Source organism: Amborella trichopoda, chromosome 13, assembly GCF_054954075.1.
Source record: "Amborella trichopoda isolate Santa Cruz 75 chromosome 13, AtrichopodaSantaCruz75HAP2 v2.0, whole genome shotgun sequence".
NCBI lineage: Eukaryota > Viridiplantae > Streptophyta > Magnoliopsida > Amborellales > Amborellaceae > Amborella > Amborella trichopoda.
In genome coordinates this window covers 38,886,054-39,030,232 of record NC_142348.1, presented here as the reverse complement: position 1 = coordinate 39,030,232, position 144,179 = coordinate 38,886,054, and the positions used below count along the sequence as shown (strand labels likewise).

General features: G+C 36.1%; 1 protein-coding gene and 1 long non-coding RNA gene across 45 annotated transcripts; one reads left to right on the top strand and one right to left on the bottom strand.

The window, feature by feature from the left end:
- Positions 1-54,919: 54,919 nt before the first annotated feature.
- On the top strand, positions 54,920-102,898 carry LOC18446412 (MADS-box transcription factor 23). 6 transcript variants are annotated; one of them, XM_020674888.2, is made up of 9 exons: positions 54,920-55,351; positions 80,386-80,523; positions 89,333-89,411; positions 95,965-96,026; positions 97,416-97,515; positions 97,631-97,672; positions 97,759-97,800; positions 97,956-98,113; positions 102,425-102,898. In XM_020674888.2, exons 1-9 carry the CDS (start codon positions 55,170-55,172, stop codon positions 102,489-102,491), a joined length of 870 nt encoding a protein of 289 aa, XP_020530547.1. In that variant the 5' UTR covers positions 54,920-55,169; the 3' UTR covers positions 102,492-102,898. The 6 variants fall into 6 exon arrangements, with proteins under 6 accessions (XP_020530547.1, XP_011627876.2, XP_020530548.1 ...); XM_011629574.3 differs by lacking the exon at positions 102,425-102,898 and adding an exon at positions 98,220-98,562; XM_020674889.2 differs by lacking the exon at positions 102,425-102,898 and adding an exon at positions 98,217-98,562.
- On the bottom strand, positions 71,675-130,592 carry LOC110008286 (uncharacterized). 39 transcript variants are annotated; one of them, XR_016046660.1, is made up of 11 exons: positions 130,346-130,568; positions 129,124-129,224; positions 128,927-128,997; positions 124,660-124,740; positions 100,091-100,205; positions 99,946-99,994; positions 98,814-98,982; positions 95,962-96,039; positions 89,476-89,571; positions 79,362-79,603; positions 75,121-75,552 (listed from the first exon to the last, which is right to left on the bottom strand). It is a non-coding gene; the product is annotated as an uncharacterized LOC110008286 (long non-coding RNA). The 39 variants fall into 39 exon arrangements; XR_016046668.1 differs by having other exon boundaries at positions 128,946-128,997; positions 130,346-130,565; XR_016046656.1 differs by lacking the exon at positions 79,362-79,603 and having other exon boundaries at positions 98,794-98,982.
- Between the last annotated feature and the right edge of the window lie 13,587 nt (positions 130,593-144,179).

Below are 144,179 nucleotides of genomic sequence, written 5' to 3'. Positions count from 1 at the left end.
AAGAAGAGAGTCCTGCGACCTACCGAAAACAAAACGAGGCCACCCAAGTAAAAGTTAAAAGTTCGCACTCAAAGCTTGGAAGACGCTTCTGCTTGAGCCCAGACCATGGTCTCCAAGTCGATCCATTCGACTCGAGGAGAAAACTGTATGCCCAGAAAATGGTGACTTGTAGGTGCATGGTTGTCATTTCCAATCATGGGGTGAAGGGGCTATCAGTAAGCCGAAGCCCCAAGATGCGAGCCAACTCCTCTAAAATAAGGGTAGCCTCACCAGTAGGAAGAAAGAAGGAATTAGTGAGTTGATTAAAAAGAATTAGTGAGTTGATTAAACCACTCAGCCAACACCTCCAGCAAATTAAAATTAATGTGGGAGGTTGGTCATTTCCATTGAATCACGGGTGAAATCGTCTCATTCTCGAAACCAGCCCGATATGAGAGGGTAACCTCGAAGCCCCTTGGGGCTTTTGCCACCCAATAAGTTGTGAGCAACATGCGTAGGCAGCCCCTCAGGGAAAGGCTAAGATTGGGAATATCCTTCTCTCGGACCAAAGCAACAGAGCAACGATGCTCAAACATTTTCAAAGATTCGAATTTGTAAGGCAAAAAATAACTTCAAACTGAGGTTATAAAACAATGAAATGTGGTCCCTAATGAACTTAGGGACCTCCATCTATAGACTCAGGGGCGGAGGGTCCAACAAATTTGGCATATGCATTAATGATGGTGCCAATTTCTTTAAAAAACCATCCACTTCTACCCTAGATAACAATACCGAGTAGCCAAAACTAGGGCATGGATTTGTAGGTTTGGAACTTGCAGCCGCCCACCTCAACGACGTTGCCAACAGCGCATCGACAACTTGGCCAAGTGACCAGAATGTCCTCAAAGTAAAAACGAGGCTGTCACCTTCGTTGACACTATGTCCAAACGTGTTGGACTGACTTGTGCAAAAAAACTAGGTCCAAAATAATTTCTAGACTCGAAAAGGGGGCAAGAAAATAAATCTTGGCCAGAGGAACCGGATACCCCGCATCGCAAATGTCCCAAAAATCATTTGGAATTCAATATACCAACGAGATCCCCAAATGGTGCTTGCACAGGAGACCACCACATCTCTACGACTAATTACATCATTACCTAATGTTAAACTTCTTAATTGTCTCCCTTGTTACACGGGCTTAACCTGCATGACCACTTTGTCTTCAAAATTTTATTTTAAAACAACTCCCCTTTTTAGCAGCACCACAGAAGATAAGACATGCTATCAATCCCATGGTGGCAAAATCAATGCCATTTTCAGAATGTTTGAAATTTCTTAACCATGTTAACACAGAATATATGTGTCTGTGATTTTTCAAAAACCTTAATTTTTTTGGTTTAAATTGTAACCCGACGTCAGTACCTAATTCTAAAAAAGTTCTCCCAAATTTCAAATCCTCCCAATAATATTTTCAAAAATGAAGGAGATGGATCCGAGCCCAATAATGATCATTGTAATGCACAAGAGACCACTCGAATCCTAAAGGAGAAATGCCGAGAGAAAAACGCCATCCATTAGAAAACCTAAAATCACCTCAAACCAACCAGTCTGAAACCTAAAAAACCCCTAGAAATGAGGTTGCCTATGGTTCACTCCACCTTCTCACCTAAATTACTTTTACCATCTATTTGAGAACTCGTCCTTCCTCGAAATTCTAACACCACAACCTTACCCAAAAAATGGAGGTCATAGCGAACAACCCGGATAATGGGTTAAGCTCACCTCCAGGTCTTGGAGTTTGCAGGCACCCAAGCTCACAAATATTAGACTTTCGAGAAAAAGCGTTGCTTCATAATGCTCGCATGCCTCCCTTGTTCACCTTTGTATTGCTCTAACGCTGTGTCATAGTTGTCTATTTTTTTGCTGCTCCGTCTTGCACCGCGTGTATATGATGCAGACGACGTAGATGGGCAATTGTACACAACCCGATCCCGATTGAGGAAACCATATAAAAAACAAGATCCGGGGGGATAGCCACCCAAAGACATGAACCATCTGAAACCCTAAAAGAATTATATCCTAACACTCGGGCCACTTGACAAAGTCCGACACTTAGGAAGACAACCTCAGGTAGGAAAAAAATCGAAATAAGAAGTCCAGAATCAAGAACTGCCAGTTTGCTTGTAAAAACACATCAAATCGAGTCAACGACAATAAGATTTTTGCCAAAGAAAGCCTCAAAATCGTTGAGAAGGCGGTTGCTACGGTAACAAATTTGGCAACTTCATTGACACATTTAATAACCGAGTTAGATTTTGATTGGTCGAAATTTTCTCCAATTACCCTACTTTGGTATGCGCAAGTTCCACAAAAGATTGTCATTATTACATTTGGTGATGGTACCAAATTTGTTGATGTATTGTCAACAACATCGCTTCCTGATGGTCAACTTAACTGCCAATCACTTGACATCGGAATGTTGGAACTTAACCGAAATATTTTACCATCATTAATTGTAATGATGGTGACAACATCATTAATTAATCCAATGATATATGATTGGTTGAAACCACAGCCCAAACCAAGTTCCCAAGCAGACAGATGGCGGCGTGATATGCTCATGATCGTTGACCGAAGTTATCAACAACGTCAACCCTATTGACAACTTTGTTATGGTCCTTATTTATATCTAGAAAGTTTCTCAGCCTCGCCAACAATGATGCCAACGACGTTATGTGCCTAACCCGCACCACCCAAAATCACGTCAAATGTAAAATCATCAGTAGCATGTTACGCAACCCATAATGATTATAGTTCAACAAAATTGATAATGGCGTTGGCAAATACGCCAACCGTGATTGCCATGAACATCTCATATTTCATCTCAGGCGTCAATGGTGATGAAGTGACACTTGTCTATAAATAGGGATCGGCCCCCTCACTTTGAGAATCAAATTTTGTACGCCCAAGCTTTGATACTGAGATTCACAATTTTTTTGAATATTGTGCCCATGCTCTATCTCCTTAAACTCAGGCCCGACTATACATGAACCGGAACCCCGAGCTTAGATTTAGACCCAGCTTTCCTCAAACCAAAATTCTCCAATTCCTCTTAATTCTCTATTCTAAGCTACTTAAATTCATCTCACTTAGCAGACCTATGAAGGATAAAAAAGGATGTTCCCTAACTGATCTTGAACCAGCACCATCTTCGGGTGTCAGGTCGAGGGGCTCGGCCTCAAGTACATTTTCATTTTATTTCATCTCTTTTATTTCTTTTACCTTTTCTATTTCTAAAAATCTATTTGAAATCCCACCATTTTCTGACTTCGAATTCAAACATTCCACTCGGATTTTAGATGCGATAGTACTAGGAGCCAGTTTTGCTGACCATTCAAGCGAAAGAGGGTCTCGTGGCCTGACGTTTTCTCACATCGCAATTTGATGGGACCCTTCTCTCTACCTCCTCATTTTGTCGAGTTTATACATGAAAACGAGGCGGGGATTGCATAATCCCTCCTAAATCTTTTGAATATAAACAGAAAAATTCAAGCAAACCACAGGGAGTAATACAACCAAGCCCAACATGAAAAAAGAGAATGGAATCCTCTTTCAACCATAGAGCTAGCTCGTCCATCTTCAGAAGATGAAGTGGATTTCTAAGAAGTTCCAAAGGGACCATTGGTGCCTCTGCCACTGGAGTTCTTAGTTAACCCACCTAAATGGGATGTATATGATGATGAGGAATCAGATCTAAAGGAACTCTTCAAGCAATCATCATAGGTCAACTCTGGAGATAACTCACCTAAAAGAAATGAAGGAACAAACCCAAATGACCTCAATGAGTCACTCTCTTGAAAGAATGATCCACCAAATTGGGAATCAAGTTTAAAGGACCCAATCGAATCTCCTTTCAAGGCAAACTCACATGGAAAGTGTAATGTAGCCAAGTTTCACTATGAAACCAATTCTGCCAACCCCTCAAGAACTAGACAAAGGGAAACCATTTGAGCTCCCTCTTTTGTTAACCCAACAAATAACTTGCTTAACCAAAATGATGAATAAGACCCCTCCTCACAACAAGGTGACTCAACAAGTAGAGTTTCAGCCAAGCCCACTTGATTCACCTTCTCAAGAAAACAAAATAAATATCTCCTTTAAAGGGGATGAAGAATCAAAACAAGATGAATCCCTAAAAGATAATAAAAACAGGAGCATGCCTCCACCAAATGGGACACTCTGAGATGAAGAAGAGCTATTTAGGAATGCAAAAGAAAAACCAACAGAATAAGCTCCATCCAATAACCTTATAGGGACACCCTTAGATCAAGGACGCCAACCAGAAGAATCATTAATCCCCACAGTCGAAGACTCCATAGAAGTTCCATCTGATTAATCAATGGGGGTGGATCTAAACCAAGTAAACGAATTTGAAGGAACTCAAGTATTTATTCTTTAATAGGAACTGTAACATCCAGCCCATTAATAGGGGCATCTCATTCTTTAGTAGGGCATTATCTTACATCATTAATGGAAATCAAGTAAGGGCAACCCCATATGATCAAGCAATAGGAACAACCACATGCGAAAAAGATAATCGAACAACACAAGTGATAGGTGGAGTTATCCCCTCATCCAATTCACTCCTACATAACTCAAGGTAATCCAACTTAGCTGCTCTCTCTATTTGAAAATCCCACCCAGATTCAAGATTCAAATATGACCCCATAAAGGAATTAATTCTAAGAGAATTACAACCTGAGGTTTTGTTTAAAAAAGATTATAAGAAAGGAGTAGGATGGCCACCCATCCCTTAAGTAGTCAAGTGGGTCCTTTAGTAGCCAAGTATGGCATTCATGCCCATGCACGCTCAATTATCTGACGACACTAAAGCCAACTAGTACAAATCCACACTTTTTCTAATACTCTTTAAAAGATGCATAAGCACTAGGGTCCAAATACCTCATTTTGATCCCTTGTCTTTGGAATCGTTGGTCCAATTAGCAACAGGCACCACGAGGAGGTGGAGCCATTTATGGGTCAGTGGGAGGATTCATCCTAAGGTATTCGTCATGCGCCCAGTCTCTTTTACACCCTTACATTGGGTTTAAATTTAGGTAAAACCTCAAGATTGTTTACAATATATCTTAAAAGGAAAATACATGCTTTGGGTAGGTAATGCCTTTTAGAAGGAAATTCTAGTGAGCTTTACAGCCTGAGCCAACGGCTAAAGGACTAAGAAACTAAAAGTAGTATTGAGTTTGACGAGTCCAAGAACCAAGTGAAGCATTCCAAAGTGTCTCCAACAACACTTCAACAACCATCCTCAAGGAAATGTCGAATATCGACCGAAGTGCAAGGGTGAACCAAGGGTAACTGAAGTTAAGGCCCCCCAATCGCCTAAAGAATGGAAGATAATTGTGGTTTTAGAAGGAACACGAGGAAATCTTACCCAATCCTAGGACGACATGCCAAAAGAAAGAGAGCATCACTGACTCTTCTTCATTGCCTTCTTCTTCTTTTCAATTTTTCTTCAAAGAAAAATAAATAAAGAAGAGGTCCCGTCCGGCTCAAAATCCAAGAAGAATCCCTTGTGGCTGGAAAAAAAGAAAAGAAAAAAAAAGGCTAAATACACGAAAGGGACTGCGAGGCGATGTAATAAAGAGTTGTCTCTGTCTCCTCTCTCTTTGAAGTCTTCTTTCAATCTAAAATCTTTGTCTCCCTTCTCTTTCTATGTTGAGATGATGTCGAAGCAATCTGGAGGTATTAGTCCAATAGGTCGTGGGACAGATCTCATCAAGCAAACCTGAAGGATCTCAAGAGTCTGAACACTAGGAGCAATATGCCCATCTTCTAAGACATGTTTTGTTCAAATACATTGAGAAACATTTCTTTGTATTGTGCCATGAGGACTAATGGTTCAAAGGACAAAGGAGTACTTAGCCTCGAAGTTCTAAGGTAAGCTCAACTCACAGACAATAAATTAAACACTTCACAACTTTAAAGTGCAAAATGGGGCATCAAAGTTGTTCCAAAATTTAGCTTTTAGGAGTCAGATTTTGGGTAGAAAAATGTCTTTGAAATCAAATAAATAGGCCCCACAATACGTCATTCTTTACATGACGTTAAACTACTTACATGGTTCCTTGGTCGTATGAGCCTAAACTACGACCGCTCTATTTTTAAATTTTCTCTCCATTCTCAAAAGTTTATTTCATGGCTTCATGGTCGTATGAGCCTAAACTATGACCACTCTATTTTCAAAACCTTTCTCACCTATATTCAAAATTTTCTTTCAGGGCTCTGTGGTCACAAGAGGCTAAACTACGGGACCACCTTATTTTCATAAACCATTTTTCATCGCCCCATAGTGGCAACATCAAAATCATTTCTCACTCTCATATCACCTCATCTTCTTCCAGGCATGAGCCTAAATTGCTAACCACACCAATCAAAATTCTCTTTATTCTTGGCATAAATCCAAACTACCACCATCAGTCAAACTTCTTCTTATTCCTAGCATGATCGAAACTGCCACCTTCAGTCTAGATTCTCCTTATTCTAGTGTGAATCCAAACTATCACCTTTAGTCAAAATTCTCCTTATTTTGACATGAATCCAAAATGTCATTGCTATTAAATTCAGTTAAGTCAGCTTCATGCATGAGGGTAAACTGCTACTTTCAAGTTCAATTCAAACGTTTAACCTGTACGACATAAAAAGTCGGAACAAATGTTCTAGGCATGACATTAAACTGTCACCATCGCCCATCTCTATAAGATGTTAAACTGCATTGTATGGTTACATGAGCTAGTCATTTTAAAAAATCTCTCTCTTTTTTATTCTTAATTTTAATTTCTAATTTCTAATTCGTAATTTTAATTCTTAATTTGTAATTTCTTAATTTCGAGTTCTCAATTTTTAATTTCATAGTTTTTAATTCCTAATTTCACTTTATTAATTTCTATTTCTTAATTTCAATTTTCAAACTCCAAATGCAAGAGAAGTCACGGTTTGGATGACTTCAAAATTCCGTATTTGTGATTTCAAAAACTTTAATTTCTTTGGTTCAAGTTATAAGCCGACATCAATATGTGTTTCTAAAACTTCTCTCTATTTTCAAAATCTTTCTAAAAGTATTTTTTAAAACAAATGAGTTAGAGCAGCCGCGAAAATGATGACACCATCCCATCATCCATAGTCCACATCTGATATCTAGGAAATTTCATGATCTAATGAATTGAAAGTTTATGAGGAAGAGAAACCTAAGAAAACATTTCAAGCCCTCAAGTATCCCTAATCCTTTTCAAACCATCCCAAGAATTTTTAAGAAAACCCCTCAACGTTTAAGCCTTTGAGCCTTTAGAAAGCCTTATGTGCAAAAGGAATACAAACTTTTGAGAACAAGATGAATTCGGATTCATTCATTTCACTTCATCCGGTCAACTTCAAAAACTTAAGAATTGATGACATGATGAAACCCATGCAGCATTCCCAACATAAACTTTGCAATCATCGCAGTGAACACTCAAGCCTAGTCTTGGATGGTAAGTTGGGATAGAATGTTAGTCAATGTACTGACGGACCTGATGGGGCAATCATCCTCTAAGCATTGACTCTAAATCTTTCTAGTTTCAATTATTCACTCAGTCTTGGGTGTCTACATTTTTTGCTATTCAACAAGGAGTACCAAAGAGGGGCAACTGTAGATACCCCTATAATATCCTTAGATACCAATATTCCCTTTTAGGAAACCATATTCCCTAAATCTCCCATTTTGAGAAATTGATAATCCCAATTATCTCAAAATCTCATAGTTAGAAAACCCAAATATTCATAAAAATTATCTGGATCCTAAATACTTTATTTTTAGAAGCCCAATAATCCCAAATCCCAAAATAGTCAGGCTAACAGTTGCAGAATCCCCATATAGACCATATTTCCAGGTTAGGCAGTTTCTATAAGCTGAAAGGGAGCAAGCGTGTATCGCTACTCTTTATAGAACTCCACATTCTATGAAACCACCGCCATCAGACTCAGCTCTACGCTCTGATCAAAACTGTCAAGGTCCCGAACTGAGATTGATGCAATGCAAAGGCCTATTGCGATGCGAATTATGAGCACTTATGTAATGGTTTGGACCACTAGATTTGGAGAATATTTTGCCTATATATATATCAATTTTAAAGCCATTTTAGTATCCACAGATCCAATTAGTAACCCTAGCCCTAATTATAGTCATAGAGACCCTATAGGCTCCAAAACCCTGGAGCTTAACCTCCAATCCCTAGTTCTAGGACCCTACTCTACCCATTTTCAGAAACTCAAATAATCCGAGACCAACTCTAGGTGCTGTGCTTGAGGCCTGACTTTTCGGGTTTTTCTTTCCTTGTTCTCTTATTTCTCTTGATTATTTGATATTATTTATTGTTTTCTTTTATTTGATATTATTTATTGTTTTCTTTAGTTATTTAGCTTTGTTTTATTCACTAGATCTGTTCTTCCTATTTCTTTTGTTAATTTTCTTATTTCCCTTGGTTCTTATTTTTCTTTATTATTTTCTTGGCTTCATTATTTGCCTTAGTTTTGTCATCATTTACTCTTTATTTTCTTCAGTAGATCCATTCTTTTGTTTTCTTTATTGTTTGTTTTTTTATTTTTTGTGTTTATTTTGGATTCCGCACTACTTAAGCTGCTCGATGGCAGATTTTCAAAGAATAGTTCTTTTAAGGTTCATTTCTCTATAGATCTGAATTTGACAGGACCCGCCAGTATCGACTAATTTAAATAACTTAGGTTTGCGCACGATCTCAAATGGATTGGACTTTTCTTAGTCAGTTGGTCTCAGATTCGTGTGTAAACTGGTAGGAGGTCTTAAATGTCTCTTAGTGTTTTGGATGTAGGTTTTTGGCGGTAGGGCATTGTGCACCCCCATCTAGAGTAGTTTGTCAGTGAAGACTTTCATATTCCCTTCCATAGCAGCTAATTGAGATGTGGGTACAAAGTAATCCCACTAGCCAGTTGGTTGCCTTACATGGATAAATGGATAAGTGGGTTTGTGCTTATGGCACACTACTTGGAGCATCTGAGTTTGCGAGGATAGTCTGAACATATGGGATGGACTGACCTATAGTTGCCCTTATGGATCGGAACAAGTAGCTGAATGGTCGGACTACGAGTGCCACCTGATGCAGAGGTTGGTCGAACTACCCCGTGGGCTGATCTTGGGTTGGACTATGGGTTATAACTTGAAGATTATGCCCCTAAGTAGACAAGACCTAAAAGTTACTTGACGCTAGGACCCGCTTCCCTACTGTGTTAAATTAAAGAAATAAGTTCCCCCTAATGTTACAGTGGTGGCTAGGGACAAGGCTAGGGGTTCCAGACCTAAATGGGTCCCTATTTGCCAGGCCCCAGGCAACATGGGTCTCAAGGTTGGCGTGGTTCGACTGGTGAGATGGGGCATTGGACAATCTGTGAACCTCATTCCTAACACAACTTTGGTCACTGGCTTGTGAGGCGTTTCTAGTCTCTAGGAGAATATGCGTGAGTCTAGTTCCTTGGTTATTCAATGTGCCCCTAACAACACATATCTCATTGTTTGAGACCCATCAATAAGAGTTGGACCACCTACATAGAGGTTAGGACGTCTAACGATGGAGTCTCTTACTCTTGGGTCTGACCAGTTATGGTTATGTGGGTAGGTCCATGGGACATTAGAGTGAATGTCCTTGGGTTGCCTATCTCTGGTCTCTTACTTAGACATAGGCTCGGAGCCTCCCTAGGCTTTGATATGGCTATGAGGCATTTTCGTAGACTAGCAATATATATTCACGCCAATAAAATATTAAAAACTTTTTCCTATGTTTCTAGGGTAAAGGCTGAAGTGTGAGTAACCTAACTAAGAAAAGTTCAAATTGCAGCTTAGTTCATGGTATGCACACATAGGTCATGAGCCGACCCTTATGAGGCTGCTATGACATCGTATATTATTTTGGGTGCTCCTAGAGGTAGGATCAACGGAGGGGTGCTCACATTAAAGTTCTACACTCTCAACCATCCCGACTCTAGGAGCTAGGTGCACCTCATGACTTTAATAATGATTTTGACGGGTTCTAGAAAATCTGAAGTGGTTTTCGGTATTGTTTGCAAAAATATGTAAAACAACACTCAGTGAATGCGGTTTCCAAGGTGTGTCAACAGACAACAATTTCATACAAGTAACCAAATATTTAAGAAGCAAGAAAACAAATAAAATACTAATAAACTAAAAGAACTCCTATTTCTTCACTTTCTTTATTTTATATTTTACATTTATTTTTAACTATTTTGAAATAATAGAGAATAGTGACACAGGATGCATTGGTAGGCTTGATTCCTTTGGCTATGCGGACCGCATCATTGAGCGGTTTTTGTCCCAGCTTTGCGCATAATTTTTTGTAGTTGCCTTATTTGATGGATTTTATTTAAACTCACACTCGGTATAGAGTGTGGCTCATCTATTTTTCTCATTTTTATGCTTTGAAACTTACAAATTTTGGGTTCCTCCTACTCTAAGATAAGATATTTGGGAATATTTAAGATTACCCCTGGGCTAAACTATAGTTTAATGCTAGGGAGTATTAGGTTAATATGATCTCTAATGTCTTTATATGCTTAAACTAGATCATCTTCCTATGGTTTGTAGGGTTCAATATGGGATCAGGCCTAGGGTTTAGGGACCTAGGGACAAAACAAATTCTAGAATGAGTGTCTAAACCTTTAGGAGAAAAACGTTTTCATCCTTAGGCTTGATTCACGGTTGAGGACAGATAATGGTTACCCCCAATGCTTAACTCCATAGTTGGGTTAACTTGAAGTTTGAAATGCGCTTATATCTTGTGAGGCAAAACCTCTCTCTCTCTCGATTGGGGCAAGGGCCTGCCCCACCTCTCTCTCTCTCCCTACCACTCTCTCTCCCCTATCTCTCTCTCCCTACCTTCCCCTCTCTCTTTGTATCGGTTTCCCTCTCTCTCTCCCCCTCCCTCTCAGTTTCCTTCTTTTTTTTGGAATCTCTCTCCCTCTCTTTCTCTCGATTTCTCTCTCTCTCTTCCTCTGTTTTACACCAAAAAAATCAAATCTGCTTTCTTCGATATGAAATTAATAATTAATAATTTCTTAGATTAGCTTTTTAGTATAAGAATTTTTTGTACATATATTGCTCCCGAAGAAGTGCGACGTGAATTTTTTCCTTGTATGTATGTTAATTTTTTTCGTGTTTTATCTTAAAAGTAATAAAATAATTAAACTAGTTCATTGAAAAAATATTGCTTCAGATGTCTACAATTTTTGTCTGACACCCAATCATACCTATAATAGTTTTTTTGTTTTGCTTATTTCATGTGATAATATAAAAAACAAAAATGCGTGCAAAGTATAAACATGTTTTACAATTTTTTTGTAATTTTTTTTTGCGATTTCTTATACCCATTTTTTTAGTATAAAATTGGCACTAATCGGCTAACTAAGTCGGAGTCAGTCCGACTAATCAGCTCGAGCCATGACCGATTAGTCCGCCGGATTCGTTTTTTCAAACACTGAGCAAAACACACCTAGTCCGACGGGTTATGAGCTTTACTTGAACATCTATTTAGAGACTCTTCTATCCAGAAAAGCCTTAATCTTGCCCTACTAAGCCTATGTATACTTGAGGTGGATATGTCCACCTTGTAACTATGAGACTGCAACAACTTATAACGTTTTGAATTTGGAATCAAAGGAGAACATAAATTAAATTTTATATCACTGCAGTTTAGGTGTGGCACCAATAGATGATAAAATGAGAGAGAGTAGACTTAGGTGGGTCGGCTATGTATGGCACAAACCTAGTACAACACTTGTTAGGAAGTGCGTGTTACTTCAAGTGGAAGGCTAAAAAAGAGCGAGAGGTAAGCCCAAAAGAATATGGTTGAAAGTAATGAGAAAAGATACGAGGACTTATGGTCTCACTGAAGGCATGATCCTTAATAAAGTAGAATGGCAGATCAGGATTCGTGTAGCTGACCTCAATTAGTTGGAAAAAAGCTTTGACGACGATAATGATGACGATCATTACAATTGGCCAGAATGTAAATTAACACATAATAAAATATATTTCCACTCCTATTTAGTGTCAGAATATCTGATCCCTTTGTCTTTTTGATTTGTGCTGTACCTAGACTAAAAACTTTTAAATAGGACCTTTAGAAGAGTATCAAGGTCAGATTGCTTGATTTAATCTCCTTCTATGGGTGATTTAATCTCCTTCTAAGGGTGTATCTCATCAAGGCATATTATCAAAATATTAGTGGATTGGGAATGATTGATTGTAAACCACCAAAATCTTAGAGGACAAGGAATGAGTTCGATCTCCTTTGAGTCTCAGCCACTTGAGAGTGTACACACCTCAAAGAACCAGTGGGGAGCTTGTTGTTAAGTGTTCAAGTATCTCGCAGAAGAGTATGAAGTTCAGAACATAAGACTTGACAATAGACCAAGGGGTAAGTTTGTGCACTTAGCTTATTGCTCAAGGTAGAGATCATGGGGTTTGACTTGACAGAAAAGGTTTGTGGACAGGGTATGAACCTGAAAAAGATAAAGACAGTGGAGAAGGTTGAGCCATCACCAACTAAGCTTTGAGTGAGTAAAACAAGGGATTCATGCCAAGACAAGCTCACATCAGGTTCAATTGATAGGGGATGTGATTACTTATCCAAGATTCGAACATCAAATGAATCTGACCTCCCTGTTAGATAGTTTCGAATGAACTTGTGAACAATTTGGTAACGACCATCTGGTACCCGATGGTAGCTTGATCAATTCGCAACTCTTATGCCAGCAGCTTCTATGTTTGCAAATTTTTTGTTTGCAGCTTGGCCAATTCGTAACTTTATGTGCAACATCAACTTTGCAACTTGGTGAGATAGCATCGTAGTGTTTTTACTACTATGGTGTCCTAGAAGCATTGATAATTAAGCAACACTGTCTTCAGCATTGTGACATTGTTTGTCTGCATCGTAGGATTTTTTAGTAGCATGGAATACACACCCGCATCACGTGTTTTAGTAGAATCAACAAATTTAATGATACCACAATCATAGCACTCGACGCCTGTGAACATCGAGAGTGCTAGCAACTTAAAATGAGCAGTAGAATCATTTTAAATCAATTCCACTAATATGGAGAACCTGAAAAAGGGAGCGAGTCTTTCAAAACCTTGAACTCACTGCCAGAGAGTTGATAAAGAAAAGGAGGTCTAAGTGCATCAGAAAGTTAGAGCCTCCAAATAAATGTTGACAAGAATGGATCGCGACCCAGATTGCCCATCCTGAAAACCGGTCGGGGTCAGAGGATCAACTGTCCGCATCTGTGAACTGGCAGGATGGGGAACCGGTGGGACTGGACCAGTTCTGTCATGGATCCAAAGGGGATCTAAATGAAAAGAAGGGGGACCAGTCCAGTTCTTTACAAAGGAGGGGGTCTAAATGCAAAGTGACACACATGGTATTTTGGCCATAACTTTTAGTGGTAAGTCCAATTGCGGTGATTCTTAAACTATAGGTAAGCTAACATTATTTACTACATTTTGAGTTGTAATGTGATCTACCTTTGGAGGTTTGTGATGGTTATGGTAATGGGAATACAGGGGAAACAACTAGCTTTTTGAGGTGTCAGGCTCAATTTCTGGCTTCTTTTTAGGGTTAGTTTGCAGTTGAATGCCTAGCTGACTAGTGTAGGGTGAACTTATGGGTACTTGAGATAGACTTTAGTTTAAATTCAGTTCTGACATTCCTGAGGTGACGTAGTACCACAAAGATATGCAAAACATAAGGCAATTTACATTTTGTGAAACTCTGAACTTTTAACCCTATGGTAGTTTGAGGCCTAATAGAGATGTTCTTTGTAAAATATCGAATACTACATTGCCCATGTTTTCATGGAGAACATGCTTGAGGGAGGGAGAACATCCATATAGAGATGTAATTATAAATCAATCATGTCGAGAAGTAGTTAACTAACTATATTTACATCATGCTGTCCATTATCAGCAATGGCAAGTGGTGATGAACGTTTTTCCCGGGAAAGTAATCAATGAATGAACCAATGGTTCATACGAACCATCCTTCATTAATAATAGAAGGTTGAAGCAGGAAAAATCGGGCGGTTCAAATCGTAACTGCCCGGTTAGATCGGAATTGGTTGGTTCTAGTTTGGACCGCTTTTGGTGAATTGGCCAGGTATTTTAAAAAATAAAAAATAAAAAAAATTACATAAAGGGATTGTATACAACGAGACTATTGACCTTTGGTAAATGGATTTCACAATTATTTATAACTATCCGATGTGAAATCTGATAGCTTGGATGTCACTTTTGAACTTTGAGCTTGGTCAATGAAATAAATGCATCTACCTAATTTCACATCTAATAGTCAAGATTAATTGTGACCACTTTGTACCAAAGGTAAATAGCCTCATGGTATACTTTCTCTTATATAAAATCTCAAAAAATAAAAGATTTTGTTTGTAATGTATTTTTTATTATTTTATCATTTTGGAAAAGATTGAAAATTGTTTTGGCCATTTATACTTGTTTTTATATTTTTCGATCTTTTTGGAAAAATTTCAAAACACAAATTTAAAATCCATTTTTTCATTAATTTTCAACTTCATTGGGATGTGCTTTGTTTAATCATGCTTTAAATATATTTTTCATAATTTATTTTATATATATATATATATATATATATATATATATATATATAGTAACACTTTTTTGACCGTTCAAAATTTGTCCGATTAGACTAGTTGAATTGGCCGGTTTACCGATTAGGTCGGTTGAATCGCTTCCGGCCTCATCTCCGATTAACCATTCCGCTTCATTTTTCCTACACTCGTTGAAGTGACAGGTTGTGGTTGAAGTAAACCAGAAAGCCCCCCAATGTATTACTCCTAAAAATATATTCTATACTATTTGTTTGGCTAGAGAAAACAATATAATATACTAAAAGTGTATTTGTAGACAAAGAGAGAAATAATGGAAAGAGACTATACAAATTTTTATTCCCTCTCTCATTTCTCTTTTCTCTTTTCTCTTTTTTTTTATTTTTTATTTTTTATTTTTTGGGTTATTTGGAGATTTTTGGTTTAGCCATCTTTCCTAAAAGCCCTATCTATTGAAAGTAAAAGAGTGACAAGTTTATGAAACAACTAAAGTCCAGCTTAAATGAGAATATCTGATGGAATATGATCAAAACTACGAAGAAAACATTAAAAAAATAAAAGGGAGAAACTCTCTTAGCTGGTTGCTACAGGGTTCGCACCCGTGGCTATAGCTTATATCTAGGTGGTGCCTCTATGGTCCTCTCCAAGTGAAAAATTTCACCTCTTAATAAGCATGGAGGAAAAAATAGTACTTGTTCGGTGTCTTTGACTATTGCTGCTTTCGGATGAGTAAATATTTGGTTTAGATGTATTTGGAGGCATGATTAAGGCTTATGGAAATGAGGGTTGACATTCAACATGCGGCACATCATCATCAAATCTTTTTTTTCGAATCTTGGTTTGTCATTTTGTTCTATCAAGTGACATATAGCATGCGGCACACATTGAGTCACACGTGACACACCTAGAAGCGCATGTGACTCTGACCGAGGTTCATGAATACATGTGTAACTTTCATGGATGAAAATATTTGGTATTTTTATATTTATTCCATATTCAAGCATAACGGTCAAAGGATAGAATGGATTGGAGTGGTTATTGCACCCTAAGAAAGCTTAGGGTACCTCCTGCAAGATGGGAATTTGTTTGAACAAATTTGGTGAATTCTGAGGGTGCAAGAGTATTTGCAAACAATGGTTGTAAAGTGGATAGCAAAACCCCATGTTGGAGAACTACTCCTGAGTGGGTCTTTCTCTGCGGGGTGTAGTTTGTATAAGGCTGAGGCCCTAAACAATCAAAGTAAGCGCATATTCAAATTGTGTTGAAAGATGTTTAAGCATTGAAAATATTTGTGATGGTCTGAACATTTATTTTTATCTCTAATTATAAAGCTTAAAGCTTTAAAAATAGTGTAGATCAAGTAGATCTACGAATATTTGAAAATCTTAAATATTGATGAGCAATGCATTACAAAATGCACCATTTTCAAGACTTGAATCCATTTTTTCTCACGTCTATATGTCTAGGAAAAGTCTCCTAAATAGGTATTTTTCTGAGGGAGGAGTACGCTAAATGTGCTCATATATATATATATATATATATATATATATATATATATGAAAGAATGATATGTGAAATCAAGAACTTAAAATTAAACAGCATAAAATTTTCAGTTCACAATGTGAGTAAACCATATATTAAATCAAGTGTTTATTTAAATCCAATTTTCTCTACTTTGTTAAGCTTATTTTTACGTTTTTAAGTTTTTCTTGTGTTTATTTTACTTGTATTACTTTTTCTATTTTTCGAAATTTTTCTTTTTAAAATTTTATTTAGCGCCTTTTGGCTTTGTGCAGGACTCAGCCAAGTCCGCCTTGGCAAGGGTCGGGTCTCGTGGCCCAAGAGAGTCCTAGAACACTGATTAAATTAATATTGACACCGTTTTGGCGTGCAAAAGGAATTGAATCTAAAGTGCAACAAGAGAGAAATTAGAATAAATTCAGGAAAAATTTACGTCAGTACACAAAATCAAATAGGAAAATTCGAAATGGTCTATATTTTCCCAAATATTACACGTAGGTCAGTCTACCATGAGTTTTTTTATTGTTTTTATTTATTTATTTTATTATTATTATTATTATTATTATTATTATTATTATTATTATTATTATTATTATTTATTTATTATAATTTTAATTTTGTCCAAATTGGCCCTTGGTCCTATGTGACTAACATCAGACCAGTTTTAAGTTAAAAAAAAAAAAAAAATTGAAATGTAGGGTTGTGACCATAGTTAGCAAGTCGAGGAATAATAAAAGGAAGTGTATAGACCTTTTATCTTAGATACAAGGTAGTCACAATTACTTGTAACCATTCGATGTGAAATTTGATAGCTTGGATGTGTCACAAAGTTCAATAAAATTTCTTTTGAAGTTTGAACTTAGTCAATGGAATAATTACAGCCACCCAATTTCACATCTAATGATCAAGATTAATATGACCACCTTGTACCAAAGATAAATGGTTTCATTTTTTATGTACCAAAGATAAATGGTTTCATTCTATACTTTCCCATAATAAAATATCGGCAGACCAAAGCATCAGTAGTAAATCGGTTTTATTTTAAAAAGTCGGAGGAAAAAATCGAGTCAAAAATACGAATAACCAAAAAATAAGGTAAGTTATAGAATCGTGAATATTTCATATTTGGTTAAAAAAACAAAAATGAGATATGTAAAGATGACACAATACAGGATTATAATTCCAGCTATTGTATAGATATATTAAAGCCATTAAACAATAATTTTATAGCATTACTAGTGTCATAAGAGTAATACTTAACAATTTTTTGTTGAAACTTTCAATAAATCTAGCAAGAATGCTTATTCTGTTGTTACAGCACAATGCATACAATAGCTTTATTGGGAATATAAAATGAAACAAGAATAACAACACTAAACACAATAACTAATCAAATAACAAGAACTGTGAACCAAGTTATATGATTATTTAAAAACAAAAAAAAACAAAAAACACCCTCAGTATAGGATTGTTGTTAATCGAAAAAAAAACTCAAATGTCCCAATATATAAAATAGTAGACCATCCAAAATGTTATGCTATATATACCAATAAAATAACAAATAAAAAATAAAATATAAAATTAATCAAACTTCTATATGCATAAAAAAAAAAACAATAAACTGCTTAAGAGATTTCAAATATCGCATTGAATTCCTAGCCACCTAAATCTTTAGTATCATTGAATCTCTCTACTGCTTTTTCAATGGCGCTATGGGTTTAAAGAAAAAGTGTATTTTTTATTGGGTTACTCTTCTTATAATTCTACCTATTATTTTGAGATATACAATTGTTTTTATTACGTGGGGTTTTCATACACTTTTTTTAAGGGAACGTATTGGTGAAAATTTTTATGGTATTTTTTTATTTAATCGAGATTCTTAATTTAATCCCATTCTTAATGTACTTATCTTTAAACCAAAATTCAATAATATTAAGTTAATGAAGAAATAAAGTTATAGGGAAGAAGTTTTTTTGAAAAGTTTGTTTTGAAAAAAGATAAAATAGGAATTTATATCGGTTCTATCAAAAAAACGTGATTCTTTAAAATCGTTTGAAAAACTCAGAGTCCTTAATAGATTTCAAAAAAGTGGAGATTTTTTTAATAAATTGTGTTTTAAATGGAGACTTGCTGACTATTGTTGGGACTTGTGTTTTAGGTCACTTCAGTACCAGCCTGATGCCTAAAATATCATATTGTTCCATTGTTAAAATGACAAAAAAAAAAGTTCAGACCGGTCCAATGTTATAAATATCGGACCGGGATAGCATTCTTTCAGACCTATCCGATGTCACAAATATCAGATTAACATAAATTTTAGACCACTATGATGTTTGCAACATTGAACGACCCAATTTTTAGGGCAATCTGATATTGCGAACATCGAACTATTCCCGAAATGACCTAAAACATAGGTCACAACCCTATGTTCGAGAAAACTACAAACAAATAAAAAATAAAATAGAAAAATAACCCAATGTTGGTAACATAGGACCAAGGGGCAAATTGAAAAAATTCCCAAGAGGTTTAATTTCAAAGAGGCCGTCAATGTTAAATAATTGATATTTTAGATGCGCTTGGCTAAATTTTCATCAAAAAAAATAATGAGGAAATACTTTAAATTTTTTCTTTTTTTTGGGTGAGTAGGAAGTACTTTAATTTTTCGATAAAAGAATGAGTTTTCCAGTTGTACAAAAAATCGGGCCTCTAAGAACCTAATTTTGTCCCCCCTAAAAAACTCGGAGTTTAAACTTTGCATTGCTAAATGCTGATTAAGGTATGAAATGAGGAAAATGCACTAGAGAGCCATTTCTTCATTTAGATGTCGAAGTGATGTTCATCTCGACTTCATAATCGTCCCAATTTGGAGAACCAATTCCTGCTCAAATTTAAAGTTATGTTCTTCTAATGTGAAGCATTGAGGATGCACTTCGATAAGAAGACTAGACGCTCCAAATATTTAGTAATTTGGATTTATAAAAAAAATTTAAATTTAAAATATAAAATACAATCATGACGATCAGATCTTCCCAAATTCAATTTAGAGTGCAAATTGAATTTAATATTCTTAGAATTGATTATTAATATGAAGAGATTGTGTGCATAAAATTTGAGGTCATATAAATACTACAAACATGGTTACCTAAAATGGTGGTTTTATTATATTACAATGAAACGGCCACATGAGATCATATATATATATACTTCCCAATGCCTATAGGTAACAATGAACAGTGATTTCGCCTACCCTCATTACCATCCAAACTTCATCGCAAGGTCACAGTTGTCTGGTACTGTTTCAATTTTCATATTTTTTCTACAAATCCAAATTCATTGAAATTTGGAGAATGTGTACATCTTAGTGAGGTACACCTAATAAAAATAGTAAAAAATTAATTCGTAAAATATAAATTGATAAAAATACCTCTAAAAATATATAAAGGTATTTTAGTCAATTTATATTTTACGAATTATTTTTTTTCATATTTTTATTAGGTGTGCCTCATGAAGATGTACACACGCTCCAAATTTCAAATTATTTAGATTAGTAAAAAACTAAAAAAATGAAACACTACTTGACAACTGTGTCCATGCGATGAAGTTTGAATGGTGATGAAAGTAGGAAAAATCACTGTTCATTTTTGCCTATAGGTGTTTTGTAGTATCTTTTATATATATATGAATTAGATGATATAATTGAGAGACAATTTTGGCAGGATATAGACGGAATAGTCCAAGACATACCAAATTGGAGAGAGGACCTTTTTAGGAGCCGACCTAATTGGTCATGTACGAAAGGATAGTAGAGGATGTAAAGGGGTACATAGAGGATATGAGTCTCGGAAATAAATGAGATGGGTGAGACTATTCTAGATTTTGCTATGACCTACGACCTAGCGATAACAAACTCTTACTTTAAAAAGCAAGATGAGCATCTAATGACCTATAAAAGTAGAACACATAAAATCCAAATAGTCATCTTCCTAGTTAAGAAGGTAGATCAACCATCATATAAAGATTGTAAGGTTATCCTGGGAGAGAGTTTGAGTATCCAACATAGGCTCATGGTCATGGATGTGGAAGATAATGGGTGAAAGTAATGGGCATCTAAGAATTAGGTGGTGGAATTTAAAAAATGAGAAAAGAGACTTATTTAGGGATAAATTTGTTGAAGAAGGAAAATGGAACTCTGAACATGATGTCAATGTAATGTGGAATGAGAAGGCTGAATGTATTAAGAAAGTGGCAAAAGAAGTTTTAGGAAAATAAACATCGATAAAGAAACTTGGAGGTGGAATGATGAGGTTCAGAAGGGCATTATCGAAAAACAATTATGTTATAAATCTTGGCAATGTATAAAAACAAAACTTAAAAGAATATAAAAAATGTTAAGAAAAATACTAAACAAATAGTAAGTAAATTTAAATTTAAGGTATATGTTAATCTATACAATAAACTAAGAACAAGAGATGGTGAAAAAGATATCTTCAAATTAATATAAATAAAGTGTAGAGATCTAAACCGTATTAAATGCATTAAAAGTGGGGATCAAAGGATCTTGATCAAGGATGACGAGGTCAATGAACGGTGGAGAGTCTATTGTAAAAAATGATTAAATGACGAACACAATGGGAACATAGTGGTAGAAGTGACCGTTGATACAAGTGACGGCAGCTGTCATAGATACATTCGTAGGATTAGGATGTCGGAAGTGAAAGAAGCTTTGAATAGGAAAGGATTTAGGACCAGATGGTATCCCGCTAGAGGTGTTGAAGTGCTTGGGGGAAATTGGCATTGACTGGTTGGTAATGTTATTCAACAAAGTGTTGAGAACAAAGAAAATGATAGACGGATAGAGGAAAAGTATTGTAATACCGATTTACAAGAACAAATAAGACATACAAAATTATGTAAACTATTGAGGGATCAAGCTTATGACACACACTATGAAGCTTTATGAGAGAGTCATTGAGCAACGACTAAGGCCTAAAACGAGTGTATCTAAAAACTAATTTGGTTTTTTGTCAAGAAAGTCAATAACTGAGGCTATTTTTCGACTTAGACAACAGGTTTACATCAAGGGTCAGCATTGAACCCGTACCTCTTTGTCTTAGTTGGACGACTTAACTAGTCACCTATAGGATGAGGTACCATGGCACATGTTGTTCATGGATGACATAGTTTTAATTGATGAGACCTAAAATAATATCAACATAAACTTAGAACTTTGAAGGAATGCTCTAGAATGCAAAAGGTTTAAAATTAGTTGGACTAAGATGAGTATATAGAGTGCAATTTTAGTAATAATAAGAGTAGAAATGAGGAAGTAGCCAAGATTAATGGCCAAGAAGTAAAAACGAAAGACCGCACTTTCGATATCTTGGATCGATAATCCAAGAAAATGGAGATATCGATAAAGATGTCGCACACATAATTAGAGTTGGGTAGATAGGGGTGGCAATGGACCCGGATCCGAACTGGGATCCACCAAGTATACTCGACACGAGTCGGGTATGGGGTCTAGCATTTGGACTTGGCGAGTCGGGTCCGGTTCCAAAACTGGGACCCAAAGACTCTATGGGTCTGGGTCTGGGCCCAGCTAGATTCAACCCGTCCCTGTAAATCGTTAGAGATAAAATACTTTACTTTAAGCCCTATTCATTTGGGTGTATTAAGGATAATATATAATTAGAATTAGTAATCATCTTTAGCTATTAAACGACAAATCACACGGCTTGAAATCTAATAGCGGGTGATTGTGACCTTGTTGTCAATAATACGAGTTTATGATGGTAAAAAAATGGAAAAAAAAAACTCATAATGAGGGTGACAATGGACACGAGACCCGACAGGGTAGACTCAAGACCCGACAGGTACGGGTATGGGTCCAATTTTTGGACCCTCGACGAGTCTTGGCCTGGGTCTGGGTCTAGTTGGACCCAACCCGTTGCTACCCATGTGGGTAGAAGAAGTGGAGAAGTGCAACTGAAATTTTATGTGATCACCGCATACCAATGAAGCGGAAGGACAAGTTCTATAGGCTAACAATGAGACCAGCTTTACTCTATGGGGTGGAATGTTGGGCAGACAAAAAACAACATACCCATAAAATGAGTGTAATGGAGATGAGAATGTTGAGATGGATGAGTGACAAGACAAGAAGGCATAGAATTTGAAATGAATCCATTCAAGAGAATTTAGTCGTGGCACCAATAGGTGACAAAATGAGATAGAGTACACTTAGGAGGGCTGGCCATATGTGACGCTGACCAAGTACAACACCTGTTAGGAGGTGTGAGTTAGATTAAGTGGAAAGACTGAAAAGGATAAGGGGATGCCCAAAAGAACATAGTTAGAACTAGTTAGAAAAGATACGAGGACACCTCACTGAGGATGTGACTTTTAATAGAGCAGAATGGAGAACTAAGATTCATGTAGCCAACCCCAATTAATTGAGAAAAGTCTAAAATGATGACGATGATATATATATATATATATATATATATATATATATATATATATATATATATATATATATATACACAGTAAAACTGTCCAACAGTGAAACTGTGTAAACAGTTAAACTGTCAAAACAGTGAACCTGTTCTTTTTACATCCATAAGTAGTATGAGATAAAAGTTACATCTTGACTAGCGAAACTAAGTTAAATTTACATCCTAGAAAGTTGGTCCGAGAGTTAAGGCAAGAGACAAGTGAACGCCTATTGCAAAGTACCGCCAAGGCCAGGAAGAGCCGCTTAGAGAAAACGTTGGGCCACTGAATGTCCAGATTGTCATTATCCGCAACCTACGGATGGCAAATTTAATAAGGAATCTAACTAGTAAAAATGCAACTTCATCTCAAACACTTAGAGTAAAAAATAAAGAACAAATAGTCATTAATGACATCGAACATAATATTAAAAATTGGAACATACCTAAGGTACCAATCCATGACGTTTACAATAAAGGACCATTCAAATTCAAGATGGGTTATGCCATCAAGACTGTAGAAGAAAGTTTATCGGTTACTCAAAACCAAGAAGACTTTCACCTACTCTCAAAGAAAAACATTGAAAAACATAAAGAAAATAATTACAAATATTTACATATTGGTTTAATCCAAATAGCCGTGAAACCTTTGACCTTATTAGGGTTGAACACCTCTGTGCTTGTATGCCTAAGAGATACAAGACACAATATTTTCACAGACTCGCTACTTGGCATGGTTGAATCCAGCCTCTGTAGTGGTCGCATATATTTTAATTGTTTTCCAAATTTTTCTGTTTCTTTGACTGACCCAAATATTTTAGATATATTAACAATTAATTTAAAAACACATGGTTTTAATATGATCCAAGGTTCTCAAAACCTAGCACTAGTTTATAGAATATATTACAAAGTCATGAATACCTTATGTCCAAATATTATGCAAATTGATCAAAAGGATCAAACTATATTATTCCAAACAAATATGGAAAAATCAAATATGATTGTTCTCAAAACAATAAAATGGTCAGATATTAGACTACCACAGTCATGGGCATTACAAAATGCCAATCAACCTCAAGAAATTCCTCAAAATCATATTCCTAATCAAATAATTGAACATACTGATGGTAATATTGAAATAAAATTTCAAAAATTACAAGTTCAGGATGATATTAATATTAATAGAAAAAAGAATATTAAAAATAAAATACCAAGTGGAAAATCTTATTCTACTGATCCAAATGTCATAATACTACCACCTCCTACTCAGTCTTCTTCAATACCTAGTTCAGACTTACAATTTCAATGAACACGAAGAACATCAGATCGTGTTGTTATTCCCACATATACTCCTGAATCTAGTACTACAAATACTATTGAACCTAGTATAGAAGAATTACAAGACTTTCAAATATTAACTTTACAAGTAGAAGAATATGACAATTCACAAGATAAATATTCAGATAAATATATAGCAGCTTACTTAGCCGCTAAACTAGAAAGAAAGAAGAAAAAGATTGATCATAATTATATCAAACAAGATTTTATGTCAGATAAAAATAGACATATCAGACAATGGTATCTTACAAATGTACCATTACAATTAAGAGAAATATTACAGGCTAAATATAATAAATTCCTTAAAAAGGAAAAGGAAACAGAAGGATATTTTCTATGGTTGATAAGTAATTATCAACATAAACTTCATATCCCTTCATTTGATAAAATTCAAACAATAGAAGAGAAAACTTATATGAGTACGGATAGTACTACAACTGCTAGTACTCACCCTCCTGAAAAAAGTTTAATACTCAAGACAGCTATCCCAATGAAAGATGAACCTGCAAAATCTCCATCAGTATATGATATAATTGCTACTCCGTATAAAATCTTATCCAAAGAACTTGGTAAGAAACAAGAATTGATTCCTCATATTGTGGAACAAAATAATTATACCAATCTTTATATGCAATCTTTAGGAAAACAAGCAGAAAGAATAGAAAGACTTGTCACCAAAGAACAACCTTCTGCTACAATCATACCTAGATCAGTTCTGTTCAAACCACCTTCGGAATTAAATAAGAATAAATTTCATATTGGAGACAATAACAAATCCTTAATGGATCAATTAATATCAAAATTATCTCAATTAGATATTAAAGGAATACCTTCTCCACAAATAACTATTTCACCTATTGTTAATATACCACCTGAGTCGTCTGACAAAGGCAAAGCAATATTACCTAAGCATGAGACAATGATGCTTCAGGAAGAAGAACCAATCATAGAAGATACTATCCAAAATCAAGAAAAGGCATTTATGGATACTACCCCTATTACTGAAACCATAAACAGAATAGCCTATGGAAAATACTGGAAACCAATAACAGCCTTACCATATCACAAGAGACCTACACCTGTTGATATACAAATGGAAGAAGATGCCATACAACAGGCAGTATCATACTCAGGAAGATCAATAGTAAATTGGCAAATAGATGGATTATCAGAATTAAAAATATTGGATGTTATGAGGCATATGACTATGTATGCTTCTGCAAATAAAATAGCAGGCAACCCTGATCAAGAGGTTGCAAAAGCAATAGTCAACGAATGTACTGGCTGGTTACGAGGATGGTGGGATTTCTATGTAGATGATGAAACCAAACACATAATCCTTAATAATACTAGGCAATGGACCGCCAGAAACGAACAAAACCAAGAAATAATATACACAGAGAGTGATGCTGTCAACACTCTAATATATACCATTACACTTCATTTTGTAGGCAGTACAGCTTTACTAGCAGCAAGATCGGAAGATCTGCTATCTAATCTACGCTGTCCTACCCTATCTCATTATAAATGGTATAAAGATGTATTCTTTTCAAGATTATTAATAAGATAAGACTGTCAGCTAGACCACTGGAAAGAAAAATTTATAGCTGGTCTACCATATTTATTTGCTGAAAAAGTCAAAGAAAGATTAAGGAAAAAACATAATGGAATCATTGTTTATTCTTCATATACACTCGGAGAACTCTCCGCAGAAATATGTGCTGAAGGTTTAGCCTTATGCACAGACATGAAATTAAAAAGACAATTAGATAAACAAAAGATCACTAAGCGAAAAGAGCTTGGTGACTTCTGTGAACAATTTGGCTACTACCTTGATAAGAAAAATATGCCGGACAATCTATACAAGAAAAAGAAGAAATACAAAAAAGAAAAATATAAATCCAAAAATAAAGATAGGAAATATTATAAAAAATCTAAAAGGAAACTAATCAATAAATTTTCTCCCAATACAAAGAAAAAGAGAAAATTACCAGTTTGTTATAAGTGTGGTAAAGTAGGGCATTATAAACATCAGTGTAAATTAAAAAAGAAAATAGAAGCCTTACAGTTAGATGAAACAATAAAATCAAAATTATACAATATAATTAATTATGATTCTTCATCTTCCACTTCTTCTGATTCTATAGATCAAATCCAAGATGAGGATTTGATGTGGACAGAATCTTCTGATTCCACCAATTCTTCAGATACAGAATCTGTAAGTTCAAAAGATAATGATAATTGTAGTTGTCCAATATCAACACATAATGTTCACACACTTACATAAGAAGATAATTTTATTCTAGACATTATTGATAAAATTGTTGATCCAGAAGAAAAAAGAGCTGTCATTACTCAATTCATTAATATTACAAAAAATAAAGCAAAATCAATTCCTCTTAATAAATCCCCTGATGAATATAAATTTGCTTCAATAATGAAAAGAGTAAGTGATCAACAAACTTCTCAACAAACGGAACCGACCATTTCAGATCTCAAACAAGAAATCAAAGAAATAAAGACTGAAATAGTTCAATTAAAAAATATAATTAAATCATTAGAATTACAACAAATGTCTCAACAAGATTCAGATACAGATGAAATAGATTTTGATGAATTAATAAAAATTAATCCATCATTAGATATCCCTGAATCATCAGAAGCCAAAATAATACCTCTTCTTTCTGTGAATCTAATAGACAAAATAATAGTTCAAAAATGGTTTGTCTACATTAAGATAATTGTTGCTCAAGATTATAGTTTTGAAACATCAGCTTTAATAGATTCTGGAGCTGACCTAAATTGTATCAATGAAGGACTCGTACCTTCAAAATATTTTGACAAAACTACTCAAATATTGAATACAGCAGATGGAAGTAGATTATTTATTAAATATAAATTATCTAATGCTTCTGTTTGTAATAATCACCAATGTATAGATACACCATTCATAATAGTAAAAGGATTAAGCCAAGCAGTAATACTTGGAGTTCCATTCCTTACTTTGTTATATCCTTTAACCATAAATGAAACAGGAATATCTTCAGTTATTCAAAATATTCCAATGCACTTTAATTTTATACATAAACCAAAATTGAAAGAACTCAATAGTGTCAAAAGTCAATTGAATAACAAAGAAAGATTTCTTTGTACCCTTAAACAAGAAATTAAATATAAAGCTATTGAAGAACAATTACAAACTTCTTCAATACAACAAAAGATTCAAGCACTACAACAACAAATAGAAACCTCAATATGTAGTGAGCATCCCAATGCTGTTTGGGAAAGAAAAAAGCATAGTATCAGTCTACCATATGAACAAGGATTTGATGAAAAACAAATACCTACAAAAGCTAGACCAATACAAATGAATACTATCTTATTAGACATGTGTCGAAAAGAGATTGATGATCTTCAACAGAAAAAACTAATAAGACCAAGCTCCTCACCTTGGAGCGGTGCAGCCTTTTATGTCAATAAAAATGCTGAAAAGGAACGAGGAGTTCCTAGACTTGTTATTAATTATAAACCTTTGAATAAAGTCTTAAAATGGATAAGATATCCCATTCCCAATAAAAAAGATTTACTAGATAGAGTTGCTCAAGCATGTATCTTTTCCAAATTTGATATGAAATCTGGTTATTGGCAAATACAAATCCAAGAACAAGATAAATATAAAACTGCATTTAATGTTCCATTTGGACAATACGAATGGAATGTTATGCCATTTGGTTTGAAAAATGCTCCATCAGAATTCCAGAAAATAATGAATGATGTTTTTAATGCTTACCATCATTTTATGATAGTCTATATTGATGATGTACTAATATTCTCGGAATCGATAGATCAACACATCAAACACATTAACACATTTATACATGCAGTCCGCAATGCTGGATTAGTTGTTTCAGCCAAAAAGATAACCTTATTCAAAACCAATATAAGATTTCTTGGACATGTGATCCATCATGGAACTATCACTCCCATAGATAGATCCATACAATTTGCTGATAAATTCCCTGATCAAATACTTGATAAAAAGGAACTTCAAAGGTTCCTAGGTTGTTTAAATTATGTTAGTGATTTATATCCTAACCTTGCTTTATATTCTAAACCTTTATATGATAGACTCAAAAAGAATCCTCCACCATGGACCAATATTCATACCAAGGCAGTACAGGTAATTAAAAGCAAGGTAAAGACACTAGACTGTCTCTCCCTTCCTCATCCAACTGCTTTTAAAATCATAGAATGCGATGCTTCTGACAAAGGCTTCGGTGGTATTCTCAAACAAAAAATTGATTCTCAAGAACATTTACTTCGTTATACTTCCAAAGCTTGGAATACTACTCAATTAAATTATTCCATGGTTAAGAAAGAACTCTTAGCAATTGTTCATTGTGTTTCAAAATTCCAAAGCGATATTTTAAACCAACATTTTCTCATAAGAACCGACTGCAAAGCAGCTAAAGATATTCAGCAAAAAGATGTTCAAAATTTAGTTTCTAAACAAATATTTGCTCGATGGCAGGCTATATTATCCGCCTTTGATTTTTCTATCGAACACCTTCTCGGGTCTTCTAATTCATTACCTGATTTTTTAACCCGTGAATTTTTGCAGGAGGGGCAACACTGACTCTAACGACAAACAACCCTTATCACTTGCATTGCAACTGTTCGAAGACAATAAGAATATTAATATTTCACCTTTACTTTCACCTATTAATATGGGTTCTCGAGGTACTCCTCGCAGAGACAAACAACCCATAACTAGTAAAATAATACCATATGAAGGGGAACAACCGCCTTTGGCAATTCGTTCGCCTTCTCAATCTCCTGTTCACCAAATTACCTATCCTGAAGCAACAGCTTCAAAACCTACATATTCTCCAGCACAAAGCAAATCTGCTACTCCATCTAATATACCCAGATCTGCCTACCTTGAAAGAGCCTATCTCATGGATATTACTATCGATGAGAAATATATCAATACTGAGCCCATAAAACTTGCTCCTCTTTATTTGCTCAACCATCTTAACCCTTCCAATGGGGTTAAAACAAGAGAATACTTTCAAGCGATATTAATGGAAACAGGATCCATTTCTGTAGTCCATTATTTTCAACAAAACACTCGGACGATTGCATATAGTAAAGTCCAGATCAAAAATATACTTTCCTATGAAGAGTGGGGTTGTAATCCAGCGCATGAAAAGAAACTTCAAAATCCAGACTTTTCGTATAAATATTTTAAGTATGCCGAATATATAGAGGCATGACACAAATTTTTCTATTATCAAAATCCTAATTATACTCATAGCTGGTATATTCAGTTCAGATTACATATTTTAGAACGCTTTCCCACCTGGTTCAAAAACTGGTTTTTTGTGTGGGGATCAACTGTTCAAATTTTACCACCTGCATTCAAAGTAGTGCAGGACAAATTCCAAGCCTATAACCAGAATAATAATACCATAGACAATCACCTCTATCTTATGGCCTTGTACCAAATACCCTTGATAATGAAATGGGAGTATACCATCTCCCCTGATACCACCTCTGATTATACCTATATACCAAGACTAGGAAAGACTATCTCCGTAAAATGGTGGGACATCTTTAATATAGACCCATCCTCACTCACTCCAAAAAGAATTCCTCCAAAACCCCTGGAAAAAACCCAAAGTCAGAATACAGCCAATACTTCTTTTGATTTTCCCACATACCTAAGAAATATGTTGCAAGCAAACCCTAATGCCTCGAAAGAGACGTTAGAAAACCAGATGAAAGAAATAGTCACTGAAGCAGGGAGAAAGCCAGTCTCCTCCGACAAAACAGTACAATCCTCTCCCTTAAATGTCAACCAATATCTCAATCTCCCAATAGAAGATCCGGATGAAACTGATCCAGACGAAGATGAAGACGATCCAGATGAGTTCAGCCAACGACCATGAAAAGATCATCACTAAAGAAGATTCGTAAAAGATTACCACCAGGTCTCCACCGAAGCTGTCAATATCTCCACCAACGCTCCACCAATGCTGTCACCCTCACCAATAAACACAAAGCATCAGGAACACTAATCACCGACACAACACGACAAGCAAAGACTATTCAAGATGCTTTTACTGTAGCCACCATAAAGAAAAAGACAAAAACACTGTAGCCACTTAGTTGATTTACACTGTAGCCACATAGCACTGTAGCCACTTTTCTTCTTGTCTTTCTTTTCCTTTTGTTCTTTTGTGCCGACATTTGCTTTATCCCTTTTGTCCTCTTCTACCGACACTTGCTTCTCCCTTAAGCAAGCTCATCTATAAAAGGGGAGGAACCCCTTTCATTCAGTAGGTCGAACTCTCCCCTCTCCTTTCGGAAGTCCTTTCCTCAGGCTTTCAGTTGCTTCACCTCCTCTGAGGTCTAAATCTCTTCTCTCTCTCTCTCTGAGTTCATCTTCTTCTTCTTCTCTCTTCTATCCTTGAGTTTATTCAGTCTCTCTCTTCTAGACGAAATCCTTTGGTCCTTCTTCATCCAGACAGACCAGAATATATCCAATACCAGCTATCATGACCTCGTAGCCAAAATATTCCAGGTTCAATACTCTCTCCTCTTCTGAAATATGTGTGACTGCAATTTCTATTCTCTGCCAACATACTGCCCCGATAAGTGGAAATTGTTTTCCAGCTATTGTATATGCACTCAGTGAGTCTTTCATAAACTACTTTCTGTTTATTTCTCTACCTCCGAATTTTCTGTCTGTCTTGCTTCTTGCTTTGTTTTCTTATTTGCTGCAATGTAATAAGTGTGCTATACTGTTGTTCTTGTAAACGTATAAAGTATGCTTTCTTGCTTTCCTGTAAAACAGTGTGATATGAATAAAGTTTGAATATTTTATGAATGTTCCATTATGCAATTAAAAATATTATTCAGTATAAAAATTAGAGAATTTACTTACGCACAGGGGTTAGGAATAGATGTTTCTATAATTCCCTTTATTTGTTTAATATTATTTGCACTTAACTACAATAGGATTTTGCAAGAATTACTAAAATATAATAGCATCTTATTCGCTTATTTACTCTGAAACAAGTTAAGATTATATGCAAAAAATAGTTCAAATATATATAAATTCAAAGAATTAAGTTAATAGACAGTGCTGTAGATCTTAGGCCGAGTTTGGTATCAGAGCCATACAGTAAAACTGTCACAGTTACAACAGTAAAACTGTCCAACAGTGAAACTGTATAAACAGTTAAACTGTCAAAACAATGAACCTGTTCTTTTTACATCCATAAGTAGTATGAGATAAAAGTTACATCTTGACTAGCGAAACTAAGTTAAATTTACATCCTAGAAAGTTGGTCCGAGAGTTAAGGCAAGAGACAAGTGAACGCCTATTGCAAAGTATCGCCAAGGCCAGGAAGAGCCGCTTAGGGAAAACGCTGGGCCACTGAATGTCCAGATTGTCATTATCCGCAACCTACGGATGACAAATTTAATAAGGAATCTAACTAGTAAAAATGCAACTTCATCTCAAACACTTAGAGTAAAAAATAAAGAACAAATAGTCATTAATGACATCGAACATAATATTAAAAATTCGAACATACCTAAGGTACCAATCCATGACGTTTACAATAAAGGATCATTCAAATTCAAGATGGGTTATGCCATCAAGACTGTAGAAGAAAGTTTATCGGTTACTCAAAACCAAGAAGACTTTCACCTACTCTTAAAGAAAATCATTGAAAAACATAAAGAAAATAATTACAAATATTTACATATTGGTTTAATCCAAATAGCCGTGAAACCTTTGACCCGATTAAGGTTGAACACCTCTGTGCTTGTATGCCTAAGAGATACAAGACACAATATTTTCACAAACTCACTACTTGGCATAGTTGAATCCAGCGTCTGTAGTGGTCCCATATATTTTAATTGTTTTCCAAATTTTTCTGTTTCTTTGACTGACCCAAATATTTTAGATATATTAACAATTAATTTAAAAACACATGGTTTTAATATGATCCAAGGTTCTCAAAACCTAGCAATAGTTTATAGAATATATTACAAAATCATGAATACCTCATGTCCAAATATTATGCAAATTGATCAAAAAGATCAAACTATATTATTTCAAACAAATATGGAAAAATCAAATATGATTGTTCCCAAAACAATAAAATGGTCAGATATTAGACTACCACAGTCATGGGCATTACAAAATGCCAATCAACCTCAAGAAATTCCTCAAAATCATATTCCTAATCAAATAATTGAACATACTGATGGTAATATTGAAATAAAATTTCAAAAATTACAAGTTCAGGATGATATTAATATTAATAGAAAAAAAAATATTAAAAATAAAATACCAAGTAGAAAATCTTATTCTACTGATCCAAATGTCATAATACTACCACCTCCTATTCAGTCTTCTTCAATACCTAGTTCAGACTTACAATTTCAAGGAACACGAAGAACACCAGATCATGTTGTTATTCCCACATATACTCTTGAATCTAGTACTACAAATACTACTAAACCTAGTATAGAAGAATTACAAGACTTTCAAATATTAACTTTACAAGTAGAAGAGTGTGGTAAAGTAGGGCATTATAAACATCAGTGTAAATTAAAAAAGAAAATAGAAGCCTTACAGTTAGATGAAACAATAAAATCAAAATTATAGAATATAATTAATTATGATTCTTCATCTTCCACTTCTTCTGATTCTATAGATCAAATCCAAGATGAGGATTTGATGTGGACAGAATCTGCTGATTCCACCAATTCTTCAGATACAGAATCTGTAAGTTCAAAGATAATGATAATTGTAGTTGTCCAATATCAACACATAGTGTTCACACACTTACACAAGAAGATAATTTTATTCTAGACATTATTGATAAAATTGTTGATCCAGAAGAAAAAAGAGCTGTCATTACTCAATTCATTAATATTACAAAAAATAAAGCAAAATCAATTCCTCTTAATAACTCCCCTGATGAATATAACTTTGCTTCAATAATGAAAAGAGTAAGTGATCAACACACTTCTCAACAAAAGGAACCGACCATTTCGAATCTCAAACAAGAAATCAAAGAAATAAAGATTGAAATAGTTCAATTAAAAAATAGAATTAAATCATTAGAATTACAACAAATGTCTCAACAAGATTCAGATACAGATGAAATAGATTTTGATGAATTAATAAAAATTAATCCATCATTAGATATCCCTGAATCATCAGAAGCCAAAATAATACCTCTTCCTTCTGTGAATCTAATAGACAAAATATATTACCTGAGCATGAGACAATGATGCTTCAGAAAGAAGAACCATTCATAGAAGATACTATCCAAAATCAAGAAAAGGCATTTATGGATACTACTCCTATTACTGAAACCATAAACAGAATAGCCTATGGAAAGAACTGGAAACCAATAACAGCTTTACCATACCACAAGCGACCTAAACCTGTTGATATACAAATGGAAGAAGATGCCATACAACAGGCAGTCTCATACTCAGGAAGATCAATAGTAAATTGGCAAATAGATGGATTATCAGAATTAAAAATATTGGATGTTATGAGGCATATGACTATGTATGCTTCTGCAAATAAAATGGCAGGCAACCCTGATCAAGAGGTTGCAAAAGCAATAGTCAACGGATTTACTGGCTGGTTACGAGGATGGTGGGATTTCTATGTAGATGATGAAACCAAACACAGAATCCTCAATAATACTAGGCAATGGACCGTCAGAAACAAACAAAACCAAGAAATAATATACACAAAGAGTGATGTTGTCAACACTCTAATATATACCATTACACTTCATTTTGTAGGCAGTACAACTTTACTAGCAGCAAGATCGGAAGATCTGCTATCTAATCTATGCTGCCCTACCCTATCTCATTATAAATGGTATAAAGATGTATTCTTTTCAAGATAATTAATAAGAGAAGACTGTCAGCTAGACCACTGGAAAGAAAAATTTATAGCTGGTCTACCATATTTATTTGCTGAAAAAGTCAAGGAAAGATTAAGGAAAAATATAATAAATTCCTTAAAAAGGAAAAGGAAACAGAATGATATTTTCTATGGTTGATAAGTAATTATCAACATAAACTTCATATCCCTTCATTTGATAAAATTCAAACAATAGAAGAGAAAACTTATATGAGTACGGAGGGTACTACAACTGCTAGTACTCACCCTCCTGAAAAAAGTTTAATACTCAAGACAGCTATCCCAATGAAAGATGAACCTGCAAAATCTCCATCAGTATATGATATAATTGCTACTCCGTATAAAATCTTACCCAAAGAACTTGGTAAGAAACAAGAATTGATTCCTCATATTGTGGAACAAAATAATTATACCAATCTTTATATGCAATCTTTAAGAAAACAAGCAGAAAGAATAGAAAGACTTGTCACCAAAGAACAATCTTCTGCTACAATCATACTTAGATCAGTTCTGTTCAAACCACCTCCGGAATTAAATGAGAACAAATTTCATATTGGAGACAACAACAAATCCTTAATGGATCAATTAATATCAAAATTATCTCAGTTAGATATTAAAGGAATACCTTCTCCACAAATAACTATTCCACCTATTGTTAATATACCACCTGAGTCATCTGACAAAGGCAAAGCAAGTATTGAACCTGGAATATTTTGGCTACGAGGTCATGATAGCTGGTATTGGATATATTCTGGTCTGTCTGGATGAAGAAGGACCAAAGGATTTCGTCGAGAAGAGAGAGACTGAATGAACTCAAGGATAGAAGAGAGAAGAAGAAGAAGATGAACTCAGAGAGAGAGAGAGAAGAGATTTAGACCTCAGAGGAGGTGAAGACCTCAGAGGAGGTGAAGCAACTGAAAACCTGAGGAAAGGACTTCCGAAAGGAGAGGGGAGAGTTCGACCTACTGAATGAAAGGGGTTCCTCCCCTTTTATAGATGAGCTTGCTTAAGGGAGAAGCAAGTGTCGGTAAAAGAGGACAAAAGGGATAAAGCAAATGTCGGCACAAAAGAACAAAAGGAAAAGAAAGACAAGAAGAAAAGTGGCTACAGTGCTACGTGGCTACAGTGTAAATCAACTTAGTGGCTACAGTGTTTTTGTCTTTTTCTTTATGGTGGCTACAGTAAAAGCATCTTGAATAGTCTTTGCTTGTCGTGTTGTGTCGGTGATTACTGTTCCTGATGCTTTGTGTTTATTGGTGAGGGTGACAGCGTTGGTGGAGATATTGACAGCGTCGATGGAGCGTCAGTGGAGATATTGACAGCGTCGGTGGAGACCTGGTGGAGCGTCAGTGGAGATATTGACAGTGTCGGTGGAGACTTGGTGGTAATCTTTTACGAATCTTCTTTAGTGATGATCTTTTCATGGTCGTTGGCTGAACTCATCCGGATCGTCTTCATCTTCGTCTGGATCAGTTTCATCCGGATCTTCTATTGAGAGATTGAGATATTGGTTGACATTTAAGGGAGAGGATTGTACTGTTTCGTCGGAGGAGACTGGCTTTCTCCCTGCTTCAGCGAATATTTCTTTCATCTGGTTTTCTAACGTCTCTTTCGAGGCATTAGGGTTTGCGTGCGATATATTTCTTAGGTATGTGGGAAAATCAAAAGAAGTATTGGCTGTATTCTGACTTTGGGTTTTTTCCAGGGGTTTTGGAGGAATTCTTTTTGGAGTGAGTGAGGATGGGTCTATATTAAAGATGTCCCACCATTTTACGGAGATAGTCCTTCCTAGTCTTGGTATATAGGTATAATTAGAGGTGGTATTAGGGGAGATGGTATACTCCCATTTCATTATCCAGGGTATTTGGTACAAGGCCATAAAATAGAGGTGATTGTCTATGGTATTGTCATTCTGGTTATACGCTTGGAATTTGTCCTGCACTACTTTGAATGCAGGTGGTAAAATTTGAACAGTTGATCCCCACACAAAAAACCAGTTTTTGAACCAGGTAGGAAAGCGTTCTAAAATATGTAATCTGAACTGGATATACCAGCTATGAGTATAATTAGGATTTTGATAATAGAAAAATTTGTGCCATGCCTTTATATATTCGACATACTTAAAATATTTATACGAAAAGTCTGGATTTTGAAGTTTCTTTCCATGCGCGGGATTACAACCCCACTCTTCATAGGAAAGTATATTTTTGATCTGGACTTTACTATATGCAATCGTCCGAGTGTTTTGTTGAAAATAATGGACTACTGAAATGGATCCTGCTTCCATTAATATCGCTTCAAAGTATTCTCTTGTTTTAACCCTATTGGAAGGGTTAAGATGGTTGAGCAAATAAAGAGGAGCAAGTTTTATGGGCTCAGTATTGATATATTTCTCATCGATAGTTTTTTATTGGGAATGGGATATCTTATCCATTTTAAGACTTTATTCAAAGGTTTATAATTAATAACAAGTCTAGGAACTCCTCGTTCCTTTTCAGCATTTTTATTGACATAAAAGGCTGCACAGCTCCAAGGTGAGCAGCTTGGTCTTATTAGTTTTTTCTGTTGGAGATCATCAATCTCTTTTCGACACATGTCTAATAAGATAGTATTCATTTGTATTGGTCTGGCTTTTGTAGGTTTTTGTTGTTCATCAAATCCTTGTTTATATGGTAGACTGATACTATGCTTTTTTCTTTCCCAAAAAGCATTGGGATGCTCACTACATATTGAGGTTTCTATTTGTTGTTGTAGTGCTTGAATCTTTTGTTGTATTGAAGAAGTTTGTAATTGTTCTTCAATAGCTTTATATTTAATTTTTTGTTTAAGGGTACAAAGAAATCTTTCTTTGTTATTCAATTGACTTTTGACACTATTAAGTTCTTTCAATTTTGGTTTATGTATAAAATTAAAGTGTATTGGAATATTTTGAATAACTGAAGATATTCCTGTTTCATTTATGGTTAAAGGATATAACAAAGTAAGGAATGGAACTCCAAGTATTACTGCTTGGCTTAATCCTTTTACCATTATGAATGGTGTATCTATACATTGGTGATTATTACAAACAGAAGCATTAGATAATTTATATTTAATAAATAATCTACTTCCATCTGCTGTATTCAATATTTGAGTAGTTTTGTCAAAATATTTTGAAGGTACGAGTCCTTCATTGATACAATTTAGGTCAGCTCCAGAATCTATTAAAGCTGATGTTTCAAAACTATAATTACAAGACTTTCAAATATTAACTTTACAACTATAAGTACATTATTTTTTAGATGTGTGTTCTTCTCATCAAGGCGCACATAATAAAAATATTTAAAAAATTATACGCGAAAAACACAATAACCAAAATACCTGCTAAAAATTTTCGGGGGTATTTTCGTCAACTTATTTTTTGTAAAATATTTTTTTGATATTTTTCAAAGATTCACATATTTTTGATGAACACACGCCTAAAATTTCAAGTGATTTGGATTTATAAAAAATAAAATAAAATTCAAATACTGCCAAACATCTGTGATCGTCAAATCGGCCCAATTCAATCTAGGCCATTGGGCTCATATGTTCATATGATCTAGTGGGCTAACCCAGCTTCAGCTTTTTCTTATATATATATATATATATATATATATATGAGTTTGTCTAGAGTTAACAACCCCTCAAAATACAAATGTTTAAGTTAGAAGGGATTGTGATGGTTGTATTTATCAAAACAATAATTATTTTTTTATTAAAAAGTTATTTAAATAGGTACTTTATCATTAAACAAGAAAAAATTTGAAATTTTCACAAAAGTACAATGGAATGTCCTGAAACTTTAATTGTAGAGTGCTATTGTCCTTTAGTTAAAATTTCAATTTTACAACTTATGGAGATTACAAAAATACCTTTTGTCTTATAGTAATATTTACAAATTTGCCTCACAAAAGTAACTTTTTTAAAAAAATAGAGAATAAAATTAATAAATCCACCCTTCACAACTCTCTCTATCTTGAACTTTTATAATTGGAAGGATTGTGAAGTTTAGAATATATATATATATATATATATATATATATATATATATATATATGTATATATATATATATATATATATATGTATATATATATATATACCCCTTTTTAAAGCTTCCTCCCAACAAATTCAAATTTAACCTCTAAATCCCCATAATATAATCGTTTTCGAAGCTTTCTCCCAACAAATTCAAATTTAACCTCTGAATCCCATAATATAAATTTTAGAATGGCATCTTAACCCTTTCTAGTCAAAGTTGAGTTCTATTTATCCTAAAAAAAAAAGGTGTCAGTTCCGAAAGTGCGGGTTTCTAGTGGACAAAGCAAGGCCGAGTGTTATAATACTACTTTCTATAGTAAAGAACTAGAAAAACTTCGGAGCGTTACTAAGAATGAACGTCAGGATAGATACTACTTGATTGATAGCACTAGCCCGGGGGGAACTCAATAAATCAAGCTGCCCGTTATCAACATTCTAAAAAACGTTATCGTTACCGTTATAAAGGTGTGGGGCATAAACTGTATGCCAAATAAGGAGTGATGTTTAAAACATAAATGCTAATCCATATGCTACCTGTTTACATACTACATGGATATAATCAGCTCACTCAACCATCGGATGTCAGGAAAAGATCGTTGGGCGGCTTCATCCCAGTATTTGATGAGCCAGTCAAAATCTTTTATGGAGAAGATTGAAGAAAAGAAAAGCATTTCCTACCATCCAATTTTACAATCCAACGGCTAAGGGAGCTGTTTATATTTATTCTACGATCTTAACATGTGCTATGGTTTGTTTCTGGATGTGGTTTGCATAAGGTTGGAACCTTAAAAAATCAAAGTAAGGCTCACCCTCAAATTTTGTCATAAGATATAATTTTAGTGTCGAAAATTCTTAGGATAACCCGAGAGTCTATTTTTATCTCTAGTTATAAATTTTAAACTAAAGAAATAGTTCAAATCAAGTACATCTATAAATGTATGAAAATAATTAAAATTGTCGGTTCTAAGAATGTGTTGCAAGATGTACCATTTTTTGGACTTCAATTTTTTTTTTCTTTTCTTTTTATCATTTTCATATATCTCAACATCGAGATGATTAATTACATAATTTTCCAACATTAATATAACATTTTTCGATAGATTTTTGGGATACACCTTAATTCTACAATATATTGTGCCAACTTTCTGGAAAGCTTTTCCATGTTTTCCCTTTGGAAAAAAGAAAAGAAAAACGTGTTCTGAGTGAGCAGGCTCATTAGCCTGTACAATCACAAATGTCCATCTTTAAAATGAACATCTATAACTAAAGATTTCTATTATCCAATGAATAGGAAACTATTATAATAAAAATATTTTAATTTTTTTTTCATTACATTTTATTTTGTATACTCATGATCATCATAGTGTAGATCATGGATCACTACAAATTTGGATCCAAGCTCGATACAAATAATGGGCATTCAAGGGAGCCTGCATGAAAATAGTATAAGTCGAGGACTCATAAAAACCAAGTAAAAAAAAAAGACATGGTTAGCATGTGAGCCAAGCCCGCACATGTAGAAATGCAGGCCCCTTAATAAATCTATTTTTGAGATGGATTTTTTGGACTTAATATTTAAGGATATGTAATCTCTAACATGAAAATCATGAATATGATAAATAAATAAATTTTTAAAACTAAAAATAATAATTCTATTAGGAAGTTAGTTTCAATTGTTTTTAGACGGATTTATATTCACAATCATCTTTAAGATGAATACTTTACATTTATGGACTGCATATGTAGAAATGCAATCAAGCCCTCATGAAACAATTTTCCAAAAAAAAAAAAAAAAAAAGAATTCCTTTACCTTTAATAAAACGGTAAGGCCCAAACGGGCCACAGCGAGTTTGAAAGGTTCCTCATAATTATGTGGGGACAGCTTTTCCTAAGTAAAAGTATGCAATCAAATGCCTCCTTTTAATGAAGCGAAAGTTTAATATTGGTGCAAAATCGGCAAGGATCTACCTGGTGGAGGTCTCAACCACAAACCCTTGTCCACCTTTAATTACTCTCAATTTCTTTCCCTTTACAAACTCCAAAAGTATTATTGAAATCAAAGGGCAAAATGGCTACCCCAAATAGTTCGGATCCACATAAACGACAACTAGTGGGCCCTTCACCTACCTTCTTGGTCTTTGTAGTTATATCATTTGGCGATGATTGACACTTGGCCTAGCTTTGATTTAGATGAGAGAGGAGATCTCTTTGGGGGGGCGGGGAGAGAGAGAGCATGGCTGGCAATGGGCCGGGCCACTTTGTTCCAAAAAGATAGGACATGGGCTGCAAATTTGAGGACGGGCCACTTTGTTCCAAAAATATAGGACATGGGCTGCAAATTTGAGGACTCAAAAAGGATTAGTGGCGACGCGATTCGGCCCAATGCAATCCTTTTTTTTTTACTTATTTTTAACTTGCCTGGCCCAACTAGACCCTAACAGGGTTAAGGGTGGGTGATCTGGTTTTGAAAATATGGGGAGGGCCACATCCCGAGGGGAGGACCACATCCCAAGGGGAGGGCCACATCTCGAGAGTTGGGCTAAAACTAATGCCGATTCAGTTTGACCCAACCCAGTTTTTTTTTTTTTGTTATTTTTTATTTATTTTTAACTCACCCGACCCAACCAGATCCTAGTAGGGTTAGGGCCGGGCTTGGGCCAGCACTGGGCCCTGATGTTGCCATCCTTAAGTGGGGGAGGAGAATTGGTTGGGAGGAGTGAGGAAAAGATACTCGCATTAGAGAGGGAGCTTTTGATTGAAGCCATGGTCATGGGATAGGCGATGAACGATTGGGTGGAGAAATCTCAATCACGTGGGCTCACCAGTCCTAAGGGGACATGTGAACCAATACTGGGGGCCCCCATAAAGAACTAAATGAGGTTTCCTAAGCACTGCACTACACCCATTAATAAATAATACAATCCTAAATGCCTTTTATGGTGATGTAATTTAGGCTATAAAAATATTTGATTAGGTGATTTCTCAGACTCACTGTTGGCTCCTTTGTAATCAACAGCACGTGGGCTTGAACCCTACGGATCTGACACGCGTGGGAGCAACCTTATTGGTTGGAGGATTGCCCTCTCGTGTAAAACCCCGGCCACACGTTAACCCATGTATGGCTTCAAATTTCAAGCGTGTGGGTGTTCCGTACAAGGCACTTTTCCAAGAGGGTATCTACCCTTTAATTATTTAAAAGAAGAATGATTATGGAGGAATTAATTTGATATATTAGTCAAGGTAGGCACAAAAGGATGGGATATTAAAAGCCATAAATTTGAGCATTGGGGAAGAGAGCTAGGGCCCACTGAAAGCTTTGTCACAACCAAAACATATACCTCGCTTGCGGGAGTATATACTATCCATTTACTACCTCGGGATAAATGCACGCTACATATACTTTTCAGACCTCAAATTTTGGGGATGTTGAGAAGTAAACTCTATATGTACTAGAAAAAAACTGATGCCTTGATACTGTCCACTTTTTGAAGGGCTAAATATGAGTATCACAAAATTTTATTTTAAAAATAATCATCTTGTAATTTTTATAGTTTTCAAATTTGTAGACTGAAAAGCTGAACTAGCTAGGTATTTTGACCGAGAGAGTAGATGTGCAGTAATGTTGCCATGGGAGCACAGTATATGCTCACAATGGCTTTTATACCTTTTGTTTCTTTATTGGTGGTCTATGTGAGCATCTTAAGGGATAAGTTACAAAAGTTTTGGATATAGAAATATTTGATCTATTTTTCTATTATTTGCATAGTTCATGAGGTGAATAGTTTTTTAGTAGGATTTCTAAATCAAACCATGCAAATTTGGGATAGTTTCCAAAGTGGAAATTCACTTTCAAGGATTACTTCTTACTTTTGTTTCTTACATCACATCCCACAAGAACCTAAATATAGGAAAAGCATGATGACATTGGTCATAATTAATTAGCACAATTGATTAATTAAATCAAAGAGCAACTGACATTGGTCATAATTAATTAGCACAATTGATTAATTAAATCAAAGAGCAACTTCCAACAGTTGACGTAACACAAATAGTAGTGGTCATTTTTGGGAAACTAACGAGCAGTACATATGCTTGGTTTTATACCTAGCATACATGCCCCAAGAATTTTTTACAATGCCGCATGCATCCCTACTCATGTATGATGAGCCAGGAAGGCATGCGCCATGCGCCCGCATGCCGAGCATGCACGTGTGTCTACAATGAGGGCCTCACCATAGCACGTACTTTGTATCACTGTGCAAATAGGAGGCGAGGGGAAGGTGATATTGTCCTAAAAAGAGCAAGGCTATGTGCACACACACATGTGCACGCACGTACACGTGCAAATATAAGTATAAAGAGAGAAACAGTGTTTGTGTGTGTGCACGTGTGTGTGTTTTACAGTGTATCCCAAATAGTTCAACCATGAGTTTTTGAGAAATTGAGCAACACTTCTAGTGCCTAAATCCTCATTACTGTCATTGTAACAGGGGCACCCATATCAAGCTTTGAAGGCAATTCATTAGCCATTACTTCCTCAAGGATATTAGACAGACAACGTATTAATAGTTTAGCCGAATCACTTATTTGTGTATGTCCTCCCCTAAAAAAATCTATCTTAAAGACGAAATTTGGATCTAAAATTTTATGGTTTGTTAATCTCAACCGATCACTAAAATAAAAATATATATTTTGAACTTTTTTGTCCCGCCATCCATTTTGGCCTTCAGTGGAGGCACCATTTTTGGACCTCTTTCTTAAAGATGGACATTTGATGCATATGGAGACTCGTGAAAATAGGTGAGTCGGCTTACTCACCAAAACTGGGTCCTTACATTAGTAGCATGTAAGGGTGCTTTTGATCCATTCTAAGTAGATAATCTGTATGTAAGACGATAGAATCGGAAATTATGAAGGAGGTGATTCGGGGTTGATATCAATGACATGATCTTGATAAATTTTAGACGAATTGGGTTATAATATTCCAAACCCAAGCTATTTAAATTTTAAAATAATGCTTAATTTAGCGAGGTTGGTAAAATAATAATAATGAAAGGTTAAAATAAAAGCAAGCTAATAGTGGAATTTTCTTTTTCATTTTAACATGGGACAATTTCAGTATTCTTCAATGAAATCTATTTACCAGGGATGGCTTGGAAACCGAGGAAGGCATGTCCAGAATTTCATTTAACAAGGCAATTAAAGACCAAAAGTTAGTTTGGTCATTAATTGCCATGACATTTAAGGAATCTCTTTCCATGCTCAATTTTTAGTTAGGATGTGTGCACCACAGAGGCCTTGGATAAAAGAGGCAGTCTTCGCAAAATTTGGTGAACGAGCTAGGATAGGGCCTTAGTAGGGGCCAAAATTCTAAGTGATATATGACTCGCCCACCCACCTAGCTAAGCAAGACCAAGATTACTGAATGAACTATCATCAAAGTTTAACTTGAATCACTGTTCCACTATAGGTCCCAGAAGTCCAATCTTGCCTTCCTTGGTAACCTAGAGCACAATATCCTTGAACTTTGAAAGGAAGTTGTCTCAACAACAACCATGTTTGTTTCCATGGAAACAACAAGGTAGCCATGAGCATTGCTCTCCACAGTAAGGATAAGTGCATTTGGAAAATATTTGATATTTGATGGTAGATTCTTGCAACCATCAGGATAAGTGCGTCTGGAAAATTTGTTTTCGTAGTCCAAGCCTCTGAAGAAAATGAGGACAAGTAATCAAATATTGGTCATTAACATCCCATTCATGCTTGGAATCTATGAACCTCTTTAAGTTTTCTACTTTGATTTTTCACAAATGATTCATACAAGCTGCCTAAATTTTCATCTTGTTAAGACATGATATGCTAATAACATGGCCAAGTATAAGTCGATCGAAGTAGTATATTTGAGAGTAATAAACATAAGGTAAGGTCTGTTAGTTTCAGAGAAGAACAAGTGTATTATAAAAGGCATTTCAAGACCCGACAAGTCCACTCGAGCTTAGCCAGGTTGGGGTGAGTTTCAGGTTAACTCACAAACCCCTTAAAGAAAGACTAAATAATAAATTAAATGTTAAAAAATGTAAAAAAAAGAAGGAAAAACACTATTATATAAGTCAGAATTAATTTTTTAGATGATTTTGACCGTTTATAAGATGATTTGGGAAGTTTCATGTGTGTTCTTTAAAAAAAAAAATTGGAAATATTAAAGATGTAAATTAATTTTTTCCAATAATCCATCTCTTATATATATATATATATATATATATATATATATATATATATATATATATATATATATATATATATATATATATATATATATATATATATATATATTTTATCTTCTTTTTCTTGAAATCAATTACTATGAATTTCATTCCCCCATAAATGATTACAAGGAGGTTCAAGAAGAAAAAGATGTAACCACCAATGAATGTTGGTGCTCATCACCTTTTGCTAAAGCATCAGCTTCTATATTAACCTTCTTAAAACAATGAGATAACTCAAAAGAACTACTACTTAAAATGAAACATATTTCATCTAAAATGCTGCATAATCTCAAAGGTGGCTTCATTTTTCTTTTTCCTCAAGCAATGACATTGCTTGAATCACCCTCAATCATCTTTTGGCCCTCGAGGTTCTTTATTTCCTTCAAACCCTCTAAAAGAGCTATTGCCTCAGCTTCATTTACTTTTGTATGTCCACATGGTCCTGAGTAGGTGAATTTGTAATTACCCTCTAATAGTCCCACCATAACTTGCTGGGCTTGGGTTTCCAATTGAGCTTCCATCAAAGTTGAGTTTTAAGCAATTTTTATACGGAGGGATCCAAATAACATTTCGAGTATGTTTGTCATTATTAAGCTTAGCAACTTTAGATGGGTTCTAAAAAATATGTGATTTTGGGATAAACTTACAATTCTTGTTTGTTGAAGACCATTCAGATGTTCTTGCTAAGGTGTTAGACTTCAAAACTTTAATCTCACTTTGTGTCCCTTCAAATATTCTTCTATTTCTCTCTTTCCAAATATTTCAAATAGTGCTCACCCATAAAGTTCTCCATAGCACGGTGCCAACTTTTGACAGACCCGGTTCATCCATTGAGAGACGATCAACTCTAGGCTTTGTGGGATTAGGATATTTAGATTCAACAACTTTCTACACCATGCTTAGAGTGAAAAGACAATGTAAAAGAATGTGGTCCACACTTTCGTTGTCCCTCAAACGTAGCCCACAAACATTGACAATTATGAAACATCTCTTACGAAGGTTATCAAAGTAAGCAGCTTGTTTTGAAGAGCTATCCACAAAAATAACTGAACCTTTAGTGGCACCTGCAAATTCCAAATTCTTGCTAAACTACGATCAATTGGTTTGTGATTCTCCTCATGCAGCAGTCGATAGAAAGACTTAACTGAAAAATCCCCTGAAGCTGTGAGTTTCCACACCTATTGATCATTCCTATTGGAGACATAGAAAAAATTATGCAATAGATTCATAAGCCATTGGAACTCATGAAAGAAAGAATTTGAGACCCTCTTGTACTTACAAACAATATTCCATGAAGAGTTAGTAAAATCAACTCTTCTGAGATCGTTCACTGAGGCCAATGGATTGTCGACTTTGGAAAAGACTTCAGGGAAAGAATCTCGAAGAAGAAGGTCTCCCAGCCACTTATCAAACCAGAACAAAGTGTGATCTCCCTTTCCAACCACTTTGTGACAATGACAAAGATATAATGATCGGCATACATCAATTCCTTTCTAAATATATGAAAAACCAACCTTAGATCTTGGACTTTTAATAAGGCTAGTCAATATATCTACTCCATATTATTCCTTTAATACCTCTCCCCATAAGCTATCCTGTTGATTTTGGAAGTGCCACCAGCACTTAGTCAATAGGCTAGTGTTCATCAGTTTGAGCTTTTAACTCCTAGATCCCCATATTTCTTAGAAGTGCATACCTTTTCCCAATTCACGAGTTTCAGCTTTTTTTCCATTCTTATATTGCCCCATAAAAAAGATCTCATAATGTTTTCCAAAGTCTTCACCGCCTGCTTTGGCATTCTAAAAATGGACAGAAAATAAATGGGTAAGTTGGACAAAGTAGAGTTGATAATAATAGATCTTCCTCAAAACGACAACACTTTAGATTTCCATAGATCCAGTTTCTTATTAAATCTTTCAATATTAGGATCCCAAATAGTTGTCGATTGATTTACTTCAAATAAAGGAATACCCAAATATTTGCAAGGAAATTTGTCAACCCCACATCCAAGAATTTCTGCCAAAGATGCCACTACGTTATCTAAAACTCCATTCCCAATCAAATTTGTCATTTGTAAATTCACTTTGAGACTCGTTACTATTTCCATATACTTTAAGAACACCCACAAATTCCTTACTTCTTGTTCCTCTGGTTTACAAAAGATAATAGTATCATTTGCATATTGTAAGTGAGATATTGTCAGTCTACCAATATTAAATCCACAAATAAGGCCTCTACTGACCACAAAGTTCAGCATAGTATTAAAAATTTCCACCACAATGATATATAAGTATGGGAGCAAAGGATCTCCTTGTTGAATACCACTTGATGTTTTAAAATAACCACAAGATTTTCCATTGAAAAGGACGGATAAATGAGTTGACTTCAGACATCCCTGGATCTACACTCTCCAACATGATTTAAAAACCCATCTTCCCTATGATTTCATGTAGAACATGCCAATCCACTTTATCATATGCCTTTCAAAATCCATTTTACATAGAAGACTTGGTTTTTGCCCTTTCAGCCTTAAGTGTATGCATTCTTGTGCCATTAAGATACTGTTTATAATATGTCTGTCTTTGAAGAAAGCAAACTGATGCCTTTTCACAACCAGATGTAATACTTCTTTCAATCTATTTGTCAAAATCTTTGCAACAATTTTATAGACACTCCCTAGTAAGCTAATAGGTCTTATGTCATTCACATTCTCTATAACAGATTTTTTGGGAATTAAAGCAATAAAGGTAGAATTTACTGTTGTCGAGATTTTACCTCTATGATAAAATTCATCCATGGGTAAAAAAATATCTTCATTTAGAAGCTCTCAAAAGGTTTGAAAAAACGCTAAAGAAAAACCGTCTGGCCCCGTTGCCTTATCCCTCCCCAAGGTTTATCTCATCCATTTCGAAAGGTATTTTCAGCCATAAAGCCCTTTATGAAGGCAATCTATCGAATATGACATTCTCAAGACTAAAATAATTTCTGCTTTCCCCTGTAAAAGCTTCATTGAAATGGTTAATTAAACTTATTTCAATACTACCTGCTTCAGTAAATTCCACATCTCCCATTTTAATTTTATTAATGAAGTTACCCATTTTTCTAGCATTAGCAATAACGTGAAAGAATTTAGTGTTTCTATCTCCTTCTTTTAACCATTTTACTCTAGATATATGCCTCCAATATACTTCTTCCAATTTCAGAAGGTCAGTCAAAGAAGCAAGAGAGTTGTTTCTTTCTCTCATTTCTTATAGCGGGACTGATCCTCCTAAAAAATTGGATCTCATCAATCTCTTCAATATTTTTTTTTGTCATTGCAATTTTATCTCTAGGTTACCCCAAGATTCTTTTTTCCATTTACAAATTTCATTCTTCAGCATTTTCAATTTAGTAGTAAATTGATTACCTACCCGAAATCTTGGTATTTTGCCAAAACTCTTCCACCAATTTAATAAATCTTATATCTAATAACCAATTGAGCTTCATTCTAAAAAATGATGTGCCAAATTTTATACCCACCGAATTTAATAGGAGAGAGACATGATCGGAGGCCATTTTCACTAAGGATTTAACATAAAGATTTGGAAACTTATTAAGAAAGGAGTTGGCCACCAAGAACCTATCCAAGCGGGTAAGAGTAGAGTATGAAAGAGCATGGTTAGACAAGGTGTAGGCAGTCCCAATCAAAGGAATGTCCAGAAGTTCATTATTATGAATAAAAGAATTAAACATATGCAATTTTTTATCTGCTTTTGTCCTCTAATGATGTCTACTACCTCTTTTAATTTTTTTTTATATTTTGAACTTTTTCTTTTTTTACATGCTTAATTTAACTCGACCTAGTTAACTTGGACTCAGCCGAGCTACTCACCTCAACTAAGGGCCAATACCTTCGTCGAGCTGAGTTAAAAAAAAAAAAGTTGGTTTAAATATAGAAAGGCTTAATGTTGAGTCTTTTGTTTTATAAATAAATCTTTGTGTGACTCCCTTTCCATGCCCAACGGAAAGGAAAAAATGAGCTACGAAACACAAGCAATCGTATTCATTCATACAAACATATAACCAGTACAATATGGGAGCATCAAGGCCCACTAAGGACCAATACAGTGGGGTTGGTGCAAGTGAGGTGTTCAATAATATTAGTGGAAGATAATTGTTACTGCAGCTAACGTTTTTTGCATATCCCAACTGTGTGGAGTCTAAAGAATTTTAGGGAGACAAAGGAACTTTTTTGAAAAAGCTTAATTCTATCGGTTACAAGTAAGTTTCTCTATCTCTAAAACTAGGATTCTTGAATGTTGTTTTTATTAGAGTCAAGTAAAAGTCTAAACCAGACTAGTAGAGCCAGCTTTTGACAAACCCAAACAAGAGGGATAGATCAAACAAGCACATAAGGCATGCACAAATAATAGAGTAGGCCCATAGTCTACTCCCCTATACACTTGGTCGTATGTTATTGTGAGCGGAAGCTCTAAACCTGATGATTGATATTTGTCAAATAAAGTACGAGATATAAAGCATGAAACACATACCAGAAGAATAAAAAATTTATGTGGTTCACTTCATAGAGCTACATCCACGGGCATGGTAAACTGAAATCCACTATACTAATGAAAGTTACATCATAATTTTTGGGATATAGAGTTGCCTCTCTAACCCTCGATAAAACCTAATCGAGCAAACCCTTTTAAACCACTCTCCCAACCGACACCACATGTCGTTTTTCTGTTATTCATTATCTTTACTTCTAGCAATCATTACCGACAATACTATATAGATATGCGAGAGCAATAAGAAACTGACTTTCTCTCTAACTAAAAAAAGAAACCACCAAAAATCTCCATGAGAACCACTTTTCTACAAGAAACTAGCCTCTCAATCTTCAGGAGTCTACATGAGGCGCCATCACTATGGTTTCTCTCCATAGGAAGCTCTCTTCTATAAGAGGAGACCTTGCATCTCATGTTCAGGAGGCCCCTGCCTCCCCTCTCTCTCTAGAAGAAGGCACCTTTCCCATATGGTGACCCAAATAGGAAAAACATAGAGTTACCTCTTTTATCCCATATATATAAGGTTACTAATTCACACTAAATAGGAAACTTCCTATAAATGTTACATATATATTAAAAACCAAAAGATATATCCAAGAGTCCTAATCTATTTGGATTTCTATTTCTTTTAAGAAACTTATTAATATCAATTTCAATCTCCACATAATATGGGATTTCTTTATGTGGGTGATTTCGGATAGCACCAAATCCAATATATGTACCTAGAGATGCCTCTCAAGGTTTAGGTAAGAGTATCTATAGTTGTGAGTATGCACTCCACTTACCTTATTGCATTGGTCAATAAGTGCACTACATTCACTACCTACATCTGGTATGGTAGTTACATTAACTTGTGCCCCATCCTTCAATGGCTACCCACATAGTTAAAGGGGTTTAAGGGCCTATTCAACCCACTTCACAAGTCATTACTGCCCATGCATGTTATTCATTATACTGGCATTACTGCACTCACCGACTCTCACATAGGCTTTTCTGTTGTTACACAAGTACATGCCTAGTGTGGTTGTATATTCCACTTGATTGTCATGATCAACATACCGATCCAACCAAGTGAATGGTCAACCACCTCCGCACATGGTTCATGCCTATGTCACATCAAGTCTCGCTGCCTATAATCCTACCAACAAAGTCTTAACCTATCGATAACAGTGGTCGACTAAGTCCACCATCCTAACCAATCTAATTGCACCACTAGCCCAATGTCTCATTAAGAATGTGCCATGTTGACCACCAGTATATTCTTAGCTCTATGTTACAATGCATTTTCTGAACACTTCCTAAGCACATCCTCAATTGTTTTTAGAAAATTATTTAATATTAATAATCAACGTAATAACAAGAAAGGAGAAGTTGATGCACCAAATTCCTGTGATAACCATTCAACCATTTGTTTGATTTGAGTATAGTTTCACTATGAATTTTACATTGGAACTCCTGAAAGATCCCAGTGTCGAACACAATAACAATTGTCTTGAATATATTGAGTTTATAATTGTTTTATCAAGATAATTATATTGCCGATAATATTTAAAATAAATTTATCACAATATTGTAAGGCATCTTCTTATTATCATAATGTAAATCTTTCACGATACAAACATGTATGCAATCTGAAAGAAAATTTAGCAATTTGAATTTAAAAAGAAGCATTACATTTACTAAAAGATCACTCTAAGAATATCAATAAGGCAAAAGGGAGTAATTCACAAGGGATATGTATGACAAACCTTTTAAGTTGGACAATAAGTTTGATGCAAGGAGGGGAAAAATATTGAACTGAACAAGAAAATAAAAATTCAAAAAAAGGGTGATATTGTCTCTCAAAGTTTGAGGGAACTCTACATGAAGCCTGAGGGATTTAACCGTCTCCATGTCTACAAATGTCTACAAAGGAGTCCACCCAAACAATCTTTTTACAAGCCCCAAAATTAACTCTTTTTCTCTGTTTTTTTTTTTTTTTCCAATACCTATATATTAAAAAAATATAAATAAATTGAAAACCAAAAATCTAACTTGTTCCACAAGAAGCTCTAATCCGCATTATACTCTAGCCCTTCATCTATTTGAAATTAACTTCAAATTCTACTGTTCAATTCTCTAAAGCTTAAAAATATACAAATATCTTTACTTAACTAAATAAAATACCATATAACCTAAACCTAATTTTAGTATGCAATTATAATAATAAAACAAAACCTAATTAAATTATTTTCCTGGGGCTGAGAGAAGCTCAACCTCAAGATTGTTGAATTCATCATATCCTTTGAAATCTTTTCAATAGTTGGTGATGGAGTCCCACCATTTCCCTATGTACTTTTTCCAATTTAATAAGTCAATTAAATAAAAAGTCTATGTGCAAATAGTAATAGAATTATGAGATATCAAACATAATCTTGATTTTATCCTTGAAGCTCAAAAGGTTGTTTTTCACAATTCGTAACTATTACATCTTCTTTTCATAATTGATTATCGAATTGTAGAGCTTTTGGATTATTGTCAGCATCTTTGACTAACCTCTTTGTTGTTTCTTCTCCATTTGATCCTAAAGATTGAGACCTTGTACTAGATCTACAAGATTATGATCAACTTGCCAATATTTTCCATTCGTCATAACCATTGATTTACCAATATTTTCTCACAGTTGGGTAATCTCTCGTTCAATTTTGTCAACCTATACTTGTATGCCTTCCATGGCTTGATTTATATCTTCTTTAATTTGTTTTTCCATAATTGCTATAATTTATGGCAATATTACCTCAATCGAAACAATAGGGTTTGGCGGCATGGGGATGGATAAATTTTCTGAAGCTCTAATACTAATTGATGCATGGACGAGGGAAAGATAATAAACAAATCTAGAAAATGAAAATATAAAATAAGGGAAATTGAAAAATACTCTCTCTCAATGGAGTCCAAAAAAAAAAAAAAAAGAGATTTCACCCTCTCTCGAAGTCTGCAAGGGAGTCTATCCTAAAGGATTTTTTCACCAGACCAGAACCAATTCTTTTTGTTTCCTTTTTCTTTTTCAACACTAAAAAAATTACAAAAAGTAATAAAATAAAATAAAATATAAAACCTTACTTGTTCCATGAGAAATCCTAATCACAATTAAATCCAAGCCATTCATCTATCTAAAATTAAACTCTGAACTCTACCTTCGATTTTTTACAACTAGAAAAAACACAAATTTCCTTACTTAAATAAATTAAATACCATATAACCTGAACCAAATTTTAGTAGAAAATTGTAAAATTAAAAATAAAAACCCATATTGCATCAAGTTTTGATAGTTTAAGTTTAAGTTATATATATATATATATATATATATATATTGTCAGCTTTGTAATTCTTAAATTTTTAATATATTTATCTTTTTTATAATATGAATTTTTATTCATAATTATGAATAAAAATTTATTTCAAAATAAATAATGTTCTTAATACCATATATCTTAAAACTGAACAATTATCCAAGAAAATTCACAACTAAAGACAAAGCAAAAAGTTTTCCAATAACGTCCTCCACTGATAATATTCCCATATCGATTATTGACACTCAGGTATCAAATGCTAAACAAAAGAAACACTAAAAAATATTTGAATTTTAATTAAAAAAAAAAGTTTTAACGTATTTTGTAGTAAACTTTAAACTTCAATAAATTATTAAAATTCCATAAAAATATTTCAAGAAATTAGAATTTTCAAATATGAAATAAGAAAAAAATGTTTCTAAGTAATTTTATGAAAGTGTGTGGTTTTTGGAAGGCCACAACTTTACGATATTGGTAAATTCACACCGCAAAACCTCCACATAAGAATGCACTTAAACTGCATAAGCACTCATGATGACGTGTAAATTTGTTCCACCAAATTGCATGTTTGGTTCTTGCTAAATATTCCCCAAGAAATATTTTCACATGAATACGTAAGAGTATTTTCACGCCAAGTAGGCCTGCGCATCTTTTCACACTACTTCACCTTTAATTAGTGTGAAAATTTTTGCAGACGTAATCACATGAGAGACGTCTTTCACGTGAGAATATCACATGAGAGACGTCTTTCACGTGAGAATATTTTCATACGAACTCAATGTGCCCTAAAAATAACGCAAATTTGTGAAAATTTAAAATGAGCGGTGTAGGTTACATGATTAATCATTTCTACGACCTGAAATCCATTTTTTCTCATTCACGGTTGTCATGAACAAAATAAATAATTTATAGGTTTTTTGTATATTTCAAGGTGTACTTTTATAAAAATGCCGAGTTAGCACGAAATTGTTCGGTCAAATCCGAGAATTGGTTACCCCGTACCGATTATATCAATATATAGGAAATCGTTTGGGTCTAAAAGAGAACAGACGATTTGCTACAGTAAAACCGACGTTTCACCGATCCAGACTTGTTCTTAGCTTGTTCACTGTTTTTATGCGGATTTTTTTATCGATTCATTTTTTTTTTTTTTTTTTTTTTTTTTCTCCCTGCGAAGTAAAATTGGCGATCCGCACCCGTTTTTGTGAGAGAGATGATAATTTTCAATTTTTTTTCTTTTACGATAGATGTTGTGACGTGCTTACGAAATTAATATTTTTCTCGCTGTTTCTTTCAATGAGAATAGACGTTTCCTTGTGGTAACATCATACATCTCTAAAATTCCAAATCATAAAACTACAAATTTAAATTTTAAAAAAAAGCCATCTTCACTTTTTACTTTCTGAATTGGTGAAAAGACAAAACACTTTTGCAATATCCAAAATTAGGGAGGGCACATCCGAGAAAACCCTAAAACGACAGCCCGTCCCAATCACTCCCCCCAAAATAACAAACTTTCAAACTTTCATGCATACCCCTCACTTGCTAGTTTTAGAAACTCCCGCCCACACCCTTCCTTACCCACTTCCAACTGTCCACCTCACCCCGAACTCACATTCCCTCTCCGTACGCCCAGCCTTTCACAACACTTTCTCTCTCTTCCTCTCTTTTCTTTTTTCCTCTTCATTTTTGTCCCCCATCTCTTGAAAATATCTTTCTATTCTCCTTCTTTTTTAGTTTTATATAGTTTATTTTTGTGGTTTTTAAAAAGTATTGGAGTGATTCATCATTATATTTAACAAATTTTAAATATTTTTATAATTTTATTTTTTACATAAATATTTTTTAATAAAAATTTTTTTTATCATCAGAAGATGTATAATATCATCCACGTGAATTAAAAACACTACTGATATTTAATACTTTATGTAAGTGACGTCACTTCATGTAGATAACGTAATATATTTTTTAATGATAAAAAATATATTTATTAATAAACCTTCAATGTACAAAACAATGATATATAAGTATCTAAATTTTATTTAATGATAAATTAAACCATAATTTGAACACCTTGACATACCCCTTTAAAAACCTTAACATAATCAACTTAAAAATTTGTTTTGTCAAATCATGCTATGAATCTTGAATTTATGTTACATATTCATATTAAGTGTGAGTACGACTCATTTGTTTTGGATAATTTAATGGGAAAGATATACCCCTGCCTTGTTTTTAAAATAGTTTAAAACTTATTTTTTTTTTGAAAGTACTTGAAAAGAAAAGCTCGTAGGATCTTCACACTCTAATCATCACAATAACATTTAATTCATCTTAAATAATTGAAATAAGACTCGAATAATAATGAGGAGGATAAAAACGTTACGCTTCTGAGTCTCTCTTTCTCTCTCCTCCCATCTCTCTACTTATGTAAAGATGAGTTTAGTTTCCCTCTCATCTGTCTTCTTTTCTTCTTCTCTCTTCTCTCTCGTCTCCAAAAACTTTCATTATTTCCCCCGTTTCTACCTCTTATAGTTTTCTCTCTCCTTACTTTCTTTCACCTCTTGTCTCCCCAATAAAACGAAATACCCAAAAAAAAATATTAGCCAAATACTGTATTTGTATACCACACGCGTCAGCGATCTATAAGCCAGACGGCGGCACGTTATACACGGACAGAAACCCACACCTTTTATAACGGACCCGTTATATGAGAACCACTCAGCGGTTTTCAGGCTAGAAAATAGCGGTTTCGTAGCGGTAAACCGCCTTCTCCAAACTCACCTTATAAAACCCCCGCTCAGTTCATTACCGCTCTGAGAAATAAAAGTAAAACTGCAAATTTTTTCTGAGTGATTTTGGTGGGGAGTTTGGGTAGAGATCTTGTTGGTTTTTAGAGAGAGAAAGAGAGTGCATTGGGGAAATGGGGAGGGGAAAGATCGTGATAAGGAGGATCGATAATTCGACGAGCAGGCAGGTGACTTTCTCGAAGAGGAGGAATGGATTGTTGAAGAAGGCGAAAGAGCTCGCCATTCTTTGTGATGCTGATGTGGGTCTCGTGATCTTTTCAAGCACAGGCAAGCTCTATGAATTTTCAAGCTCAAGGTTCGTATATCAACAATTAATCGCTTATATTTTTCTTTATTTTTTAGTTTCTCTCTCTAACTCTCTCTATGTGTCTGGATTATTAGTTGTTTCATTTGGACTAATTTTTGTTTCGAGTGCTTTTGAATCATGGGTTTAGGGTGGTTGTTTGTTGTTTTGTATTCTGAGAATTTGTGTCTCATAACTTGGTGTTTATTGCAAGGATTATGGTTAATTAAAGGTTAATCTCATCTTAGACGGTATAAATCATAGATCTGCTATCGTTTTAAGTGGCTGTTTTTGTCATCTGCTGAGCTTTGATTTTAATTGTGGGGGGCCAAATGGAGAAATCTCTCTCTCTAACTCCCCCCTAGTCCCTCCATCTCTCTAATCCCCCCTCTTTCTCTCTCTAACCTCTCTCTCTCTCTCTCTCTCTCTCACACACACACACACAGAAGAACATACTCTCATCCCCCTTTCCTCACCCCCCCCCCCCCCCCCCCCCCCGTTCGTCTACTCATACTCAGAATATACTTTTCTTCCCCCGTCTCCCCTCCCCCCTCTCTCTCTCTCTTTCTCTCTCTGTTTCAAAAGAAATAGAGAGAAACACAGTGAACGTGGTCATGCAGACGGTCTGCATATGTTGCATGGGAAAGTTGTGGCTTATCCACCCCTCTTTACGTACAAAAGACGAACCCAACCTAAGTTATCCACCCTCTAATCCCTGTGTGTGTGTGTTGTGATTGATTAACTTGGTCCCTCTCTAAAATGAGGGATGCATTTTGAAGTGAGAACCTTGAGACCAAAGGTGTCACCCTTTCTACTGATGAAAAACATCCCTCTTCAGTTATTTGTTGAGGAGATTTTTAACACATGACATGAAGTGTGTGAGATTTTATGGATCACTTTCATTGAATAGTATCGAATTTTACAGTTCCATTGATCCCCAACATTAAAATAGTATATATACATATATGCAAGTATAATACGAGTCTAACTTCACAAATGAAATGAGGTGCATGAGAAAAGCATTGAAGATAAGAGATGGTGGAGAAAAATGATTGATTGGGGTGGCAAGACAGATACCATTGAAAGGCAGTCAAGGCATATTCCATTCAAAGAAGTTCAAAGCTCTTTGGATTTGCTTACTCCTGTCCCTATCCATAAAGCCTACTTTTCAAGGAGGACATCTTTTTGAATTGAAGTTGCTTTCATTAAAGAAACTTGTTAGTTATAATGGTTGTTATTCAAAGGTTCCTTCTCCCATGATGTTGATGTGCAAGAGCTTTATAAAATATATTTCTTATAATATAATCCACCTTCAAGCTAGTATATTGATATGAAATCATCATGTCTCAAAATCATTTTAATATCAACCATAACTATACATGTATAGGCTCATTTGCATGTATTTTTTGGAGCAATGGATGGATTTTTCTGATCCAAAATTGATAACTGCCTTGTGAGGCACCTAATAAAAGGGACTCCTCAATTGGGAGAGGAGAGAGCAAGGGACATAGTATTCTTTAACCCAGAGGGCATTTAATACTTTGGATAACCCTAGAACTCAACATGAACATAACCAAAGACCTTAATCCAGTCTTACATGCCAACGTCGATGCTGAGACTCACACTGCCTTTCCCACACCTCAAAGGTGTGGATTTTGTTACTTCTATTTTTTGTTTTGAATTTTGTTTAGTGTTGTTTTTCAATGAAGGATCAATTCATTGTTACCCTATTGTATCTCTACATTACTACGCCACAATTGTACAATTGGGTAGAGACATGGCATTTAATAACAAATAGGACCCTACCAAGAGTGAGAGTTTAGGGTGTTGCGTTTGGGGTATCGATGGTTAGGGGGCAAAAGCCTCAGCATAACGTCCTAAATCGATCATTCGCTTATTTGAACGAGGCTTAATTTTCCCCTTTGGCAAAGCTAGCTATGCACTGTGGTGCCTATTGTTGGCAGATATATGCTACAGCATTTAGAATGAACAGTAACCAAAAAACTTTTGATGGGGAGATGAAAAGTACCCAATCTGTCAAAGAGAAGATTTGGGCATCACAGCAGAGTGGGTTTGTAATCAAGGGTTGCCAAGGAAACTTGAGAAATGACATACTTAACAGTTTTGGGAAGTCATAAAAAATGAAGGTATGGACAAGAGAGTAGGCGGATGGGTACCATCACCTAAAGGTATACTCAAATTGAACTTTGATGGGTCTAGGCAGATGGGTACCATCACCTAAAGGTATACTCAAATTGAACTTTGATGGGTCTAGGCAGATGGGCACCATCACCTACAGGTATACTCAAATTGAACTTTGATGGGTCATTCATTAGGCAAGCCTGACTTGCATGAGGTGGAGGAACTAGTAAAGATCACAATGTAGTCTTTCTCTTGACATTCTTAGGGCCACTTGGTACCTTTCAGCCAGTGTTGCGAGGTTAAACCACGATTTTCAATTCTCAAATTGCTTCCAATTTATTAGTTTAGGATGCAAATCAAAGGGAATTCCTTGAATACTATAAATTGGGGCAAAGGTGGGCAAATATCACTTTGGGTTTCACATCAGGAAACCGTTGATGATTTAAGAAAGAGAGGCAAAATTTTGGTCACTGTTTGTCTTTTTTGTAAAAATGTTGGAAGAAAATGGCAGTCACCTGCTTCTTCATTGCCTAAAGGTGAGACCAAAATGTATATAGATACCGCCTACTAGAGGGTACTTTAAGCTTAATTTTGACAGATCATCTTTTGGGAGCCCAGGCAGGGCGTATGCCGATCGTTGCTATGCTGCTTCTTGTAGTGTGGTTGCTGCTAATCATGCTGAAATGTTAGTGTTGTGTCAAGGGATCTCTATTTTGGAAGGAGAAGAATTTAGGTAATTTATTGGTTGTCGAAGGTGATTCCTTGAATACTATTAATTAGTGTAACACGACTTCGAGACCTCTATGGCGCGTCAGATACATTTGCTTGTAGGTTATAGACTTTTTGACTGAATTTTCGCTTAGCCTCAATCATGTATATAGAGAGACAAATTCTATAATTGATAGATCTGGCCAATAATTATCTTAGATTCTTTAGTGGTCTCTCCTTTGCTGTTTTAATTTTTTATATGTTTTTAATGGGATTATTCAGTTAATAAAATTAAGTATTCTGGTAAGAAAAAAGGGTTTCAGATCAGGAGTTTTATGAAATTGAAGATACATTGAGGAATAGAGAGGCACAACCTGTCAATGTAAATAGAAAATCAAACATGGAAGCAGCTGCATTGGGGAAAGATGGAGTCTCCAAACCAATTTTGAAAGTTGATGAATTTGAGCATTATTTTAACGAGAGTATTAATGCTGTTAGATTGTGTTCATAGGTTGGAGAGTTTTAAATTCGATACAGTTAATAGAAAAGATATAAGTTAGCATTTCAGAAACAAAAAAGAACCTTTTAAGGAGAAGCATAACGCATTTCAATGTTCCTTATAGTCTTTATCACGGGATGCGCTCTCTCTAAAAACTTATTTATAAGATAACCTTTTATTTGATTATCCCAAAACAGAAACAACAAATTTTATCTAAACTACTTTACCAATTATAAGATTTGTATATCAATATTTATTGGAAATAAAGTTCGATATATCAAAATTTATTGCGCAATTCATTTAATGCCGCATCAAATTGTGACAAGATGTTGGTTCTTCTACCTCTCTATTTTACAAAACCCTTTTGCAAAATACTATGTTCTTCTGGGAGAAAATTCCTTCCCTCTCCATCTCTCAATGCACTGAGTATTTTTCCGAATATTATTCCCATTTCAATGCTCAATGTGAATTTTAGAGAAATTAGGTTGGGGAAGGGACTCAAAAAAGCTATGATTCTTCCAAATCATTCTTCATGAACAAATTTTTTTTATTTTACAAAGTTGTTAATTTGGTGCTCCAAAAAAAGAATCCTTCTTTTTTCGAAATGGTAATTAAAATTATTGGAGCTAACTTCAAAAATACAAAAGAGGAAGTAATAGAGAAATAGATGTACTCGCTACTTCCAGGGATAATCAGCCATGGCTTCCAGATACAACATAACCCCAACCTCAAGGATCCTACACCACAAACTGCCACGAAACCCCAACTGAGCCACACAAGACAACTTCCAAAGACGTCCTCCACAATGACCCTTCTTCCCAACCCAATCTGCTAACAAAGACACTACTATAAAAGTCATCTATTCTGCAAACACCTCACAAGTGTGCACTGGAAGCGACACAACCAAGTCTACGCTCAACCCGCAACCCGCAACCCGCAACCAAAAGCATGGTTTAAACATGGGGCAAGGAGAAGTGGGTGAGAAAAGGGGTAAAGGGAGGGATAATCAGGTGAAAGTGCCATTGTGGAAACAAATAAAGATGCTGTTAAGGAAGCAGAGGGAGATCCAGTCACTGCAGACCACCCCGAATAGGAGTCGAGAAAGAAAGGGATAAAGAAAAGGAGGCAATCGAGGGAGCTAGAGGAGGTTGAAAAGAGAAAGGATGCTAAGAGAAAAGGTCAAAAAGGTTATAGAAAGAGAAGCAGAGAAATAGCTTAGAGAAGGTTAGAAAGTACATAAAAGGTTCGAGAAGGTTAGAAAACAAAGCTTAGAGAAGGTTAGAAAGAAGAGAAATAGCTTAGAGAAGGTTAGAAAGTACATAAAAGGTTCGAGAAGGTTAGAAAACAAAGCTTAGAGAAGGTTAGAAAGAAGAGAAAAAGCCTAAGAGAAGGTAAAAAGCATCCTTTTCAAATATCTGCAGATATTGGAGACGAAGCATTGTAAGAGCACCAAGTAAGTTTCGTTATTTCTTACGAATGGATATTGGTTTTGAAGAGGAGAATAATTTTGGAAGTTTTGGGTGCTTCACCCAACCAAAAAACTTGTAGGTTTGGTTGAGGCACCACGGCAGACCATGTGTACTATTTGGTCCCTCAGGACTACCAAGCATTGAAGAAGAGAAAAAGCTTAGAGAAGGTTAGAAAGTAGAGAAAATGCTTAGAGAAGGTTAGAAAGTAGAGAAAGTGCTTAGAGAAGGTTAGAACAAAAGCTTAGAGAAGTTTAGAAGGAAGAGAAAAAGCTTAAGAGAAGATAAAAAGCATCCTTTTCAAATATATGCAGATATGGCGGATGAAGTATTTCAAAAGCACCAAACATGTTTCGTTATTTCTTATGAATGGATATTGGTTTTGAAGAGGAGAATAGTTTTGGACGTTTTTTGGGTGCTTCACCCAATTCAGAAATTGGAGGTTTGGTGGAGGCACCATGGGTACTATTTGGTCCCTTGGGAGTATCAACTAGTTTTTGTTTTATGATACTAGTCTAAAACTTAATCATTCAAAAAATTGCATAAATATCAAAATAGCATAAATATCTTTTTTTTTTTACAATGTTACTAAACCTTAATTAAGCTGTCAAAGGATAGATACAACCATTCAGAAAGGGAAAACATCCGAAATAAACAAATTATGCATAGATACCCCTCGTTTTGCTAATCCATCAGCAATGTCATTAGCCTCCCTATACACATGTGAAAATGAGATTTGGAGACCCTCACCCATGTCCACAATATTTAGCCATTTCCACCTCAAGTTGGTGACTTGGATATCTTATTGCACCAATCTATCACATTCAAAGAGTCCCTTTGAACAATACATGACATTCTGATAATCTTCTGACTCACAATCTGAACTCCACACTCTAACGCAGCCAATTCCGCTTCATTAGCCGTTACCTCTGCCCACAAGGGCTAGCAAATCAAAAGATCACCTCTCTAAATGCATCTTGCAAAGTTCCTCCAACTCCATATAGGCCTGGGTTTCTTAATGAGCTTCTATCGAAGTTAAGTTTGATACACTCCCTACGCTCCACGTACCTTTTGGTCTTACTTTTATTACTTTTTGAAGCATCAAATTATGCAAATTAATCTCAAAATCTGCTTTGGTCACTCCAAACCCTTCCTTTGTCATGGAGAACCAACTCCAAACCGAATGCCGAATCTTTTTTTTAACCAATTCCACCTCTAGAGCTTTCTTATCAAAGGACCTCCTATTGCGCTCCATCCAGATCTCCCAAAGAACAATAGCTCTTACCATCTCCCAAATTATCTTGCCCACCATTGGTAAAGAATCCAACTCCATGCTACCCAAAATATTCATAAGACTACTCGGTACCACCAGCAGATGTCTAATTTTTTCAAAAACCCATATCCAGATGTGAGATGAGAAAGGACAATGAAAGAAAAAATGATATCCATTCTCATCATTTTCCTTCCAAAGAATGCAAACATTTGTAATAATCTTGCCCCTTTTTATGATCTTATCCACAATAAGCGACTTTCCTTGAAACAAAATTCACAAGAAAATTTGAATTTTGAAAGGGACCTTCTAACACCATATTCTCTTCAATAATGGCCTATTCTACCAAATCCTATCATGAAACAACAGACTGTACGCTGATTTAACTGAGAAAATACCGTCCTCAGCCTCCCAAACCAGCTCGTCTTCCCTCTCTCTATGTGGTATAAACTTATGAATATCCCCAAGCAAAGAAGTATATTGATCAATTATTGAGTCCAAAACTTTGTTGTATCTGCAGAAGATCAAACATTTGCATCTCAATCAAAGATTTGAGATGCTATGATATCAAACATATGCCATCTCAAACCAACAGATATGCCGATCTCAAGCAACAATTTCCCACCCACTTATTATGCCAAAAAGATATCTTTCCCCCATCACCCAAAATCCAGTTACAACCACCAATCATAAAAAACTTGTTTTAAATAATTCCTTTCCATATCGGTGATTTAAGAACATCCCTTCCCCTGCTGCGTATCCAAAGATTATGCTGGTCCACTCCATACTTGGCTATTAATATATCTTTCCAAAACAATCTCATCATGGCTCATTAATCTCCACCACTAGTATGAAACCAAAACCTGATTTACATATTTGAGTTTTCTAATTCCCAAACCACCTTCTCTTTTTGGTGTGCGAATCCTCTCCCAACTTACCAAATGATATTTATTGTTAAAATCTCCTTAACCCCGTAAAAAGTTATGCATAATCTATTCAATCTTTTTGGAAACTAAAGTCGGCATTACTAAAAAGGACATTTGGTACATCGGTAAATTCTCCATTGATGACTGAATTAAAGTAACTCTCCCCACAATGGATAAATACTTAACTTTCCACAACTCTAGTTTTGTGTTTACTCTTTTTAAAACCAAATCGCACATTGACTTGGGCATTCTGCCATTCGAGATTAATAGGCTAAGATAACTAATTGGAAACTTCTCTATTTTACATCTCAAATGAAAAGCCAACCACTTTAGCATTCATCCGAACACTCCCCCACCAAAGATGTTTTCTCAAAATTGACTTTGAAGCGGAGCACCACTTCACAACAGCACAAGAACCTTATGATATTAATTATCTGATCCACCTCTACATCACAAAACATCAAAGTATCATCCACAATATGCAGACGAGTCATTGTCAAAGAAGATGTTTCAAATACCTTAAATCCATAAAATCTTCCCCTCCCAGTGTATCAAAAAGCGCTAGGCGAGTCTTAAGCAGCTTGGGGGGTCTAGGCGGCCTGGGGGTTTTAGGTCGCCCAGTGCTTAAGCGCGCGCTTAGAACCTGGGCGGCTGCCCAGTTGAAAAAAACATACCAATATACCATATTCCAAGTTGAAAAAAAAAGAAAGATAAACGTTGAGAAGAGAATTTTGATAATCCATATTGTTAAAACAGTAAACTGTAAAACCATACAAGTGTAGGATATAAAAGTCTACACCCAACACAACAAAAATATACAGTCTAACAAAAGTCAACACTCATGACTCAACACAACAGTCAAAACTCATCACTCAGCACCAAGAAGCAAGAGTCTTCAGTCGTCGTCGTCATCATCATCCTCATCATCAGAAGGAATATCAATAGGGCAAACTTCATCATATGCATTAGAGTCGAAGCCATCATCATCAAAGTCATCTCCCTTTTCAATATAATGCTCGTCCTCCTCTGTTTTTTTTAATCTATCTCTTCCTCCTCTTCTTCTACCTTCCTCTTACTAGTATGTGCAGTCTGTGCACATGAGACTCTAGGAGTCTTAGCTGCTCTACCATTTTCTTTGAGCTTTTATGAACGCAAATATTGTAAAATTTCTTCCCTGGTAGCATTAGGAATATTTTTACACAGGGAAATATCCCCCTTAATATCGGCAAAGTGTTTTTTAAATCGGTAAATACTCCCATTAGTATCCTTTCCATAATAATTACATTTAATACAATTTCTATCATTTAGATTCGGGTTATAACCATACTTTCAACTCGGATCACCACTCCGACTAGAACCTGGAGAAGATACTTCCATAGAACAATGCTTATTTTCATCCTTTTATGGTTCTTCTGAATTCACAAGATGTCTAATCTCATCCCGAATTGTTTCAGGAACCTTTGTACAAGAAACAACATTACCGCTAACACTAACAAGGTGTTTTTTGAATCGGCTAATACCCCCATTGGTATCTTTTTCACAAAAATTACACCTTATACAATTTTTATCATTTGGTTTTAGGTTGTACCCATACTTCCAACCCGAATCACTTCTTCTAGATGTAGCAAAAATAGATTTATGACAAGGATTTTGTTGTTTTTGTTTTACAGAACTTATATATTGCTTGATCTCAACTCTGATAGCTTCAGGAACATTTTTACAAAGGGCAACATCTCCTTTAATACCAGCAAGATGTTTTTTAAACCGATTTATGCCTCATTTTGTATCTTTTTCACAAAAATTGCATCTAACGTAATTTTTGTCATTTGGATTCGGGTTGTATCCATATTTTCAACCCGGATCTCCACTCTGACTAATTTCTAAAGAAGACATCTCAAAATAAAACAAGCAATCTAAAAAATAAAGTTTGCACTTACTTTGATTGCTCGAACTCCAAACTTTGAGAAACACTTCGATCCAGTGAAATGTAGTTTTCTGAAGGTTTCTTTCTCTCTAAAAGGGGTTCTTGTGGGTTTAGGTTTCAAATGAACCCAAAACCCCTCATTCTAACCTTTTATATCTTTTAAAATAATAATAATAATAATAAAAATTTTTGCCTCAGGGCGAGGCGCAAGCTCTGGGCGGCGCCCACTGCCAGTTTGGTCAATTAGGCCTAGGCGATGCGCCTAAACGTTCTGGACCACCTAGGCGCTGGGCGGTCCGTTTTTTTGAACATTGTCCCCACCCTTCTACATTTGTTATCATCAAACTCATAACTTCAACAATAATTATGAAAAGGAATGAAGAAAGCGAGTCTCTCTGGCTCAATCACCTTGAGGCCTTAAAAATGCAACAATTGTGAAAAAGAACGAAGAAAGCGGGTCTTCCTGCCTTAATCCCCTTGAGGCCTTAAAAGTGCCTTTTGAGCTTCAATTAACTGTCATTGAAAAATGCACCGAAGAAAAGCAACCTTTTATCCACCTTCTCCATTTTTTCCTAAAACCCATATATCTTAACGCTTCCAGCAAAACATCTTAATTGACCTAGTCATAAGCCTTTTTCCATATCTAATTTAAGCGATACTCTTGGATTCCTCTCCAACTTTCTCGAATGAACACGTTCTTGTGCAATCAAGGCTCCATTTGTGATAATTCTCTTAATGAAGGCCGATCGTGTTCTCGAAATGTCCAAATTATGGACTCCCTTAAGTCTATCAACCAATAACTTTGCTAAAATTTTATGCAGACAAGTCAGAACACTGATAGGTCTGATATCCAACATTTCTGTTATAGCCTACTTCTTTGGGATCAGAGCAATATAAGTTGAGTTTTTGGTTTTATTCACTACTTCTTTTGAAAGAAACTCATTAACCATAAACTTTAAATCTAGCTTTGTGAGATCCCAAATTTTTTTAAAGAAAACCACTTAGGACCTAGGGCTTTATCCCCTGACAAACAACCCTTTTAATTACCTCTTCTGATGTCATTCCTTCCAAAGACAAAGCAACTGACCTTGGTAGCATTTTAAAACTTAAACCATTACAATTTGGCTCTCTGTAAGTTCTTTGCAAAGACTTTTTGAAAATGCTTCACAAACTCTATCTCCTATTCATCACTTTTATTATCCTCCATCCCTTCAAAATAAATACAACAAATACTCGACACATCATTCTGACAACGTCAAGCATTCGCAATGGCATGCAAAAACTTGGTATTCGAATCACCCTCTTTCAACCATCTAACCTTTGATCTTTGCCTCCAATATATTTTTTCTGAACATAAAAATCCATATAAAGTTGACAATTTCTAGGATAAGAAAGTGAAAATATTGCATACACATTAAGGGGATAGTGGTGGGTAGGCAGTTGCAACATTCACAATTCCATACTTAGCCATGAAGGGGCAGATGACTTGTTATCCATATTTAAAGGTCCCATTGTTTCATGTTTCTTAAGAGTGGTGGCGAGTTCTAATATGTAAGTCGCCGATTTTTAAAGAAACTTGATGAGAATAAAGTTTCTCATTGTTTCAAAAAATAGTCTACCCGGTGCCTAGGTGCCTGGAATACCTCAGCGTGCATGCATAGAGCTAAGTGGCCCTCCCTAGGCTCCAATATGTGGCGCAGCCAGGCAGCCCAGGTGGGAAACCAATGCCCAGTCCTGAGCGGGCCCATAGGTAGTGGCCCTCTTTTTAGAGTAAAGTGCCCCATAAGAACACTATGGGTTCTTGTTAACCCACAACTTTTTACTAAAATGCTATTGAAGGTATTCTAAACCCCTAAAGTGAAAAACAATTAGAATCTAAACCCCCAAATCTATTGGTTTTGAAATCTCTGTGAATAAAAAAAAAGAAGTGAGATTTCAAGAAACATGTATAACTTTATGTTTCATTGTTCGAATTGCATCCATAAGCTTATACTTCTCTTTTGTATTTCATCTTGTCTAGTTGTGATCGTGTTTGCGTCAATAAGCTTCTACTTGTTGAAGCCAACGAGCGAATTATAAGCTTCTCTTTTGTATTTCATCTCCCTGGATCGTTGAATTCCCCATTTTAACACTGACACCACCAACACGAACTTGGCCTCCTCTAAGAACCATCAACATCGACAAACTACGCTGAATTCTTTTCTTTGCTGAATGGCTTGAGGTTGCAGAGAGATAGAATCCCAAATCTACGTTGTTGTGTGGAGGGTGATTCATTGAATGTGATCAACTTATGTACCAAGCACACTAGACCGCCATGGAGAATTTTGTTGATGTGGTTGGAGGTCATGGATATTTGTGAGAACTTGATGGTCTCGTTCTAACATATCTATCGAGAGGGCAATTCCGTAGCTGATAGAAGGGCCAAGTTTACTGCGAATCTTGAATCACTTTTAGTCTCCGATATTTTGATTCATGTGTAATTTCTGGTTCCCAATCATTTTTATTAATAAAATAGCATAACATTGTTAAAAACAAAAGAACAGAAAAAAAAAGGAACAAACCTGATGAGTTACCAACTAATGTAGCAAGGAATTCACAGAAAGAATCAAATAAAAAAACAATTAGTTAAAAATGGCGGAACCTTACAAGCCACTCTTCAAGGACTACTCTGGTTGAACTAGAACTGCCAAGCTAAATAATATTCAATTTCGAGTCACCTTGTACCAACTCCTCTTTATAGATTAAATGCGACTTCGACTACAAGAAAACTCTAATTTTAAAGGGAAAATATCTCTGTATACCCTATTTTGATGTACTATTTCTCCATAAACCCAAGGTTTTAAGAACTTTCTAGTGGTATAGATTTTCTTAAAAACATATCTTCTAAACCCTTAGGCCCAATTTATCCCTATTGATTGCTCGTTTCATTCCTAAAAAAAACTAAAAAGACAACTCTATTTTTCTACTAAACTTGTCTATCTCTATACGTCTTTATTTCTCCGTCTATAATGTTATCTCTCATAACAAAGGAAAGATCTTAGCAGTGTAGAGAGAGAGAGATAAACATTATATAAGAGAGGGGTTTAGTAGACATATAAAGATACCTTTTTAGTTTTTGTTTGGGCCAACCAAGAGCAGTCAAAAGGGGTAATGAGGTTTAGGGGGTTAGAAAATACATTTTTTAGATAATCACTATGGCTAAAGAACTTTTAAAACCCTGGATCTATAGGAAAATGGTACACCAAAATAGGATGTATGGAGATATTTTTCAAATTTTAAACTAATTCAAATCATATTAGAATCTTAATAAAAATGTAAGAGGAAATGATCATTACCCTTTACAAATAAAAGAATAGCACCTTTGACCAAAAGAAATTATTGACCTAACTAATTTTCTAATCCCTAAAATCCTAGTGAATACCTAGGAAACCCTAAAGATCCCAAAAAAGTACATCTTTAAAATTAAATAATAAAAATTAAAGAATACAATCAGGTTATCCAATACAACATTACCAAAAGGGCTGAGTTACTAGGCCATGAGCTACAGCCAAAGTAGCGCACACTTTGCCTCTTCAACTCCTCTTTGTCTCAACCTTGCAAACCAAATATGATGTTGAACAATTGGATCATCTTGAGCAGTATGATATCCAACATGAAATATGCGAATTCCTTAACATACCCATTTACTTGCAGATTCTACCAAGCCCCATGGGCCGCATCCCCTCGCAAGAGCTAACTCTTCCACTATTGTTCAAGGCCTCCCTAGTGCTCACCTTAGGCATTGAGGTTTCCTCTAACCACATCCTCCAACATGGCTTAACATCTATGTTAAGTTACATAACGCCAACTCGATCTTCCTCGCGAGCATAAGCATCCTCAAAATTCTGCTCCATATTCCATAAAATTCTCGATCACATTGAGTCCCTAACACGTTTAAAAACCCTAAGCTCTATTACTCTTCTGGTGTGTTAGAATTATGGAAGACATGGTTTTGGAAACTACCTCCCAAGGAAGTAGATACTGCGGGTGCAGGTTCTATACTTTTCAACAATAATGTGAGAGGATAGTGTGGGTTCAAAATTTTGCTGATAAAAACTATAACGGATATTTCATGTTGTGGTTTTTTTTTTGGAGGGTAAGGTTGAAATTTTGCTAGACTTAACTTTTATCAAACTGAGGGGCAAATGGTTGATTCTAACAGAAGGATTCTTCTTTGGCTGATAAAAACTGTAACGGATATTTGATGTTGTGGTTTTTTTTTTGGGGGGTAGGGTTGTTTTTCTTTTTTATGTATAAGGTTGTCTTTTTTTTCCTAGAGATTTAAGGGGTAAAACAAGAAATTTTCTATAGGAGTTAGGATATATTTTTTAGAAGGTTGTAGATGAGAGTCCTAGTCTTAAAGGATTTGTATGGGATTTGAGATGAAGACAGAGAAAGAGAGGGGGAAAAACATAGGGGAGAGATACAATTAGTTTTCTATTTTTATTTTAGTTTTGTTATTATTATTTTTAATTTGTATTTAAAGATATTTTAGTTTGTACTTAAAGAGAATGTTTTTTTTTTGTAAAACAAATGTTGAATTGACTAAAACTTTTGGATCTTGTGCCAATATCTCTAAGGTGGACTCAAGCCTTTTTTTATTTTTTTATTTATTATTTTTTCTTTGTATTAGTTGGTATTAGAGCAGGTTGATTAGGCTAATAGATTAGAGCGATTAAATTATGGCACATGTGGATCGATAAGATCAAATATTTGAGTGATATGGATCAAAATGCCAGAGAATACTAGGTCTACAAGATCTACTTAGTATATGCAACAAGCTGAACAAGAACGTGAAAAGGTAGATCTCGACGACAAGAACGTGAAAAGGTAGATCTCGACGACATGAAAGATGTGGAGAACAACCCAAAAATGCAAGAAATTTTAAAAATTAATTATGAAGAAGAAGAGATGGTTGTTGTAACTTGTAAAATCCAACCCATTGAGACTGAGGATTAGTATTCAATTGTATATTTGCAAAAGAAAAAGGAAAATTGTTTCGTGGGAGCTGGACCGCATTTCAACATGTGCGGTCCAAAAAGTGTAAAACATCCATCTTAGAGATGAAAGCAAGTAGGTGTTCCATAAAAAAACAATGGAAATTAACGCTGCAAATGTTTTTTATTACCTAAAAGAATATTGGGATTGTATCACCAAGGTCAAATTTCTTCCAACAAGAGGAGAAAGATCAAATGGGTTTTTTAATATTTTATTTTGCTATTTTTAGATTTTTGTATTTTCTTCCTTGTAGAGATTTAAAGATCAAATGGGTTTTTTAATATTTTATTTTGCTATTTTTAGATTTTTGTATTTTCTTCCTTGTAGAGATTTAAAGGGTAAAATAGAAAGCTTTCTAAAGAAGTTAGTTAAGATATATTTTGTTCAAAAGGTTATAGATAAGGAGGAGATTTTCTTGAGAAGAGATTTGTAATGGATTTGAGATGAAGAGAGAAAGAATGAGAGGGAAAAATATATTTGGGAGAGGTACATTTAGTTTTCTATTTTTATTTTTTAACTAATTGTGATGTTTAGGGCAAAGGAAAAATACCTCCATATGGTCTCTAGTAATCTAGAGAAGCTCATGATAGAGTGCTCCGAGATTTAATTTGATGGGTGTTCGAAAAGAAAGGAGTCTCCAGACACTACATCGACTTGGTGAGAGATATGTATGAGGGAGCGCTAACTAGTATACGAACAATTAATGGGGAGACAAGTAAGTTTTCAATGAAAATAAGTATATATCAAAAGTCAGCATTGGGCCCATACCGCTTAGTTATGAACGACCTAATTAGGTGCCGACAAGATGAGGTACCATGCTACATGTTGCTCGCAGATTGTCTTTTCAGGTCTCATCGATCTAAATTATCGATGAGATCTAGAAAGACATCAACACAAAGTTACATATTTGAAGAGTTGCTCTAGAGTCTAAATGTTTTAAAAATTAATCGGATTAAAACATAGTACATGGAATACAAGTTTAGTAATAGCAAGGGTAGAGTCAAAGAAGTAGTCAATATTGTCAGCCAATAAATACTAAAAAGATTGTACTTTCGATATCTTGGGTTGACAATCCAAAAAAATTGAGAGAATGAGAAAGAAGTCGCGCATAGAATTAGAACCTGGTGAGCAAAGTAGAGATGTGCAATCAGAGTTTCATATGACCACCACTTACTAATGAAGCTAAAGAGCAAGTTATATAAACAGTTGTGAGACCATCTTTGCTTTATGGGGCAGAATGTTGGGTGGTCAAGAAACAACATTCCCATATAATGAGTGTAGCTGAGATGGATGAGTGGTAAGACAAGACATGATAAAATTCAAAATAAATATACTCTAGAGAATTTAGGTATGACACCAATAGGCCATAAGATACGAGAAAAAGACATAGATGAGCTAGTTATGTGTGGTGTAGACGCAATATATCACCCATTAGGAGATGTGACTTAGTTCGAGTGTAAGGCTAAAAAGGGCAATGGGTAAGCCCAAAACGATGTGGTTGGAAGTTGTGAAAAAAAGTTATGCGAACATATGGCTTCACTAAAGGAATCACCCTTAATAGAGCAAAATGGCAGACCAATATTCATGTACTTCATCCCAATTACTTAGGAAAAAGCTTTGACGATGATGATTATTATTCCTTTTAATTTGTATTTAAAGTGAAGATGTATCTTTTTTGTAAAGCAGATGGTGAATTGAGTAAATAATTTCGGTCTTGTAACAAGGTCTCTAAATTGAATTCCTTGTAGACTTAAAAATTGGTATATTCTCTGAAGCTTTTTTTTTTTTTTTTTTTGTTTATTATTATTTTTCCCTTATTCCCATGATTGGTTCAATGGGCATTTTCAGAGAACTGCAACAATATCTGGAAGAGATGGCTTTAGAAGCCATCGCTTCCAAAATAAAACATGCCATTACACTTCAAGAGTCCAACCCGCTCTGGGGTGCCACAAAAGGCCTTCTTGACAAGGGCTCTTCTTATAGGACCATAAGACTCAACATGAGGGAGTCCACAACAGCCCCAAAGGTCATATATGAGCATCCCAGTTATCCTCCGATACATCAAATTGAACCTAAGGTTTGTGCTACCCCAACCCACCCTTTTGGACCTCTTGGGCCATGACTTACTCCAAAAGCCCTCGAGATGGCTGACACACTTCAATTTCTAGTGAGACACCACCAACCATGGTCATTGAACCATGCATTAACACCAAATGTTGTAAGAGCCCATCTTCCCACTTAGCCAAATTTGGCTAAGGCAAGGCCAACATTGCACAAGTATACACAAGAGGGTAGGAGCAACCAAGCACAGAGGCACACATACAGATAAGGTTTGTGGCTCGCTCTTAGCTCTATACATTTGGTTGTATACATCCAAGTATCCTTAAAAGGCTATACTTATTTATTAGAATTCAAAGATACATCAAGACACGTACAAAATTCATTCCTTACACAAAATGGGGACAGACATCGACAAAATCTATACACACTCAATAAATTAAATTGATTTGCAGCTATTTCACTCTCCCTTGAAACACACAAAGTCACTCTACCAAAACCTTCTTGGACTAGTTGGTCTGCTTCTTGGTTCTTTTCCTTGTACACATGGTTATATACAACTTCTTCCCCCCTTTCCAATTCTTTCATTTCATCTAAAATTTCAATAAAGTTCCATGGTGGTCTTGCACTAGACATCATGGAAATTCCCCTCAACAATGACTTTTTTGATGATCCCACAATAAAGATCTTATTCCTTGCATAAGTGATTTAAATTTTTCTTCTATAACACTGCAATCTCGACATGGGGCTAAATATGTGAACACCTTGCAACCTCTATCATTTACTAGAATTCTTCCAATGCCAACTACCCTAGGGTTACCTCTAGAGCTCCCATCAATATTTAATTTCTTCCCGCCCTCCTATGGTGGTTGGCATCTTCCCCCTCTCTTAGATTTTCTTTGCTGCAAACCTGCCATTGACTTTGTATTACAGATGATGTCCTCCTTAGTGATGCCCCCAAACTCCTTTCTTGCCAGTGGCCATGAAGCTACAGATGCGATGATGTCTGATTTTGGATGACTAGTATCTAACACCGATCCTTGGAAAGACCTGTGATTCCTCTCTCCCCACCCTCCAAAAAATTGCCACCACAAGCATTTGGCATAATAGTTTGCCGACTTTCTTCAACTTGTGATAGGACACATGTGTAACGAATTCCTTTACAGTCAATGGTGCAATCTAGCCGACATCAAATAAGGCAAAAGCCCAGTTCTTAATCTCTTTCATATGGGGCCAATGTAGCAAAAGAAGATTGATATTCTCATCCATGGGCATTCCCCTCTTCCTCAATTGATCAGTGGTTAGCAATCTCAAACTTGCAGTCAGCCACAAGAAAGCTTGAGTGCAAAAGGGTACATATAAGGACCATGATTGGGGGACGCGATTGGGGGATGCCAACTTCAGTTAAAAGCTCTTAGAATTTACTAACAACTAATAGAGTGACTTGAACTGTGACTTCTTCTCCTGTCAGATTAAGTTCCAAAACGTCTCCTTTGGCTTCCAAATGGTATACTCGAGACAATTAAGTATACCAGCCTAGCTAAACTCATTTTAGAAAGGATTGTAGAACTATGGAGACCATAGTTGAACTCAATATTTGGACAAGGTCCACAATGATGAATGCTTCCCAATCATAATTAGTTAATTTCTTTCAAGGGGTCATATATTTGAAATGAAGAAGACAGATGCCAATATGTCTCTAACAGCCATCTTGAATTCCAAGCACCGAAGCCCAAACCTTGAAAATGCCATGTACCGATTTTCAGTACATATTTTCCTGTATGTAGTTCGATCAAAGAGATCCCCTATTCAATAGCCTTCGCTCCTCATGCAGGTCTGAGGTAGTCCCAAAACCTCCAACAACTAAAGCCTACAATTAAAGAGGACACATTGTTTATAAAGAGACCCAACAGGTCCATTCTTTTAGCATTCAAAGACTAGCCAATACATAACATACAAATCTCAGCTCACACATACATACAAACATACATTTCTCTCTCTGCCCAAGTGTGCACGTTCATGAGTGTGTTTGTATGCGCGTGGCTGTCAGAGTACGTATATGCATAAGTGGACCAAATCCTATTTCTCTTTCTTCCATAGCCATTACTGCAATATTCTTGATAACTTCCCCTCATGTCACCAACGTTGATATGCATACTTGTTTGTTCACAATTGTTTCATTACTTGTGATATATTTTTTTTGCTTCCTTACACAAAGTACTATGACTCTACATTCTTCTTTAGATGTTCAATAAAAGACTAGGAACAGTATAATGACCAATGCTAGTATCTTCTTGGTCAAGGCAACCAAGTTGGACACAAAGTCAAGGGAGTCAAGCTGGCTCCATTTGCATAGAAATGCCTCTAGGGAGAACCTTGCTTGCAAGTCAATTACTGCAGATATTCTCAATAGCTTTCCTTGTGATTATCGATGTTAATATTTTTGTTCGTTTACATATTCTTGTTTGTTTACATTATTCTATTTCATTAGGCATTGATATGTTTTCTTGATTCCTCGTGTTTAGTACTTTGAGATAGATCATCATCCACACTGTTAAGAAAGGACTAGATAGGAAATATGAAATAAGCAGCATTACAACTTCTTTGTTGGAGAGAGCTAAGTTGGAAGAGAATGAGAATCTCCTCATAATGTGTTGCAGAAAAACGCTTCCAAGAGAAATTTTGGATTGGGACCTGCCAAATTTTGAATTAAACAATATGCTGGTGTCAAGAACAGCTAACACACAAATCTCGTCAACAATAGTGATCCTTCTTCAGAAATTCAAATTTCACGGTCTTTAGACCACATTTATCCAACCATTAGCTTCATGGTTAGATTAAAATGAGCGGAAATACCAATAGGCAACAGTAGTTATATGATTAATGTAGTGCAAAAGGTTGAAGTCATGCTACAATAAGCTAGGGGAAAACAGGATATAGTTACTACTCTAGCCATCTGCTTCATGGAGCTCTAGCTCCCATACAAAGTATATGTTTCAAGTGTTCTATAGATAGTTGGGAAAATCATTTGATTCAATCCGAGATGTGCTTCTATGATTTGTTTATTTTAACTTCGATGCATGGTGCAACATTAGAATATTAGAGAAGAAATTAATGTGATCTATATGGCCGTAGCAATAATCATGACCATGGAATTTATCACCATAAAAAAAATGGGCTGAGGACAGGCGTTTCATTAATTAAATGAATTGTACAGCCCACTTCCTTACATCAGTGTCCAACACATAGAGGTGTTGGTGACAACCACATGCTCATGGGCTTATGATGACCATATAGATATTATTCCTGTGATATAGTACTAACAGTACGCATTACTAGCTCAAAGCATAATATAACCATCTATATTACAGAATACTAATGCAAAATTAATATGATCTGTATGGCCATAGCAATGAACATAACCTTGGAGATTATCACGATCAAAACAATTGGTTGGTCGAGGGTGCAGAGAGAGGAGGGGTGTAGAATTCATTAATTAAATGAATTGTAATGCCCATTTCCTTACATCAGTGTTATGTGTTGGTGATAGCCACATGCTCATGGAGTCATGATGACCATATAGATTGTATGATAATGTTCAACTTGTTAACAGCATGCATTTCTAGCTCAAAGCATAATATAACCTTTTATAATACGGAATATTAAAGAAAAATTAATATGACCTGTGTGGCCGTAGCAATAACCATGACCATGGCGTTCATCACCATCAAAACAATTGGTTCGTCGAGGGTGCAGAGAGAGGAGGGGCTTAGAATTCATTAATTAAAAGTATTGTATAGCCCACTTCCCTCCACAAGTATCCAACACAGAGATGTGCTAGTGACAATTAAATGAATTGTACAGCCCACTTTTTTATATCAGTGTCCAATACATAGATGTGTTGGTGATAACTACATATTCACGGGGTTATGATGACCATATAGATTATACCCGTCAAATAATATTAAGAATATGCATTTCTAGCTCTGAGCATAATATAACCATCTACATTACAGCAGGGTAAGAGCGGACCATTCTAAAACTCTTCAGTCTACTGCACATGCCTCAACTGCATTTTGAGGATGACTTGCTTGTGGTAAAACCAACTGCAGTGAACCATCTGGTCGCGCATGGCTTGGCTTGTAAGAGGAGGGATTCTGTGGTGTAAATTTTGTAAATCCCTCTGCGTCATGTGCATAGACGACAAGTCCATATTAAGAATTTGCAAATTTTAATTTTAAATGCGGGTTACCATTCTATCTTTTGAGTCTGTCAAATAATATTAAGAATATGCATTTCTAGCTCTGAGCATAATATAACCATCTATATTACAGCAGGGTAAGAGAGGATAATTCTAAAACTCTTCAGTATACTGCACATGCCTCAGCTGCATTTCAGCTTGACTTGCTTGTGGTAGAGCCAACAGGAGTGGACCATCTGGTAGCGTATGCCTTGGCTTGTAAGAGAAGGCATTCTGTGGTGTAAATTTTGTAAATCCCGTTGCATCATGTGCATTGAGGAAAAGTCCATATTAAGACTTTGCAAATTTTAACTTTAAATGCAGGTTACCATCCTATCATTTGAGTCACAGCATGGAGTGTCCCTCTGGTGAATGGAACCACTTGAATTGATCGTAAATTAGAATCAGCAATCTCATGCCTCTGGGAGTAAGAAAGGGTGAAGTGGGTGGGGCTTTATAATCTGGTATTCCAACTATGCATATAGAATATTAGCATATTATTGAAACGACATAACAGTATTCCAGAGATTCCTAATGTGCATGGATAAGGATTATGGTGCGTGCTTGAGGTAAAAATTAGTGAAAAGGATAGCTCCCAACAGTACAGACGAAACACAATGACTGTCCAATACTAGTGAGTTAAAATGAGAGCTATGTTCATTAGTCACACATAATGGAAACTGTCTTCAAAATGAAGTCAAATATATGTCTACAACTTTAGGGACTATTGACTACCTAGATGGTGCTAGCACCCACGGGACTTGCCACTCAATAGAAGCAAGGTAGTTGTTTTTCTTTGCTGGTATTTCCAAATTGACAGTTTCACTCTTGATGCATAATCTTCAATTAATAGATCTGTCAATATCTGCAAGCATTTAGTGACATGTAGCACACCCATGATTGTGTGGAAAACTATAATGAAACCATAATATCTGATTGTTTTCCTACAAACTGTTACTTTCATGGCCTTCATTGTTTCAATAGATGGTTTTGTTTTGCTCCAACTCCACAATATTCAATCATGCATTTTATAAGTTAATCTTCAGAATTGCAATACAAAGAAATTTCCTCAGTAATTATCTGGATGCATGATATATTTTGATCTGCTGGTCCTATATAAACAAGGCAAATTAAGCGATAGTGAATCACAGATGTTTATAAGCCAGAAATTAAGCCTCCTTGTTATTTGCATAGTGTCTATTTCAAAAGATGTTTGCTTGGCAAGTTTCTTAGAACAATATGCTTGTTGAAAGCATGTTGGCAAGCTTCTAATGCACACCTCATGGGAGACTACAAATGACAATGCAGGCTAAAATCTATGCACATGGTTTTCAATTGATTTGCTATATCTTTTATCTTCTTCTACTGGATATTAGTTTTATTTGTGGAGCAATTCATCATCCTGTCCTGTATTCACTGTAGTATTCACTGTAACTTGCAAGTGATTCATATTACACTATCACTCAAAAAGTGGAGAGGTAAAGGTCAATATTTCTCCCATTGAATCCCATTTCTCACATCATTGCAGATAGCTTCTATATCTTTTGGTAGGTGTGTTATTGTGGTGAGAATCTCGTTTAGCTTCTATTTTTCTGGTTGCCTGTTTCTCTATCCTCCTGTGAGTTGGAACCCATTGGGAGTCAATCCTCTATAAGTATGATCCCTAGTCCACTAATTGTTCACCACGTCATCTACAAATGGGTCAGGGATTCAATTTCAACTATCTTCACTCCCAGTGCTTCTCTTCTTGGTGCTTCTATCCTTGTGACTGATCTCTGCCTATTCTAGGCTAGGTAGTCATATTTGTTGGTGTTTTATGTTTCAAGACAACTTTGTTTAATATTTGTTTGAGCAAATGTAAAAATGGAAACTTATAATTAGCACCACATCCATGAGAGAGAAACGATATGGCAGTTCTTCCATGAGCAACTATGGCTCCAAATGCCTGCCGGAGGGGGGAGAGGGGGGGAAAGCCTTGGAGGCTTTTTGCAAATTTTTTGTGCACTTTAAAAATGCACAAGCAGTTTGGCTGTGAGTGATGGGTCAACACCCTTTCATTTTGCGACTGATGGCCACACATGCTTGGAGCATATAGGTTTGCATACACTATAAACGTGCACAAGCAGTTTGGCTGTGAGTGTTGGTAGACACCCTTTAAATCTGCTACTCATGGCCACAAATGCTTGGAGCATTTGTGTACAAAGCATAGGACCATAGTGGAACAGAACCCCACCATCACTTGGGGTGTGCGAAGTGCAGCTGTGTATGCAACGTGCATGGCTGCGCATGCTTGGAACGTATGTGTTGTGGCAAAAGACCCGGTGATATATGCAGATCATTGCAGGAGTGTGGGAACCATGGTTGTGTGACACCACAACATAAAAAGCCCATGGTCTACCATGCATCGACCACTGTGAATGTATGTAGATTACTAGTGGCTGTATATTAACCACCACCATGTGTATATAAAGGTGAACAGTGTGATAACTACCTTGGCATCTCTGGTATGCTCCTTGGAGGTGTAGCATGTGGATCATCATGTTGCATTGTGGGCCTCAGCGATGTGTGAATAGTGCACCATGTATGGAAGACCCCTATACGATCCCTTGGCTTCAGATGCTTAGAGCATGTATGCATGTGCAAAGGATTGTGATGATATATGCCAACCATGACAGGGGAGTGTGTGAGATGCTCTGGACTGTGGATTGACATTGTGCCAATAGCACACTGTGAAAGAACAAGCTCCAGCCAGACCTTTTAGAAATTTGGCAATGCATTTCACTTAAGTGCAAATGAGGTCAGAAGGGACCTAAAAAACTCGATAGAGAACAAAATAATCCAAACCCAAAACCGATCTCCTCTTCTATTCTCTGCAAAATAGTTGCCTCTGTGCATCCTATCTCTCTGAAAGTGTGTTACTCTCATATCTGAGAGTTAATTGGTACTTTCTATTAGCAGTATTGTCTCCCTCTAACCATGTACTAATGTACTATGTGACTCTTCCCTCGAGAGGTGGCAAATCAGGACATTATGACAGAAGGTCAGTGCTTCACTTCACCCAAAAAAGCAAACAACATTGGCTCACGTATCCACCAATTGGGCCTGGTTCCTACTTCCTACCATCCTCTTCACACTTTCTCCAATTTTTCTTTTTTATTGATGTGAGGGTCATCATTCAAGGTTCAAGCCCTCCATTTCATTGGACAAACAGGTTGTCACAAGTAAAAAAAATAAAAAATAACTGAGTGCAGCTTGCCAGTGTTTGGTGAGTTTAAAAAATCAAAAGCTCTCATGTATTTAATGTTCATCATCATAGCCATTAATTTTTTGTTTTTACATTCCTTCTCTACTAAGCAAGTGAAGTTTTTTAGACCGCAAGATCCCAGAACAGAATAAAAAACCCAAACACAGATGATGATGGAAGTTCCAAAGCATTTGAATTCATTATGCTTGGTGGCATAACGCCTACAGTGTCATGCTCACAATGATCCAATGTTAATTTTCCTAAAATTGAAGCCAATAAATTCGATCAGAAGATTTTTATTCATTTTTCAAGCCAAATTTGACTACTTCAATCAGAAATTTTTTGTTAAGAAAAATAAAAAGCTTATTATACCAGGGAAAATAAAAACCCCATCCTAGAAGTTTAAAATATCTAAGGCCCACGAGAGGAAGATTTTCCATATATCCAGATTGAAAGGGAAAATAAACTGGTAATACATGGTGACACAATAAGAGAATTGAAGGCTTACTCTAGAAATTGCATATAGTCAGGTGGGTCACATGTAATAAAAATACACCAACGTAGCATGTCCTGCCTTGGCAGTGATTGAAAATTGCTGATCCAACCTGAATCAGATGAGTCAGACCTGAACTGCATGGAAAATCTCCAGAATCACCAGATTCTCCTGGTTTTCTAACCCAAAGCATCACTTGCCTTGATTTCCACATCCACAAGTCAATCTTGAAGAGGTGTGAGAAGTGAAATTATGACCTTCGCAACAGGAGGAACGTAAGGAGTAGGAGATATTAGGAAACAGGTATGGAGTAGAAGAGACTAAGTGAACATAGCATTAGACATGAAGTCGTCTTGAACAATACTCAGATAACAGATTAAATCGAAACTCTAAGGTAGTCAATAGAGAAAATCTTAAAATGGAATATATAAGGTAATCCAGCAAAACAGGAAAAGTGTTCTATAAACGGACTATCTTGTTTCACAAGAAGGGACCCAGATCCTATATCAATTACATAGTGCAAAAGGCAAGTTGGTAACGGAAACAGTACTGCATTTTTCACAAGCTCACCATTATAGAAATCATACAAATGCAGATCAGTGCCATGCCAAAAACCAGCTCCATATGCCCGAATAGAGCAAGTCTTCAAGTTTCGAAAGCATGCATTGAAAAAAACAAGAACTACTCCCAGAAGACAAACATTTGTATTTATGTTTTACATAATTCAATAATAAACTGAGTTAATTCTGACTTGGAGAAGTCAGATAGCATAAGCCGCTGTGGTTGACAGTGATAAAGTTTTTGCAAGCATGCTGTTGAATGCATTTTCATATCTTACAAAGTAGCTACTCTGTTGTCAATAATACTGATTAGTTATTACACCTAGGTTAGTTTAGCAGTGCTGTTTTTTTTACTGTGGCGATCATTCTGGCCTTTGTGAACTGTGATATCATTATACATTAGAAAATTCATCTCTTGGTTGCATAAGGCTGCCAAGATAATATTTCTGTAACCTAAAGTTAAACACATCACTTTGCAGAGTAAAAACCTATGAAGTAGAGCAATCAAGGGGAAGTCAAGGAAAACGAACTCCTGATAACATGCCCAGGAGTGACATCCCAGATATTGTTGAAGGGATGCGGAATGCCCAAAGCCAATCTCACCAAGCAGCTAAGAGGTATTCATTGTTGTCCCTTTTATAGGGCAATAATTAGATTCGTTCACTGAACTTGATTCTGGCTTCTAAAAACAGTTTTGATACCCAAATGAATGCAGCTGAGTACAGCTAAAATGACGACATAAGTTATGAAAAAAAATAAACGATCTCAGATAATAAGGCTTAATACCAGGGCAATGCTGAGTAGTCTCCTAATGGGTCACTAATTCAGTGAAGGATCTCCAACAGGAGATCGCTTGTGTCAAAATACACTGTGTTTTACTTAAAAAGCATATATGATTTCAAAGCATCAACAAAGATATGACACCCATTTTGAAGTATCTGTGCATCATAAATTCTAATCGACAAAGGCCAAATAATCTCTTAATGGGATTAATATAAAAGTAGGATGTTTCCAAGTTTCCAATATATATATATATATATATATATAAATAATTTTATACCCTCTCCTCCTCCTCCCCAAACTCAGGTTATACAAGTTGAAATCTTCCGTCCAAAACTTCTGAAAGTTAGAAACTAAAAGGTTTATCTTCATGTGACCCTGTATATCTGGGATACTCTAATCATCACATCAATATATTTTTCTCCAAAATTAAGTGAAAAGGCTTACGTTGTTTGGATCTCTTGTTAAAAAACGAGGGATTGAGAACACCGTACATTTCCAATCAAAATATAGTGGAGCAGGTTTCGGAAGTTGTATTCTAAGCTTCATGAGAAAACCTTGAAGCCAAATTAAGTCAGTGCAGATGTATGATTTGGCAAAATATTTGGTGCCACAATAGAAAACATCACAGTGATTTGCTTCAATTACAGAGTAGTAGGAAACTTGTCGCTATGACTTTGCCTTTTCCTTACCCAAGATCCTCTTCCATTTTAAAAGAAAAAGGTGCCATCAATGGACCCACAATTTGTTTGGGTATGAATCTTATACTTCATCCCAAATCCCCCAGTTGTTAGCATATTAAAATGAATGTTTCTAGAGATAATCCTTTGTTTTTTACCAGTAACAACTGGCATAGTTTGAATCCAAATAGGTAGAAACTGAGGAATGGACAAAGATGGCACAAGAATAAACCCATTTGGCACAAGACTTGAGGAATCACATTATCTCTTGTAACTTGGGTGTGTGACATGGTCAGAATAGCCGAACTATGAACATCATACAGTAATAGCAAAGAATGTCCCATTTCAATGCTCTAGGTAAAAAATTTAAATGCCTACAAAGGACAGTTAACCCGCCTATAACTGAATTCATGTATAAAACACTGAAATATCTCTGTGTATTAGCTTATAGGACAGTTATACCTGATAGAATTGCTCTCTGTTACAAATAGAGATTCCTTTATGAATGTGTGACAACAAATTGACCACTAGATGACAGTTTTCATGAGAGTTTTCTATCACCATGTGTAACTGTTCTATTCGCAAAATCTTCCAGAACCCCTAAGTCAAAAAAAATGTTCTATTCGTAGCTGAGAATATTGATACTATCAAGGTGCAGCATTGAATTAATTCCCATTAATGTTCTTGTGAAGGGAATGCAAATCTCAGTGCTCCTTGCCGAAGGAACACAATGCTAACTTATACATGGTTGAGGTTGATAAAGATTTTTCTCCGAACGGCTTCTTCTCTCTTGCTTACATTTGCCACTACTGACATGCAGTTGTAGGTTTTGGGGGATTGAGAACCAGGACCGCAGAAAACAAAAACATGAATAAGACACGACTGTTGGTTTTTTTCAGGCTTGGAGGGGCACAACTTGGGGTCACTATCTTCATTATAAACATAACTTCTCTTGGATTTCACCGCAAATTGCAACCAGATTATCAACGGGATCACTCCTATGATGATCTCTTGTTTGCACACCCAGAGAACAACTTAAAGTCCATAAAGATGTTTTTGATTCGGCACAAAATATTTTTTAAGAGGGTAAAGAATAAGTAGTTTGAAGAACATTTTTGTTGCAAACCCTCTTTAATTGGCAAACTAGAGATCCATATAATCAGATACAAGGCCCACTGTAATGATTTACTGCATTATAAGAAAACATAGACTGTTTCTCTATAGGTAAATGCTAGTAAGAGAAATACAGAAACCTCAAAAACAATCTTGAGACAAACAGATAGGAGGGAATGTATAAGGGACAAGATATTTTAAGGCAGTGTGAAGGAAGGCAAAGTGCATTCTAGGAAGACAGACCAGAGTGTATGCATTCGAGGAACCCTTCTTGTGCCCATAAAAACAATCCTCTGAAACGATATACACGAAGAAATATAAATCATGCACAAGGAAGTGGAAATCTCATCCTCGCACGGTAGCCATTGGTGCAAGTATGAAGGATCCTGGTTCTCATGTGTGTTATGAGTTGCAACTAATAGCAAAACAAGGAATATATATTAAATGAACACACATTCATAAGCACAACACTCTGCCACACCCCTAACCAACCCACACATGCAGGAGTTAAGATAAATGCAATCATAGCCACAACCATGCCCTGGCATCGGCAGGCACACTAGCGTGTGCTAACAAATTTGCTGACTGCCCATGCCAAGCACAGACTCACAGTCCATCGAAATCCATCAAAGAGGATATCCAGCCCGCCCCCCCAAAGCATCTCCCCTCCCAAAAAAAAACAAAAAGAAAAAAAAAGAAGAAACAACAGAGTAATAGCAATAATACTAATAATGATAGTTATAACAATAACTACAAAAATAAAAATCCTCTCTTTCCGGAAGTCTTGAAAGCTTGAACAAGGTGAGGTTAAACTATAATAGTGTGCCTGTTTTCAAGAACTTCAGGCATTTCCTGACATGGTTTGGAACTTCCAGATACCATCAAGCCCTAGTTGTTTCAAAAAAGCTTTTAACCACAAAATGAAGATGTTATAAGAACTTCTGGCATTCTCCGTCAAAATTAGTTTGGAACCCCAAAATATCATCAATTTCCAATTTGTTTCAGATTATTTTAAACACTAAGGATGTCATGAGAACTTCTGGCATTTTCAGAATTAGTTTGGAACTCCTGAATATCATGAAGTCCACCAAGGACTTTTGAGTGTATAAACCACAAACTAGTTCTATATGCTGGTGAAAATGTTATGAACTATATAAATATAACTTTACTAGAATTGTGAATCTACAAAAATGCACATCCACAACCATGGGCTTTGCATCCCAAAAGTCTTAGGTGTTACTAACAGTGCCCAATTATAGTAGAACCAATCCCACTTACTTACCCATAGGGGTGAGTTCTAAAGAGTGCAGAGTTCCTAAAGAGTGGCCTGGTAACTTAAATCATCCCAACCCGAATATGTCCACTTATGGGCTCAGTAGCAGCAAAGCTCGACCTCTCTAATGTCACAAGTTAGTTCTTACCAGAGAGAGCAGGAAATTACATTTTCCATTGGATGAACTGTAGTTACTCCGTTGAGTAACATTATTGTGCTTCAGATTACTCATCAGACTATAAACAGCCGCTTTGCAACAATCACTTTATACTGAGATTGTAAAAATGGATTTGAACCAGTGACACATCTACCAATAGATTCCTTTTCTGCCCAACTTCCTTACACGTGGTGGCCAACTTGATATGCTTGGTTCTGGAATGGGATATGCAAGTTGATACGAGAGTAATCAATAGTCCATTGAGGGGATAGGCAACCATTTATATATTTGAGTCTTCCAAAACTAACATTAAGTTAGCATTGATGTATATACAATTGAACATGGTGGAGCCCATGATGACATGGCTTCTTGAAAATTCAAGGAGTCACCATCAGCCAGCCACTTGAGCGCCTTGAAAGTCATTTTTAACAATATCTTAGGGGCCCAAAGTCCACTTGATCTCCTTGGGAAATCATTTTGATCAGCACTATGCTTAGACAAAATGATTTACCTGTAAATCATTGGGGTCCACATCATTCTTGATATCTACAAAACCATGATTTCTTAACATCTTCTTTACAAAAGGTAATCCATGAAATATCTTCATTTAGCAAAAATCACATTTCTATCCAAATAACAAATTTCAGTGTAACTGAATAATGCTTATCTAATGGTTTTTACTTCCAATTTGATCCTATTAATGTTAGCTAACCTTGGCATCGCCAAGAAATTCATACATTACGAAAAAGCAATTTACATTTTCTACCTTCCCTTCATTTTCATATGATGTATAGTTGGATTTGAAAATAGAATTCAATCCCAAGTAAAGAATCCAAAAAAGTAGAGCCTCTTCCCATCTAAGATGCCAACATATGACTATAGATGCAAACATGGATATGTTGAACAGGGATATGATTTGACATTTCTTGAAATCCAACATGGAAATGGCTGGGTACCCTATCAAACACCTATATACATATATACATATATATATATATGTACATATATATATATATATATATATATATATATATATATATATATACTCCTACAATATACAAATACGTACATCCATGATGCAGGAAGAAAAGGTGGGAAATTAAATCCACCATTTTTCCGAACCTCAAACAAGAAAAAATTAGCAATAATGGAGAAAACAATATGGCTATAAATCAAGCCAACAGAAGAGCTTTCTTCTTTTATAAAATATAATTTGTTCCAATAATATAAGCATCCCATAACATAAACATTTCAACTGTTATAGCCCCATGAGACCCTAAAATTAACTTAAGATCCAAGTAAACAATTTAATACCCTATGTTTTATTTTTTATTCCGGTTAATTATAGATATTATAATGTGGGGCTAATCTCCAACACTAACAGTTTCAATTTTTTTTTTTTTTCTTTTCTTACTATTTATTGGTTACTACTTATGAATACTGTTCACAGATATTATTAACAGGTACTGTTCAAATATTACTGTTCACAGATATTATTAACAGGTACTGTTCAAATATTACTGTTCACAATGATATTTTTGACACTTTTAATATTATTTAGGGATATTTTAGAGTACTAAATTGTTTACTTGGATATTCAGTTAATTTTAGGGTTTCATAGGCTTATAAAAGATGGGACATCACATTCCGGGATACTTTTGTTATTGGATTACATTATAAAAAAAGAAAGTTCTTCTTTTGGATTGATTTATAACCATGCGTTTTCTTCATAATTGCCAATTTTCACTCGTTTAAGGTACAAGAAAAAGGTCGATTTAATTTTCTATCTTTGCTTATTGCATCAAGTGGTATTATAGCATGGCTCAAAGATAATTAGAAATTGCAACGGATGGTCGTGAAGGTCTTAGTCATAGGGATGCCAATCCGATCCAATTGTGCAAGGAAGTTAACAAGTTGACAAAGAAGGTTAGACAATTGTTGAGTGACACCAACAACAATATGCCCTAAACAAAAAGGGAATCTACATGTATAGATCCAAATCATTAGGGTTTTTATGAAGATTGGCATGAATCAGAGTCCAAGTTTGAGTGGGAACGGACTGATGACGTGTCAAGTTACAGTTTGATGGCATCAACAGTTAGCACAATTTTGAAGGAGAAGAACAAGGATTCAACCTTCAATTGGTTTCAATAATCTTTAGTGGACGGTCTTATTTTTAATAGTGCTCCTATCCTTGATAGTGATCATATCTTTAATGGTGATCCCAATGGGCGGAGTGTTAAGTTATTAAGAAATAACATACCTATAGCATGAGAGTAGCTGAGATGAGGATGTTGAGATGGATGCGTGGGAAGACAGGGGATGGAATTCGAAATGAATACATTGGAAGAAAATAGGTGTGGCTCCAATAGCCATGTGTAGCATAGACCCAATATGACACTTGCTATGAGATGTGAGTTGGTTCAAAATGGAAGGCTCAAAAAGAGCAAGGAGTAGGCCCAAAAAGACATGGTTCAAAGTAGTGCGAAAAGATATGGGGACTTATGACCTCACTGACGTTATGGCCCTTGATAGACTAGAATGGTGGACCAAGATTTATGTAGCCGACCCCAAATAGTGGGCAACAGGTTCTGATGATGATGATGGATGTACCTTCAAATTTTTTACTTTCTTTTTTTACTATTCACTGTTAACTATTTAAAGGTACTGTTCACAGGTATTGTCCATGGGTTAATGTTCACAGGGGTATTTCTGAAACTTTTGATATTTTTTAACGATATTTTAGAGTCTTAAATTGTTTACTTTGATCTTTAAGTTAAATTTAGGGTTCTATAGGATCATAAATCACAGTAAGGATGCTTTTGTTGTTGCAATGAATTTTATTTTATGAAAGAAGAAAGTTCTTGGACTTGATTTATAGCTATGTTTTTCACCGTTGTTGCCAAATTTTTACTCGTTTGAGATTCGGAAAAGATGCGAATTTAGTTTCCCACTTTCCTTCTTGCATCAATCCAACACATTGAAACATGGATATTATATCATATTGCAAAGTATTATATTTTGTTCACATTATAATGCGCTATGATGTTTTATTCATATTATGCTTTTTATGGTTATGTCATTTGTAAATACAAGTAAACTAGCCATATCTAGTATAATATAGGCACAATACGAGACCCGCACGTTAAGCATATACGAGTAGCCGTGCATCATAGTTCCCTAAAAATTTTGAGGGAAGTAGACAAATATGAATTAATATGGCGTTATCCACATAAAGTATAAAGCACCGATCACTTAAGGAAATAAAGTAACTTACACATCTAGGATCATCACATTCTTAAGATCACAAGCATCACTGAGTTGCTTATATAACCATGAAACAACTTCAAGGGATAAATAGTTTCCTTGGATCTTTGCACACAACATTATCATGGAAAAGATATTATATATGAGAAAATGAAATTGTGGGATTCAAACAGTGTTTCAGAAAATGCTAGTCAGCCCAAGCACTAGGCAGGTGCCCTGAGGTGAAAAGTTGCATATATGTGCTATTTGAAAGCAAATAAATGCAGATATTTGTGTTAATTTTGTAATTATTTTGTATTTATATGTATTCTAACTAACTTCTTCCATGCAAATATATACGCATGAATGTTGAGACACGTTCAAAACTTCAAATCGTTGAAAATTTAATGAAAGAAGTAAAAAATATAAACAAGTTCATGGTGTATTACCCTCCAACTATCAAATCCAAATTGAGTATAGAAAACTCCATACTTACAAATGAACACGATCACAACTACAGAAGACAAAATACAAAAGAGAAGTATAAAACTAACTAGGTGCCTTGGTGGGCACCTACGCCTCAAGGAGGGCCGCCCAGGCTACTCTAAGGTCCTTTCAGCACCTAGGCCGGAACCTAGGCCCTGAGCAGACAGTTTTTTTGAACAATAGATTCAAACACAAGTTTGAAATCATTCTCATCTAAACAATAGGCTGACATCAATTTATCCAAGATTTCTAGTGTGCATGAAACTAATTACTATAGTGAGGACTCCCACGAACATAAATTATAATAAACAATTTTTAAATTATCACTTAGCTGATGTCAAATTGTCAATAGAGAAGAATTACCATTTCTGCAACATTTAAACATGGTCCTACCTTCAGAGATATGTGCAATAACTCCTTAACATCCTCCTTTTCATACATACACCTAACCTTCCCCATATATCATCATTATTTAGATTGCCTAGTCTTGCGAGATTCTAAAGAAACAGATAATTACTATTCTATCCCTATTCACAAACAGCTTCACGAGCCCTAAAAAATCATGTTGGTTCCACCAGTGAGTAGCATCATCACAGCATACAATTAAACCAAGCCAGATAACTAACTAAAGGTCTCAAATGGATGTAATGATACTATTTATAACACATGTAACTTTACTTGAAGACACTGTAGTCCTTAGTCCCTCCTGCACATTTATAGCCAATAAACTCCTTAGCGATGTCATCTTGTACAGCCTTGATGGGATTAAACAACTCAACACACACATGCCTTCTATGATCTCACTCCCTAATTTGACATCTAGGTCAGCATACAAATTCCGAACCAAGGTAGATCATGCTGCATAAAAGGGTCAATTGAGCTGCCTCTCCCATCTACACTCTATGATTGACCGGACTTGCCAAACCAGCTCTCATCCTACAAAGCCATTATTTTTTCTTTTGACCTTATGTAGTGCCTTGAGTATGTGTCCATAACAGGCTTCCCAACTCTTTCAACAATCCTCAATACTAATGAAATGCTTTGAAGCATACTGTGCAAGTACAATGGCTTTGCCAGCTCTTTATTGTTTGTATACTTGCGCATCATGCTAAATACCAATTTATGATTGTAAGTAGATATCATTATGGCCTTAGCTTTATCAATGACACCCATCTTGCCTTTTCATCTTCCCAACTTCCTCAAGCATGGAGTCAATGTAATGCGTTAAGAATGATGTCATGTGTCGAAAAGATATGCATTAAGTCAATTGAGGGTAGGACTGGTTTCCTCAATGAAAACACATCATTAAAGTTGATTGTACAAACATACATTGCAAGTCACAAATACAAATATGCGTACATTCCTGTTTCAAGTTACTCTTTGGATAATCCTTAACTCTTTTTTTACTTCATGCATTAATAGAAGACATTCCATGTAAGTTTCTTTATATTCGCAGATGACACCACCTGCCTCTGACAATTTAAAGAAATATTTTACCAAAAGAATCATGCATAGAATAATACAGACAATTTGGACCAGAATTCCACAAATTTTTGCGCCACGACTAAAGTATTGTTACATCCAGTCTCGTTAACATTATACTTTTAACATGAGACCTACCATTTGAGGTCAGGGTGCTTATTGATTTTCTGAAACTGTAAATCACTAATCTTACAATCTCTGTTTCTCAGTATGAAGTCAATAATTGAACGATACAACAAATGCAAGGATGAAAGGCATCAAGATTCAAGTTCATCTTCAGAAGTAACGGTATGTTCTCAAGAAACACAACTATTTCTCCAAAAATCTACAGTGTGGCCATGAGAAATCTTACTGTAAACACTGCATCTTTCAAGCTTTCTAGCACAAACAAATATGGTTGGAAGTATGATCAGAAAATTAGTCTGTGACGGCGGTCAATAACTTTAACCTGCAACAACAAAATTTCATGCTTGTCAATGGCATAACATAAATAGAAATTCTTGGAAAACTAGGGAAACACAGTCAGAATGCCAAGAAGGAATTGATAGTGAAACCAAAGAAACGAAATAAACAAACCAAGTATGAAATCCAATGTGCTCATAGATAAAGATCATTTCTAAATGAAGTCCGGTCAAATTCAATGAATTTTAATTTCACGTTGTTAAGTATCAAACAATCAAAGAACAACTTGCTTCTCTAGACCTCGGCAGTATGTTTTAAAATAAACAATTGAACTATGCAAATTCAGGAAAATAAGATCCATATAGGAAAAAGTACGACTGTAACTCTTTGGTGTGGATGCCAACACAATTGATATCATTCTTTTAAACAACAAAACTTAATCGGTAAAACTTATACAAACTACAAGAAGCGTGCTTTATTACTTGACTGATCTAGAAAATTGGAACTATTAAAACAAAAATTTGATGTTTAGGAATGCAAAAAATACAATCATAATTATAGACCACATCATTTGACATGGTTTTTTGTTTTTTGTAATAAGAGCTAAACTGAAAGCAGGGTGAACTACTACAATTTATGCTATTTTTAATTTCTCTTTTCTACCAACTAGAACACTTATAGAGGTCCAGATACAACAAAACAAACTCAAAATAAACAACTATGAATAACAAATGAGGTTCTCGCTTGCTGCCACTACTTAAAACTCTTTTGTTCAATGACCAAAAACTACATAGACTTAGTAGGGAACAAGAAACATAAACTGCATAACACAAAAATAAATTGTCAGAAGATTACCTCAACTGGACCTGATACACCCCACTTTGGGTCTCCTCCTCCGATAGCGCACGGGATCAAGGTCTATCTCAGATCTTCAAAGTATATGAAGCCTAGGCTAGGACCCTTCAATACAGAGAGCCATGATGAAGCCAAACAAGACTTGAGACTGTGTGGGGCGTGCCCCTTTTAGGCTCTTAGGATTTAGGATGTGGCCCTCTTTCTTTCTTTTAACTATTTTTATATCTTCTGAGGGAGGTTAGAGAGGTGAGAGAGATCAGAGAGAGAAGGGGGCGTGTGGCTCTTAGAGGGAGGAAGAGAGAGAGAGAGAGAGAGATGTAAACTTAGGTGTAGAGAATTGGTCCCCTTATTGAGAATATTTACAAACTCTCACTTATGGTTAGGTTTTTCTAGCGTCAGCCGTCCTTATAGAAAATAGATCCAGACTGTTTATCATGGGAAACCTGTTGGGTGAGAAATCTTAGCCTTACAATCTTTAGATCAGCTATCGTGATCTAAAAGAAGGTGTTAGAACTTTATCCTTCAGTTTTCTTAACCTAATCCCCTCAAATATTTATAATATAAAAAATATATTTCTCTTTCCTTTCTTTTCCATACATTTCTTACATGCTTTTTTGAAAATTCAAATCTCTTAATTGCAAAACCTTCCTTTTTCATTCCACTGAATTGAAGGCCATCTTGCATGGTGTGCAAAATAGGAAGGTGGTAGTACATAGTGGGCATGCCACTTATGTAGCCCCAAGTGGGCCCCATGCACCCCTCCACATGCAATTTTATGGTGGGGCCCATGGACCATAATGGGCCCCCATATGCATTATCAATTATAAAATAAAGAAAATGATTTTTAGAAAATGATTGCTATTTATTTTTGTCTCTAATTTATCAAATACTAAAAATTCAGTTTTAGACTATCTATAGATCCATTTTGAGAAACTAACATACCTAGATATTTTTAAAAATTCATTTTAATAATCTAAAAATCATTTAAGGTCAAACTAATTAATTTTAATTTAATATGATGGGAATTGGATTCAACTATGTTCACAGAGTAGTGAAATCACTAAAGCACTCCATCCTCTACTAGAGGCTATAATCTACACCCACTTTCTCTAACTGACCAGTTGTTCTCATGACCCACAATCCATCATAAGAGTTCATGATTGGGGTACCAAAGTCAGCCAATAGGTGAGACGACACAATCTTAGTCTATAGATTACAGGTTCTCCCCTATTGACAAGTCCAAAGTCATATAGATCTGCACACACATAACTCATATGGTGCCTATAAGGGTTCTCTCACACATGTATATGTATCACCCTCAATAGTGATTTGCTTCTTGATATGGCTATCATGTGTACATGTTGTATGATGATATAAGATAAGGCATTGACTATCGTCCCTTCAGGCCCACCAATCACACACAAGTGTCACACAGTCCCTTAGCTCACTACCCTAGGCAACTCCGACCTCATCAAGGGCCACCCTTGCTAACCCTTATCGGTTGTGCTCTATGACCAGGTATTTATGGTTTTGGAACTTGACTGGCCTAGTTCGTCAAGCCTAATCTGAATCTTGGCAAACAATATTTGCCATTCTCGGTCCTTCTGGACCATACTCCCACTGGTGTTCTTTGTTCCACTATATTAAAATTGATTCCATGCTCTCATAACGCCTTTAATGGCCACAAAAACCCAACATAAATTTATGCTACTAAATAAAAATTCTTCCTAACTTAAAAAGCAACTGAGATCAAAAGGGATTTTGATAAAACAGCACCTTATGTCAAAAGGATTGGTCAAACAACTGTCCAAGTAAGAGGCACTTAGGTTTCAATCCTTGTAACCTCAAACTCACATGTACTTGTGATGCAGAATCACGGAATTCCTTAGTGGGTATCTTATGGCATGATGACAATGTGGATTCGCATTCCCTAGCTTGCTAAAGCCTGCCACAGCAGTACCTGATCACAACTACAACTTGCACATGACAAGGTTCGGTCCATGGTTACCAGGATCTTCCAAATCCGTAGCGATCCCACTTTGGGATCTTCTTCCTATGCTCCGGGAAAGGGATCTCGATTTCCAAATTTTGGGATCCCAATCTCTACTATTAAAAGATCCCTATTCCTATAGTTAGGGATCTCGATCCCAACCTTAAAGATTAAGACAACAACTAAACTAGTGATTTTCTTTATTTACAGTCAGTTAGTAACAAAAATATAATTTTAATATAGTTGCATTGCTTGTTGGCAATAAATAAAGAGATACCTACTTTAAATAGTATATATAATCGTAAATACCAAAAGGTTGGGATCAAGATCCCAAAAGATCAGGTTCAAGATTCCAAAAAGATTGGGATCAAGATCCCAAAAGATCAGGTTCAAGATTCCAAAAAAGTTGGGATCTCAATCCCCAACATTTGGCGATCTTCACCCCTAACATATGCACCATATAAGTGACGCTCTCAACCATAGGGATCTCCTAGCATTTGATTATTCCCCCGCTCCCAGTCTTGCTCCCATAACCAACAACTATGGTTCAGTCTTATTAAAGAAGCAACATATGTATGGCAGGCATGCAGGTTTAGAGAATCGACCAAAGAGTAAAACTTGTTAGTTCAGTTAGTAGGGTTGAAAACTGTCGGCGCTTGAAGGAAGATATTTCCAGCTGAACCCAAAAGCTTTCATATTCGCTATGCTGGCTCAAAACATGTCCTTTAGAGAAACCAGCCTACTCATAAAGAAGCAAATGATGCCGCACCTTCTTGTGTAGGGCCTCAATTTCTTATGTGTTGTATGCATGTGTCCATGTACTGAAATGTAAATGAACATATGCTTTCTGTATGAGAATGCACTAATAGGAGTGGATATCCATCCTAGTATAATTTGTGCGAACAGAATAAAACTGAGAGATAGTGAAGAAAGGAGATCTTGTTATTTGAAAAAGTACATAAAGCTGTATTTAAAAAAAAAAAAAAGAAAAAAGGAAAAAGATTCAGGTCGGAATATATTGGGCTGCAAGATCATTATAGAGGTGAACCTGATGTAACTGTGACAAAGTTGATCATCAGAAGAAAACAATGTGCTTGTGACACCACGTAATTCTCATCTGCAAGCTGCAATAGGGCATATGAGTTGCCTGCAGAACCTTGATAGCCTGTAGTAGTCAGGTTTCACGATTTGATTGTAGGTAACTCAGTAACAAAGGTTCCCAAAACAACACCTTGGTGGAAAGTTGCTTCATAACTGACAGTTGCTAGTCGCTGATTGGAAAGTTCATATCAATAAGATCTAAAGTACAACAGTATGCAAGGGCAACAGAGAGCATGCCTGTTCACACATGTGATTGAGGACATATTTTTCCTGGTTTGGCATAATTTTTTCCTTAAGAGCCAATAGAAGACAGCAGTGATTTGGAATAGAACAAACAACAAGAAGCAATCAGAACTTCTCAGGTCAATTATCACCACAACAACCTCAGGTCTTCTCATGTCAAATATCTTTCCTTTCTCTCTATGGGATATTTGACTTCTTTGGAATATATTAAGATGGAATGAGAACCACAGAGAGATTTTGAAGAGGACTATATTGCTTGATATTGCACAGAGCCCTGTGGAATTCTGAGTTGGTCCCTGTACCCCCATAGACAGGGCCAAGCTTCATATAAATGGTACCTCCAAGGGCAACTCAGGCCTTGCAGAAACTGGTTGAAGCGTTTGGAATGAACACGACCATTGGTAGTTAATGTTCACAAGCCTTGTGGAAGCCACAAATATGCTTGCCCAAGCTAAAACTATCCTAGATAGAGCTTTAGCACGTACTCAACGGGGGTGAGAAAAGTCACCATTGATAGCAATTCGAAGGTCCTGGCGAACAATCCAATGTCAGTTGTTTCCTCTGCATGTTGATCTTGGGCAATGGCGGCACCATTGCTCGAAAATTCAGTAGGCGGCCAAGGTGCCTAGGCACCTTAGAACAACTTGGCCACGGCCAAGGGCACAAAAGTATTCTACACCCCCCCCCCCCCCACCCCCCCCTCCCCACCCAAAAAAAAAAAGAAAAGGAAAACCAAGGGGACTAAAAGGTTTTGAGGGGACAATCTAGTGCCCCAAACCCCCAAAAAAGCATAAGCCCACTTAATAAACTTATTAAGGGGGCTTACGGATTTTAAGATTATATCAATGATTTTTGGCTGCCCTAATGGTTAAGTAGGAGTAATTCAGGCTAATTGAAGGAATCGAGTTGTGGTTTCCATTGATTATTTCAAAAAGATGGCTTCTTTTATTTTTAAAAATGATCATTGATGCTGAAAAGGGCCAGTCTCAATAATATGTGGTACTAAACTGTGCAGGGGACCCTCACAAATTAGGATTAGTTGCATGTTTTGGTTAGATGGGAGATTAATTATAAGAAAATTAAGAAATTTGGCTAAACCCCACAAAAAATTATAGAAATTTGACTACGGATCAGTGCAATATATGGTTTATATTATGCAACAAAGAATTTGTGTGAAAAAGAATATTGTGTATATTCCTTCATGAATGTATCTAAAGTTATTGGGATATTGTTTGAAATAAACAGACCATAGTGCAAGAGGCAAATGTTTATGCTTGAAATAAATAGACAATAGACAAGGTGTAACACATGCATGCCCCCACACATACCCACCCCCGCCCCCAAAGGTATTTTTGGGCGCCTCCACCTTCTTAAACTTTCAACGGCATGCTCTCATCTACACTTAAGCCATTCAAATGACAAATGTCCATACCTATAGGGAAGGGAATCAAGCCAATGATGCCCATGTCAATGATGGGTGTCCGGCATAAACAACTGAATCCTATCATCTGGACATTCTTCTCCTACTTGCCATAAATGTGTATCATTAAGAATTTGAGGTCATAGGCCTCCCTAACATTTTACTCACATGTTAGCTTTGGCACAATGGCTCATTTATTTACCGGTTAGCATTGGCACAATGGCTCATTTGTTTTTGGTTCAATGGAACTTCAAGTTCTCATATTGAGTTCCTTCATGGGGAACGCCTCTTTTTAACTTGTATATATTTTTTTATTGATTAAATATTTACAAATATTGTAATCAAAAAAATAAAAAATAAAAAGGCCATAGTATACTGATAATTGATATAGAATATTCAATTAGAAAGTAGGATTATCCTTAACTGATGATAGATCAAAGATCTGAGCAACTAGGGTTATATGTAAATACCAAAATTGAATAAAATCAACATACCAGAATAAAAGCAACTTGCAAAATAAATGACAAATTTTTTGTCTCACCATCGTACTCAAAGTCAGAAGAAAAAAGGTTAAAATGTCTACATCATTTAACAAATTTCCGCAACAAAAAAATCCATCATCTTACTCACAGAGTCAGAAGAAAAAGTTAAATATCTGTATCATCTAACAAATTGTATTTATGACTGACATTACCCGGACTAGAAATCAATTTGTTACTATTAACCAACAATGGAATAAATTGTAATTCTGTTGTATTCATTTAACAGTGGACTATATGTGTTTCTGTCTTATCTAACAATAGACTAAATTGTGTTTCGGATTTTACTAGTTATGGCAGAGGGAGGCAGCAACCTTAAGGCAGCAACTCAAATCTTTGCAAGATAATCACCGGTATCTTCTCGACCTGCAACAAAAGTTGTTCGAAAACTTTCTTTCATGTGCATACAGCAATGAAATGTGCTCCCATGTTATAAACCAGAATGTCTTGTGCAACCTAGCAATCTCAATTAACATAAGTCCGACCATAATATATAGAAATTATTTTAAACTGTCATTGCACTGGACGTGAGCCTTTTTATAACTTTGTGCTAGATGCATATTGCAAAGTAATTGGCATCTATTAGAAGTATGGTGTTTGTAACTTTTTAATAACCAACTCATGAGAATTACAAAAGGTGACAGTCAATTACAATAATACATATGCTACTGTGATAGATAATTTGGAATTACAACTCCCAGATATCAGAAGTCTGTTTTTGATAGATAATTTGGAATTACAATATTTTTCTTATCCAAATGACAGGGTATTGACAATTAAGTAGGAATTAACCCGAGCTCAATCAATTATCTAGCTATGCAACCACTCCTACGATCAATTTAATGAGTTCCTACGTTAAGTAATCTCTATTTAACTATAAGCAAATTGAGTGTCCAACTGTCTTATGGGAATTTGTACAGAATTTGAAAATATAAGTTTCCTATAGCTCATTCAGTTACCTACTAAGAGTCATGTACTTGAGTATTCCATATATTGTATGTGATCAAGTATCAAGAGTCTTGAACTTCATATTTCATATATTCTATGTGATCAAGTATCGAGAGTCTTGAACATCTTACCAAAAATACAATTTGAGATTCGGCCAAGTCTCTTACGACTCGATTGAGAGATGGTGGTAGGAACAGTAAGTTGACTATCAGATTCTTGAAATCATTGTTTCTAATCTCCATATATTAGGAAGAATATCGTAGCATTTATAAGCCGGACTGTACTAAGAAGGCTAGCACTCGTTGACCTCAAGCCCTTCATGCATTGCTTCCCTAATGTTAGGCTCGCGGGCAATCCTTATTACTTGCATCTGTGTTGCTTACATGAGTGTATAACTAAAGAAACTACGTCATTCTCTCATTCTAAATTGGAAAACTGAAAAGCTCTTCCACATTGATCTCATCAATCATTTGAATGAACAGTATACACAAACTTTCAGGTTGATAACAAAAAAGAAGTACTATATCCATATCCAAACAGTATCAATATCCATAACCAAACTCTTTGAGCACAACTGCAACATCAACAAAAGGCTTCAAAACTGCAGCTGGCACAAAATTTGACTTTTTTTTTTTTAATCACAGCCAGCAAAGCTGATCACATAGAAAGTTGACGACATGTTGACACTAATTTTCTCAGGAAAACAGAGAAATGCTAATAATGATTCCCTATCCCATACAACATCATTAGACTGGCCTGTTTGACTCTAGTTTCTTTGGTTCGGGTTGCTGCAGGCAATTGATGGGAGAAGAACTTTCAGGTTTAGGTGTTGGGGAACTACAAAATTTAGAGAACCAACTGGAAATGAGTTTGCGTGGAGTTCGAAGGAAGAAAGTAACTTCTAATGCAAAAAACTGAAAACATCTAAGCCTCGCAAATCCAGAGTTTCAATTCACAAAGTGTTACTGATAAATGATATTAGTCACATGTGTGGTTTGCCTTATTGCAGGATCAAATCTTAACCGAGCAAATTCAAGAACTACAACGGAAGGTCTTTCAGCAAAAACAACTGCACCTTTATTCATCATATTTTCCTCTTCAAGAATCAGGACACTGAATTTCAATATTTTCATGCAGGGAGATCTTATACATCAAGAAAATATGGAGTTATACAGGAAGGTAACCAGTCTACAAACAAGTCCAAACTTCCCTCACACTGGAAATTTCAAGGAAGAAACATAATGGCACAGTCATTCACGGGTTTTGGTCCTAATCGAATCAGAACAAGACACAGGATTTAAAACTTATGCTCAAGAAGTCATTTTTTTCTGCAGGTTTATGAAGCTAGGATATCAAATGAGGGAACGAAAACGAAGTCCTTTTCATTGACCAATTTCAACTTTGGAGATGACCCACACATGCCCATCCATCTTCAACTTAGCCAGCCCCAACCACAACAATACGAGTCACCGGCAAGATCCATGAAGCTGAGGTGAGATACTCCCTCTATATGACCAGATTGTAATCAAGAAAAGCCTGCACAATATAATCATTCTACTTATCTAATGCCAAGGGTATTCCTTGAAAAATTGCAGCAGACTTCAGCTGCAATAACAATGTACCCAAGAACCTTGGCAGGAAGCAGATCTCATGATCTCCAAATCAAGGATTCCATGATTGCAACAGTTTATTATATGCATATAATACGGTATTATGATGCAAGAGGAGGACTATCCTGCATCCAGAAAGAAACTTGCAATATGTTGTGACATCCTCATAACATGCCAGATTCTAATATTATGTGATGTAAAGCTATGCAAAACTAAGTTTGAACAATTGGTGCTTGTATCAGGCATTTCAAAAACTTCAAACAGCCTGTTTGTAAAACCATTGGCGGTAGCCAATATTGCTACAATGTGATCAAGACTTAGCATCTCCAAATACTAACTCTCCACAGCTACTAACCCTAGACATCCACTAACAACAAAATGAACTACAAACTAAATCCTGCATGTTATGGTTAAAAATATTCTATATGATATGAACTCTTTTACTATTAAATAACAACAGAAATGCAACAGCTCATGAACAGGATAGAAACATCAGTTGAACAAATTTCAATGAGAATAGTTGTTTTTAAGCCTACATACAGATTTGCAAGTTGAAAGTTACCCTTTCAGGGAAGCACCCACCAAAATTTGTCTGTAGTCATACATATTGGAAATCAGTAGCAAGTCCTAGGGTCTCATAAGAGAATAAATATCATTATCCTTGGAAATTGGCCAGGCTTTTCAATTTCATCTGTAATCTCCAGGAACTGCCTGGGTTTCATTGTTTCTTGTTTAGCTAGAGTATGGATACCTTCAGAAAATTAACACATAAATAAAATCAAATAATCCAATTTAGATCGATGAAAATGAACATTTCAAGCAACAAAAAATTAATAAGATATCATAATTGACAGAGTTTGCAAGCATTCTCAATCCAGGAAGTAAGGTTTTGTGAGACTAGAAAAACATCCTAAACATTATTTCAGTATTCTATCTATTGTTTTTGCATTCCACCACATATACTAATGGTATTATTAGATATGGATACATCAAAAGTCAGTTGAGACATGTAGTGAGTTAAAACAATGTAGAAAACACACTTTCCATACTGACCGCAATTTACCACTCCAGAATAGGTAAGAATCTTCAGAGAAAAGTTACGGTGCTCTAGAAGAATATTCTATTCCCCACATGCATGGGAAATTGGCTCTGACAGATTCTTGTTGATTATGACACTCTCTCCATACTGGCCGCAATTTACCAGTCCAGTATAGGTCAGAATCAGAAGCAAAGTTACGGTGCTCTAGAAGAATATTCTATTCCCAACATGCATGGGAAGGTGGCTCTGACAGATTCTTGTTGATTATGACTTTGTGACTCACTCCTTTTTCTAAAAGAAATGAAGGATGCAAGCAAAAAAGTACAGGATTATGTGACTGCAGCGACACAAAGCCAGTCAACTACTTTTGAGTTACAAAAAAAGAATAATCAGTCACCAGGTAAAGCCAGCAATTATAAGAATCAAGTCATCATAAAATTAGAATATTTTATCAGATTAAATGTATAGAGGTTTCATGAGGAACAAAAAATACATCGTATAACTCTTATTTCATAAAAGAGTTTTTCTCTAATTAGAACTTAATCTACAACCTGAATGTTGAGGAAAAAGCATAATGACCGTTTACCCATTAATAAATGAGTCCCCATAATTCTCTCGACCCAGAGTTCATATGAGCTAAAATCACAACACAAACCAATAAGAAACTAGGAGCACCTGGAATTAGTTGGGCAATCTGAAGTTCCACAGGTGAAGGGAGAACCACCTTACAAAGCAAGGAGAATAGTATCAATACTTCACCAGGAACTCAAGACTTTCAATTCCTAAAGGCATCATACGTTAACATTGTACTAAATTTTACCATTAGTAAGGAAAAGGAATGGTAGATCCCAGTCTAAGTCATCCTCCACAAGCTCGAACAAGTAAAACAGATAAACAAAAGGATTTTCATTTCCTTGCAATCAACGTCTCCATACCTATTATCAAACCAAAGAAGAAACAAAATAGGAATAGTTCTAAACCATTCTTAATGATAAATTGTGTCACTTCCACATAATAGAATGTTAAAAAGAACCAGCATTAGATAGCACTAATGAGTCAATAGAAATCCTGCTTTAAGTTACAAGAGTAGGTACCCAGTTATCAAAGTCGCTAGGACTCACGCAAGATTAGTATGAGAAACATAAATCATAGGAGTCAGCACCTTAATGGCTTAACTTTTTTAATCAAAAACCCAAAGTAAAAAAATCATTATTGTAGACAAAAGCATGAAATTTGTAGGCTTCTTTTACTCTTTATGCAGTGCCTAGAACGCAGAAACAACAGTTACCAAAACACAGAACCCTACTGGGCGTATTGCCATAGGAACTGTCTTTGGCAAAGACAAGAATCTGCCACAACTGCTGCTTTAAATTATTTAACTCCAATCTAACAGGGTTTATCACTTTTTTCTTTAACATATTTTAGCGACAAGATCATTCGCATATTTTGTCCAACTACTAGAGGCGATTCTCAAATATCAAACTCAAGGAAACATGTAATCCCAGATCATTTGATCATATGAAACTTGTCTTATATAAAACGTAGATCAACCATTCCATCAGAATCGTTCTATTTTTATTCTATAACTACAATTACTATAAAGTTATGTCATTCATCTGTCCAATTAATGACATGGGTACATCAAGCATCTATTTATCCTTGACAAGTAAAGAAGAGGCATGAAGCAAGCCACCCCATCTCTAGCATGACCGTATGCAAGTAAACTAACTCAAGAACCTGCACCACCAGATCCAAATCTCCCAAAAGTACATGGAATCTCACAAGGCAACACTGAGCAACATCTTCCGACACCAAGGACCAATGAGTGTGTCAAAGTCAACCATAACAATAGTTCAAAGTGATTACCTTATTATCCTATGGATCCCCTAACCATGCACACAAGAGCTTTACATCAAGCTTCCACCAAAACCGTACCTGATGAATCAGTGGAGGAAATGATTAAACAAGACTGCAACCTGGGATGACAAATGCCCCATTGTGTAACCAAAACCTATATTGAGGCAAACCAGGCCCAAGAAATCACAGAATCTCGGATTGACTCGATTGTGGTAACTGATATGATCATTGCCCTAAGAATATCATGTTGTCCTCTCCTTCCACATACACCAGAGAATCATAGGAGACAAAGCATGAAGTAAAACCCTGAACTTAGGGTGGCCCTCCTACTCTAGATCCGCGAGACATTCACTTCCAAACCTTATCTCCTAGCCACTTCCTATCCTAATCCTTCTAAATATTAATGTTTCCTACTACATGTATGGCTCTGTGTAATGATGGGATGGCATAAACAAGGGAGACCTATATGAGATGCATGAAGAAGCTTCAAATCTAATGAGCATATGGTGAATGTACAATGAGGCAGGCAATTCACCGTCGACCCAATACGACAACGATAGTGAAGTGTTGAAAAATTAAATGCCACAATATTGTACTAGCAAGTGACTATGGTTTAGAAAACTATGCATCACTAAAAGACAAGAGCTCCTTAAAGAAAGAAATGTGTTTAAAATTCTGTACCATCTTTAGTCACCCCCAAGATCAATTCCACATTGAGCTGAAGCTCAAGGAAGTCCTCTAAAACAAGTCCCCCTCAAAAACTGATATATCATCATCAATTTAAGTAAATATATAACCAGGGTATCAAAAGCTCAAAAAAAAAAAAATTTAAAAAAAAAACAAAAAATATTGGAGTTGTTTCACAAGGCATTTCAAAGACGTTTTGAAACTTTTCAGATCAAAATATTCACCGATTTTCTAGAGGCTAGACCCCCTTATTTGGGTGGTCAGGCTAGACCATATAATCTTATTCCAAATATAAATTTTTTAAGTTTTAGATCTTGGAACTACAATCGTTTGTAGTTTCAAATAACAGATACACACATTGGATAGATCAAGCAATCACTTTATTCCTATATCTAACCAACTTAGAACATGAAGTACACAATGGTTAGCTTTCTGACCAGTTAGGCATTGACAAGTGAAACATCAGCAAAGGCACCATTAAACAATCTATTAATCAAACAACAGCAGTTCAAACATCTTTTGACACCAAGAACACTGAATTGCACAAATAATAAATGAGTGGCCCCCATAATATGTCAATCTCTTACGTTATGCATTGCATTGTTCTTAGGTGTGTGGACATGAGGGAAGCCAGTCCAGAGACTACATTTGACCAAAAGGAGGACAAAAAATGGTGACGTAGTGGATGACGCGGCCTTTTGGATGGCATCAAATCTATGTTTGCTCAGATTTGATGGGAATTTTTAGTAATTTTGAAGTTATTCTTAATCTATAAGTTCTTCAGGTGTCGAAACTATCATATCTACTGTTTACAACTAAGCTACTAGGGCACGGAATCACTTGAAATCAGCTTTTCATTAGTTCCTGAAGAACCGAATAGCTAGACTTTGGAGAGATACAGACCCAACCAATACTTGTAGTGACTTGGCCAAAGCAATGCCAGATTCGGCCAAGTCCCCAAGTCATGGAGTAGTCAAGGACAATAATCGCATATTTCACCCAATAGGGGGTATGATGACCTGAAATTTCATCTTTTGGGTCAATTATGAGCCCTCTATAAGATTGAATAACATGATTTGCAAAAGATTGAGAAATGCTTTTAGATTCGAAAGCAATCAGAATCCCAAATTTGAAATCGTCAAGGTTTTGGGTGAACCTCAAATCTTGTCGATCCAAAACCTAACCTCAAATATACTATGGGGATACAATTTTGCAGGCATTGAAAACCAATTATGACTAGTAATTTCTTTTGCAATGTATTTATTTTGTTTTAGATGTAATTTTTGTTCATCAAAGTTATTTTTTACTATAAACCTAAATATATGATAATATTTCTTCAAAATACACTAGATCTATACCAATCTAGACTTTACTCAGCTAGCTCTAGTTTTTTTTTTTTGCTGACCAACAGCTTGAACATGAATATTTTCTTCAATTTTGTTCTTCAATTTTGAATAATATGTAGAAATCCACGGTACAAATGAAAAATTGCTAACCTTTTTATTTCAGAATAGAATATGTGAATTCCTTCCAAATGCATTAAGTCTAGGTGCAATCCAATTCTTTTCCCTAAAAATTTAGTATTCCCCCATTAAAATGCTGCATAACATGCATGTCTATGCCCTTGGGTGTTTGATGCTTTTAGGATGCAAATTTCCACAGCTCCACCCAAATGCATTCTGTTAAGATGCGACCAATGATTTTTATCAGAAAACTAGCACGAACAATTTCTTAGGCATGGAAATGCATTTTGGTTTTGTCCTTTTGTTTTTACAAGACAGGTTCAAGTTCAAAGACCTCTTAGTTTATCAGTTAATAGTTGGTCTACCTTTACAATAGAAGTATGTCACAGCAAAAGATTGGAAGTATGGGGTTGAGGTACATCCCAACAGGACAAATAAGGTAACATGTACATTGGCTGTTGGGTATCCAGTTGCATGAAAGCTGATGGTGCAAAGGTGAGTGGCAGCATCAATTGCCATGAAATCAACATGTCATTGCGTACCAAAGAGCGTGAGGCAAAAAGTATTGGCAGTTATCATTGCTTAGGAGAATTTGCCTACAGAAAAGAAGATGGTTGATAAGCACCCAATTTACACTGGACAAGAAGGGCAAGGGATTATACTGAGGATTTTCAGGCCCAACTCGAAGTTGCAAGGGCAAGTAGAATGGGAAAATACTGCAACTAGAATTGTTAAGGAAGTTTACTGCACAGTGCGATCCTCAAAAGCTAGCAAGAACTGCATGGGGAGTCCAAAAGGGCTACCTTATGTCACGTTGTTGATAACGGGGGAGGTTGCAGCCCTGATATATTCAAGGCATTCATGAAGGGCGAACGGAAGCATGGAGTACATGCTAGAGTTAAATTGACCCTTTCTTAATGAAGCCCTCATCAAAGTAGATGAATAATCAAATCCAGCTTTAGTAAAATAAGATGAAAGCACATGATGAAGGTGATCGTGAAGTTTTTCAAAAATGATGATCATCCATTTCAATGCAGCCAATACTGAATGTTGCATGCCCTTATATCCACCATAGCTGATATAGGGCTTTGAATCAAGCCCTTTCATACATATTACATAGCAGGCCCCACATAGATGACATGGCAGAGGTTGGGTAATCGTGGATGAGCATATGATGTGGCAAAGAACATGGGCAACAATCATGTCAAATGGTTGGAGGGACATTAATAGGACAACATTTATTGATATTACAATATTAATAGAAGAGCATTTATTAGTATCTATAGGACGGTTGTAAAACCATCCATGCCTTATGGGGTGGAATGTTGGTTGGTCAACAAACAATATATCTATAGAATGTGTATTGCTAAGATGAGTAGCAAGAGAAAAAAGGATAGAATTCAGAATGAATATATCCCAAGGAAATTAAGGGTGGCTCTAATAGGTAAGAAGTTGAGAGAAAGTAGACGAAGGTGGCCATATGTAGCATTGACATAGTTAGAAGGGGCGATTTGGTTCAAGTGGAAAGCTCTCAAAGGGTCAGGGGAAGACCCAAAAGGCCATTGATGGTAGTGGGAAGAGATATGGCACTTGTGGCCTGAATGAGGGTTTGGCCCAGTGTTTCAAAAAATGCTAGGCAGAGCTTAGGCAGCTGGGGAGGTTCAGGCCGCCTAGCGCCTAGGCGGGGGCACCCAGAACCTGGGTGGCCCAGTCAAAATAAAAATGTCTATATAGTCCAACAATATAGACTCTATTCAAGCAATCAAAAAATGTCTCAATACAAGCAATCGAAAAAAAAATTCACTAACTTTGATTGCTCGATCTTCAAACTTCCACCCCTAAGATGTTTCTAAGGACACAAAATCATCTAAAAAACCTCTAATAGATTTATAAAACATCCAAGACTAAATCTAATATTAATGGGTGATGATTAGATCAATTTCTCGTAACTTTGAAAAACCCCTCGATCCTATAGAAATCACCAAAAACTAGTTTTTTTGGTTTTTCTTTCTCTAAAATAGGCTCTAATGGCGTTCGTCTTTTATATTAAACAAATATATATATATATATATGCCCTCAACGAGGAGCATTTCCGCCCCTGCGCGGGGCACAGGCCCAAGGAGGCGGCGCTAGGCACCCCCCTAGGAGGGTGCCCAAGGATAACCTGCCTAATTTGGCCGCCTAGGCCTGGGTGATGCGCCCAAGCCTTTTGGATCGCCTAAGCGCTGAGCGATCCGCTTTTTAAAACAATGGTATGGCCCTTGATAGAGCAAAATGGCAGAACAAGAAGTAAAAAATAGCTGAGATACACAGACGATGATGATGATGATGATGATGATGATGGTATATTGCCCACAAGGGATAGTCTTCTATGATAGTATCAATGCCCCATCGTTGGAATGAGTGAGAAGCTACTATACGCTACCCAATGATATGGTGAGGGCAGTGCGTGAGCAGTATGTATCCAAGTAGTAAATGAGAATGCCACAAACTATGTCCATACAACAACGTGAATCGTGAGGAAGAGGAATCATTTAGTATGGATTCCCATTGTCACGCACTATGTCACCATGTTCCTTAAAGACATTAAGAAGCTTAAGCAAGTGAAATAGTATGTTGAGAAAGCACTGACCACTACAACCAGTAGTGATTCTAGCTTGAATAAGGCAGTTCACAATGGACAGGAAGAAGTTTAGACCACCCATCATGCAATTTGCAATGTCATTCGTGTCCATTGAATCAATATTGAGGTCCCAACCAGTAGTGATTCTAGCTTGAATAAGGCAGTTCACAATGGACAGGAAGAAGTTTAGACCACCCATCATGCAATTTGCAATGTCATTCGTGTCCATTGAATCAATATTGAGGTCCCAACCAGTAGTGATTCTAGCTTGAATAAGGCAGTTCACAATGGACAGGAAGAAGTTTAGACCACCCATCATGCAATTTGCAATGTCATTCGTGTCCATTGAATCAATATTGAGGTCCCAACCAGTAGTGATTCTAGCTTGAATAAGGCAGTTCACAATGGACAGGAAGAAGTTTAGACCACCCTACAACCAGTAGTGATTCTAGCTTGAATAAGGCAGTTCACAATGGACAGGAAGAAGTTTAGACCACCCATCATGCAATTTGCAATGTCATTCGTGTCCATTGAATCAATATTGAGGTTCCAATCAAGGCTTAAAAAGAAAGTTTCCTAGAAAGAATTGTGTAAAGAAAGTTTCCTAGAAAGAATTGGGTAAACGCCCCTATCTCAAGGACCAAACAGTGAGGGAAGTTGAAAGGATAATCAATAACAAGAGGTTCTTAGACAAATAGTAGATTGAAACAGCTACAGTTCCTCGAGTGCTGGTTTTGAAGATTTAGACACCTGAATGATGCCTTCTAAGGTACTTGCATAAGCAATTGATCGAGCAAATCCACACATACATTCCACCACAAATATTGAGAGATAATTGATCCTAGTGGAATAACTTACTGAACTAATCAATACCTACAGCAGGTAAATGGCTTCGACATTTAAATATTTAACAGATAATTGTGGATTCCAAAATTTCAATTATGGTTTATGATTTATGAGCATTCACGACAATGGGATATTAATTAATACCCACAGCAGGTAAATGGTTTTTGACATTTAAATATTTAACAGATAATTGTGGATTCTAAAATTTCAATTACGGTTTATGATTTATGAGGATTCATGACAATGGGTATATGTTCTATCTAGAGTTTCTCTTCAACTTAACAGATTGTTATGCCCAATTAACTCACCTTGAGATCATAGAGGACATGCAATATTGCATGAAAGATTGGCACTAGATGGAAGGAAGCAGATTGAAGCTTTGAAGGAGGTAAGAAACAATTTGCTATGAATTTCTCCAACTTAGGGCATCTATGAATTATGTAAGCCACATTAGTAAATGATTAAACTTTTTTTTTTTTTCCAAAAGCTTTCACGATGTAAAATAAACTTTGCTGGGAAATCTTGAACTGAGTTGGATCCAGGTTAGTTCTTAAGTCCGTATGCCTATATACATTATTCTATAGTCACTTGACACCTTTTTATGAGTTCTTCTCCTTTTTGAGCCAAGTAATGAAACTATATGTCAATGGAGCCCACCACCTATAAAGTATTGTGCTCAAGGTGCTCAGCCAAACCAGTTCTGCCATGGGGTATGACCGAAACATGAGGGCATTCTAGTGGATCCACATCTCTAGGAGAAAACAATTGCCTCCTACCAAGATACACAAGCTGCTCTACGTCAACGACAACTTGAACTTTTCAAAACCAGCATAGAAAGGAAGATGAGGATTACGACCCCATGAACTTGGATCACGTATTCCTAGAAGATCTCATGAAGTGGTTGGTGGAAGTGGAGGGACCGCTTCTCAATAACAGGCTACTAGAAGAATACTTGGGCCTATCAAAGAGGAAGGGGAGCTCCGACTCAAAAGGCATAAGTTGAAATAGGTGCACAAGTTGCAAGAGGGGTACATGTAAGGAGCAACAAGATGATGGAAATAGAGATGATGACAACGATGAGATCATTGAACCAGCCGTAAGAGCGAGAATAGGCAATGAAGTGGGGGCGAGCACAAAGGCTAGAGCACGCCTAGGTACTCAAGATTACAAGGGACTACCTAAGTTACCCACTCGGCAAATCATTCCTAAACCTTCACAAAGATAATCGGGATAACCATGATTGAGATGAAGGGGTAACCATGATTGCGACATTTATATTTGCAATTTTGAAGGCTCCAGTGAAGTCATTATTGTTTTGTAACATTTGGCGAAAAAAACCCTCAATATTTATAAGGATTCTATTTTCCTAAAATATACATTACTTTCTATTTTTATTACTTTACCTCATATTTCACGTTTTTGCAATTTTTTTGCAATTGTTTGTGCCTTTTCTTCTATGGTGAAGGCACTTGACGAACTTGGTTTGGTGAGACCAATTCTTGGTTAAACCGGGTTGTGCGAGTATCCCCCTTTTGGATATACATTTCATTGGGGTCTTCACCTAGAGGGACAGATTTATGTAGAATTCCTTCCTAATGACGAACTGGTAGGGGGAACTTCCAGCGCATGGGATGGCATATCTACAAGGTTACAGGAACCTTTCTAGGAGTATTGGGCTCTACAGATGATTAAATCCAAAGTGCCTCTCCGACACCAGATTGCCCGACTTCTTTAGGTCGGATGTAAGGGAGCCGGAATATCGTAACCCTAGGCCTAGAGGTCCAAAGTGCCTAGCAATTTACTGCTAGGTCGTCTGGGCATATCAGAGTAGACTAAAATAGCCACTTAGTATTTTTTTTGTGTCGGTTTGCTTTACCATGCTCAAGAGGTAATTACATTCGTCCCGATTATTTCATTGTTGCCTATGAGATGGCTCATGATAAGCAATTTACATTGGTACAACCGGTGTTAGAGAGCATTTATTATGGTCTCAGATAGATCGTGAGTCACTTATAGAAGTGGGGAAAACATGTAAAGTTAATGGTAATCTCAAACTAGGTTTTTAGTACGATACGTGTGGGGTTGGATGAGGGCTTATTTCTAGTAGATTTTTGTACGGTACGTGTGGGCTTATTTCCAGTAGATCTATGACTGAAATGCCAGATACGCTTGGAATGCTGAGTGCCCAATCATTCTTAAACTTATGAATAGGAATGCGAAGCCCATTTATGAGAGACGCTCGATTAATGTTTTTGGGTGACGGTCGAGAATTTTAAAGAGTATCCTCCCTTCTTCAAATCAAGAATAGGAATGTGAAGCCCATTTATGGGAGACACTCGATTAATGTTTTCTGAGTGACTACTGAGGATTTTAAAGAGTATCCTTTTGCCATTGGCATTGTAAAGGCCAGGGCCTTAGTCGACTCTACTGGTGTTCTTTTGGATGGCGTACTATTGGACACAGAAAAATGCATTACCTTAGAGGTATTTGTTCATCCCTTCTCCCATAGAAAATAGGGAAGAGGGGTTTGTGGAGCCTCATTTCCCTTATCAATTCACCCATAAACTTGGGCTAGAGCAAGGAAACCCTCAAGAATTTCCCTGGAAGGCAAAGAGAGGTGTGACCTTTGAAGTAGTTTGGGAATCTTGTCTTGTGACCGATATAGGGTCGTCATTCGTGGTTCTCAGACTGAAGTGGCGGGACGGTCAAATTATATTAGGATTGGTTTTGGGCTAGTATGGGCCATTTATTTTTTTATGATGCCCCCAAAAATGTACTTAACATCATGGAGACAACTCAAAGAGAGCTCGTCTCTTGAGGCTTGACCGGGTGTTTACACTGTACAGTTCACCTCCACCTACTGCCCCAAATCCTCGAGGGTGGCAGGGCATATATCATAGCGAGTCATCCCTGAGTACCTGCGACAAGCATATGTTCATGTGGTTGGGAAACACTAGTCAAGTAACTTCTATTGACGATGACTAAAATAGAGAAAAGAAGAAAAAAGAGTTCAATATATCATGAAAACATGCCAGATTTTAGTGGATCTGGCTTTCCTTATACAAAAAAAAGACCCCAAACCCTAGATAAGGCTTGTTGTTGCTATTCACAGCCTGTTTTTATTGTTCACCCTAACACCCCAGACCCTTTTATTACGTTATTAAAAAATGGGACTAAAACTACCCCTACTTAATAACATTATAAAAATACCCCATAAGTCCCTACCCTCAAATTAACTTATAAAAGATCCATAAATTTCCCCTTTAATTAGAACACTGGAATCATTAAGTGACCGTAAAAATAGCAACAAACTAAAAATGAACTCCTACAAAAAGGTCAGGTCCTACTAGATTTCTTGCGACCTTAGAATGTGGATCATCATGAAGGGGGTCATCAAAGGACCAACTGATTGGGTCAATGGGCCCATGAAAATTGTCTTCACTAGTTGAAAGACTATCTAGTGCATAAATGATGAAGATTTGTGGCAAGAGAAAGCGATGGTCCGGCAACTCTTTAAGATATTGTAACGAAATTCATATAGCGCTCAAAGTGCCGTAAGAGGAATCCTGACATCGAAACTTCTCTAGCTTCTTTTGTGAGAGCAATGAGAAGGAAGAGGAAGAGATTTTCATTGGAACTTTGCTCATTAGAGATAATGCCAGAGCCAGTGGTTGAGGTTGAGTTGGCTGCACAACCGTTTGAAGTTGCTGCAGTAAGTATGGACTCTCTTGTGGCATCTGCATACGTGGTGCTTGTGGGCAAAGTGGGGTTGATTCTTTTTCAGGAACATCCCAAGATTCCAATTGTGTAGTAGTTACATTCTTATAAATTCCTTTATATGTACCACACAACATTGGCTCAACGAAGGTAGAATATTGGTATCAATACTTTACCAATCTTGACTTAGGAACTTCATCTCGTGGTGAGACAAAAGTTTCAAAAAAGGGAAAAGATCGCAACAGGAACACGAATCATTCAAGAGCCCAAGACAGTGCCTTTTCTTATGAACTTATTTGCCCAGTCGGAGAAAACTCATATAGGTCAGGTGAATTTCAAAAAAAAAAAAAAAAAAAAAAAGGCCGAGAATGTGTAGAGGACCATTGGTCAAAGCTCCTCCCCCGAGAATTTTCATTTTTTGTTTCATTGATTCAAAGCCAGAGAGTAATTACCAAGTTGGCACTGTACGTGTGGCTAGAGACATGGAAAGGAAAGAATGTGCCTTGGTGGAACCCTTGTAGGTTTTAGTACTGCTTGAGTGTCCACGAGAACATAAGGTTTGAGATGCACTTTACTTTTCTTAAATTCGAAAGACAATGATGTCGATCCGGTGCCCTCTCCTGCTGCAGAAGAACCTATGATACAACGTAATAGTGGCAAATGTTCAAGTGGTAGAGAGATGGATGTGGATGCTTCCATCCCAAATTCCCCTTTGAGGGCGAACGATGCACTTGCATTGGTCACAGTTCCTTCCACAAGTATTCTTATTGTACACCTTGATATGTTAGGAAGTTGAGATGTACTATGTGTTTACTTATCTCATCATCCCTTTTTTTAAGTTTCTCTCAAGCAAATGAGGCAACGACTTCTAGGGCCAACAAATTGTGGCTTGGGCTATTTACTTTGTTATTGCATGAAGTCTGCTTTTCCCCATTTGAGGTCCTTGCTTTGGTTGAGAAGGTCTTTGATGATTCCCTTGTGTTATTATCACAGTACAATAACCCCTTAGAAAATATCCGATTGTGAAAGGAATCTTGCTGCGTGTGAGGCCAGCGCTTCCTTTGTTCCCAGAAGAGGAGCATTCTCGCTTGGTGAGAGAAAGAGTGCAGGCTAGAGAGATCTTCGAGAAGGAATTGGACGTCCACTATGCCCAAGTGGATACTAGGCAAGCATCTCAGAACCATGAAGCAGAATCTTTGTCCACCACTGAAGGGATTCAGTCCGAACTCTCCAATGAAATATTGAACGTCTGTTAGAAATGAAGCATGAGCGTCTATTAGAAATGAAGCGTGAGTTCAAGATAGTATCTACACGTATCCCAAGACTTTCGCAACATGTTGCAATGTTGTCAGGCAAAGAAACAGCACTTAAGAGTGAAATCCATAAGGTATCAAAGAAAGTCACCATAGTCAATGGAGAAGGTGACACGCTCATCACATATGGAGTACAGGTGGCTGAGGAGACGTCTCAAAGGCCTAAGGCATAGATAGCTAGTCTCCAAGATGCCCTTTACATAAGACTTGAGTTGTGATGCAAGAAGGAAAGGTTGGAAATTGACTGCACCCTTTTTCTTAAATAAGTAAAATCAGCAATAATAGAGAAAGAACATGGTCGTAAATCAAGCCAAGAGAAGAACTTTCTTTCATAAAATAAAATTTATTCCTACAACATATATTTCCCAAAATGTGACATCCAACCATTTATGAGCCTCTGAAACCCTAAATTAACTTGAAAACCAATAAACAATTAAGACTCTAAAATACCATTTGAAAATACTAAAATTCCAAAACTACCCCTATATTCACGAACAGTACCTGTGAACAACAACACATGAACAACATCCATGACAGGAACTATGAACAATCCATGAATAATACTCATGAATTATAAATAAAGAAAATATAAAAAATCCTAGAACCCCAAAAAAAATTAAAAACTCTAAAATAAACCCTAAAACTAAAATCAATTTATGCATCCTTTAAAATTGAATAAATATAAAAATAACAATACTTAATTTTCCCTCCATCATTCTTCCCTAGTTGGAGAAAACTCGTCCTCGAGTTTTTTAGTGTGCTAAGATAAAATTGGCACTTGTCCAACAACATTCTTCAACTCGAATTTTATAAACATGATCCTGAGACTTGTGGGTAAATGCACTAATCATAAGACAACGATTGTACATTGAAAATAAGAAGCCCTCAAGGAAAGGGTCATTGTATGTCGGTAGAATAATTTTAATCACATAAATTTGTTGAATTTGAATCACTTCAGCCATATAGGCCTGTCCTCAAGGAAAGGGTCATTGTATGTCGGTAGAATAATTTTAATCACATAAATTTGTTGAATTTGAATCACTTCAGCCATATAGGCCTGTTGAATTTGCCCAGACTCAGCTCTAAAACACACCATGGGTGCATCTTTGAGATCCGCGACTAAACCAACAACTTCACCTATCAATTCTCCTTTGAGTCCATCTTTTTCATCATCAAATACCAGTTCAACTACAAAATCTTTATCATCATCGTAAATTGGATCTCCTACAAGATCTTGTTCTTCATCTAAATATGCATCAAAGATGGACGGCATATCTCAATCTACATCCAGAAGATTTTTTATACGAACTAAGCAAAAATAAACCTCGATCTCCTTCAAATCATTTAGATCAACTAAATCCTGTGATCTATTCTCCCAAACATGAGGCTCCAGACAAACAAGTGGTTGAAGGCAACTTCATCATTCCGCTCCAACTCTGAGTTGGACTTTGATTCGAGCTATTCTCCATGGAAACCCTCATGATTTGGATCTATTTATGTAGATTCATCTTCGTTTAGGGCACGCTATTGCTAGCCCGCTTGCACAGCAATAGCCATGCATCTCTATCCATCAGACTGTTGATTTCCTTCTACAATTGGATCAGATCGGGATCCCTATGGTTAAGACGTCCACGACTAGCCACCGCAATCTCCAGCCGTCCTCAAACCATGCTCTGATACCGCGTAATGCAACAAGGAAAGGTGGGAAATCGAATCCACTCTTTTCTTGAATATTAAACAAGCAAAATCAGCAATAATGGAGAAAGAATATGGCTATAAATCAAGCTAAGAAAAAAACTTACTTTTTTTATAAAATAAAATTCATTCCCATAACATATCTCCCAAAATGTGACATCCAAACTAATATAAGCCTATGAAACCCTAAATTAATTTGAAACCCAAGTAAACAATTAAAAATCTAAAATACCCCTAAACAATTCTAGAATTTCAAGAATACCCTTGTGAATAGCAACACATAATCACTACCCGTGAGCACATGAATAGTAACTATGAACAGTACCACGAGTAGCACTCATGAATAGTAAATAAAGAAAATATAAAAAAACCTAGAATCCCAAAAAACTTAAAAAATTTAAAATAGACCCTAAAACTAAAATCAAAATATATATTTTTAAAAAATTGAATAAAATAAAAAGATAAGAATTATTTTGCCTCCATCAAGTTGCGTTCTCCTCTTGATTAATTTAGGGGAGGGGCTGGGAAATAAATCGTTTCCTGAACCTTTTCTTTCTTTTTTTAGGATCAGAATGGAAACATTACAAGGCCGATGGGTTTTAGATGACACAGTTTAAAGCTCTTGTATTTTATAAGGCTGATGGGCTTTAGATGATACAGTTTTAAGCTCTTGTATTAGAAGGACTTGTAGTTCAGACTTTTACATTTAAGATTTTTTTTTTTGTTCATACAAAATAGTGCTTAATATACTTGTCGTTAATGACTGACATGGTAGGTTCTCCTCCTCCATTACCAAGGAGGTAAGACACACTAGAGCATACTTTTCTTCACCACAAATGGGCCTTGCTGTTTATGCTCAAATTTCCCTTGTAGTTTCCCACTATATACGATGAGACATCTTAGGGCCCAGTGTATAGAATGGGGCATCACAGGGCCAGGGCAAGGACAAGGTCACTCTGCTTCAATGAGCGATTTTTTCTTCTTGTCGTAAGTATTGCTCATTCATGGCTCATAGATTTCTATATTATGCTTGGCTTTCCATTTGGCGCTTCAAGTTCCTTCAAGCGAACCTTAGCCTTGTCCTCTTCACACAAGTTGTTGCACACTGCCATGAGCAAAGAAAGTATTTCTAATTGTATAAGAGGGCATATGGCACAACACCAGCTACTCCCCTCATTGTGGTCTTATAGACCCATAACACTGCCATTAATCTGTCATGCCAGTATCGTTTTGTATTAGAGATCACTTTGTGATGCGCATTGCATAAGGTTTTGTTGAATGCCTCAACATGACCATTTGGCCTTGGGGCAGTCAATTGTAGAGTATCTCCATATCAAATGGAATTCTTGTTGAAGGCCAACGCTATTCTGACTTTCGAATGGAGAACCATTATCTGAAATTATCCGATCTGGGATTCCATATCGAAATATGGTATGCATCCACACAAAATTGGTAATGGCCTTTTCCAGAACACTCTTTAGCAGAATTACCTTATACCATTTAGAGAAATAGTCTGTAGCCGCCAAGATGATAATATGGTCAGCCAAAGAAGCTGGATCTATTGGACCAACGACAACCACACCCCATTTAGGTAAGGAGCAAGAGATTGCGGTCAAATGAAGAGGCTCTGGCGGTTGGAGCATGGAACTGACACACAGGGGATTTCTTCCAATGCTTAGTACAGTCTTGGGCCATAGTAGGTAAGAAAAATCGTAATTTCCTAATCCTAAGATGTAACTCAGGTCCGGCTTGATGAAGCCCACAGATTCCCTCAAGAGCTTTTTATCAAGAACATGCATGCATCTTCGAATGCAACACAGGAGAGGGCAAGTCTGTCGAAGCTCCTTCGATAAAGGGTCCCATCTATGATGGTGAACCTCATTATTTTTCTCCAAATGAAATCCTTTTCTTTTTTGTCTTCCAGTAGCCCCCCATATTGTACATAATCCATGATGGGTTGTCCCTAGTCAATTGTCTCTACTGGTTTGCAAGCCATGTATTGAGCAAGTCGCATTTCCGCAATAGCTAAGGTAAAAGTCGAAATTGACAAGGTGTCCTGTATCGAGGTTTCAGGCTCTAGACCTGCAGTAAGCATTTCCCTTTACTGAATCTAGACTCGTAATGTCCCCAAAGGAGGAATTGAGACTAAGGCCCCTAGCTCAGTCAAGGCATTGGTCTAGCTGTTTTGGCTCCTTGGCAAATGCGTAAGGCGCACTTCCTTGAAGTTGTTCATAAGGCTAGTGGCATGTTTTTAATATGGTTGGAGTTCCATCTTACAGACACTATAAGTCCCTTGTATTTCACGACTTACGAGTAGAGAATCTCCATTGCATTTAGCGACTTAATTTTGTAGTTATTTGATGTTTTACCTTTTCTAATTATGTTTGTGTGTAATTTTATGGGTTTTTTAAATTAAATTACAAGATATAGATAAAATGTTGCTCTAAGAAAGGTGAGGACCATAAACTTTCCCTTAATTTGTCCCAAGCCTGGGTAAAGGAAACGGTTGTGTTAAATAGGCAACAACATAAAACTTTGCCAAACCTTTCCATGAATATGTTATATGCTTATGTTAGGGCGTTCCCTGAAATCTATGTGTGTACTAGAACTTGAATGTAGTGAGAAATGAGCGATGGTTAGCTAGGGCATTCCCTAAAAGCGACACCTCGTAGTGCTGCCCAATTCAATTGAAAAATAAGCAAGGGTTCTCGCGACATTCTGGAATATGGAATGCAAGTTTAGTAATAATAGGAGTAGAGACGAGGAAGTAGTTAAGTATGACGGCCAAGAAATACCAAAACGAATGCAATTTTGATATCTTGGGTCGATAACCCAGGAAAATGGAGAGTAGAGAAAGGTGTCGCACATAGATTTAAAGTTGGGTGGGCAAAGTGAAGACGTGCAATAGGAGTTTATGTGATCACTGCATACCAATGAAGCTAAAGGGCAAAGTTCTATAAGATAGTTATGAGACTATATTTGCTTTATGGGATGGAATGTTCAGCAGTCAAGAAAAAACATACTTATAGAATGAGTGTAGCTGAGATGAAGATGTTAAAATGGATGAGTGGCAAGACAAGAAGGGATAGAATTTGAAATGAATACATGCAAGAGAATTTAAGTGTGGCACCAATAGGTGAAATGAAGAGACAAAGTAGACTTCGGTGGGTTGGTCATGTGTGGTGCAAACCCAATACATTATTTGTTGGAAGGTGCGAGTTAATTCAAATGATAGACTCAAAAAGAGCAAAGGGTAGGTCCAAAAGGACAAGGTTGGAGTAGTGAGAAAGATATGGGGACTTATGGCCTCTTGAGGGTATGGCCCCTAATAGAGCAGAATGGTAGAATAGAGCAGAATGGCAGACTAGGATTTGTGTAGCCGGCCCCAATTAGTTCGGAAAAGGCTCTGACAGTGTTTCAAAAAGCGCTAGGCAGTACCTAAGCGGCCGAGAGGTCCAGCCGCCCAGCGCCCAGAACCTAAGTGGCCCAATAAAAAGAAAAATGGTAGTCTAAGTCTATTAGTATAATTATATAACACATAATCCATATTTCCATGAATGAGGAGAATTTAGATAGTCCAAAATTCATATTTTCATACAATGCTTGAACCATACAAGCATACAGACAAGAATTAGAAAGTAGAAGCTAGAAACTAAAAATAAGAAAAAGAAAATATAAAAAAATATATAGTTTAAAACTCAATAGTCAACACCACGAGTCAAGCGTCTTCATTCTTCAGTCATCATCATCATCATCAAGATTAGGGAAAGCCTCATCATATGCATTAGATTCGAGGCCATGATCATCTGAGTCATCTCCCTCTTCAACATAATGCTCGTCCTCCTCTGTTTCTTCTGAATCTGCCTCTTTCTCCTCTGCTTCTACCTCCCTCTTACTACTCTGTGCAAATGAGGCTTTGGGAGTCTTGGCTGCTCTACCTAGTGTCTTTTCACCATTTTCTTTCTTCTTGTGCTTCCCTGAACTCAAATATTGTATAATCTCCTCCCTGATAGCCTTGAGAACATTTTTACACGGGACGACATCGCCTTTAATACCGGCAAGGTGTTTCTTGAACCAGTAAATACCCCCAGTAGTACCCTTTCCACAATAATTATACCTAATAGGATTTTCGTCATTCAGATAGATCACCACTTTCAGAAGAACCTGGGGAAGATACTTTCATTAAACAAGGCTCATTTTCTTCCTTTTCTGGTTCTACTAAATTCAAATATTGTCTAATCTCATCCTGAATAGCTTTAGGATCCTTTTTTCAAGAAGCAACTTTCTCTTTAATACTGGCAAGGTGTTTCTTGATTCGGTTAATACCCCCATTGACATCTTTTTCACAAAAATTACACCCACAATTTTTATAGTTTGGTTTCAGGTTATAATCATACATCCAACCCAGATCATTCCTCTAATAGAACCAGAACTAGACTTATTCAAATGACAAAGATTTTGTTCCTGTTTTTGTTTTACTGAACTCATATATTGGTTAATCTCCTCTCTGCTAGCTTCAGGAACATTTTTACAAAGGGCAACATTTCCCTTAACAACGACAAGATATTTCTTAAACCGGTTTATGTCCCCTTTGTATCTTTTTCACAATAATTGCATCTTATGAAGTTTTTGTCATTTGGATTCGGGTTATATCCATATTTCCAACCCAAATCACCACTTCGACTAGATCCTAAAGAAGACATCTCAAAATAATATAAGCAACCTCAAAAATAAAACTTTGTACTTACTTTGATTGCTTGATCTCCAAATTTCCACCTCTGAGATGTTTTCTGGTGCCAAAATCTTCAAAAAGACCCTCTAATAGGCCTAAAAAACTCCAAAACTAAATCTAATCTTAATAGGTGATGTTTGGATCCATTTCCTGAACATTGAGAAACACTTCGATCCAATGAAAATCACAAAATCCAATTTTTTTTTAAGTTTCTCTCTCTAAATCTCTAGTAGGTTTAGGTTCAAATGAACCAAACCCACGCTTAAAAACAATTCTTTTTTCAAAAAAACCACTCAAAGATCTCCTTTTGGCACTCGCCAAAGCGTGTGCCATACCGCCTAGGCAGCCACCCAAGGACCGTCCACCTAATTTAGCCACCTAGGCCTGGGCGATGCGCCCATGCCTTCTGGACCTCCTAGGAGCTGGGCGGTCCGCTTTTCAAATCACTGGGCTCTGACAATGATGATGTTGATGAAGAGTTGAGAATCTCCATAAATGAAAAGAGTCTCTATTCCAAGTGCAATAGCCATGCACAACTCAGTAATAAGAGCTTCGAACTCTACTTAATTCCTATAGTTATGCTCCAAAGAGACAAATATGGGAATGTCCCTTTTTTTTAGTGTAAACAAGAGTATACCCACACCAGATTCTTTAGTTTGTAATCCACCGACGTATATTTTCCAATTGGGATGCTACTCAATCATTAGAACATCCTCGTTGGGAACTCTTCGGCAAGTGGTGATAATTTTGCCTTCTGAGGCAAAAGGAAATTCACTAAGGCTTGTCCTTTTGCCATCTGAGGCATGTAGGGTAATATCAAATTCATCAATAGGATGAACCATTTGGCCAATCGTCCTAATAATATAAGTTGTGCGAGTAAATATTTAATGAGGTCGTCCTTTGATACGAGCTTGACCGGGTGTGCTAATAGGTGATGCCTTAGATTTTGCACTGCAAAGACAAGAGTAAGCAAATTTTCTCGATTGGGAAGTCTTTGAATATGCCAAACATGCGCATATTATAAAATTGTTCCCTAACGTAGTCAAGTGTGGGATTTGAATTTCAAATGTGTAACTGTGCTAGAATTGGGCTTGTTCAACAGCCATAAGCCATGTGAGAGAAGGTGAATGCACAGGTAATCGGCTTTTGTGACCATTAATTGTTGTGTAATGTCCATGCATGTATGTATTAATACATGGGAACTAATGTGTAGCGAGTTTACCAAGACCACTAAATGTCCTTTAATGAGCCATGAGTGATAACCACTAATGATAAGGCGTGGACTTATGAAACTGCCATAGTAGAAGGTGGACCATAAAGGTGTTACAGGGCTTAATGGTCGTCTAATTTGATAGGTGAGCACATTGTTCGCAAAATCTCCTGATCTAACCGCTAACCACCCGGTTAGATTGGAACCAGCCACTGGCCTGTTCCGATTTTGGGCGGTTAGGGTGATCAACCGGTATTTTTTAAAAAACAAATTCAAAAAAATGCATATAAATTCTCAAAAATAAGGAATTTGATTTGTAATGCATTTTTAAATATAAAATATAAAATGGATTAAAATCCATCTTTTTCATTAATTTTCAACTTCATTTGAATATGTTTTGTGTTAATCATTCTTTATATGCTTTCATATTTTAGTAGATTTTTTTTTTTTTCCGTATTTTTTTAACATTTTTTTGACCACCAAGGACTTGCCCGGTTAGAGCGGTTGAATCGGCTGGCATACCGGTTAGGCTGGTTAAACCGCTTCTAGGCCCATGTCCGATTAACCGTTTCGGTTCGATTTTGTGAACATTGGGTGAGCATGTGGGTGGAACTCCATGAAATCACATGTAATATACCAAAGATAGAAAGGCATGTTTACACGCACAACACTCTTGGATGTATGGAATTTCAAGGCCTGCATTACCTATACCTCATTTATATATTGGATTTTGGCATCCATAAGAGCATGGGACCTAGAAGGGACCCAATTTTGGGTGGCTCACGGAGTCTAGGTGGTCTATGATTGCAAGTGTAAAAAAGTCAAATGAGAAAACCTATGCCCACAAGGAAGCTAGCGTGTGAGGACAAGGGCAAAAGCCTCGACCACCACCTTCCCACGATATACATGTGACAAACACAATTTGGGAAGCCTCCTACCCAAAGGAAGTTCCTGGGAAGGACATACACATGTGCATAAGAGAGGAAATTCCCTCAACTATGGTGCTTGACTTGTCCTCGAGGTGCACCTAAAATTCGTTTTAGATTCTGGAGTCCACCAGCTACTGGTCAGCTTCGATGGACCAAGCATAAGCCCTTGTATAAGTAGGTCATGGGTTCGTTGGGACGATTTGAGAAAGTGATGATGGGTTTTCAAGGTAAGCAAAGCAAGACGCTTTGGCAATATGTGTATTTACAAACCTAATTTCTCTTTATGATTTCTAGACCTCCAAACTTTTTAAAATAGTGAAATAAACATAAAAGGCATATTTGGGGATTTTTAGAAATTTTAGAATAACTTTTTAGCCGACAGTAGCCTAAGAAAAATTGTTATAAAGAAAATGCATAACAAGGATAATTGACACACGTGGCCTAAATGGCCAATGGGCCACATTTGTCCAAGATGGCCGCCACGTGGGGACCCATATAGTGTTGATGTCAACTTGACATCAACCATAGGGCAGCCCACTAGTTTTGTCCATGTTTGGTTGTACACTTATCATGAATTTGTTGATATGATGTTTAAAGGGAAAGGAGGACCACTTGACACATGTGAAAAAGGGCACTTTCACTAGAAGGGGCATTAGTTGATATTAAATTGTTATAAAGAAAATACATAACAAGGATAATTGACACACGTGGCCAAAATGGCCAATGGGCCACATTTGTCCGAGATGGCCACCACGTGGGGACCCATGTAGTGGTTGATGTCAGCTTGACGTCAACCATAGGGCAGCCCACTAGTTTTGTCCATGTTTGGTTGTACACTTATCATGAATTTGTTGATATGATGCTTAAAGGGAACGGAGGACCACTTTACAAATGTGAAAAAGGGCACTTTTACTAGAAGGGGCATTAGTTGATATTAATGCTTGTTTTCATTGGTCATACCTGCGAGGCCATGTGAATTAGTTAAAGTAAGAGAGAGGAGATACTTTAGCCTATTTTTCTCTGCATCACATAAAAACCAAGATAAACAATGAATAACTGAGGGGCATGCCCTACCCTTGAAATCTCTCTCTCTCTCTCTCTCTCTCTCTCTCTCTCTCTCTCTCTCTCTCACACACACACACACACACACACACACACACACATATGCTTTCATCAAAATTTCAAGAGTCTCCCCTTTGGTCATGGAATTGACATGGATTAACCTAGACAAGACTACAAAGGGGAAGTTATCTAGGACAATTGTGAGACCAGCTATACTTTATTGTGCGGTCAAGAAACAACTAACCCATAAATATGGATGAGTGGCAAGACAAGAAAGCCTAGAATTTCAAATGAATATAGTAAAGGGAACTTAGTTGAGGCTTCGATAAGCGATATAATGAGGGATAGTAGACTCAAGTGTGCTGACCATATGCAATGTAAACCTAATACAGCACCGGTTAGAAGGTGCAACTTGATTCAAGTTGAAGGCTCTATAAGGGCAAGGAACATGCCCAAAAGGATATGGATAAAAATAGTGAGATATCTCGTCTTACTGAGGGTATGGCCCTTAATAGAGTAGAATGGCAGAGAAAGATTTGTGGAGATCACCCCAAATAGTTGGAACAAGGTCCAATGACGATGATGTTGATGATGATGAACCTAGACAATACCAAGACTAAATGCATTCAAGAGAAATTAAAGGCTTGGATGGGCTGTGGATAGCTAGATATTGATGACTTGGATTGAAGCCTCTTCAACCAAGATCTCTCCTAGATCAACAGTTTACATTGCGCCTTCCAAAAGAGAACCTGCTATTCACTCACCAAATCCTAATTTTCTCCTATAAATAGAAGTGCTCACCCCTCATTTCTCATCCTCTCCAATGTAATATTATGTTAGCAAAATATTGAGTGGGAACCCCCTTAGAGTGTAGCACACCCCCCAAAGTAGTGAGAGTAAGCTTTGGTGCACATAATAGTATACACTTATGACCATGTCCCAACCCATACTCGAGACCAAGTTCCAAAAACACAGAGGCAGCCGCCTAAGCAGGTGCCCAGAACCAACTTAGGGGGGGGGAGAGGGGCTAACGTTTGGAGGGGAGGGGAATTGCTTGTGTGCGTGTGTGTGTGTGTGCATAATAGATTATATGGGCACGTGTGTCAGAGGTCCCACATCAAACACTTGGCGGACATGTTCTTCTTTTTATATATATAGAGAGAGAGATAAATGAATCTGTGAGAGAGGGGGGCTCACATGAAACACTTAGAAGTCATCTTCTTCCTTTTTTTTTTATATAGAGAGCAAGAGCATATGGATCCATATCCATGTATGTGTATATATGTGACTGTGTGTGAGAGAAAGGCCTCACATCGAACAATTGGAAGGCATCTTCTTTTTCCTCTTCTTCTAATATGTAAAGAGAGAGCACACGTGCCCGTGAGCTAGAGAGAAGGGCCTTGAGCCCCTAGCCATTACTATATGCCTTAACTATTACAATTTTCTTTTTGCGTGGCACTAGGCGCATAGGGTTGGGGGCCCCAAATTAGCTTCCCAAAACCCCTTTCCCCCCTTTCCAAGGGGGAATATTACCTTTCTTGCCCTTGGCCTTTTTCCACCGTTGGCTAAGATTCGCCAAGGCACTACCTAGGCGCCCGCCTTGAGGCGACCACCTAGGTTGCACCTTGGCCACCTAGGTGGGCGCCTAGTAGCAAGTATGCCCAAGACGCTCACCTAGGCGTAACCAAGGCGTTTTGGCCTACCGGCCGCTCGAACATTGCTTCAAACTCTGTTTTCACATGAACCATCCACGTAACCCACACCATTCCTTATTCATTCTACATCACCAAGTATGCTCTTGTAACCTTATCTTCAAAGTCCATCTACAACAAGGTAATAATCTCCCTTTTACCTTCATTTGTTGGTTCTCTGAGCCCTCACTTTGAGGGCCCTTACACTACACACTACAGTCCACATTATGGACTCTTTCTCCACACACCACACTTAGGGACTTCTAGGACATCTACACACTCAAATCCGTCCATTGTTGTGTCCTAAGGAGAATTAGGTTGGTTCTCATTAGCTTCGTTCTTGGAGGATTGCAAGTGGCCCTTGTACTTGTGGTATCAAGGAGGAGCATCCGGCATGTGTATGAAGTCTCAAGGAGGTGATCTAGGGCATCCTTGAAGTAAATCAGCTTCCCATGGTCCATGTTCTTTGGTTTACATCATACTTTGAGTTGTAATTGCAAGAGATAGTGGTTGAGGTGTATTTATGTCGAAGTGTATAAATTGTCTTGTATTCAAGCACCACTCTATGTACATTGAGACCGGGCTGTACACTTAACAAGCACCATACTATGTTGAGCACATTGAGACCAGGCTTTACTCCTAACAAACGCCATTCTTGGATAAGGAAATAATGGGGGAAATTGGATTAAATTGTTGATTGTGTATACTATCAAAAGTAGGACAAAGTATTTATTGAGAAATAGTAATGTATAATTTTGTTTGTTTCATAATTAGGAAAACTGAACCGGTCTTGAGAGACGAGAGCCATACAAGCCAAATATACTCAAACCCAAATCAAGTCAGTTTACAGCCAAAGAAAGCATGCTCATAATACATTGTGCCCAATACAATAAATCCAACTTGGTTAATTGACTCTTATGTGACCCAATTGAGTTAGCAGACTAGTTTAGTTAATTATTTTTCTTTATTTTCCTAAAATTAAGAATGTTATCAAAATCACATTGCTTCAACTAAATCGGCAGAAGTTTTTAGCTTCAACCCACCCACCAAAACAAAGTAAATCCAATCATAATGGTGATACTCTTTTTATTTTGAAAGAAATATTTGATTCTATCATCATTCAAGTGCACATTCATATGAAAAAGAATGAACAAAATATAGACTCCACAAAATGAGCAATTCAAGAATATTTCAGATATTCCCAAAATGTTTGAAAAAATTACAAAATAGACAGCAAATATTGTAAATATTTCAACAATACTAGCTCTTTTTGAAAATGTAGACTTAAGTATTGTAAATATTTCAAAACTACCCACTTTTAAATGATATATGTGTGTGTGTGCATGAGTTGAACTTAGGACCGGGTGAGGATCGAACTCAAGACATCACGTTGTGGCAACCACCACTCTAACCATCTATGCCTTAACCATCTATCCCTTTCAAAATACCTGCTTCTACGTACTCTTTTTAGAAGTTTTTACAAAAAATAAACTATATTATTTTAATTCCTCTCCAACATGAACCATGGACTTCCCATAAATCAAGCAAGTAATTGAACAATTACCTATTCCAACCATGAAGAAATCGTTTGTTTTCCTCTCCAAAATGCACCATGGGCTGCCCAAGCAAGTAATTGAACAAGTACCTATCCCAACCAAAATGAAGACTTTCTATAGCAATATTTAACATGAAGAAATTATTTTAAATCTAAATTCATATTTCCTGAATTCTAATCACCCCAAATACAAGAAAAATAAACAAGAAACAGGAAGGAAGAGTAGAAGAAGCTTTCCTTCTTTCATTTCTATTATTGTTATTCTTCTAATTCTTCTTATTCTTTGTTATTCTTTTTATGTTTTTATTCTTTATTATTCTACTCTATTCATTATTGTATTCTAGAGTAGATATAGTCACACATAATGACAGATCACGGCATATTATTAGAAGCCTGTGGTAAAAGGAATTTCGCTCTAGTGCCCGAAAATAATATTCCAAAGCCTCCGTATGTTCTCCATTCTATGTTTCTGCATGATATTTTATGGGCATTTCTAATGATATCAAGTGTTATTCCTATCTTGGTATTTCTAATTTCTGGAGTTTGAGCCCCGATTAGTCAAGGACCAGAAAAGGTCTCTAGTTATGAATCACGTATAGAACCAATGGGGGATGCTCAGATACAATTTTGAATCCGCTATTACATGTTTTCCCAGGCAAAATTGTGCACAAAGAGAGGAGCTAAAGAGGAAACTGCAAAATTGTATCAAAAATCAATTAAAAGTACATGTTTTCTTTGTATGATTCTCTTGTCGAAAACTTCATGTATTCCCAAAATTTTGGCAAAAATTCCTCTCTTTAGATATTCTTTCTGTTTTTCATTGATAAAAAAATTATCTCATATTGCTTTTTAGAAAGAAAATTATCTCATACTGTTAACAAAGGCTTCATGTATTACCAAAAAATTGGTTTCTTTGAAATTTGTTCTTCATCGCAAACCTCTGGAATGCTAGTTAACTTTTATTACCAAAAAATAGAGGAATGCTAGTTAACTGTTATTCATTTCTTTTTCTTGGGAAATTTTTGTTCCCCCAAAATCATAGGAAGAATTTCTCTCTTCCATACCCAAAACTTATGGGAAAAAATATTCATTCTTCTTTTTACCCAGGAAAAACATAGATGACAACTAAGTTTTTTTCTCGATTGAAAAGTTTCGTTTCCCCTAAAATCAAGGGAAAATTTCCTTTTTTGGCAGTAAAGTTCATAATATCTAAAATCATAGGAAGAATTTCTCTCTTCCATACTCAAAAAAAATAGAAAAAATTATTTTTCTTCTTGCCCTAGAAAAAGATGGATGACGACTAGTTACTTTTTTTCTCAATTGAAAAGTTTCATTTCCCCCAAAATAAAGGGAAATTTTCCTTTTCCAGCAATAAAATTCATGAAAGTTCATTAAAAACTGTTTCTCAATCCTTAAAAATGATTCAATTGTAAAATGTCTACAGATTTGTGCCACCACACACTTTATGGACTGCTTTTCAGGTTTGGGTGGAATTTCAGGTTAACACCTGGACTGTGTCGATGGCTTCTTTAGAAGCCGCTTTTTACACTCCATTAGGTGTGCCTGTCAGTTGGGGGGGGGGGGAGAAATTACCAGTTTTAACCCAAATGCAAAAGCACCAATATATGAAACTCACTAATGAACTGACACGAGCACATACAGCAGTTAAACAAGCTATAAGTAAACTTAACCACATACGTTCCATACTGTAATCCAAGCTAGCACTAAGCCTCAAGCACCAATTGCCTAGTCCCTTCTAATCCAAGGTTTCATTGGTGTAAATAATCATGTAAAAGACTACTCACTTTTGCATATAATAAAATAAATAATGAGAAAGTGTGTAGAGCATGGGTATGATGAAGTGAAACTTTAGAAACAAGAATGGCAAACCTTGACTCGTATAAATATTCTTTTGCCAGTTTATATTTTATTTTTGTTTTTTTCCAGTTATAGATGATCAAAATGCCATTCTCAGAGATATCTGCTGGTGCCAAGAAACCAGTATCTCTTCAGATTATGATGCTCTACACGACAAAAGCACAACTATTGTCAAGATTTAAACAATCACATAGGACTACCCTAGTATCATTTCTGTTCATCCTTAAGCTTGGGATGGTGACTACATCTAGAACCTTATATTTGGGGATATATCCATCTCACAAGTGAACATAAAGAAACTTCTCCTGCATTCCTATAGCATTAAAAACCTACCCCTATGACATTCACCATAGGTTTCTTTATGAGGTGCACAAAATAACTAATTTCTTTAATTGTTTGCTAATAGGAGCTAGTGCGACCCACAGTGATCATATCTATGCTCAAACAAGCCACAATTAACATCCTGATAGTCTTCGCATGCATTTATAACACAATCTCTAGTGCAAAAAGGGAGGGATGAATTTGTAGGATATGAAGCTAAGACTGCAGAAAACGATTTCCCCAATTTGTTACTCTGCTGTATTGCATAACCACAGTATGCATGATGGATGGGAATTTGCATCATCACACTCAAGAACATGAGCAGATTCTCACTGAAATCATGGCAATCATATAAATAAAAACGACTGGAATATATCATGTCCACAAAACAAAAAGAAAATTAGCAGTATGACAAGTTTTTGTAGCTTCGAGACCGGTAGTAAGAATGAAATCAAATTGTAGAATTCATCAACTTTCATATATGCACCTTAAAAAGGATATTGGGCATTGGTTAGTTACAGCCTAGTAGGAAAACTAAAGCTAATGATGTTTGAGAGGAAGTCACATGGTCAGCACAACAGCGCATATGCAAGTTAACACAAACATATAAAATGATAAGGATCCAAACCAAACCATATTTTAATGTGTTGACGGTTTGATTGCCAGTAAGAGGCAGTGATGGCTAGTTAGGCCCTGCGATCTAGCTTCATTCTTCTGAACAGTGGGAGGCTGTTGAATAATCAAAATAAAAGACCTCTTGCTTGTCTTTTGTTTTTTGTTGGAATTCTTTGAAAAAACAATTGAATCACTTCTCAATTAGAGAAGAGAAAATGCCTCACACATGAACTATATTTACATAATTATAATCTATCCAAAAGGCCATTGGCCCATCAACATATATGAAAAATCTATGCCAAAAAAAACTCTTATGTAAGGCAATCATCATCCTCATAGAACAAGTGAACCAAGCAGCATGTAAACTCTAGAATTCATTATCCAACTTCTGATGTTTAGAGCAATGTGAAGCCAAATACTCAGTACTCAGATTAACTATTCCCTACATCCCAGATCAAGAGGAAACAGTGAAAAACTGATCCTTTAAAAAACCAAAAGCAATGCATACAGAGAAGCAGAGCATATGTTGGCAAAAGTTAGACAGAGAAGTTACTAGAATGTTATTGCTGCATATGAGGATCGCAGATATGGAAACAACAGTGTTATCAACAAGTATCAGCTAGCAACTGAAGTGAAGTAGCAGAGACCACTAGAGTAGAAATTTCTTGGGTTTAAGATCTCACAGCAGAAGGGGATAATTGCATGTTCAGAACATATAAATTAAAAAAATTGGGGGTTTTAAGATGCACAATTTCTGGCAGCTTAAGAGATCACCCTGAAACCTCAATTATTTCTTACCACAGAGTAGCTTTTCCAATAAATAAAACTCAAACCTTTTAAAGTGCTAAAAACTGACAATCTATTGCAACCCCAATCTACCATGTCTAGGCGTATGCATGCAAACAAACTGGAATTGAAGGCCTGAACACAAAGTCAAACACAGGACAGAGAAAGAGATATTACAGATGACACTAGAGAATGGTCTTGAAAGCTGCACCCATGCCATCCCAATCTCACAAATTCATAATCATATATTGAGTATTTACTACACGAGTTTAGATCCTTCATATTTCTAACTCGTTTGAACTTTGAAAATCTTTCTGAATTCTCCATAGAGATAGACAAGAAGTAGTCATTTTATCGATAAGACCTATCATTTGCCAAACTAGATTACTAATTTGCGCATAGACTCTTGCGACTTCATTGCTTCAAAAGGTCCAAAGGACCCCTCCAGCATCATGCTTTCCATCTCTGGTAATAAGAAAAAATGTAAAAGAAAAGAAAGTACAGCAACAAAAAACAAGCAGAAAGACGGGTTTCTAGAGTACTGATACACAAACGGTATATGACATCTTGTATGCTACTCAATAAGGATCCCTATTTCCAAACTAACCAAATGCATGTTCATATACACTCACATACGCAAGAAAAGAATTGTAGAAAAAGCACACTTCAACCAAACCTGGCCTTTAAGTGCTTACTTCGAATCTTCAATCTCAATCAGAAGTTTGTTCTTTCCCCATCTCACACCATCTGAAAGAGAACAATCGCACAGTTACACTCGAGAGAACCTCACAGGTCAGGTCATGAACCGTTCATTTTTTCAAATAGAAACCACCAATAGTTTACTGTATGCTAAAGCCCATAACAGATCCATACTTAAGCACCATTGCAGAACGGTAAGAGATTAATAGTAGGATGAATGATCTTCTGGGGAGCTCTCATGTTGCAAACTTGCGATACTTCGTCTCTTTCCATTTCTAAAAATGAATGTAAGACATGGAATGAGATGAAAATTACAGCAGAGTCCTAAATAAAACAAAGACAACTAACAAAAGGATCCCGTGATACATTTATAATTGTTAGATTCAAAACTTTGAGATCCCTTAAAGGAAAACAGATTAGAACAAGCACTAGTAAAGAAAATGGCTTCCATGGGGACAAGATTTCACACTGTTCTCAAAAGGTCAAATGGATGCCACTGTTCTGAAAATGGCATTAGGAGTTCATATGCAATGCGAGTTGTGAAGAAACAGAGGCAAAACGAAGTTGTCAAGGCACGCATATCCATGAAAGGACACAAGACCAAGAACTTAATAGATGATTAGAAGTATAAACTAACAGAGGTAAACTTGCAGAGGTACAAAGGGGGTCTCAGATTTAAAACACCAGAGGCTTGCCCCTGCTTAGAGCTAGATGCAGGGCATTTCACATGCAACAAAGTATCAGCATACAAAGATCCATAAAAGAAATAATATGCTATAAAAATAAAAATAAAAACCAAAAAAATCATTGAAATAGAAAAGAAAGTGTAAGGGAGACTTGCAAATGCACAACAACGCGAAAATGAGTGCCTCTTGATTCATTATACACAAGCCTGTAACTGATTTTTCCATTTCTAAGCTATTTCCGTAACAAGTAATGAAATATCCATGATCCAAACAAAACAAGCAAACTAAATCAGTAAGCAGAAGCGATCTCTAACCTACATCACAAAAACAAACATGCATTGTATTTACTTTTGTGTTTTAGCCATCTGCAATCCACTCATGAGAACAATACAAGCCACAACAATCTTCCATTGAAATGCACAACTGCAAATCTAATTCATTCAATACAAAACAATCATCTAGAGTACAAGAAATCCAAATAAGCCTAATGCAAACAAGGCATTGCGTCAGTAAGCATGTTATCCCAAGAAAACGAAACAAAAGCATCAACAACAGCCACTCTGTTTTTCAGAAAAATAAGAGCCACTCCTCCAATAAAAACTCGGAATTGCAATCTACTCGACAAAAAGAGGAAATAGACACAGATATATAGAGAGAAAAAGTGAAGAAATGAAAGGAAAAACAAGGGAGGGAGAGAGAGAGAGGCATACTGGCACCAGAGAGACACTAAGAAGTTGCAGAGTGAATGCAAGCGTAAAAAAGCACAGAGAAGGGGCAAGAAGATAGAGAGAGGAAGATAGATGCGAGAGTAAAAGAAATGGAAGAGAGAGAAAGACAAACGATAGAAGAGTTCAAGAGAGAGAAAGCGAGGGGGGAGAAGAGTTGCAGAGAAACGTTCGGAAAGTGGTGGAGCGAAAATATCTGGGAGTGATGTGGAAGGACGGGTTTTAAACATATGGGAAAACACATTTTTGGGGGGGAAAGATTAAGGTGAGATGCCCCCACCAAGAGCCACGTCACCCACTTTAAGGTTCGCTGTTTTAGAGGGGTACGGACCTGTTTTTGCCCCTTTTGATGGCATCATTGCATACGTATTTTCTCCGGTTCGGCTCACGGTTCGGCGCGGCTTGGGGGTTCGGCTCCCAACCAAAATATCGGCAACTTCTTCATTTTTCTTTCGGGAAAATGCAAGCTAAGCCATAAGCTAAGATATTCCCTCGGGGAGCAAACTGTTCTTGTACTTTACTAGATAAAACCCTAAATATTTAGTAGGTAAAATAAAGGGTTTTATTAGGCTATACCACAAGAGGTGTAGACCCTTAAAGCGCTCAATATTTTTAGACATTTAGATATCATTTTCCTATAATATAATAACTTTTTTTTAGTGGTATTTTAAATAATTAGTCAATGATAAACTAGAGATGTCTAATATAAACAAAAATATTTATTAACAATAGTGGACAATGACATCACCAAAATGGTATGTGACATCACTCACAAGATACATTGATTGTTTTTAACTACCAATAGAATGTCATTATTTTCTTATAAAAATATCTATTCTACCCTTTAAAATGACCAAAATATCCCCTACTTGAAAAACTTTGTATTCCAATTTCAGAGTATTTTAGTGTCAAAAAATATTTAGCATTTTAAGGGTCTATACCACCAAGTGGTGTAGCCTAACAAAACCCCCGTAAATTAGTGTGCCAAAAACTCCACTCATTGAGCGAGAGTTCTTTAATAGCAGCGCCTTCGTAAATTAGGCTCTACTACCCAACACCGAAAAGAACGAGATAAGGGAAGAAGGCATGGAAGGATCAGAGAAAGCTTTTATTTTTGGGTAATTAGATCAGAGAAAGTTTTTGAGAGGGAACACACATACTTAAGTGGATCCGCAAATTTCATATCAAAAAATCTCTGAAATGATTATTTCGCCCTGAAAGAGCATGTCGACAGTATGCTCCCATGGGAGCATATCATGCAGGCCAAAAGTCAAAACTAAATATCATGGTACGCGGTCCCTTTTGTTTATTGGGAAATTTTCTCTATACACCCTAATTTGGAAGATGATTTTCATATAGAACCTGAGTTGTAAAGTCTTTTTGGCAGCATTAAATTTTTCATTTTCCTATCTTCTAACCCCTTAAATGGTTATTACCCACCCAATGTTTATTTGGTAGTAATTTTTTTCCTAAACAAAATACATAGGGACACATAGGTCCCCTCTCATTTCACTCCTCTTTTTTCTCTTTTTTTTCTCCACCTTGCTATGCATCTCTCTCTCACCCAGCACTCGCCCCATACCCTCTCTCTCTCAACCCATCTCTCTCACCCAATCGATCTCGCTCTCTCGCCCAACCCATTTCTCTCTTCCTCTCTCTCTCTTTCCCCATCCTATCTCGCTCTCTATATGGCCACTCTCTCTGCCAACTCTCTCTTGCCAACCCATCTCTCTCTTCCAATCAATATCTCTCCTCTCTCACCCAAATCTCTCTCTTCTCTCGCTCTCTATGTGGCCTCTCTCTTGCCAACTCATCTCTCTCTCTTCCAATCGATCTCTCTCTCCTCTCTCCCCCAATCTCTCTCTTACTCTCTCACCCAACCCATCTCTCTGTCCCCCAATTGCTTTTGCTCTCTCGCCCAATCTCCTTCCTTCTCTCTTCCTCCATCCCATCTCACTCTCTTTGTGGCGTTCTCTACCAACCCCTTTCTCTCTCTCTCGCCTCTCTCCCCTAATCAATCTCTCTATGTCTCTCCTCTTTCCCCCAATCTCTCTTTCTCTCTCGCTCTCTTTCTCTCTTTCTCACCCAATCCATAACTACTGGAACGACTTGTAGGAAGGTCATCTGACTTGTAGGAAAGCCATCTGGTGTCAAAGACGGAATTTGGTGATTGTAAGAGGAGTGCTTGTCTTTTCGGTGCCCAGCCCCTACTAGTACATTCCTCATTGTTCCACCCGTTGTCCAATACCTTTGAGGGCACAAAAACAATCTGATGGGTTTTTTGTTCGTCCTTTCTTGGCCAATACCCATCTCTTAGTTTTTCTTTTCTTCTCCTCATCATCTTACTTCTTGTGGATTGATGGGGTCTTTCTGCTATGGTGATTTTGCGATCGTCTGATTGGTGATGGGATTGTTCTTTGGCTCTGACCAGCTACTTGTGTCTCCAGGCACTTCTTGATCTTCATGTTCATGATCATGTGTTCTTTCTTTGGTGTTTGAGACTTTGAGTTATCTTTCGAGATTCGAGTTATGAGTGGTGGAATTATAGTAAGAGCAAAGACATGGATGAAATTAAATTGGGGTTTGATTACATCTAGAGAGAGAAAAAGAGGGTTTAGCAAGGAGAATGAGATGGGTTGGGGAGAGATAGATAGGGGAAGAGAGGTGAGAGCCAGACAAGTTGGGAGAGAGAGATCGATTGGGGGAGAGAGGTGTGAGAGAGGGATGGGTTGAGAGAGAGACGAGGGGAATGGGGCAGGTGCAAGGAGAGAGAGAGAGAGAGGGGGGTATGGGGTGGTGCAGGGTGAGAGAGCAAGGTATAGAAAAAGGGAGAGTGAGATGAGAGGGAACTTGCGAGTCCCTATGTGTTTTGTTTGGGACATAAAATCAGTGTCAAATGAATATTTGGTCGGTAATAACGGTTCAGGGGTTAGAAGATAGAAAAGTAGAAAAATTAATATTATATGAAAGACTTCAAAATTCAAGGTAATGCAGGGAGAGAATAAAACAAGAAAATTGACAATAAAAAGAATGAAGGTTAAGAGAAAAATACCCTCTCTCAAAGGACTGCAAGAGAATCCACCCCCAAAACAATCTCTTTCAAGAGACCAATTTTTATTTAATTCATAGATAACTAATAAAAAGCTTCTCTCTGCACCTATCCCTATTTTCTCTCTCTCATATTCATGGGCTTCTAGATAGTCATGTTTTCCCTCTCATGATTTATCCAAAAATGACCTCCCAAGTTCGTTATTGTTGATAAAGATAAACTCTCTTCTAAATTTACCCTTATTCTAATTATATCCCTCAAACTAACCCAATCGATACAAGATAAACACAATATAAATTCTAAAGTCGCCCTACTAATTATCCCTGTGCACTTTATAATAAATAACTTTAATAATTTTTCCTTATTACGTCATTGCCCTTTCTTTCCTTCTTGGGTTCTGAGACCCTTCTTTGGCCCAGTCACAAAGGGCATGGCTGCACATTCCCCCCCAGTTGAAAGGAACTCGACACTCACGAGTTGGCTTCAGTATATATGCGATATAAGTCTAGATCCACTCTTTTGAACTCTGGCTCAGAATGCCACGTGCTATCAGAGTATAGTTTGCCCTTCCATTTGGCTAGAAATTGACGATATGAACCCTTTCGAGTTTGAAAATCTTCAAAACTTGCTCAATTTCATCCTCTTTCTTCCTCGATAATTTCTTCATCGTATCAACTACATCTTCTGCGACTTCTAAAGGGTCTCCATGAAACTCAAAATAAGTCAGCAACATTAAATATCGGAGGGATAGCCAATGCCTTTGATAATTCTACCTCGTATGCATTGTTCCCATATTATTTCAAGATGCGGCAATGACTCACTTTTTTGGACTTGAGTTTATTATAGGTTTCTAACGGAAACATTTCCTTTCGCAAATACATTATTACTAAGTCACCCTCCTTAAAAATCTTCTTTTTTCTATGCTCATTTGAGGCTTTTTGATACTTTGCATTGCTCTCCTCAGTTTTCTTCTTGATTTGGGCTTGCAAATCTCGAATATGCTCAACAAAAGCATTGACATCATCACTTACTTGCCTGGCATGGGTAATGGCACTAAGTCTAACACATGATTAGGCGCCCGCCCACTAACAATCTCAAATGGTGATTTTCATATAGATCGATTTATTGAACTGTTGTAAGCAAACTCAGCCTGACACAAAGTGAGGCCCAACTGAGATATGTTTTCACCAACAATACTCTTGAAGGGGTTACCAAGGCTCATATTCACTACTTCGGTTTGCCCATCTGTTTGAAGATGATAGGCACTAGAAAATTGAAATTTGGTTCCCATGCGCTTCCATAAAGTGCGTCAAAAATGACTTAAAAATTTTGTATCCCGATCAAATGTAATAGACTTAGGAACATCATGTAGCCTTACAATATCTTTGAAAAAGAGATTCGCGATATGTGTAGAATCCATAATTCTTTAACAAGGAATAAAATGTGTCATTTTGGAAAATCGATCAACAACAACAAAAATAGAGTCTATACCTCGTGTGGTACATGGAAGTCCAAGTACAAAGTCCATAGAAATATCAACCCATGGGGCGTCTGGAACAGGAAGAGGAGTATAAATACCTGTATTTTGTGTGTGACCTTTAGATACTTGACAAGTTCGACATTGGGTCAGGAGTCGATTAACATCTAGTCGCATATGTGGCCAAAAATATTTTTCTCCAACAATAGCCATAGTTTTGTCATTTTCAAAGTGTCCACCCAAGCCCCCACCATGAAGCTTCATGATTATCTTCTCCCTTAGGGAGCAATCAGGTATACATAACCGCACACCTTTAAATAAACAATCATCATGCACGAGATACTCACCCATAGGTCTTACCCATCAACACACCCTTCAAGGACCTTGCTGAAAATTAGATCAACTTTATATTAATCTTTTATCACTTCAAACCCCAACACTTCCATAGACAAAATTCTAAGCAACACTACCCTTCTACTTAAAGCATAAGCTGCCTTATTTTGGGTTCCAGCCTTGTGCTTTAATAGGAATGTGTATTCTTGAAGGAAGGTCATCCACTTAGCATGTCGCGCATTTAACTTTTTCTGGAAACTCAAATATCGGAGTGCTTCGTGATCTGAGTATAGAACAAACTCTCTATGAATCGGGTAGTGCCTCCAGTAGCGTAAGGCTTGCACAACTGCATAAAACTCGAGGTCATAAACCGAATACTTCTTACATGCATCATTCAATTTCTCACTGAAGAAGGCCATGGTTGTCCCACTTGACTTAGAACTGCCCCTATGCCAACATTGGATGCATCAGTTTCAATCTCAAACATCTTAGAAAATCTGGTAAGGCAAGTACTGATGCTTGCATCATCTTTTGTTTAATTAGAGTGAAGCTCTTTTCAGCAGCGAGACTCTATAAAAACTTTCCAACCCTCATACAATCAGTCACGGGTGCTATTATAGTGCTGAAATTTCTGATAAACTGACGATAAAAGGTCGCTAGTCCATGAAAAGAACGTACCTCAATGAGTGATTTTGACATCGGCCACTCTATTATGGCTTTCACTTTTTCTTGATCCACCTTAATTCCCTCAGATGAAACAACATACCCCAGAAAGATGACATTGTTTGTCATAAATGAACATTTTTTCAAATTCATAATAAGTGATTCCTTCCTAAGCACATCAAAAACTTGTTCCAAGTGGTTAAGATAATCATGTGAGTTAGCACTAAAAACCAAGATATCATCAAAATAAACCACAACAAATTTACCAATAAAAGAATGAAGTACCTTAGTCATTACGTGCATGAATGTACTTGGTGCATTAGAAAGGCCGAATGGCATCACAAGCCACTCATATAGTCCATCTTGAGTTTTGAATACGGTTTTGCATTTATCTCCAAGACGAATCCGAATTTGATGGTTCCCACTCCTTAAATCAAATCTTTGAGAAAACCTTGGCTCCATTAAGCATATCTAACATATCATTGATCCTAGGTATGAAAAATCGGTACTTGATTGTGATTTTGTTGATTACCCGACTGTCCACGCCCATCCTCCATGACCCATCATTTTTGGGAGTCAGTTATGCAGGGACAGCACATGGTGACATGCTTTCTCGTAGCAATCCCTTCTTAAGCAAAGCAACAACTTGTCTATGCAACTCTTCATGTTCTATGGGGTTCATTCGATAATAGGTCAAAATTGGTTGGTTAGTTCCAGACACCAAGTCAATGTAATGCTGAATATTTCTCATTGGAGGAAGACTATTAGGTAATTCTTCAAGCATCAAATCTTTATACTTATCAAGTAGAGGTTCAAGAGACTTAAGAATTGCAGTCGGTGCAAAATTTTCTTTTGCAACCAATACATAAATCACATCCATATCCTTGCTGTCCCTTTTAAATTTTTGAACATTAAGCAACTTTGAACACTCATCTTTAGTGGATTTGGGTGTAGGAAGTTGTTTCATAAGGTGGAGTTTATATTAATACCATCCTTAACAAAAGAATAAGTGTTTGGCTTAGTTTTATGCATCATATCATGATCATAAAGCCATAATCTACCAAGTAATATGTGGCATGCATCCATATGTGCTACATCACACCACACTTTATCTTTATAATTAGTACCAATGGAAAAAGATATTAAACAACGAGTAAGAACTGATATCTCACCTCCTTTCTTGAACCAATGAATGTGATATGAGTGTGGGTTCTTATGTTCCTTCAATTGAAGTTTAGCCACCATCTCTTTAGACACAATGTTTTCACTACTCCCACCATCAATTAGTATTGTGCATAACTTGTCTCCTGATGTGCAAATTGTTCAAAAAATATTATATCGCAGCCACTTCTCATCCTCGTTAGGTATTGGGATTGATAACATAGTTCGCTGGACAACTAAGACTTCACCCACTTCATCTCCATACAAATCATCAACTTCACCTTTGAAAGGCCCAGTCCCTTCAGAAGACTGGTTCATCCCAATATCGCCTTGGCCTTCATAAGTGTATCCTGTATCAACTTCTTCTTCATAATTTTCTTCAGCCAAATTAACTTTGACAAGGGGTTGACGTGATGGGCAATTGAATGTCATATGTCCAGGCTATTGGCACTTGAAACACACTATTTGTGAAGTGTTTTAGGTGCTCCCAACCCTCTCCCAATACCACCACTCCCCATATTAGGGTTTGGCCTAGTTGAGAAATTCTGAGAGGTTTGGTTTCCACGTTTCTAAAGGTTAAAGCTTGCTGGCCCCTATATTGCAATAGAACCTCATGTCACTGAGCTATTTCTCCCAAGGCCCAGATTAACTATTTCTTCTGCTTTGAGGGCCAAATATAGTCATCGGATATCGTATAGACATATTTGAAGGTAAATTCATCCCGAATGCCTTGATTTAGCCAATTCAAGTAACGACTTATTTTTTTATCTTCATACTCTTGTAAATTTGCCCTAAATGTCACATTATAGAACTCTTTAATACAGTCACTTACCGACTTTTCACCTTGCTTGAGGTTTTGACACATTTGGTACATAGTTCGGGCATAATTTACTGGTAAAAATTTTCGACGCATCTTCGTCTTCATCTTTTCCCACGAATTAATCTTTTCCTTGCCTTGTCGAAGACGATCCTGTTGCAAATCATCCCACCAAACTAATTCATGGCCAGAAAATTTTGTAGCTACTAATTTTACTTTTTTGTGATCTGCAATATCTTTTTACTCAAACACTTTCTCTACTTTACTTAGCCAATTAAGAAAATCATCTGCATGCAATCGACCATGGAACTTTGGAATATCAATTTTTATTCCAAGTTTTCTTTCTCTTTCCAACAACGGAAGAATTCGTTATTAGCTGGGGCCACTCGAGGTTGGTTAGGAACAGATGCATACCTCTTTCATCTCTGTTGCCTTGAGTTTCAACGCCGGTCTTCGGATTCCTTCCATCCTGAAGCTGAGCGAACATTTGTACTAGCTCATCGACTTTCGCAGCTACATGTATGAATTGGTCTACTCTCTCTGCTAGGGCTTGAACTAATCCATTCAATACCTTTAATTTATCGAGGGGTGTCTCTTGTGAAGCCATCAGAACCTGCTTTGATACTAGTTGATGCAGGGATAGAATAAAACCAGAAAATTGACTGAAATAAGATAACTAATAAAAAGCTTCTCTCTACACCTATCCCTATTTTTTCTCTCTCATATTCATATATGGGCTTCTAGATAGCCACGTTTTCCCTCTCATGTTTTATCCAAAAAAACCTCCCAAGTTTGGTTATTGTTGATAAAGATAAACTCTCTTCTAAATTTACCTTTATCCTAATTATATCTCTCAAACTAACCCAATCGATACAAGATAAACATAATATAAACTCTAAAGTTACCCTGCTAATTATCCCTGCTAATTTGCCCTCATCAAAGGGGTTGGATGGCGATGGTAGAGGAGACAAGTGTACAATTCAATTGATGAATCTTTTGGCAGAACTACGCCCTTCCATTACCGTCCAAGTCCTAGAAGGGTTGGTTATGATTGCAACCTGGCTCGAGTGTTTCAGTCCGGAATTCCGATCAAGATTGCTTGACTCAATTTGATATGGGGAAAATTATATTTTAAAAAAAGAAAATAACAGAAAAATAAATTTAAAACTAAAAGTCATTTTTAATTATGACTAGTTAAAAAGGAAAGCTTTGCACTTGTGATGAGGGCATTAAGCATGTAATGGACAAGTGAAAAATTTAAATTTAAATTTAAAAAATAAAATTTAAAAAATAAAATAAATATAACATAAATTGAAGGAAAATTTACATAGTAAGGTGTTGAACAATCAATATAATTTGTCTACTCATTAAGTTAAATTGTTTAGAAATTTATCTATTGGGAATATAATTATATATGCAAATAAAAATATACAAATATATATATATATATATATATATATATATATATATATATAAAATGTAAACTGTAAATATGAATATAAAGTTCACAAAATTTAAAAAGGCAAACAAAGATGGTGTCCTCTATTATTTGGAAAATAGGAATATCACCTTTTGCAATATATGAAAATTTGTAATTGGTATATATAAAGTTTTTCTTAAGGATTTTAATAAAATTTTGTATTTACAATTTATTATAAATTAAAAGACTAATGCAATATATAAAATCCACGTCCAACTTTTGCTGAAATGAAAATATTTTTAAAATATTTCAAAGTTTATAAGTAGAAAATTGGATAATGAACCATAAAGAGTTTTTAAAGCATAAAAAATTGTAACTAAAATTATTAAAGTTCCTAAAATCGGTGTCTTTGTTACATAGAAAATACTACATATGAATTATAAATTAAAAAAGTAACATTTATATTCTAGAAGTGAACAAAAGATATATAGAAAAATTATCTAAAAATATAAATTATAGCCTTCATATATTTTTCACACACACACACACACACACACACACACACACACACACACACACACACACACACACACACACACACACACACACACACACACACACACACACACACACACACACATATATATATATATATATATATATATATATATATCTGAATATTTTTTCACATAGGTATATGTTTTCAGAATCTTTCTCTAAAATTTCTTCATTTTAGAGTAAGAAAACCACAAATCCATAAATCTTTGGCCATAGAGAGAGAGAGGGTCTACACTGTGAAGAGTCTCAAGTTTCTCTGAAGTGAGTCAATGTCCATTAATTGTATGAATACACATACTTGTCTTTTATAGACAAATTACAGATGAGAAAAATAGAAATGAAGCATAAGACATCTATATTATACCTAGACTTATCATAAAATACAAGATATTGTACCTATTCTTCCCATATATCCTGATTGCAATACACAACTTCCATATTAACATGGTAAACAATATATTTTTTCCTTTCACACTCCTCACAAACTCAATGTGCTATTAGAGAGAACAGGTAGAGTTTGAACACTAATTTATGGAAACGAGCAGCCTTTAGGTGTATAGCATGACCAGTTGAAATAGTGGGATGCTCAGATTGCTTGATCAACAAATACAGAGAAATAACATAAGAAGGCAAGCTCAAGCAACTGCAGATCTAATTCTTCAGAAACAGAGGGCTCGATTAGTGCAGGCTTGAAAACCAGACAAAAACTTCATATCTTCTCCAAAGACTGAAAATAGTTGAGACAAACGAGAAAACTGCATGGCACTTGGAAGAACCAATATAACTCGGTGTATATTCGTAATTGATTCAGTAGAAAACATACATACTCAAGTAACAGAACATCAGACTCAATCATATAAAAAAGAAAATGATCTGGTAACAGAGTAACACACTCGATCTTACATGAATGGACTCGACAAAGATGAATCTGGTTCTAATAATATGTGAAGAGTCCAATGTTTCTCTAAAGAGACTCAATATCTATTATAAACAAATTACAGATGTGAGGAATAGAAATAAAGCACAAGACACCTAAACTCTACCCAGATTTACCATAAAATACAAGATTTGTACTTATCCTTTCCACATATCCTGATTACATATAGGAAAGTATACAATGAGACCACTTGCTGTTGGTACAAGGTGGTCACAATTAATCTTGACCATTAAATGTGAAATTTAAATGGCTGTATTTATTTTATTGACAAAGCTCAAAATTCAAAATAAATTTTCAAACTTTGTAACACACCTAAGCTATCAGATTTCACATTGGATGGTTGTAAGTAATTGTGACCTCCATGTACCAAAGGTAAATGGTCTCATTGCATACAATCTCTTACAATATATACCTTCCATATTAACCTAGTAAACAATATATATTTTCCTTTCAGATGATCAGGATAATAAAAACTACTACATCACCAACTATACAAAAAAAAAAAAAAAAAAAGCATGAATAACATATGGAAATGTGTATAATAAGGATGTCACAGTCGTTATTAATGGTTAGATGTGAAATATGGATATTGAGGATGTGTTATTTACTGGGTACAATGTCGAAAATAAATTTTTTTTAATTTTGTGATGCACTTCAATCTATTAGATTTCACATCCAATGAATACTATTGATTGTGGCCTCCTTATGTCAAAAGTAAATGGTCTTATAGTATATATAATCTCAAAGTATATTTAAATAGATACAAAGAAAAATGGCACTTTAAAAAAAAAACACTAACGAGATGCACGTGCACTGAACGTATTTTTTTAGAAGTACGAGGCATATAAAGAAGTGCAATTTAAAAATAATAAATCATGTAAAAATTCAATTATTATACTTCCTAAAATGAGATATGAAGATGTTAATATTAAAAAAAGAACCACAAAAGTACGTGAAAACTCAATATCATGCCTTCCAAAATTAGATATCTAAATTTCTATGTTTAAACTTATTATCTACACTCAAATTTATGCACAAGAGCCCAGAATAATAGACATTTAGAGAGAGAGAGAGAGAGAGAGAGAGGGGGGGGGGGGGGGGGTGGGGAGAGGAAGTTTAATATGTCAATGGTAAATCTTGGTTTAGGTAGTGTTCTTCAGTGATTAGCTCAATTATAACACGTTCTAGCATTGTTCTTGTGCTTGCTTCCTATAATGGCATGCAAATATTGAGAACACTTACAATACTCTACTATTTCAATCTATCAAGAAAGGTTGTGATTGTGTGTTCTCCTTTTCGCTGTAGTTTAATAAAATGTTTATATGTTATGGTTAGGGAATCATAAATTCAAAAAGGGTACAATTGAATCTTTACCTTTTCCATTATTCAACTTTTTCGGCAGAAATTAATTATTTTATATGTTTTTTTAAAATTGTGACTCACAAGGCATATTTTCCCTCATTTTCAACAAGGATATCTGTAACAAAACTACATTTAAAAAATTAATTTAGTTATTTATAAAATTGAAAGTATTTTACGTAGTAAAGAGGAGTTTTGGTAGTTATGATACTTTGTGAATGGCTTATCATTTGTTGTTTGGCAAGATGTGCAAATGAATTCTCCTTTTGTTCTTTGTAATATCGCTTTGGAATATTTCTTTCACGCATCATATTAATAAGTGATTTAGAAAATGCCGAGTTGATATGGAATTGCCCGGTTCCACCAGGGAATCTGTCACATCATTTGGATTTTACTTACATATAAGAAAATGGCCGAGTCTAGAAGGGAACCGACGTTTCGCACAGTGAAACAGTGATCCTTTATATTAAAACGACGATTTGAACTACGATTCATCGATCTGGACCGGTTTTTATCCAGTTCATTATTTTTTTTGTATGGTAAAACAACGATTTGGACCTCCGATTCATTGATCCAAACCGGTTTTTGGGGTGCCCGATCGAAGTCACATATCTGTTTTTTAAATCATTGATGCCAACTATTCTTTTTTGGTAGAATTTCAATAATAGTTGCTTTGATTTGTCCAAATATTGGACCAAATTGTTATTAAAAAAAATAGTTGTCGCTATCAAATATCTTACTTGTTGCTAATTTAGAACCTATAATATTAATATGATCCAATTATATATCTTCATCTGCCTTTTTTTTTCAATAGAAAAAGAAGAGCAAGTGTTTTAGCTTGAGTTGATCTTATATTGCTCAAAATAGGTGTTCCAATATATTTATGCATAATGGAATTTTAGAGGTTGACGTATCAAGGAAAGAACAATTTATATATTAGAATAAATGACTAGCAAATTTGTAAAAAAATTACGAGTGGTATAGCCGGAAGTAGTGTATCTTCCTCACAAGATCTAATGTTATACCTTGAGCATCAATGAAAAGATAGAAGTTGGGTTGGTCGCCTTCTCTTCATAGGTGTCATAGAGTCTGATAATGTAGGACATAATTGCAAAGGATTTTTTTGGATGCTTTAGAAATATTAAAATAATTAGTAATTTTTAACAAATATAATAAACTATTATTGTGAAAGGTAGAATAATTTTTTGTCAAAAAAAAAGGAAAAAGTTTATGTAAGCATGCAACCTTATAATGTAGAACTATGAATGCACCTAAAAAATCCATTGAAAAAAGTAGTTTTAATGTTGAAAAACCCTTTGATTGATTATCTCGACATTGAGATGTATGACCATGAAAAATAAAAAGATTTTAAGTCTCAGAAATAGTGTATTTTACAACATATTATCTACACCGTCCATTTTCAAGATTTCCATATGTTTATAGATCTACTTGATTTTAACCATTTTTTAAACTTAAAATTTTATAATTAGATATAAAAATAGATTTTGAGATAATCCTAACAATATTTTACATCAAAATTATAATATGCCATGATAAAATTTGAAGGTGCACCTTACCTCTACAGTTACATATGCATCTGTATGCCAACTGTACCCAAAAAAAAAAAAAAAAAGAGGTAGAATAATTTACAAATATGATAATCATTAGAATGTTGAATTTGAAAAAGAAGTGATGATCTTTGTGATATGAGTTGAATTTATTTGGATTTTTATTATAACAAATACATACGATTAGATATCATTTTTTTAATCTATTTTTAAAATTTAATTTAATTGGCTCTACATCATCTGTATTCTTGAATTTTGTATATGCAAGAATGATGGGCTTTTGACTTAGAGAGGAGTCCAAGATTTATTTTTCTAGCTCTCCCCATAGCGCTACTATAATGCTTTCATTTATGTTAAAATGCTAATTGATTTCAATTGCACTATGCTGTAATACTAAATTGATTTTTGATAAATGGGAAAAATAGGGATATGACATACCTTTCTTGTTAGGCATATATTTCTCAAGATGAATTTCCT

Excerpts from the sequence above, each read along its gene's own strand:
- LOC18446412 (XM_020674888.2), top strand. The coding sequence starts at position 55,170 with ATGGGGAGGGGAAAGATCGTGATAAGGAGGATCGATAATTCGACGAGC. Across the intron at positions 89,412-95,964 it reads GTTCATCTTCAGAAGTAACG|TTATGGCAGAGGGAGGCAGC; the intron begins GTATGTTCTCAA and ends GGATTTTACTAG. Across the intron at positions 97,801-97,955 it reads ATATGGAGTTATACAGGAAG|GTTTATGAAGCTAGGATATC; the intron begins GTAACCAGTCTA and ends TTTTTTCTGCAG.